Below are 144179 nucleotides of genomic sequence, written 5' to 3'. Positions count from 1 at the left end.
AAGAGCAGCCTCCAGCCGGATATGTGCCATCTCTAGCCTCTCCAAGTTTCTGATCACATTTGATTCCTCTTTCTTCTCATATTTTTGAACCAGACCAGATAGAACTTGGCTAACTGTCTCCTGAACAACAGCAGAAGTGACAATCTCTGCCATTAGGATTCAAGCATCTGTTGTGCCCCTTCCCTGTTCAGGAAATTCAACGTGTTAAAGTACACATATAATACATGGGATACGAGATGTCTGAACTTGTATCACAAGCAAAGATTGAGCTTAGCTTCTGTAACAACCTACCTTTGATTGAATCACATGGATGTGGTGGAAAGGCATCTCTGTATGTTGTCACACCTGGTTTTAAGGACAAAACCGAATGCATAGCTATATGTATGCCAGGATCAAGATTCATACATATAGAGACATTATAAGTGAATAATCAGTAACAGTATCACGAAAAAGAGAATTAAAACAACTAAAAGACTATCAAAGTTATACAGCTTATCCTGGAAACGAAGGCTTCACACTTCATAGGCAATCGACTGGGGTTGTGTACGCCTAGAACTCAGCAACATCTTCAGAAAACTTTATACATCTTCTCCTTCTGAGCAGCAGTAAGCAAGGGTGAGTACACTTATGGTTGGTACTCAGCAAGGCCACAAGAAATAACCAGAAAATGATTTAAATCTATCTTTAAGTTAAATTAATCATGTGAGGATCCAAGCCTCTCTTGACCGTGAGTACGGCTGATATATCAGTTTTACACTCTGCAGAGGTTGTACACTTTCACCACAATTTGCGTAAAAGTTCCGAAGAACTTTGAACCCAACCACACATATGTGCTGATCAGGCACAATACCACACTTCCGAGGTGTGATTGTATAGGGACGCTACGAGGCCTTTACAAAGATTTCTTAACATGTGACAACCCGCTAAGGTTTCAAGCCAAAGTGGTCATAACACTGTCCTAATGAGGTGGTACCTTGCCAAAGGACCATTAAACAATACCAATTACCCCAAGAGGACCGAGCTATACCCCATCGATGCATCCCCTCTTGCCCTTTCGGTAAGACTGTCACAAGCTAGAGTCTTTAATTAATTAGCCAAGACCAGAGCCATGTAGTATTGTGGTTGTACTGTTTTCTTGGGTGGTTCTCCATGTTCCAATTAATTCACAATATTCTTATAAATAAGCATAGATAGAAAGATGGTTAGGGTCACTTGCCTTTCTCCAACGAAAAGCTACTCTTACTGCTCTTTAGCTTTTGCTCACTTGTACAACTTGATCTTCAAACTTCGAACATCGATCCTTCTACTCGAAGCAATCATCGGCAAACATACAAACAAACAAAGTAGATCTAAGAACAATACACCAAAAATAAAAGAAAGGCTTTAAAAGAGCATACTAAAGGATAAGGCTCACTGCTATGGTTACGAGAGCACAAGAAATGCGGAAAACGAAACTAAAACGGCGATTCTATAGACTAAACGGTGCTTCAGGGATCTAGTCGCGATTAACTAAAGGGTTAAGGACTAACGGAAAAGATTTGTAAGACACAATAAAGTGTGCTCACATAGGATAACAAGGTGATAAAACAATTGCACACATCACAAAGATCACGTGTGCGCAAGAATCATCGAAAACAGATTTGAAACATGAAAGATATGGCTAAAACAGGGTTCTAGGGACTTGTTTGCAATACATTTAAACTTCCAGGGGCTAGCTCTAAAGAAACCAGGGACTAAAACGAGATTAAACCTAAACTACAGGGATGGCGGGCTCGATTTTAGAAAAGATCGGGGTCTTTTCTATAAAGATTTGGACTAAAACAGAAATAGTTTTGAACTGCGGTGGACGGCGGGTTTATTTAGGAAAACCAAGGGTCCTTTTTGCAAAACCGGTATAGTTGACCGGTACTAAACTAGGTTGACTTGGGGTTGGATCTAATCTGGCCGTTGATTCGAGATCCGACGGCCACCGCGGATCGGGCGAGCGGGCGGCGGCGCGAGGCACTGGCAGCGAGGCGTAATGGCGGCGTGCGGCGGCGGGATGGCCGGACATGGCCGAATCGGCCGTCCGGGCTAGGTTTTGGCTCGGGTTTGGATGTGAAGCACGCGGGCGTGACGGCGAACACGTTCGCAGGGCTTGCGCGATGCGCAGAGGCGGCGGAAGGCGAGCGCGGCGGCGGAGCTGCGAGGTGGAGCTCCGGCGAGCTATTCCCGGCGGAGGCGAGCGCGAGGGAGAGGGGAAAAGGGTTGGCGAGCTTCCCTACCTCGGTTTGAAGCTTCGGGGCGGCTCCAGCACGGCGAGGGAGCGGCGGAGCGGCGACGGCACCGAGCTCGGCGAGCTCTAAAGACGGTGCGACTAGGGTTTCTGCGCGAGGGCGGCGGCTGCGACTTGGCGGGGTCCAAGGGCGGTCCGCGGCGCGCTATTTATAGGGCGGGGGCGGGCCCTCAGTGTGCGCGCCAAGGAAGGGCGCGGCGCGGCATGTGCCGGCCGGACTCAACGGAGTCCTGCTCGGCCACGGGAGGAGGACGACCCTGACAGGCAGGGCCCGCCTGTCGGCGGCAGAGAAGGGAGAGGAAGGGGACGTCGGGTTGGGCAAGGGAAAAGGAAAATGAGCCGGCTGCTGGGCTTGCGGGGAGAGAAGAGGGAAGATGGGAGAGGGAGAGCGGGTCGGGCCGAAAAAGAGAGTTGGGCCGGGGTTTAGGGCCGCGCGAAAAGAAAAGGAGAAGGGGAAGGGATGGGCCTGTTGGGCTGAAAGCAAGGAGAGGAAAAAGAAATAGCTTTGCATTTTTGAAACTGATTCAAACACATTCAATTCAAATTCGAATTCAAGAATTCAAATTCAAACTGAACCACAAACAAAAAGAACAATGCAGTGCGGCATGAATGCAACACAAAAGAACAACCTTATTAAATTTTGAAAAGCAACAAATATTTATTTTCTTTTACACTAAATTCCCTATGAAGAAAACAAATGTTGGCAAAAAATTTAGAATTATGGAAAAATTATTGTTTTGTTTTTAATTTTAATCACATCCTGAAATCCAAAAATTTCAGGGTGTGACATATGTTGAGATATAATGAGGGTAGAATCATACTGCTAGGGGAACGTTTTTAGTCAAGAAGGCCTATCTGACTTCGGTCGACAATGATGTGCTGCAGTTTGTTACATGTATGAATATAATTGGTGAACCAACAATGATTGGGAAAGAAAGCGGAGTGCAGTGGACAAGAAATTTGGAAAAGTCCTTGTCTTAGAACAATCAACTTGATGCCGTGTAGTTTGGTTCTACAGACTTCTTCTGTCAGTAAAAAAGGACTCTATTTGTTGCACGACAAGGTGGACACATCTGCATATGGTAGATTAGTATGACAAGATCTACATACCCTTGGTTGAATTTTTAATGGCACTATTATTGGTCAGTGGAAAAGATGTACCCAGCGTCGAGACCTCTTGGTAGACTATTGGCCTCTGTTTTCCTTCTCCCTTCCAGAAACTGTTTGGGTGGTGTGTGATCTGCAAATTTGTCAAGAAAGAAAGGGAGAAAAAGCAGAGTGCATCTCCGGACGGTCGCCGTCCTCCCTTCCTCCACGTACGCCGCCGCGGCCGCCCCTCATCTATAGTCCCCGGCCTGGCGCTCCAGCGTCCAGCAGCCTGCTGCCTGGACCGGCCGGGTCAATTTCACTGGAAGCTCCGACAACAAGGCTCTTCTCTTGACTTGGCAAATGAGGCTTTTGTGGTGAGACGACTGACCATCATCTTCATCGTCAGATGATGCTTAAGTCAGAATTCAACCATGGACTGTTAGTTGTTTGGAGCAAAAGAACCATCTTCTCCGACGCACCTCCGGCATGGCGGCGCATCCAGCAGGGAATTCTGCCATGGACGGACCCAGAAACGCGCGCAGAATGCGGTTGAGCATTCAGGATCGGAGATACAACAGGAGTTACACAATGCATCCAATCAGAGGATCCATCGAGCTCCGGCCCATGCAAGCAAGGATCGGCAGCTCGCCGGACACCGGCGAGGCAAAGCGCCGACGAGGGGGCACAGGAAAAAGAGTCCGCGTCAGATGTATCCTGTCTGTTGGATGCAGATCGGATGGACGTCGCGCACCCATCAGGTGGACGGTATTTACCGTCCACCCCGGACGGTAATTGGGATACCGTCCACCCTGGGCGCCGTGCTCGGCGGCAAGGCCGCCCGCCGGCGAGCCAAGAGCCGGCAAGCGAGGCCACGAAGCGGATACTGCTCTAGAACAGAAGCTGAGGGCGTCAGCGAGGCATCCGCTGCGGCGGCGCCGCCTGCGTGGGCACCAAGCACCGCCGCCGGTGGCGTTCCATGCGTCTGCGCAGAGTAACGTGCCGCATGCGGAACGCGGCCACGTTCACGTCCACGCCGGACGTTCCGCCGCCGCGGCGGTGGAGAGAGGTAGGACGTGCCGCAAGTCGATCGGCCCGGCCAGGGGCGCGGTGGCGTTCGACGCGCGGGCAAGGCAGCGGCTGGGCTGGCTCCCTCTGCCTGGGGCCGCGTTTCCTGGAAGAAAATGGGAAGCTGTGGTGAGGTGCCACGCACGCAGTCGAGCTTCAGGCTGAGGGGCACACGCTGCTTTCTTGCTCTCCTCTGCTTCTGCTTGAGGGCCAAGGGAGACATTGCTACTCCAGGTATCACCACTTGACTTCCTGCTTATTTCATACAGCTAGCTTTGCTCAGCTCTGATTTCCTTACAAGGAGGGGATTTGTAGGCACACATATACACACTCGCAGTTGCTTCAATGTTCAGTATCGGGAATATTTTGGTTGATGTCCCCCCCCCCCCCCCCCCAAAAAAATAGCATGTGTTCAGTTTTATAAATGCCATTACCTAGTACTTGCTGCTGATATGATTTGAATTCCTTTTTTTGTTTTTCGATCAGTTCTGCAGTTCTGAGAGCGGCACTGGCCGCTTGTGAGTTGTGACGAGGACCGGAATCAAGTGCAGGTGCTTGACAAACTCAGGCTCTCACCAGAGGATTTAGTATTTGTCAACAGGTGCTGGTGCTCCAATGCTGTACCGTAGAGTACTGGGAGCATCAGTCAAGCAGTTTTTTTCTCTGTTTCTTTTTAAGTTTACAAGATGGGAAAGGGCCGGGGGGAGGAAGAATGTGTACTCTGTTAAATGGTTTTTGATGTATTATTACCATGTACCTGTTCCTGGGCTAAATTAGGCTTGAACAGGAGAAGAATGAGTAGTATGCAGAGACTGATCGGCCAGTAAAACTGCAGAAGATCTGAAAGGTTCAGGAACTAATCTACTGTTAGTCCCAAAGAAGATAGTCTGTTCGGTGATGATCATGTACGTAGTCGGGCGACATTGGCTGAATGATCGTTATGACAACTTCAAAGATGTTGTTTTCCCTTTTTCTTTCAAAAATAAACAAAAAATTTGAGTTGAGGAGATGATTTGATGAATTGAATTCAGACGAGAGGGACGAGATGCTCCTGATTCTGAGACGTTCGCTTGCACGGCTCGTTTGTCTTCAGAAATTACGATTGGCACCTGGCACCTCTTGGTTTGGGCGTGTGATCTGCGTAAAGTTGCTGTACGCTCTGATCAGCCCGATTAGATTCTGAACATACCCTCGTGTTCCTGTTGACGCGAGCTGGGGCTTTTTCTGAACATTAGGCGCGTTGTCTCGTTCCTCTTGCAGCCCCATTTCTGACAACTCGCAGTAAACCCCCATCCACATTGCCGGGGAACGTTGCAGTAGTGTGCAGAGATGCCATTATATTGCAGACAGACAGGCGCAGCGCGACCGTGCCAGGCAAGCTCGAGTAGAACATGCATGGCGGCACCGGGCAGGGACGTGGCGGAACATTGGCAAACGTTGGCTCGGCGGGGTTGTGGAAGCGGAGGCGGTCACCTCGGACGTCAACTGGGTGGAGGCCCAAGGCGACGAGGAGGCGGCGCCACGGCCCTGCGCGTGCGCCTGGCATTCGGCTGCGACTAGGTAGGTGCCAGGGCGCCCGGCGGCACCCGAAGGTGGCACTCGAGCACGGGCGCCGTCGAGGAAACGTGGACAACGGCCACCGGCGAGAGCAAGCCGCGTGTACGCGACGCTGGGACATCCATGGACGCCGGGCGCCGCGCGCTGGGCACCCCGGCCGGGGTGGACGGTAAATGAGGAGAACACCGTCCACCCCGGACGGTATTTCATTTCCCGTCCGGGCTCTAGGCCACCTGAACCGTCGGATCCCCTTCGCGCGGCCAGGATCTCTCAATATATACCAAGTCAAAGCGGATCGCCACACACAGCTCCCATGGCCCCACCTGCCACTGCCAGATTCGGACGAGAGGAGATCATCTTCCTCCGCGTCCAGCCGGACGGCAACGCGCGCCTCCTCGCGTGCAAGTCTTGGGCGCGCCTCTTCGCTGCCCGCGGCTTCTGCTGCCGGCACCGCGCGAGCAGCTTCTGCCAGGCGAGAATGACGTGCCCCCAGGCCAGAACTCCATCTCCTCCGCGGCTCCGCCCTCGCCGCCTATAGGCCTAGGCTAGGACACCCACCAGCACCGACGAGCTACGGCAGCTTCGCCACATGCTGTGTCGCCGTCGTGTCCAAAAAGCAGCGCGCCAGCAGGTGGCTGGCAGCCATGGCGTTTCGGTTTCGTCGCAACAGGCACGGTCTGTGTGCTCCAATGAGGGCGCTGCACGCGGGGGTGTGGCTGCGTCCACGCCGGACGCGGCGCCGCGGTGGAGGGAAAAGCCAGCGGCGGTGACAGTCGACGCGCGCGCGGTGGCTGCCCGCCGGTGTCAGGCCGGCGAGGCAGCGCCTCGACGAGGAGGACGCGGGGAAGACACCCGTTCACTTGGCTCCAGTGGTGTATCGTGGCCGTCGGCTACGGATCCAACGGTCCTCGCCTGCCCACGGGGTGGACGGTAAATGAAATACCGTCCACCCCCGGACGGTAATTGGGGCACCGTCCACCCCTGGGTCCGGCAACGAAGAGGACACCGCTCAGGAATAGAACCTGGGAGCGCCGGCGAGGCATCCGCCACGGCGGCGCCACCTGCGTGGGCACCAAGCACCGCCGCCTGCGAGTCCGCCCCGTCGCGCGTGCACCGTGCCGCTCCGCTGTGCGCCAGGCGCGCCTGCCGATGGCCAGGGGCCATGGCGTTCCGTCGCGCGCTGCGTCTGCCGTGGTGGACGGAGAAGTCGGACGTGCCGCAAATGTTCAGTTTCATCGATGTTCAGAATTCAGAGCTTGTGTATGTTCTTGTCAGAGATGAACAACGGGAGGTAACTCCATGGTAAAGACTTTGTTTGTGTCTTGGGACAACCGTTTGTCATCAGCGAGATTGGTGCTGGACTGCCGACAGCGTTCCAGCGTGGCCCTCTTCATCAACATCACCGAGGAGCAGCACCTCACCTCCTCGCCCGTCTCCACCGCTGACGGCTTCCTGGCGCTTTCATCAACATTGACGCCACGAGGAGCGGCACCTCATCTCCTCGCCCGTCTCCACCACCGACGGCTTTCCGGCGCTTTCATCAACATCGACGCCACGAGGAGCGGCACCTCACCTCCTCGCCCGTCTCCACCACCGACGGCTTTCCGGCGCTTTCATCAACATCGACGCCACGAGGAGCGGCACCTCACCTCCTCGCCCCGTCTTCACTGCCGACGGCTTCCCAGCGCTTTCATCAACACTGACGCCACGAGGAGCGGCACCTTACCTCCTCGCCCGTCTCCACCACCGATGGCTTCTCGGCGCTTTCATCAACATGGATGCCATGAGGAGCGGCACCTCACCTTCTCACCCGTCTCCACCGCCGACGGCTTTTCGGCGCTTTCATCAACATTGACGCCATGAGGAGCGGCACCTCACCTCCTTGCCCGTCTCCACCGCCGACGGCTTCCCGGCGCTTTCATCAACATTGACGCCACGAGGAGTCGCACCTCACCTCCTCGCCCGTCTCCACCGCCGATGGCTTCTCGGCGCTTTCATCAACATTGATGCCACAAGGAGCGGTACCTCACCTCCTCGCCCGTCTCCACCGCCGACGGCTTCTCGGCGCTTTCATCAACATTGAGGCCACGAGGAGCGGCACCTCACCTCCTCGCCCGTCTCCACTGCCGACGGCTTCTCGGCACCTTCATCCTCATCGACACCATAAGGAGAGGCACCAAGCCTCCTTGGTCGTCTATACCGACGACGGCTTCCCAGCATCTTCTGCTACATCAACGGCACAAGAAGGGGCAGTGCTGTAGCTCCTTCATTTTCCCCTACATCGCCAACGACATCCCATTGTCGTCATCTACATCGACACTGGGGGCAACAACGCGCCTCCTCGGCTATCGTCACCACCAATGACATTCTGGCGTGAACTTCTACATCGACACTGGGGGGCAACAGTGTGCCTCCCCGGCTATCTTCACCGCCAGTGACATTCTGGCGTGAACTTCTACATCAACACTGGGGGCAACAGTGCGCCTCCTCGGCCATCTTCACCGTCAATGACATTCTGGCATGATCTTCTGCATCGACACTGTGGAATTAGGTGTTTCCCTGACCATGCGCAGCGCCGATGGCATTCCGGCGCAATCTTCAATACTGGGGGCAATGATGTGCCTCCTTGCTCATTTACACCGCCAACGACGTTCTGGCACGACCTTCCATGGCAGCATCGATGGGACAACAACTCATCCCCATCCATATGTGGCGCTGATGATGTTCCGGCGTAACTTCCAACACTGGGGATAGCAGTACGTCTCGTCAGTCATCCCCACTATCGATGGTATTCCAACTACACCTCCTATGTTCATCCGAGCATTGTGAGGCCTTTTTTTGTGCATAAATCATTTTGCCTCTCAAGTGATCAGTTTGCATTCACTGTTGCACTACTTGGTCACCCTTTTTCTTTCTAAAAAGCAGACCTCACGTGCCCTATAAAAAAAACACAAATGGCTCTCTCCATGGAATGTTTAGCTGCAGCGCAGGTTGGAACTGCCTCAGGACTTTGTCTGGATGTATTCAAGGTGGCGCCTGCAGCCGGCATCCCTCCACACACTGTGCACGACTCATGCCAAGTGTGCTCTACTGGAGCTGGTGGGGAGACGACTTGGGTTACTCCTGAGCAGCGAGGCGACCACGCTCCTCGCGCTTCTTGGTCTGGGGGCAACACACTTCAGGGAAGACTATAGGAGAAGAGCAAGAAAAGGGCTACCTGGTGCAACACAAGTTCCATTCAGTGTGTAGCCACTTGCCATCCCAGGAAGGTGAAAATAAGGGACCAAAACAAAAAAAGAGATGCCTGCGAGGATTTACCTAGATACACAGAGGTGAATGGCTACTCTCTAAATTCTAGTGAGATTAGATCAAGTTTCAAGATCCATATTCAAGAGGTCTCCAAAGAAGATGACTGAATCAAGTGACAAGCAAATTCCAAAATCAAAAAATTCAAATACCAAGCTCAAGTTCAAAGGGTCTCCAAAGAAGATGACCCTGATACAAGTTTCAAGCAAATCTGACCCCATTCGGAAGGCGGAGGGTAGCCGTTCACCATCCTCAGCAAAAGTAATGGCAAAAGAAAATTCCAGCTGTCATCCCAAAATCACCCATAGCCATACCCATGTCCCTAGGCCAAGGGGTGCGAGTGGATTGTGGTATTACTTAATGTGAAGGAGACTCAAGTGATAATTCCCATCACCTCCAGCAGTAGAGTCGTGGAAGCATGTTGTCCACACTCACAAGTACCTAGGCGGCAAAGCTGACCCACCTTCGCTATGATCATACGGCGGCAGATGACTCAGTCCTTTGGTAGTCCGATCCTAAGTTGCTCTTATAGCTAACATTCGGCGGGAGAGCCAACATTTTTTCCAAAATCTAATAAAAAATGTGTTCATTTCGATCCAGCTCTTGCATTGGATGCTTTCTTTTCTCCGTGGCTAATCAGCGTGCACAAGCAACGTGTATGCTATTTTCTTAGGCATTGCAGGTTCTTTTCGCTTTTCTTTGACAAGAGCAGTGCGGCGCACCAGTGCGGGATGGCGCCAAGCTGTGAAACCCTTCAATTCGGTCGGCTGGCACCACAGCAGCAAGGTGGTCACGACTGGATTGATAAAGACAACTCCACCAAGCGGTACGGTTTCTTCACCGCAAGTTGGAGGCAAGGCATTTTGTTGGCCAATGCCGTAGCAGCTATATGGCCCCAACACAAGCCCCTGAGCATACTTGGGAAGCTAGCAGGAACATTCGCTAAGTATCCTTCCCAATGTGCATCTTTAATTTATTTTATTTCTATCATCTCTCTCGGTCTCCCTGTCTCTCTCCTTCGTGCTAATATTTATAGGAGATTCGAGGCAATATGGCAATGACCGAGGCAGGGTGGACCTCCATGAGAGGTCAAACCATCACTTGTATCAGCATGGCGGCGCCGATCGAGAGTGCGCGCCAAGGGTGCTGGGAGCCTGGGACCGTCAAGAAACTGAGAGAGCACGCAAGTGAAGGCTCAGCTTCGACACGGCCATGTCAATCCTACTCCAACATAACACTTGTTGATCACAATCAGGCAGGCCTGATGCATGCGGCGCCAGAAATTTCACGGGCCGACAGCGACTCAGCTACCTCTATACTCGCAGCGGCGGCATGACGAACCCAGCGCTCGCAGCCACGACCTCGGTGGCGCAAGCATGAAAGGGATGGCAGCCCGGCTACCATGGCGTGCGCCAGCAACTTTGCGGCGACTGCTGGCGGCAAAAATCTATGGGTGCAACTACTACTTCCACCACGTGCCGTGGCGCGGCGTGCTGGCCACAGCTCGACCCGTTGCATGCGTTTCAATGGCAAAATGTACCCAAGCAAAAGAAAGAAAAGAAAAGAAAGGATGACACGGGCTAGCATCCAGTAAATTAAATATGTGTGTAAAAGAACGTATAGTGGAGCTCGTTCGAAGAGGAGTAATCATGATTTGCCCATTAAGTGCTAGTATAATCAAAGGGTGCAAACAATGCCCCGTTGCGACAAATAAAGTTCGTTTTTTTTCTAAAAATAAATCTCCATACGAAAGGAGCTAGATAATCCTTGTGGAGCCAGTGCAATGTGGCCCAATTCTACTCTACTCGATTGCTCTGGTGCGAATTTGTCTTCAGAAAGCTTCTTAACTGGAAAGCTAATCGTGTAGGCCAAAGAGATTTAATTACGATGTCCGGCTGCAATTTGATGATGCGCCGGGTAAATATACACCACATTTGCTTATTTTTCACCAAGTCGAGCTCGGATCTACTTCGTATCCAATCTCAACTCGGTGGGGGGCATTTGTTTGACGAGATTTTGTGCAACCAAATCTAAAATATGATTTCATACACGAGTCATACGAGTGGAACTAAAAATTAGCTGCTCGGGAGCTGGCTTGTGAAGCCCCGAGCAGATAAGAGAGGAGAGGCCAAACAAAAAGATGGACATGCTAGCAAGTATAGAGTCTCATGTGCATGTACGTGCATGGCAGGCAGATATATGAGTCACGTACACGAAGGCTGTACAAATCCTCGACAAAACAAATACTCTCGATTAATAAAGCATTCAACGACCATCATGATGCACGCGGCGGCCCAAGTACTTGGCGCCCTTGCACGTGTATGACGCCAACGTACGAGTACATGTATTGCCTCGCATCCGGGTCCGCACGACAGCCGGCCGGGCCTAGAATGCTCTAGAAGAAACAAAGGAGATTTGCATGCTCTCAAAATGGGCGGCCAGTTTAAGATCTTTGTTTGATTGGTAGTAGGCTTGGAGATATCTCATCAACACCAGCCGGAAAATCGTTTTGCATGCCGAATGGATAAACAGACTTGCAGAATTCTCTCAACCGAGAGCCGGCGGCGCGGGATGGGAAGGCTCTGGGGGTAGCACGTCCCCCTAATCCTTGCCTATATAAAGACCTGTGCGTTCCATCCCGAAGGGGTCTTCCTTTTTCCTCGGCGGGGAGCAGCGGGCGGCTGAAGGAGCCAGGGGCGAGGCGCGCCCCCAACCCATCTCCATCGGAGATGCAGACGACGCCGTGCACCTCCTGCTCGCCTTGACGAGCGGAGAAGCCAGGGAGGCAGCTGCGCTCGTCCATCATCGTCCAAGCCACGCGCCGGAGTGGAGGGATCGCCGGCCGCCACCCACCGTCACCACCAGGACGCCGTCGACGGCTCGGCCGCCGGGCAGGGCGCCGCAGAGAGGAAGATCGATCCTGAAGCGGAGCCGTCCACCGCGTCGACGCCGAGGAACACGCCACGGAAGCAAGAAGGCAGCCATGATCGCCTCTTTCTTGATCTAAAGATTGGTGCAGGTTGATCTTCTATTCTCTCCTTTTTTTTTCACAGATTGCATGCAAGGGGAGAGAGGTGGTAGATGGACTACGAGCGAGGCTGCTGTCTACGACTTGCTGTCGATCAGCGCCGGGCTGATGAGCCGAGAGTCAAGATGGTAGACGCCAGAGGAGCCGACAACGACCTCGACTGCGCCTTCGTCTTCCTCATCAAGCCTGCAGGCCTGCACCACGGCGGCGACGACCCCGCCATCATCTTCGTCTTTCTCGTCATCTGCACCAAGCTGGCAGCGACGCTCGTCCTCCCGCAGGCTCACCATCCACCATCGGCAAGGGGCCGGAGTCGGCAACTACGTCGGCGCCGAGCAGAGGCCGAGGAACAAGTCGAGCGACGAGGAGAAGGCCATGGCGCCTCCGTTCGTCTTCGGAGGCGCAGTAGGTGCAGCCGGCGGCGAGGCCGGGGCTGCACGTTCAAGCTCGGCGTCGAACCGACGATGGCGCAGCCGCGAAGACGCCGGGCGAGAAGCTACGTCAAGGTGGCAAGCGATAAGAGCAGACCTGCAACCCGGCATCTGAGCTCACATGCGAGCCCACGCGTGCATTGCCATAGGTGTGCGTGTGCTGTTGATGAGGAGATAATAAGCTACAGGGGCATGCACGGGGAGTACGTGCGCCAGAAAGAAGCAAACAGAGAGCAAGTGCATCGACGTGTAGGTGTCTTGCAACTACAAGATTAATGTCTTCCGCGAAAGGGACTTCTCCCACGGAGTTACTTCGAATGATCAGCTCCCACGACGCCACCGAGACTCCAAGGATGGCTGGCTCACCAAGATACAATTTCGGTTCACTCTAGAACCAGCTCACAAGGATCATAACCTTGCTCTCACACTCACTAAGGAGCTAACATAGCACTTACACTCTCAAGGATGTGCTAAGGACTAAATATCTGATCACTAAGCTCTTGGATGGCTTGGAGGTGTTCTTGGGTGTGGGTGTGGGTGTGATGTCTTGGAACTCCAGCAACCTCAAATGACCCGGGGTGAGGCATATATATAGCCCTCTAAGTCGAACTAACCGTTTGTAGCTGTTATCCATTTTTCTGCGTAGGCATCGGTTCATCTGGTGATAGGCGTCGGTTCAACCGATCACTCACAACCTTGAAACTATCCATTGGCTGCCCTAACAACCCTACAACTGACGTCTGCAGCCATCGGTTAAACTGATCACACTAGACCAGTCACAGTGCCGTTGAACTTCATCTCCTTTTGCTGACGTCATTGCACCGATGCTTTGCTCCGACGACCATCGGTTCAACCGGTGCTGAAGACTTGGCTTCTGCACACTTGACATCGTCTCTGGACAATAGTATGGTCATTGCACCGATGCCTCTTCATGCCTCGTCGGTTTAACCGGTGCTACTGAGTTTTTCTCACTTGGCTCAGTATAGCACGTCCAATTTCACCGATGCTCAAGCGTTGGCTCATCCGAGACCCATCGGTTAGACCGATGCCTCTGCGTCGGTTTAACCGGTGCAACTACTTCTGCTGCACTTGTCCAACTTGTTGCGGTGATCTTTTTGATACTTCAAAAATATTCTATCTCTAGATTTTACTATGCTACGGTAGATTGGACATGGCGTCTTAACGGTGATTTGGACATGGTACCTACCTTGACGTTGATTTGGACGTGGCATCTTGACATCTTGACGTTGATTTGGACTTTTCGCCTCAACGGTGGATTGGATATGGTGTCTTTACGGTGAATTGGACATATTTGATTTCATCCATGGGACCTAAAAATCCTACAAATATGATCTCACAAATTTGTCAGTCCCATTAATTATGTTGTCACCCAATCACCAAAATCACAAACAATGGCCTAATGAGGCCATTTTCTTTACACAAGCCCATGAAGAAACTGACAATAATGAAAATTTATAATGTCCTCTTCGATTTTAGTAGCTCATCGTTCGAACATGCCTAGATTTTTTTTACCATGCCCCTACTATGCAAATAAGTAAATAAATTTTGCATTTAAGGTACATCAAAAACCATGTAGTAATACCCAGCATATAATCAGCTGTTGGGACTTGGGAGACAAACATCACCATATCAGAAGACACATTGAAAATCCTCGAGAGAGTGAGTGTTACACTAGTAGAACTCCTGATGTACAACATACTTCTCAATTATGACCAAACATGACACAAATATTGGACATGTAACTCTACAACCATGATGCTGTTAACTTTGCTCCGATTACCCCTGTATTTCTATTTCAACACTTTGACCATATTCATGCTCTGAATTTTGATAGTGCCTATACTATAATGCTTTGGTGGATTGTCCTCAATTATGAATTAGTAATTCAAATATTTTCTTCTATTCCTTCATTGCTTCCTTTATTGATCTATGTTACATGATTTAGAATTTCAGGTATTGCTGCGGTCCTACTAACTTTCCTTTTCTTCTGCAGCCACAGTCCTTGAACGCACTTATTAGTTGAACGGGCACATGTGCACTCCATAAGTCAAACAAGTGAGAGATCATACATCTTTCACTTATAAGCTGCTCTTCCTGTCCTTGCAACAGCTTTCTTTTCCTAGACCCCCCAAAACATTTCTGTGTGCTCATGCTTGCCTTCTCAACCTCAATAAATGCAGAGCTATGTTTAGTCTCCAAATCATTTTGTAAATTGTTGCTTCAGTGTTCTGGTAGAAGTAATCTATTGCCTTTGGAATCATGATCTCTTCCAGTTGTTCCAAGGTAACATCTACACGCAAGCAATGTTGATCCTCACCGACTATCGCTAGTACTTCAGAACTTCTATTTGCAGGCAGCATGTCTTTCGGAGAGCGGTGGGGTGCAAAGTGAATCCCGGCTTTTAGATATGGAGAATCCTGCAGAGAAATTACGTTTTGAGATAGCAAGGTCTTTTGTTTGTTTGACACAGACAGCGAGACATGACATTGCAAATTCACTTCAAGTACTGGTTCCAGAAAAAACTCTGATTATCCCGCCATCTCTAGGCTGCTAATATGCCAAACATGCTGCTTGCAACATAATGGGTTTGGGCGAAGCCATTGAGACCCAAGTATTTGAAAATGGAGCTGTTCTTTCTGGTAGGAATAAACAGATGGCATCCATGACAGATCTTGAGGAAGTAGTTGAATAAGTTCATTCCTAATATTTTCAACTGTACACTTGACATGAGGGGCAAACAGTTGCAAGCACCGAATTGTGATCCCAACTATGTCTGTACACTCTGAAAGTTGTACTGTTATTCTAAAGTAGATATTACCCTCTGGTGTACCATCATTCTGGATAAGTACCAGGATAGCCTCTATTCCAAGCACTGGACTGATGATAGGCACCAATGAAAATTGAAATGAAGGATACTCGATTATCCGAAATATTTTATGGTGTAGTTCCTTGCCTGCAAAAAGGTTCTTGACAAGGGAGTGAAAGGGCATGTGACACCTTGGCGTGCCACCAAACTGTATGAATCTCAGAAACTCACTAGCCCCATCAGCATACCACTCAAACCTTTGAGTAATGGATCTGCTCAATTTGTTACTATTGCAGTTAAGGACAGAGGAAACAAATGACTTGGTGGCATGCACAAACCGTTTAGCAATAGAGGCACTCCTTACCTCCTGTTTCATCAGTTCATCTTCTAGGATTCGAAGCTTGCCTTTGTGCAGCATTTCATCGCATTCTTGAGCAACACACTTCAGCTTCCTATGCCAACGCAACAAGGAGACATCAGTGATTTGCCACTTTTCTGATGTCTCAAGAGCAGCCTCCAGCCTCATATGTGCTATCTCTAGCCTCTCCAAGTTTCTGATCACATTTGATTCCTCTTTCTTCTCATATTTTTTAACCAGACCAGATAGAACTTGGCTAACTGTCTCCTGAACAACAGCAGAAGTGACAATCTCTGCCATTAGGATTCAAGCATCTGTTGTGCCCCTTCCCTGTTTAGGAAATTCAACGTGTTAAAGTACACATATCATACATGGGATACGAGATGTCTGAACTTGTATCACAAGCAAAGATTGAGCTTAGCTTCTGTAACAACCTACCTTTGATTGAATCACATGGATGTGGTGGACAGGCATCCCTGTATGTTGTCACACCCGGTTTTAAGGACAAAACCGAATGCATAGCTATATGTATCCCAGGATCAAGTTTCATACATATAGAGACATTATAAGTGAATAATCAGTAACAATATCATGAAAAAGAGAATTAAAACAACTAAAAGATTATCAGAGTTATACAGCTTATCCTGAAAACGAAGGCTTCAAACTTCACAGGCAATCGACTGGGGTTGCGTACGCCTAGAACTCAGCAACATCTTCAGAAAATTTTATACATCTTCTCCTTCTGAGCAGCAGTAAGCAAGGGTGAGTATACTTATGGTTGGTACTCAGCAAGGCCACAAGAAATAACCATAAAATGATTTAAATCCATCTTTAAGTTAAATTAATCATGTGAGGGTCCAAGCCTCTCTTGACCGTGAGTACGGCTGATATATCAGTTTTACACTCTGCAGAGGTTGTACACTTTCACCACAATTCGCATAAAAGTTCCGAAGAACTTTGAACCCAACCACACATATGTGCTGGTCAGGCACAATACCACACTTCCGAGGTGTGATTGTATACGGACGCTACGAGGCCTTTACAAAGATTTCCTAACATGTGACAACCCGCTAAGGTTTCAAGCCAAAGTGGTCATAACACTGTCATAATGAGATGGTACCTTACCAAAGGACCATTAAACAATACCAATTGCCCCAAGAGAACCGAGCTATACCCCATCGATGCATCCCCTCTTGCCCTTTCGGTAAGACTATCACAAGCTAGAGTCTCTAATTAATTAGCCAAGACCAGAGCCATGTAGTATTGTGGTTGTACTGTTTTCTTATGTGGTTCTCCATGTTCCAATTAATTCACAATATTCTTATAAATAAGCATAGATAGAAAGATGGTTAGGGTCACTTGCCTTTCTCCAACGAAAAGCTATTCTTACTGCTCTTCAGCTTTTGCTCACTTGTACAACTTGATCTTCAAACTTCGAACAGCGATCCTTCTACTCGAAGCAATCATCGGCAAACATACAAACAAACAAACAAAGCAGATCTAAGAACAATACACCAAAAATAAAAGAAAGGCTTTAAAAGAGCGTACTAAAGGATAAGACTCACTGCTACGGTTACGAGAGCGCAAGAAACGCGAAAAACGAAACTAAAACGGCGATTCTATAGACTAAACGGTGCTTCAGGGATCTAGTCGCGATTAACTAAAGGGTTAAGGACTAATGGAAAAGATTTATAAGACACAACAAAGTGTGCTCACATAGGATAACAAGGTGATAAAACAATTGCACACGTCACAAGGATCACGTGAGCGCAAGAATCATCGAAAAACATGAAAGATATGGCTAAAACAGGGTTCTAGGGACTTGTTTGCGATAGATTTAAACTTCCAGGGGCTAGCTCTAAAGAAACCAGGGACTAAAATGAGATTAAACCTAAACTACAGGGACGGCGGGCTCGATTTTAGAAAAGATCGGGGTCTTTTGTGTAAAGATTTGGACTAAAACAGAAATAGTTTTGAACTGTGGTGGACGGCGGGTTTATTTAGAAAAACCTAGGGTCCTTTTTGCAAAACCACACTGTTGACCGGTACTAAACTAGTTTGACTTGGGGTTGGATCTAATCTAGCCATTGATTCGAGATCCGACGGCCACCGCGGATCGGGCGAGTGGGCGGCGGCGCGAGGCGCCGGTGGCGAGGCGTAACGGCGGCTGGATGGCCGAACATGGCCGAATCGGCCGTTCGGGCTAGGTTTTGGCTCGGGTTTGGACGGGAAGCATGCGGGCGTGACGGCGAACACGTTCACGGGGCTTACGCGATGCGCAGAGGCGGCGGAAGGCGAGCGCGGCGGCGGAGCGGCGAGGTGGAGCTCCGGCGAGCTATTCCCGGCGGAGGGTGTTGTGTGTGTGGGGGAGTGCCAACAGGGACGAGATGCTCCTGATTCTGAGACGTCCGCTTGCACGGCTCGTTTGTTTTCAGAAATTACGATTGGCACCTGGCACCTCTTGGTTTGGGCGTGTGATCTGCGTAAAGTTGCTGCACGCTCTGATCAGCCCGATTAGATTCTGAACATACCCTCGTGTTCCTGTTGACGCGAGCTGGGGCTTTTTCTGAACATTAGGCGCGTTGTCTCGTTCCTCTTGCAGCCCCATTTCTGACAGGTCGCAGTAAACCCCAATCCACATTGCCGGGGAACGTTGCAGTAGTGTGCAGAGATGCCATTATATTGCAGACAGACAGGCGCAGCGCGACCGTGCCAGGCAAGCTCGTGTAGAACATGCATGGCGGCGCCGGGCAGGGACGTGGCGGATCATTGGCCACCGTTGGCTCGGCGGGGTTGTGGAAGCGGAGGCGGTCACCTCGGACGTCAACTGGGTGGAGGCCCAAGGCGACGAGGAGGCGGCGCCACGGCCCTGCGCGTGCGCCTGGCATTCGGCGGCGAGTAGGTAGGTGCCGGCGGCACCCGAAGGTGGCACTCGAGCACGGCGCGGCGCCGTCGAGGAAACGTGGACGACGGCCACCGGCGAGAGCACGCCGCGTGTACGCGACGCTGGGACATCCATCGACGCAGGGCGCGGCGGCGGCGGCGGCGCGCGCTGGGCACCCCGGCCATGGTGGACGGTAAATGAGGAGAACACCATCCACCCCGGACGGTATTTCATTTACCATCCGGGCTCTAGGCCACCTGGACCGTCGGATCCCCTTCGCGCGGCCAGGATCTCTCAATATATACCAAGTCAAAGCGGATCGCCACACACAGCTCCCATGGCCCCACATGCCACTGCAAGATTCGGACGAGAGGAGATCATCTTCCTCCGCGTCCAGCCGGACGGCAACGCGCGCCTCCTCGCGTGCAAATCTGCCTGCGGCTTCTGCTGCCGGCACCGCGCGAGCAGCTTCTGCCGGGCGAGAACGACGTGCCCCAGGCCAGAACTCCGTCTCCTCCGCGGCTCCGCCCTCGCCGCCTATAGGCCTAGGCTAGGACACCCACCAGCACCGACGAGCTACGGCAGCTTCGCCACATGCTGTGTCGCCGTCGTCTCCAAAAAGCAGCGCGCCAGCAGGTGGCTGGCAGCCATGGCGTTTCGGTTTCGTCGCAACTGGCACGGTCTGTGTGCTCCAATGAGGGCGCTGCACGCGGGGGTGTGGCTGCGTCCACGCCGGACGCGGCGCCGCGGTGGAGGGAAAAGCCAGCGGCGGTGACAGTCGACGCGCGCGCGGTGGCTGCCCGCCGGTGTCAGGCCGGCGAGGCAGCGCCTCGACGAGGAGGACGCGGGGAAGACACCCGTTCACTTGGCTCCAGTGGTGTATCGTGGCCGTCGGCTGCGGATCCAACGGCCCTCGCCTGCCCACGGGGTGGACGGTAAATGAAATACCGTCCACCCCCGAACGTTAATTGGGGCACCGTCCACCCCTGGGTTGCCGCATGCGGCGGCGAGGCCACCCGCCGGCGAGCCGAGAGCCGGCAACGAAGAGGACACCGCTCAGGAACAGAACCTGGGAGCGCCGGCGAGGCATCCGCCGCGGCGGCGCCGCCTGCGTGGGCACCAAGCACCGCCGCCTGCGAGTCCGCCCCGTCGCGCGTGCGCCGTGCCGCTCCGCAGTGCGCCAGGCGCGCCTGCCGGTGGCCGGGGGCCATGGCGTTCCGTCGCGCGCTGCGTCTGCCGTGGTGGACGGAGAAGTCGGACGTGCCGCAAATGTTCAGTTTCATCGATGTTCAGAATTCAGAGCTTGTGTATGTTCTTGTCAGAGATGAACAACGGGAGGTAACTCCATGGTAAAGACTTTGTTTGTGTCTTGGGACAACCGTTTGTCATCAGCGAGATTGGTGCTGGACTGCTGGTCTTTGCCAGTTTAGCAGTTGGCGTTCAGGGCCATCTGAATCTGTCATTAGCTCAGTCTGTGCATCTAAGTTGGGACATGCATGTATTTTTGATCCTGCTTGAACCTTCTTGTAAAGCTGGTAATCCCAGCAAAAAATATTTTGCTTTCAGTAAAAACAGGGCCAAATGCGGTATTTTTGGTCTGAAAAAAACATGCATAGACTGGTCGGGCAGTGCAACTGCAGTCTGCCTGCAGAGATAAAACTTGAGGCGATGATCTGATGAATTGAATTCAGACGAGACGGACGAGATGCTCCTGACGTCCGCCTGCACGGCTCGTTGGTCTGCAGAAATTACGAGTTGCAGCTGCCACGTCTTGGTTTGGGCGTATGATCTGCATGAAGTTGCTGATTACACTGCGAACGGCCTGACAAGATTCTGAACATTGCGTTCCTGTTAACGCGAACTGGGGTTTTTCTGAACATTATGCGCGCTGTCTAATTCCTCTTGCAGCCACTTTTGTGACGTAGCACTAAACTGTGCTGAAATGATTATACTCTCGTAGATAACGTGCTGAAATGAATCGTCATCTTGCCGGCGACCGTTGAAGAAGTGTGCAGACTGCAGATATGCCATTGCAGAGAGACAGGCGCCCGACCATGCCAGGCAAGCTCGAGCTGAACGTACATGGCGGCGCCGGGCAGAGACGTGGTGGCGGAAAATTGGCGGCGTAGGCACGCGGCCACCGTTGGCTCGGCGAGGCCGTGGAAGCGGCGGCGGTTACCTCGGGCGACAACAGGGTGGAGGCCCAGGGCGACGAGGCTGCGGAGGCGCCGCGCGGGAAGGAGGCAGTCTGAGGCACCGGCGGCGTCGCCAAGGAAGCGTGGACGAGGACCTCCGACGGGAGCTCGGCGCGTGTACGCGACGCTGTGACCTCCGACGACGCGGCGGCGAGCACCCAGGGTGGACGGTAAGTGGAATACCGTCCACCCCCACTTACCGTCCGGGCTCAAGGCCACATGGACCGTCAGATTTCATTCGCGCGGCCAGGATCTCTCAATACGGAGTCCAACCGGATCTCCCCTCTCACGGCTTCCGTGGCCCCCACCTGTCAGATCCCTCGAGGACATCTTCGTGACTTGGTCCGCGTCCCGCGCGCCCGACGACAATGCGCGCCTCCTCCTCCGCCGGCACCGCCAGCGCCCGCCACGGCCGCGTTCTGCTCAACCGGCCGGGGAGCGACATGCCCCCAGCTAGGCTAGGACTCCGCCTTTGCACTCGCCGCCTGGAATATAATGGAACCCCACCCCCAGCACCAACGAGCTGCGTGCATCAGCTTCGCCTCCTGCTGCGGCGGGCGCCGGCAGGTGGCGAGTTCACCTGCCGGCGAGCCGAGAGCGGGCAAGCGAGACCATCCAGAAGCATTGCCGCTCGGCAGCGCGCCAGCAGGGTTCACAATATCGTTCGAAATTTCGCGGTATACCCGATATTTTGGTTTTATCGGCGGGGTCCGATATATTTTTTACCGGCCGAAATTGATTTTTTGAATATTTGTTTCACTTAAAAAATAAATTTAAAAAGTAAAAATAAAAAATAAAAAATCCCGATATTCCCGATATTTCGACTTTATCGGTGATGGCCGATTTTTTTTCATACCGGAATTAAAAACCCTGCCAGCATGTGGCCGGCCGCCATGGCGTTCCGTCCGTCGCAACTCGCACACGGTCTGTGTGCTCCGTCTCCGATGACGCCGCCACACGCGGGGGAGTGCCGTGGCGGAGGGAGAAGCCGCCGGCGGTAACGTTCGACGCGTGCGCGAGCGGTGGCTGCCTGCCGGTGTCAGGCAGGCCGCCGGCGAGGCAGCGCCGCGGGATCCCAGCCTCGACGAGGGGGTGCGGGGAAGAGACACCCCGTTCACTTTGGCTGGAGTCCGAATCGGTGCATCGTGGCCGCCGGTTCCAGATCCAACGGCCCTCGGTTGCGCAGGGTGGACGGTAAATGAAATACCGTCCATACCGGATGGTAATTGGGGTACCGTCTACCCGCTGGGTTGTAGTCTGCGGCAGCAAGGCCACCCACCGGCAAGCGTGGCCACGAAGAGGGCACCGCTCCGGAACAGAAGCTCAGAGCGCCGGCGAGGCATCCTCCGCCGCCTGCGTCGGGGCGGGGCACCAAGAACCGCCGCCTGCGAGCCCGCCCTGTTGCGCCGTGCGCAGTGTCGCTCCGCCGTGCGCCAGGCACCAAGGTGTTCCGTCCAAAGGCAGCCAAATGCATTAATCCAATTCACTGTGTGATTTGCGATGGGCGCGACCACGTTAACCACAAGTGCCCAGTTCTGAAGTTTTGATGGGAAGAATAGTAACATGTGCAATGGTAATAGTAAAAATCTATAGAAGTTTTGATGGGAAGAAATAAAAAGGCTTCTCATCAGATATAGATTATTGAGACGTGATGTAACTTTGATATTTGCCTCAGGAAATTCACAAGAAAAAAAAAGAATACCCCTATTGTATGTCACACCTTTTCTTTCTGTCCCCTGTTTTGATCTTACAGCAAATGAACAAACTAGGGGAATTTTGAGAGGCTACTCTACAAAATGTAGCACTGTAATCGACAGCATTTTGATGTCGCCTGATTTGAACGTCGGAGAACTGCTTTGGTTGATGAAATGGTGGAGTCCACAAAAATGGCATCACAGATGGCTAGCTGAGTTCAGAATCTACAAACAGCCCAACCATTGATTGTTCTGCGACCTTTAACAGAGAACAATCAACCAGTTACAACATTTCCCGCTCCAACATTTGTACTGGTAAACTTCCTGAATGTCTGAATAAATGTATGATGTGCAGGAAGTCTGAATGCATCTGTTGAGGACCAATTATCTTCAAAAGAATCTCTGTTAGGAACTTGCAAATTAAAACACAGTCAGCCAGTAATGATTGCACGATGACGAAGAAGACGAGAGACTTCAGCTGATATGTAGCGAGGAACCACAGTTTGGCACCTAATGCTCGACCTTACAGGAGTGGCATGGTTGCCTCAGGATTCCAAAGTGCTGTACAGATTTTGATCATATAACATTACAAGGCATTGGGAAATAGTGGTAACATTTGTTTGTGAGGCATTTAAAATCTTGCACATGATCTTCTTAATTTCTGATTTGATACGATCTTGCATGATCTCCACCAATGAAATTATTGACTAGACACAACCCCATGAAGAAACTAATAACCTGCAGGCTGTACCTTTTCCTGAACATTAGCGCTGAACAGGAAACGAGTGACTACCGGTTGGTTGGTTCCATTCCCATACATGAAAGATGGTAATCTGTTCAGCGATGATCCTTGGTCCCATTTGCGACGAACAGCAGGTACAGGAAGAGAACAGGCACAGGCTGGAACATTTTCTGAACATTTGCGAATTGGGTTTCCTGACACCACGCCGTAGCGATGCCACTCCAGGTTAGACATGCATGTATCTGTCGTCAAGAGCTCGAGCAGAGTGCTCAATGTATTCGTTCGTCGTCGAGAGCAAAGCCAAGCGAGGCATCGTCCTGTGCAAAGCAAAGACCGCCTCGGAGTTCTGCAACGCTTAGCCATGGCGCCATGGCTGTGCCAGACAGGGCCGTAGCAACACATGGCGGAGGCGCGAGGTCACCACTGCCCCGGCGAGGCCGTCGATGCAAGCCGTGGCGGGACCTCGGAGGAGGAACAGGATGGAGGTGCAAAGGCGCGGCGCTAGGAAGGAAGGAGGCGCTCCGGCACGAGTCGCTGTGCGGCCTCTGCCGCGGAGACGACGATGACCTCCGGTGGAAGCGCGGCGCGCGTGCTCGACGTCGGGCGCGGCGCGCGGCGTGCGCTGTGGGCACACGGTGTTTCATTTACCGTTCGGCCTCTAGGAAATCTGGACCGTAGGATCCTATTCTCGCGGCCAGGATCGCAATACGCAGCCAAAGCAAAGCGGGTCGCTCCCGCCTCTGCTCCCGTGACCCCACCTGTCAGATCCGCCGCCCACACAGACTACCTGGGGAGTATATATTTTCAAATGGGCCGCCCGGCCCTAGCCCGATTTGGCCCGGCACTATCAGGCCCGATAAATTCTTCGTGCCGGGCCGTGTCGGGCGTCGTGCCTCACTGATGGTCCAAACCCGGCACTAAGGCCCCTTTTTCGTGCCGGGCCGGCCCGATGGCACGACTGGCCCATCATGTTGTGGCCGGCCCGGCGTGGGGGTGCGGCGGCGGAACAGGCAGGTTGGCGCGGTGGAGCCGTGGAGGCGGCCGTGCACCCCCCCCCCCCCCCCCCCCCCCCCGCTTGAAGGAGGGAGGGAGGGAGGAGCGGCGGCCGGCGTAGGAGGGGTCGAGGGGGTGGGACGGCCGCGGCGTCCGGCTCTCGGCGAGAAGGCGGCGGTGGCGGCCGGCACGGCTCCGCCTCACCGCGCGCGTCCAGGGAGGGGGGCGTCCCGGCGAGAAGGCGGCGGCGGCCGGCACGGGCGCGTTCATGGAGGGGCGGCGGCCGGCGCAGGCGCGTGGGCCAAGGGTGGGCGCGGGGCGACCTGCGCCGCTGAGGAGAAGGGGCGGGTGTCGGGTGGGCGGGCGGCTGGAGAGAGCGAGGGAGTGGAGGAGAATGAGAGAGGATAAGACTAGAGTTTCTCTTTTAATGGGAAATGGGTTGGTAGATGATGGTAGTAGATGTTTTTTACCAGGCCGCCATCGGGCCGGCCCAAAATCGTGCCATGCTTCGGGCCGGCACTATGGGTCGGGGTGGCGGCCCAAGCACTAACGACCCATCGGGCCGGGCCAGCTCGTGGCCCGATCAGTCATGCCTAGGGCCGGGCTAGGGCCGTGCTTTACAGGGCCATGCCTCGGGCCGCCCATTGGGCCCGGGCCATTTGGAAATCTATGCTGACGAGCAGAGCAGAGGCCACAGCAAATCCCCACCCCGTCCATTGACTCCTGACCGGCGCCGCGCCGCCTGCCCGCCATGGCAGCAGATCCGCCGGCGAGCGCGCTGATGGAGGAGGTCCTCCTGTGGTTCCCGCCCGCGGACCATCAGAGGCATCACCAATGTTCAGTTTCAGTTTCAGTCCCATCGATGTTCAGAATTCAGAGCTTGTGTATGCATGTTCTTATCAGAGATGAACAACGGGAGGTAGAGGTACTCCATGCGGGAGATGAACACCTTTTCTTTCCATGCTCTTGTTATCTTACAGCATATACACACTCGCAGTTGCTACAATGTTCAGTATCGAGCATATTTTGGTGGATTGGAATCAAGTGCAGGTGCTTGGCAATCTCAAGGCGGTTACCAGAGGATTTCGTGGAAACAAGTGCTGGTGCTCCAATGCTGTACCGTAGAGCGGGAGCATCAGTCAAGTAGTTTTTTTTTCTCTGTTCCTTTCTTTTTATAAGTATTAGAAGATGCATGGGAGAAAGGGAAAGAGGAATGGTTATGTTGCTAGTAAATGGTTTTGGTGCATTGTTACCCTGTATACGTACAGTTCCTGAGCATTAGGCTTGAAGAGGAAAAGAAGAACGAGTAGTATGCAGAGATTGATAGAATGTTTGGAAGGACAAGAGTTATCGTAGTTGAGACATGTATTTTGATCCTTGAACTTTGTAATAAAGCTGGTAACCCCAGCAAACAATATTTTGCTTTCAGTAAAACAGGGCCAAAATGCAGTATTTGGTCTAAAAAAACATGCAGAGACTGACCAGGCAGTGCAACTGCAGAGATAAAACTTGAGGCGATGATCAGATGAATTGAATTCAGACGAGACGGACGAGATGTTCCTGAGTTTGAGACGTCCGCTTGCAGGGCTCGTTTGTCTGCGGAAATTACCTCTTGGTTTGGGCGTGCGATCTGCATCAAGTAGCTGATTACACACTGATCGGCCCGATGAGATTCTGAACATTGTGTTCCTGTTGACGCGAGCCGGGGTGGCTGGGGCATTTTCTGAAGAATAGGCGAGCGTACGTTGCCTAGTTCCTCTTCCTCCAGCACGCAGTAAACTGTTAGCTAGCCCCATCCACACGGAGTAAACTCTCATCGATAGCCTGCGCAAATGAACCTTCACTTTGCCGGGGAACGTTGCAGTAGTGTGCAGAGATGCCATTATATTGCAGACAGACACAGGCGCACGGACCGTGCCAGGCAAGCTCGAGCAGAACATGGCGGCGCCGGGCAGGGACGTGGCGTAGGCACGCCGCCACCGTTGGCGCGGCGAGGCCGTCGAAGCGGCGGCGTTTAACCCAGAGGGCAACAGGGTGGAGGCCCAAGGCGGCGAGGCGGCGCCGTGGCAGCGCCACGGCCCTGCGCTGCGCGTGTGCCTGCCATTCCGCGGCGAGTAAGTAGGCGCGCGGCGGCAGCCGAAGGAGACACTCGAGCACACGGCGGCGCCGTCGAGGAAACGTGGAATACGACCACCGGCGGGAGCTTGGCGCGTGTACGCGACGCCGGGACATCCATCGACGCCGGGCGCGGCGGCGACGGAGAGCGGGGCGTGCGAGCTGGACGGCACCCGGGGTGGACGGTAAATGGAACACCGTCCACCCTGGACGGTATTTGATTTACCGACCGGCCTCTAGGCTAGCTTAACCGTCGGATCCTATTCCGATGCCCGTGATCTCGCGAGAGACCAGAGTCAAAATGGATCGCCCTCTCTCCCTGCTTCCATGGACCTACCTGTCAGATCCGCCGTCCCCCACAACACCTAGTTGCCCGACGCACGAGATCGCCGTCGCGCCGGGGACATCGTCTTCCTCCGCGTCCCGCCGGAAGGCAACGCGCGGCACTCGCGTGCAAGCGTTGGGCGCGGCGCTCGCGTGCACGCGTTGGGCGCGCCTCTTCGCCGACCGCGGCTTCCGCCACCGGCACCGCGAGCTCCAGCAGGTGGCCCCCATGCCGGGGCTCCTCGCCGACCTCATGCACCCACACTGGCGTCATCACTCTGTTCATCCCCACGTGCATGCGGCGCTTTCTGCCCGGCCCGAGACGACGGATCCGGCCACAGCCGGGTTCCGGCAAGCGACGTGCGCGCACTCTGGAAGAAATCATCACTTTGCCGTTGAGCAAATGATCTCAGGAAGAAATCATCACTTTGCCGTCGACCAAATGATCTCAGGAAGAAATAATCACTTTGCCGTTGAACATTGCAGCATAGGGGCGGCGTGATCCTCCGCGTGTTGTTGTTGTGTAGAGATGCATTGCAGATAGACAGCCGCACCGACCTTGCCTGGCAAGCTCGAGCAGCGTTCGGCAGCAGAGGCGCGGCGCGCCGTCACCATTGACTCGGCGAGGCCGTCGAACCCTCTGCGGTTAGCTCGGAGGAGAAAAGGATGGAGGTCCACGCCGCCGCGCCTGCGCGGCGCCGGCGAGTGGGTGCCATGGTGCCGGCACCGGAAGGAGGCAGTCGGGCAGACGGGCACGGCGCGACGCCGTCGAGGAAACATGGAAGAGGACCTCCGGCGGAAGCATGGCGCATGTACATGGCGACGTGATCTCTGAGGACGCTAGGCACGGCGGCGGCGGCGAGCGGCTGGAAGCCTGGAATCCCGGGGTGCGGCTGAGTCCACGACGGACGCGTCGGCGTGGTGGAGGGAAAAATCAGCGGCGACGAAGTTCGATTCATGCGCGGGCACGCCGGGCGGCCGGTGGCGCACTGGCGGCATGCCGGTGTCGGGCCGCTAAGGCAGCACCGCGGGATCACGACCTCGACAAGGGGGCTGGTGAGGCCGTTCACTCGGGTGTATCCTAGCCGTCGGTCGCCGATTCAACGACCCTCGGCAACCCAGGGGCCGGACGGTAATTCGGATATCGTCCACCCAAAGGTTGCAGTATGCGGCGGCAAGGCCACCCGCCGGCGAGCAGAGAGCCGGCGAGCGAGGCCACAAACAGTGCACCTCTCTAGAGCAGAACCTGCGAGCGCCGGCGAGGCATCCGCCGCCGCCTGCGTGGACACCAAGCACCGCCGCCTGCGAGTCTGCCCCGTTGCGCGTGCGCAGTGCGCCAGGCGCGCCTGACGGTGGCCGGGCGCCATGGCGATCCGTCTACTCAGAGTAGCGCGCCGCATGCGGGTCCACGTCGGAAGTGCGGCAAATCGACTGGGGGGTGTTGCCTGGGCTGGGCTCGCTGTTGGTGTCCGGTTTCCTGGAAGAACGCAGTCCAGAGCTTCAGGTTGGGCGGCACGCTGCTCTCTTGCTCTCCTCTGCTTCTGGGAACCAGGGTCAGGGGAGACGATGCGTTTCAAACCCCAGTTAACAGAACTAAAGAAGTAGCATGTGCAATGGTAATAGTAAAAATCTGTTATCGAAATTTTGATGGGAAGAAATATGAAAGCTTCTCATCAGATATAGATTATTCAGATGTGATGTAACTCTGAATATTTGCACGGCTCGTGTACGCGACGCTGCGGTCTCCGACGGCGCCGACCGCAGCGGCGGCGGCGAGCAGGGCACGCGCTGTGGGCAGCCGGGGCGGACGGTAAATGGAACACCGTCCGGCCCGACGGTATTTCATTTACCGTCCGGCCTCTAAACAATTTGGACCGTAGGATTCTATTCTCGCGGCCAGGATCTCGCAAGACGCAGTCAAAGCAAAGCGGGTTGCTCCTGCATCTGCTGTCATGACCCCACCTGTCAGATCTGCCGCCCCCACAGACCACCTAGCAAGCAGAGCAGAGGCCGCAGCAAATCCCCACCCCCGTCCGTTGACTCCTCAACGGCGCCGCCCCACCATGGCAGCAGATCCGCCGCCACCGCCCCGCCACAGCTTTGACCTCAAGTCCGGGCCGGCCACCAAGTTCCCCATCACCATTGAATTCTACTCTACGACATCGTTCCCTACGTGAGCTTCTACTTGTCACTTGACTTATCCAGCAGCTGGTGCCTACCTCTTGGTTTGGCCGTGCGATCTGCATCAAGTTGCTGATTCCACTCTGATCGGGCCGACAACGGAAGCTGAGCGCGCCGGCAAGGCACCTGCCGGCCGCCGGCCGCCGGCCGCCGACGCCTGCGTTGCTCACCTTTGCCTGCCGCATTGCGCACGCGTCGTGTCGCTCCGATCCGCGGTGCGCCAAGTGCCAGGCGCCACGCACCCTGCCGGTGGCCGGCCGCCACGGCGTTCCGCTGCACGGTGCGGCCGCGTCCACGTCGGATGTGACGCTGTGGTGGAGGGGGAAGACCGAGGTGCGGTGGCTGCTCTGGTAGCTGGTGTCATTGTTTCCTGGAAGAAGGGGAAGCGGTGCGTATCCTTACTGCCATGACAATGAGATGCGACTCACTCCAGAGCTTGAGGTTGGGCGGCATGGTGCTTTCTTGCTCTCCTCTGCTTCGGGTTCAGGGTCAAGGGAGACATTGCCATTCATGTGTACCAAACCTCAGTTAACAGATTGTTTTCAACAAAAAAAAACCTCAGTTAACAGAACACAGATGTAAAATCATGCTATTTCAGTTTACATGGACACGCCTCTGTCTGTGAGATTGTGCGAGGATAATAGTAAAAATCTGCTATCAAAATTTTGAAGCACAGAAATTATCAAAGCTTCTCAATCAGACATAGATTATCAAAACTCTGAATATTTCCCTCAGGAAATTCAGGAAAAAAAAGGATCCCCTACTGTATACCACACCTTTTCTTTCTGTGCCCTGTTTTTGTCCTACAACAAATGAATGAACTAGGCGATTTTGAGAGGCAACTCTACGAAATGTAACACTGGAATCGACCGCATTTTTATGTCACCTCGATATCAACTTCAGAGAACTGCTTTGGTTGATGAAGTGGTGGTGTCCACAAAAATGGCATTACAAATGCCTAGCCGAATTCAGAGTCTGCAAACAGTCCATCAACGATCAAACAGTCGTGTTCTGTGGCCTTTAACAGTGAACAATAAACCAGTTAGAACATTTCCCACTCCTACATTAGTACATATAAACGTTCTGAATGTCTGAATAAATGATGTGCAGTAAGTCTCAATGCATCGATTCAGGACTAATCACTGAGGGACTGCACAATCACGAACACAATCACGACCCTTCAAAATTAAAATCTTTCATATGATCTTCTTAATTTCTGAATTCATATGATCTCCGCCAATGAAATTATTGAGCAAAGACAAGCCCATGAAGAAACTGACAATAATGAAATTTTATAATGCCCTCTTCGATTTTAGTAGCTCATCGTTCGAACATGGATAGAATGTTTATCCCATGCCTAGACTTCTGCAAACAAGTAAATACATTTTGCATTTGAAGTATATTGAAAATCATGTAGTAGTACCCATTCATATAATCAGCTATTGGGAGACAAATATCAACATATCAAGCACACATTGAAAATCCTCCAAAGAGTGGGCGTCACACTAGCATTCCTAATGTACAACATACTTCTTATTTATGACCAACATTACACAAATATTGGACATGTGTTTGAGAAAAAAGAATTGGACATGTAACTCTACAACCATGATGCTGTTAACTTTGCTCCGATTACCCCTGTATTTCAACACTTATTTTGAAACATACTATGATGCTTTGGTGTATTGTCCTCAATTATGAAACAGTAACTCCAAATCTATGTTACATGATTTAGAATTTCAGGTATTGCTGCGGTGCTACTAACTTTCCTTTTCTTCTGCAGCCAGTCCTTCAATGCACTTATTAGTTGAATGGGCACATGTGCACGCCATAAGTCGAAGAAGTGAGAGATCATACATTTTTCACTTATAAGCTCCTTTTCCAGTCCATGCAACAGCTTTCTTTTCCTTGGCCCCCCAAAACATTTCTTTGTGCTCATGCTTGCCTTCTCAACCTGAATAAGTGCAGAGCTATGTTTAGTCTTCCAAATCATTTTGTAAACTGTTGCTTCAGTATTCTGGTAGAAGTAATCAATTGCCTTTGCAATCATGATCTCTTCTAGTTGTTCCAAGGTAACATCTACATGCAAGCAATGTTGATCCTCGCCGACTATCACCACTACTTCAGAACTTCTATTTGCAGGCAGCATGTCTTTCGGAGAGCGGTGGGGTGCAAACTGAATCCCGGCTTTTAGGTATGGAGAATCTTGCAGAGAAATTATGTTTTCAGATAGCATGGTCTTTTGTTTGTTGGGCACTGACAATGAGACATGACAGAGCAAATTCACATCAAGTACTGGTTCCAGAAATAACTCTGATAGTCCTACCATCTGTAGGCTGCTAATAACCTCATGCCGAACATGCTCCTTGCAACATAATTGGTTTGGGCGAAGCCATTGAGACCCAAGCATTTTAAAATGAAGCCGCTCTTTCGGGTAGGAATAAACAGATGGCATCCATGACAGATCTTGAGTAAGTAGTTGAATAAGTTCGTTCCTAATATTTTCAACTGTACACTTGAGATGAGGGGCAAACAACTGCAAGTACCGAATTGCGATCCCAACTATGTCTGTACATTCTGAAAGTTGTACTGTTATTCTAAAGTAGATATTACCTTCTGGTGTACCATCATTCTGGATAAGTGTCAGGACAACCTCCATTCCAAACATTTCAGTGATGAAAGGCACCAATGAAAATTGAAATGAAGGATACTCAATTCCTCGAACGATTTTATGGTGTAGTTCCTTTCCTGCAAAAAGGTTCTTGACAAGGGAGTGAAAGGGCATGTGACACTGTGGTGTGCCACCAAACTTTATGAATCTCAGAAACTCACTAGCACCATCAGCATACCACTCAAACCTTTGAGTAATGGAACTGCTCAACTCGTTACTATTGCTGCTAAGGACAGAGGAAACAAACGACTTGGTAGCATGCACAATCCGTTTAGCAATGGAGGAATTCCTTACCTCCTGTTCCATCCGTTCATCTTCTTGGATTCTAAGCTTGCATTTGTGCAGCGTTTCATCACATTCTTGAGCAGCACGCTTCAGCTTCCTACGCCAACGCAACAAGGAGGCATCATTGATTTGCCACTTTTCCGATGTCTCAAGAGCAGCCTCAAGCTTGATGTGTGCCATCTCTAGCCTCTCCAAGTTTCTGACCACATTTGATTCCTCTTTCTCCTCATATTTTTGAACAAGACCAGATAGAACTTGGCTAACTGTCTCTTGGACAACAGCAGAAGTGACAATCTCTGCCATTAGAGTTCAAGCAGCGTTCCTTCCCTGTTCAGAAAATATAACATATAAAAATATATGAGAGATGAGATGTATGAACTTAAGATAACAAGCAAGTTTTAGCTTAGCAGCTGCAAGAGCCTACCTTTACTTGAATGACATGGAGGAGGTAGACAGCTATTCTAGAGAGTAAACTTGCTTACTGCAAGGGAAGATGAGAACTTCAAGAGAAAAAATTAAAGTGATGGCCACATTAGATGGCTTCAATAGTGAGGGGTTTGGCTTTGGTCTCTCCAAGGGGTATCCTTTATAGTCATTAAGTCCGCCTTAAGTCAATGATGAGAGTTTCCACTTCATTACAGGTTTGAATACATTAGTCCAACAACGCCAACATGCATTATGTGGAAAAAAGACGAAGAGGTGAGTTAAGTCATGTGAAAATGGAGGTGTTAGTGTGGTAATTAACTATCAATGAAAGGGAAAAAAGGAAAGCGGTGGTATGAAACACACAGTTTGAAAATATTTTTTTTGAAGAAAAGTTTGAAAATATTTCATCTATGCAGTAGTGGACAAGGAACTTGGATTAGTCTTGAATGCTTATCACTGGCAATTTCTAATAGAATGAAGCCAATATACAAGTCATGGTCAATTTATTAGTATGACTGATGTCAAATTGACTCACTAGATTTTTCCATGTCGTGTAATTTGGTTCGACGGGCACCAAACATAGAAAACGCACAAAATGGAATCAGAGAACAAGTGATGTGCTACATTTTTCTAATGGAGAACATTATAGTACGTACTACCTCTATTCCAAATTGTAGTTCGTTTGACTTTTAACCCTAAGTTTGACCACTCGTCTTATTCAAAAAATGTATGCAAACATTGCCAATTTTAAATCATTCTTGAAGATCTTGTATTGATAAATCAACCCACAACAAAAGAAGTGATATTTTGCATAAATTTTTGAATAAGATAAGTGGTCAAATTTGGGTCAAAAAAGTCAAATGACCTACGATTTGAAATGGAGGGAGTACTTCAGTAATAACTGAATTCAGATGTGAAGAAATATAAAAGCTTCTCATCAGATATATATTATTCAGATGTGATGTAACTCTGAATATTTGCCTCAGCAAATTCAGAAAGAAAAAAAATTGCCCCTATTGCATGCCACACCTTTTTCTTTCTATGCCATATTTTTATCTTACAGCAAATGAATGAACTAGGGGATTTTGAGAGGCTACTCCACAAAATGTAGCACTGGAAACAACCGCATTTTGATGTCGCCTCAGATGAACTTCAGAGAAGTGCGTGCATTGGTTGATGAAATGGTGGAGTCCACAAAAATGGCATTGTAAATGGCTAGCCGAGTTCAGAGTCTGCAAACAGTCCAACCATTGATTGTTCTGTGGCCTTTGACAATGAACAATCAACTGGTTAGAACATTTTCTACTCCAACATTAGTACTTGTAAACGTTCTCAATGTCTGAATAAATGATGTGCAATAAGTCTCAATGCGTCTGTTCAGGACCAATTATCTTTGAAAAAATCTCTATTAGGAACCTGCAAAATCTGAATGCATTAAGTTACCCAAGGGACATTATGTTACGTAGTCAATATTTTCGTGGGGAATTACATGAAGAGTGGTTGGATACCTGATGAAGACCGGAGAGTGAAATAAAATAAAGCTCTGAATATCTCTCCTTGTCTATGTCTATGCATCATCAGAGCTCATCTTGTCTGACACTCGAGGCATGTCAAATCGTCAACGCTTGGTCGACAGGGAAATCCACTAATAGGAAAACCACACCCAATACAAAAAAAGGCGGAGAGAATTTTAATAGATTCACTTTGAGCTTCTGGTATAGAAGCCGTACATGTTCTTGGTCTGGAACATATATTCAGATAAATTCAATAACTTCAGCTTTCTTTATGAAAGTTTCCAATATAGTCAGATACAGATAATAATAGCTCATGTGTTGACGACCAAAATTGGCAGTAGTCTAGACCAACCGGTCTGACCGGTCTGAGATACTGTAGCTGGTCCGGCAGGGCCGACCGGTCTGACCGGTGGGCCTAACCGATCCAAGTGGAATCCGAGTACAACTAAGATTGTTAATAGATTTAAATCTTGTAATAGGATTTCTTGCGGGATAAGTCCACCCCACCCTATAAATATAAAAGGTCACGACCGATTAGGGTATCCAATCGATCAAATACAAAAACTTTTATGTTTTTACTTTTTCTTTGCCCTAGCTTTTCCCCATCTACTATATGTTGTTCCTCCTTCGTCTTTACATTGATTGAGGGCGTTCTAGGTGGTCTGCCGACCCTAGAACAACCTTGCGTGCGCCTGCCCCGACAGGTCCTTCCCGGTTGACGTTCGTTGGTTCGCCGCCAGCCTGCCCAGCGACAACCGGTCTGACCGGTATACCCAAGGTTTTTTTATCCGACCGTTTCCACCGAACCGCCGGCCACCGGTTCCGGTTAACCGGACCGGTTACCGGTTCTTACCGGCCAAATTCAAAATTAAATTCAAACGCTCACATTGTAACGGCTAGGACCGGTTAGCCGGCCGGTTTGTTGGTAAAACTGGACCGGTTTCACCGGTTACCGGCCTTTGAACAAAATAAACCGATAATTTTAAATTGGTTCCGTGGTGTGAAATAAAAGGAAATTTTGGTATGAACTATGCACATATTAATGTAAAATACCACACCAAAGTAACAATTTATAATTATGCAGAGATATACAATATTAATACGCGTGCATACAAATACCATAGTCATAATCGTGCATACAAATACAGTAGTCACTGATACACATTAATAATAGTTCAACGTAAGAATGGGAAGACCCCCATTCTGGATGCCATTTGGTATTCGGCGATGGACATCACATTCAAACCTCGCACTCTAAGCAGTTCAGCCTTGTAGTCTTGCCAAGATTGCCCTGTCCACACCGATGTTGTCTCCCATTCCTGAACTAACATAGTGTAAAAATGGGGGTCTTCCCATTCGTACACCCATCTTGTCTGTGGCTGTATGCTGATGTCAGGTATGGGATAGTGAAAAGAGTGCCTGGAATCGCTATAGGAGGAAGAAGAGTACTGTGGAGTATCGTTGTCCGTCGGTCCAACCGTTCTCCTCAACGATTCCGGTGCTCCATGATCGGGGTCCTGAGTAGCATGTGTGAACTGAGTCTCCCCTGCAATTAACCATATATAATAATTAGTACTCATAATCAGAAACAGGTGTGCATATATAGGTGCAATGTATACTTGTGAAACGAATGGGAATACTACCACTACCACCACCACCACCACCACCACCACCACCACCACCAGCATCAGCACCGTCACTACCGTCACCATCACCAGCGAAGCTGCTATCCCCAGTCTCTTGATACGATGGATTACGCTCACCATCGCCATCATCAGTGGACGTGTCGCTGTTCACTGATTTTGCTGTTGCTTTTCCTTTTTGTTTTTGACGCTTCGAGTCACCCTTCGTATGGCCCCTCTGGAATTTCCTCTTCCCTAGGTGAGTGTCACCCACATGTCTACGTGCCCAATCGCTGATGCAAGCATCCCCCATAGTGTCACGTAGATCTGAGAGGTTTATTTGATCCCTGACAATATGAGACGGGAGAGGGACGTCTCCGTCATCATCATCCTCGTCCAGAACTGGAGCGCGGTTAGATCGACCATATTCCATCCATTCCCGCACCGGATTATTCTCATCATAAAATGAAAGATGGGCCAGCTGGTCGATAAAATCACCTTCTTCACGTATCGGTGGGCCGGAGACCTCCTCTAGTCGCAGACGAAGGTTGTAGTTGACATAGACCAGCTTGTTAAGTTTCTTGTGCAACAATCGATTGCGAACTTTTGTATGCAGCAAGGCAAAAGTACTCCAGTTGCGCTCGCATCCACTGGACGAACAACATTGTGAAACAAGCCGCATGGCAAGGTACTGCAGCTTTGGAGTGCTTGATCCGAACATCATCCACCAGGACGCTGTATGTGCAACCAAGTATGTAAGCAATATATTCAAATATAGAGAAAACAACAATATCTTACGGACTAACTCTTACATGGGGATGTCTTTGGATCCATCGCCATTCTCATTGCCATTTCACTGCCAAACTCGCCAACCTTCTGCCGAAACACCTCAAGCTCCTGCAATGCCTGCACGGCGCTCTGGACATCCGTCATGTGCTCAAATGTATCCTTGAGTCCACGGAACATTTCTTGAGTTGGTTCCATCGTGTATGAATACCTCGGATTTAGGACAGCAGCTGCAAAATATAAATCACTTCAAATAAGCATAAGTTTCATAGAGTTCCAAAATAGATGACTCGTATAGTCTTACCTGGACCCACATACGTGCCTATGAAAAGGTCACGCATCCTATCGTCCAAAACCTTAAGATACTCGTCCCGAGTGGAAACATTATTTCCAAAGAAAGACTGCAGCTCCTGTCTCGTATTCTGGTACGCCATCACGACTTCGCACATGTTGGGCCGCTTGTCCTTATCAGCGAAGCGAAGGAACTTGTATATTGCTTGAACTGTGTCGATGACATATTTCAATCCTTCCCACCACTCCAAATTTGAAAACCTGGAATGAGTAAATCGACCATCTTCGGTATCTGCCCATTTGCTTTGTAAAAACTCAGTAGATGCCATCCACTGCATGAAACGATCACGTTTCCGATAGATGCTCTCTAAGAACATGTAATTGGTTCCAAATCGAGTGGCATTCCACTTGACCAACTCACCACCGATTGCGTTCCTCATCATTGTATTCAACTGACCATGATTGTGTAACCAATTAGAAATTCGCTTGCATTGCTTGATCGTACCAGAATGTTCGGGCCTTCGAGCTATATCCTTCAACATCAAATTGATGGTGTGTGCTAGACAAGGTGTCCAAAGAATGTGTTCATACACCTCTCCTAGTGCCTTGCAAGCTTTCTTGTAATTCGAGCCATTATCGGTGACTATATGCACGACATTCTCCGGTCCAATCTCGTCCACCACCTTTCGAATCTCCTGTCAAAATAGGTAGAATCTTTAGTAAGTTTCAAAATATACTCAAAGTGAATGGGACATGTTTAGGGCCTACCCTAAGCAAATATGTGCTATCTTGAGTTCTTCCACTCGCATCAATAGACTTGTGGAACCACATGACTCCATTGCAGTATATCAAAAAGTTGATGACACTCATCCTCGTCGGCCCAGTCCATGAATCACACATCAACGTGACGCCAAATAAGGGCCAGTCTTTCCAAAACTTTACGTACCTCGTCTTCAAGTCTTGCTCGTTCTGATCAAGGTACTTGCCATCAATATCCCGTCCAGTTGGTGATGCGATACCTTCACCTGCAAACATATGAAAATCATGAGATACAGAAATGTAAGCTCATAGGTGTCATACGAATGAAAGAAAACATACCCCATCTCTGTGTCTCCCTGACCGCGCTGACAAAGTAAGGATTGTCAGCCTGTCTTCCAGGTACTCCCGCAAAATGGAAAAACTTTGACCAAGCTTTACCAATAGCTTCCTTTGCATTCCTACCCTTCTGCGTCCAGGAGCCTGTATCAATTCTTTGTTGGGTCATTCCTCTTCTCCCACCGGATGCCACGTTATAGTCCTCCACCGCAGGACTCTCCCTCTGCGAAGTTGCCCTACGCAACATCCTCTGCAAAGGATTCCCCCTCGTCGAACCACTATCCCCTCCATGCTCATATACACCTCCTCTCTGTTCCACCCCCGTCGGTACACTGCTTCCGCTCTCGATTGGTCCAAGGCACACTGCAGCTGAGTCTCCTCATCTTCTTCTTCACCGGGATAGTTTCCCTCCGCTGCAGCCTTCTCCCGTCTCAACCTCTCTCGAGCCCGTTCAGCAGTTGCCTTCCTAGCCTTCTCAATGTCGCGCTGAAAATACTCCCGCACATCTGGTGGCACATTCCTGCAATGGACCACCTCCGCCCCGCGGTGAGCCAAATGTTGTTTCAATCTAGTCGCACCACCTCCTGCTTTCTGCGTATTACAATACTTGCACCGCCATCCGGGATAAAAATTTTCACCATGTTCCCATATAACATCTTTATCTCTACCTGACATTGTCTATCTGCATAAATTGACAACAAAGACATATCAATCACATAAATCCTAAATCAACCTAAATCCTAAAAACATATATGCACCTTAATATTCAATTCTACCTAAATCCTAAATAAACCTAAATCAAATCAACCTAAATCCTTACGTTATACACTTAAATCTTACCTAAATCCTAACTACACCTATGTCATACATCTAAATCCTAAAACAAATCATCTAATACTTGTAAATCAACTCAAAGGAAAAAAAATCAAACGGCTTACCGACCTCCCAGGCCGGCTTACCGCCGATCTCGGCCGGCTTACCGCTGCGCCCGGCCAGTTAACCAGCGCGGCCGGTTAGATCCAGGCCGGGGCCGGCTAAACGGTTCTACCGGCCGGCTAGCCGCGCTACCCAAGCGGTTGGCCGGCGGTGACCGCCGGTCGGGCTTCCTGGCAGCGCCTGGAGGGAGAGGGAGGCGGAAATGGGGTGGGGGGCGCCGGTCTGAAGCTTCTGGGGGGTGTGGCGCCTTATGTGTCGGTTACGGGCCGTTGGGCCTTAATGGGCCGCCTGTTTTTTTTATTTAAATTTAAATACCGTCCGTATCGGGCCGGGATGCGCATCGGACGGCCCTCGGCTGCCCATGGGGTGGACGGTAAACGAAATACTGTCCACCCCCTGGTTCCAGCGTGCGGCGGCAAGGCCGCTCGCCGGCGAGCCGAGAGCCCGCGAGCGAGGTCTGAAAGAGGACAATGCTCTGGCATAGAGCCGGCGTGCCACCCGGGCATCGCCTGCGTCGGCACCAAGCACGGCAGCCTCTGTCTGCCCCCCTTGCGTGCGCGCCGTGCCGCTTCGCGGTGCGCCAGGCGCGCTTGCACGCAGGTGTCCGGCCGGCCGCCATGGCGTCCCGTCGCTCGGCCCGAGTGCTCCGGGTAGCGCGCCGCGTGCGAGAACGTGGCGGCGTCCACGTCGGACGGAGCGCGGTGGCCGAGGGAGAAGTCGGCGGCGTGGCGGCGTTCGACTGGCGTCAGGCAGGCCGTGGACGGTGGTTGTGCCCGCTGGTGTTAGGTTGCTAGTTGGAGGGAGGGGATGCGGTGAGCTACTGAGCTGGGACATCGCCGGCCGTGTCCGTGTCGATCGTGACGAGGTGCGACGCGATGTAGAGCGCGGCGACGGTGGAGCTTCCGGGTCGGGCGGCATGGCGGTTCCTTGCTCTGCTCTGCTTCTGGGCGAAGTGTAGGCCAAAAAACAGGGTATCAATCAATTACCAAATTACGGAAACTATCTGGTTGATACCCTGTCATAAGATCAAATTGTTTGCCTCTCTTTTGCATTCGTAGAAGCTGAACAAATTTAGAGATGGCGTGGCAGGTAACAAATTTCAGATGGCACACGCCCTGATCTGTCAGATTGTGCAATCGTAATAGTAAATCTGCTAATTAAACCAAGTTTTCAAAGCAAGAAAAAAAATCAAAAGCTGTTCAATTAAGCATGGATCACTACTACAAAACAGGCCTTTGTTCCTGGCCATTTGTCCCGACAGCCTTTGGGCCCGGGACAATAGGTGGCTTTTGTCCCGGGTCCAACGGCTAGCCGGGCCAGCGGGGGGGACGGGGGCCTTTTGTCCCAGTTGGAGACACCAACCGGGACAAAAGTCCCCCCTTTTGTCCCGGTTCGTGCTTCCAACCGGGACAAAAGGCCTTGCGCCCCTTATCCCCTTCCCTCTCCCCCCGCCCGAGCCATTCAGCTCACTTGTTTTCTCTGTTCTTGGCTCGGGATAGAGGAGTTCTTGCTCATTTCTTCACCACATTTGTGAAGATCTTTGATTCCCCGTCCATCCATCTGCTCTAAAGGTTTGGGGCTTGTTTTTCTCTTCTTCCTTGGCTTGTATAGCTCATTTCATACTTTAGAAATAGAGAAAATGTGTAGCTAGCTCATTTCTTGGACATTTAGCTAGCTAGATTGCATATGTAGGCGTAATTTTCTTTTAGATTTAGATGAGTATATGGATAGTAGAAATTTTTAGAATGAGTGTAGATACTTCATGTGATGTACTTGTATATATGACCATATTGTGGATAGTTGATTTTTTTATTCGTGAATGAATTAATGAAATGAGTATATTATAGAATTTTTTGTATTATGAATGGATTATTTTGACACTCTAGTGATGTATTTAATCAGGCTCACATTGAAACCATCTAGAAGCTAAAAAATCTTTATTTCGAAACAAGTATACGTCGTTAATCTCCATCCAACGGTGATGGCACTACCTTTCAGGGATACACGATGCGCTATAAGGACGTCGCAAATCGGTTGGTCGCATCACCAGCACTTCCGATTGATAAGAAGACAGCATTTGACGCAGTCAGCATGCCGTTGTTGTACTGAGAGCATATGAACGAGCATGCTGCCTGTGCCAAGTGTTGTGCCTATTAATCGTAAATGTTGGTGCTGCGACTAGCCGATTGGTGACATCCTTCATGCAGGGCCCCCCGAAGTAGTGTCTGTGCTTCCAACGCAAATGTATAAGCTGCACCAGCACTACATGCGTGCGATGGCCGATTGCATCTTCATGCAGGGCGCAAAGATTAAAGATGACGATTTCTTACGGGGGGAGGCCATTATATGGATAAACTGGGAAGAAATTTACCAACTATTCCATCAGGAGGCCCTCGACATCTCTATGGTCGGCTTGTGGGTTCTGTAAGTATTTTACTCTCCTTACGTATTGTTTTGCATGATCTCAACATACTGATCTCTTGATTTATTCGGTATCATGTAGAATGGAGATACATACTTGCAGAAGAAAGGGATACTCTCACCTCGGCTTCATCGACCCAATTACTTGTAATTGGAGGCTTCTACGGGACAATCCCGATGACATATTCCAAAACTTGTTCAAGTACATAAGCGTTCATCACAACAAGCAAATGATATTGTTTCCTTACAACTTTGCGTGAGTGATTCCTTCCGTCTAACTCTTTCTATTCTATAATCGAATTGTTTAAACCTTAACTACCAAGAACTGCCTCCGTATAATCTTGCAGTGAACACTTTGTCCTAATTGTCATAATTCCCGAGAAGAGCCTACTCGTGGTTATGGACTCATTGAGGAGACCTCCAGAACAATACGAAAATCTTCTTAACATGATGAAAAAGTAATTCTACCACTACTCCGTCCATGACCGATAATTTGAATCACTTAATTTGTTACTTGACTATAATTGTTCTAATCATGCACAGGGTTTGGAAAGAATTCGCTAAAAATCATCCAGGCAAATTTGACAAGGAATTGAAGATCAAGACAGATTTTCCGGTACGCACTTGGATGATTCGTTGCACGATTCATTAGTTTTATTATATATTCATGTAAATACCTGATAATTTCTTCTCTCTTAAAGTGTATGAGGCAGAAACCAGGCACTGTATTGTGCGCATACTATGTATGCGAGAACATCCATGGTCTGGTAGGTCCTCCAAAGGGCTGGACAGATTGGGAGGAGGAAGTAAGTAAAAAAACTTGTTAATATTTGAACTCGTATTTTAATTAGTCGAAATTAATTATCCCCTTTTTCCATAGGTCGGGGAGATGCGCGATAAACTCATACCGGAGGAAAAGGTTATGGCGATTCAAGAACAATTCTCCGGATTTATTGTTGAGAAAATCCTCGACCCAAAAGGCGAATTCTACTATGATGGAATATCTAATATTGACAATCACAGCAAATATGACAATATACGCGTATATATGTAATTAAGAACGAATATAACTATGTAAATATATATGTGACTCATAGGTATTAAATTTCTATTTATGAGTATGTATGTATGTATTAAATTTCCAAATGGCGAATTCTACTATGTAATTAAGAACGAATATACCTATGCAAATATGATGGAGTATGTATGTATTATATATATAAGCACTCCAATAATATATATGTGTATATATATATATATATTTATATAATATTGGTCCTAGACATTTTCATATGTAAAGGAATTCACATGTATAGATATATGTATACATATATATATAAGTGAATTAATTTATATATGAAAACTATCTAGGACAAATATTATATAAGTAACTATATATATATGTATATATTAGTGGAGATCATACACACTGAATTCCAATACATAAGTTTAATTGAAATGCAAAAGTATAATTGAAATAGAAAAAGAATTGAGAAAAGAAAAACATGAAAAAAAAAGAGACCTTTTGTCCCGGTTGGTAACACCAACCGGGACAAAAGGGTGCGCCAGCCACGTGGGCGCTGGCTGCACCTTTTGTCCCGGTTGGTGTTACCAACCGGGACAAAAGGTCCTCTTTTGTCCCGGTTGCCACACCCGGGATAAAAGGGCACCCCCTTTTGTCCCGGACAGGCGTTCCCGGTTGGGAAACCGGGACAACAGCGGTTTCCCAACCGGGACAAATCAACGTTTTTGTAGTAGTGGATCATTCAGGCAGGTGTGATGTAAATGTTACTCTGAATATTTCCCTCAGGAAATGCAGAAAAAGAATATACTGCTGCTTACCCTCAGGAGATCTAGCTCGACGTTGGAATATCTAACTGGGTTCAGCTTCTGCAAACAGTCCACCAACCAGTTGAGCTCCATCCGACGTTATGTGATCTTTAACAGTGATCGCTGTTTGGCACTCCAACATTGGTGGCCGCAAACGTTCTGAAAGTCTGAATGACACATGTTCGCAATCAACTGATCAGCAAGGCTTGGGGGCTCGCCGGAGTTCGGCGGGGCTGCGCCGCGGGATCTCGGCCTCGACGAGGGGGAGGGGGAAGAGCCCCGTTCGCTTCCTTGCAATCCGACTCGAGTATATCCTAGCCGTCGGATGTGGATTGGACGGGTCTCAGCTGAATACCGTCCACCCCCAGGTCGTCCGGCGACAAAGCCACCCGCCGGCGAGGCCAGGAAGGACACTGCTCTGGGGTGAACGCTAAGAGTGACGGCGTGCGACCCGCCGTATCCTGCATCGGCAGCAAGCAAGGCAGCCTCTCTCTACCCCATTGCGCGCCCGCCGGTGGGCGGTGGCAGCCCGGCCGCCATGGCGTACTTTCGCAGGGTGCGCGTGCTCGGAGTGCCGCACTATGCCGCGCGTGCTCCGAGTGCTCCTCCATGGCCGTCGGGAAGCACAGCCACATGCCGGAACGCGCAGACGTCCGTGCCAGACGTGGCGCGGCGGCCGTGGGAGAAATTGGCTGCGCGGTGATGTTTGACTGGCGCCGGGCGGCTGGCAGGCCATGGACGGTGGCTGCCTGCTGGTGTCAGGTTGTTTGGCAGGAGGGGAGGCGGCGACCTGGGCCATTGCCGGCTGTGTCCGTGATGTGATGAGGTGCGGTGCCATGCAGAGCGCGGCGACGGTGGGGGTAGCGCCGAACTGCCGCCGGAGTTTTAGGTTGGGCGGCGACGAGAAGAACACGATGCATCCAATCAGCCATACAAATAACGAATGTGCACACGAGGCTCGGGAGAGCTTGCCGGAGGCCGGCGAGGCAGAGCCACAGGATGACCACTCGACGAGGGGGCACCGGCGCGGGAAGAGCCCTGTTGCCTGTTGGCTCCAGTGAAGTCTGAATCGGGTGTATAATGACCGTCCGCTCAGGATCGGACGGTCCTCGCCTGCCCACGGGGTGGACGGTAAATGAAATACCGTCCACCCCGGACGGTAATTGGGATGGCGCCGTCCGCCCCCTGGTGGCCGTGTTCAGCGGCAAGGCCGCCCGCCGGCGAGCGGAGAGCCGGCAAGCGAGGGCACGACGAGGACACCACTAAAGAACAGAAGCTGAGAGCGCCGGCGAGGCATCCGCTGCCGCTTGTGTCGGCACCAAGCGCCACAGCCTCTGCCTACTCCGTTGCGCGCGCGCCGTGCCGCTCGCCTGCTCTGCCGTGCGACGTGCGCCCGGCGCGCCGCACCTGCAGGTGTACTCCAGCCAGTGGCCATGGTGTGTGCTCGGAGTAATGTGCCGCAAGCGGGGAGCGGCCGCGTCCACGACGGATGCAGCGCCGTGGTGGAGGTAGAAGTAGGCAGCCGAACGTAGCGTGGTGGCTGCGTTCAGGTGTCAGGCTGCTTGGAAGGAGGGTGAGGCTGGGGGCATGGAGCCTTCTTGCTTCCTTCCGTCATCAGATGGATAATTGTGTGCGCGCGCATTGGTACAAACTGAACGAATCTACAGACTGCATGGTATGGTAGGCAACAAAAGTAACATCAAGCTGAAATAATTTCAGTTGGCACACGCCTTGATGGCTTCATCTGTCAGACTGTGCAATTTGTAATAGTAGATCTGCTAAATGGAATATTCGAAGTAAAATTAACAAAGCTGCTCAATTAGACATGGATCCTTCAGATATGATGTCACTCTGAATATTTCCCTCACGAAATGCAGAAAAAGAATACCCTATTGTTCCTCTGTTTTTTTTTCTTGCAGCAAGCGAACTTGGTGATTTCGAGAGGCTACTCTGTGAAATGTGGCACCGGAATCAGTTGTATTTTGATGTCACTGAGATACAAAACCGGAGAACTTTCTGAATCATGTGGGTGCAGAAACTTGCATATGATCTTCCTGAAGACAGAAAGCCACCGATGTAATTGTCGACCAGAGACAAGTCCCTGAAGTAACTGAAAATAAACATGAGACATTCTGATATCCTCTTTAGTCGCTAATGGTACATAATATTTATAGAAGTTTTTATCACAAACCCCAACTCAATTTACATTTATGGCGAAGCAAGACCATGTAGTAATACCCAGCATATCAAACACCAAGAATGACGTGTTACAAATCAAACACACATTAACAACCCTATCAAGAGCTATGTGTTACACAAGCATAAATTCCTAACTTAGAGCATACTGCACATTGGCTTTCCATTCCCCGATCAGTCCTAGGACCTGTAACTGCATTTGTTGAACTCTACTGACATGCTGGGTTTATCAGTGTCTGTCATCACTACTGAATCCTTCTTCTGCTCGCATTTGATTCATCTTTCTCCTCATATTTCTGAACCAGACCAGATAGAACTTGGCTAACTGTCTCATGGACAACAGCAGAACTGACAATCTCCGCCATTAGGATTCAGGCATATGTGCTAGCTGTCCCTTCCCTGCTCAGGAAATTCAACATGTAAAGTATACATAATACAGGAGAGACTACAGATATCAACTTCGGAGATCACAAGAAAAGTTTTATTAGCGATGTAAGAACCTACCTTTTAATTGAATCTCAAGAAGACTTTGAGAGTCACCACTTTGTACGTGTTTAATACTCAACTGGTAAACATGCATTGAGTGTTGAAAAGTGGAACAGGTGCGTTCAAGTTGCATGGAAATTCAAATGGAGATTGGTGTGATAACTAGCAGACGGCTGCGAAAGAAAAAGTGAAATATGCATCTTGGAAATATTCCACTACCCTGCATTGGGCAGCTTGGAATATGCAGATAGAACGATACACAACTTGCAGCACCTAGTCAGTTAGGCACACTAATAAAGAGGGGTTAAATCACTCTTTAGTCCTTTCATGATAGATTCCCTGCAAAGGGTAGGCAAAGGAAGTTTTGTTAAACAAAATACAGTTCTTATTCTTACTTGATGCCGTGTAATTTGGTTCACCAGCCTTCTGATCTTCTCTTCTTCATTGAATCTGAATGGTACTGTTGGTCATTGGTCAAAGGTGTCCCCAGAGTAGAACATAATAAGATGGCAGTAGCAGAGACCAAGAATTCAGTGACATCGTCCAAGTCTCCCAATGGAAAAAGTTGCAGTCAGCTGGTCAGTAACAGTGCAGTGGTGTGGACAATAATTAAAGTTGCTGAGGCGTGCTAAGCTGCCTAACCTGAGCTTTCCACTCGTAATGGTAATCCTATGCGCTAATTGAAGTTGTTAAGCTTCATCTTCTGTTTTTTTTTCCAGCTCCGCAAGCTGCTCGAGTAACAGATCTTGGTAGATGATGGAAGCACAACAATCGTGAAGAAAGTATATATACCATACAGAGCTCTTACATGACATGGACAAGTACTGAAGTACAAGATGCAATGCACATACACAGGGTCACAGACATTAGACATACACATATGTGGAAATGATCAGCTATATTTTTCACTTTGCTGACCCATCAAGTTATGCATGGCCGGCGCAGAATCAGATCAAGCCTTCCATCTTGTCAGATGAACGCACAACCCAAAGCTTAAGTAAGTCTTTGGCCACCTCCTTCCATCCTGCTATGTTGAAAAGATTTCGCCGTTGGATTACCCTTTTATCCCAAATTCGTGATCTGGAGGCTTTACTTCGACGCTTTCTTGTCTTCTCCACACAAAGGTTCGCAGTGCCATGTCTAGACTTCAGACACATTTGATACATCCTTGACTCTTTGTTTTGATAGAGGTAATCTATGGCTTTTGGCAGCAACTTCTCATCGATATCTTGTAGGCATGCATTCTTGTGAACCATTTCCTGCACCTCTTCACCAATCACTTCCAAAGCATAGCTCTCGGTTTCATTCTCTATATCCTCTGGGGAGTCATGTGGTAAGAACAAAACTGCTAGCTTTAAGGGAGGCATATCTGAATTCACAGAACTACTTCCTTTGTGTTCAACACCAGAACTTTGAATGTATTTATGATCATCAGATAGTGAGACATGGCACTGCAAAAACATTGAGATAACCTCCTCTGGAAATATACTTGACAATAGTCTCAACGATGAAGCTGCTGTCTTGTTGGTTCTAGATGAAACGCTCAAATTCTGCTCATGCTGATTGCAGCACAGAGGGTTTGGACGAAACCTTTGAGTCAAAGTGTTGTGGACATTGAACCAGTATGCACTTTCACCATAAGGAGATTGTGTTACCCAAGAAAAATCCTGGGTAGGCAACTGGATGAGCTGTCTCTTGACACCTTCAGCTGCAAACATGAAGTGAGGTGCGACTGACTGCATGCACTTGATTATAACACCAAATACATCTGTACTTTCAGAGAAACGTAGCATGAATCCTAGCCTGAAACCCTTTGTAAGTTCCCTGAAGTCATGGCGAACAAAGCCTACCGTCACCTCTATACCACGATCCGGAGAGCTCATGGGTCGTATGCCTAAGAAGTGAAATGTGCTTCCTTGGAATGCTTGGTACCTAAGAGACTTCCCTCTAAGAAGTTTGCTGATGAAATGGTCGAAGAACATGTACTGGCGTGGGGTTCCACTGAACTCAACAAACTTAAGGAATTCATTTGCTCCATCTGCAAACCTCTCAAATCTTTGAACAACATAAGTAGAAGTACTTCTTGACTCATCATTACTAGATCGAGTAATAGATGAGATGAATGACTTGGTAGCATAAGCAATCCGCTTGGCATATGATAACTGACTCACCCGCTGCCTGATCTCTTGCTCTTCTATGACACGCTGCTTGCACCTTTGCAACGTATCACCACACTCCTGGGCAGCACGCTTCAGCTTGCTCCGCCACCGTAGAAGTGGCACACCGGTGATTTGCCATTTGTCGGTCACGTCGAGCACAGATTCCTTCTTGATGTGTGCCATCTCTAGCCTCTCCAAGTTTTTGCTCGAATTTGATTCCTCTTTCACCTCATATTTTTGAACAAGACCAGATAGGATTTGGCTAACTGTCTCATGGACAATTGCAGAACTGACTATCTCTGCCATTAGAGTTCCAGCAGTATTCCTTCCCTGTTCAGAAAATATAACATATAAAAATATATGAGAGATGAGATATACGAACTTAAGACAACAAGCAAGTTTTAACTTAGCAGCTGAAAGAACCTACCTTTAATTGAATGGCATGGAGGAGGTAGACAGCTATCCCTTGTACTCTAGCGAGTAAACCTGCTTAGTGCTTACTGCAAGGGAAGATGAGAACTTAAAGAGAAGAACGTGATGGTCAGGTTAGACGACTTCAATAGTGAGGGGTTTGGCTCTGGTCTCTCCACGGGGTATCGTTTATAGTCATTAATAAGTCAGCCCCAAGTCAATGATGAGAGGTTTGAATATATTAGGCCAACATGCGTTATGTGGAAAAAAGACGAAGAGGTGCGGCGTGTCAAGTCATAGTCATGTGAAAATGGAGGTGTTAGTGTGGTAACTATCAATGCCAGAGAAAGAAAGTGGAGGTGTGAAATACTGTTTGAAATTATTTCATCTACACAGTAGTGGTAACTGGCAATTTCTAAAATGACTGATGTTAAATTGACTCACTAGATTTTTCCATGACGTGTAATTTGGATCTCTGGGCACCAGACATCTATAGGAAACATACAAAATGGAATCTGAGAACAACTGATGTGCTACGTTTTCATAAATTCCTAATGGAGAACATTAATCACATAGTACTTAATAACTGAATCCAGAGAAACATCGATCTGGCGGGCCATCTCCTACCCTGTGTCCATGTCTGGTCACCGTGTCCGGTGGCAAGGCTGCCCGCCGGCAAGTCGAGAGCCGGCAAGCGAGGCCACGAATGGGACACTGCTCTGGAACAGACGCTAGCTAGGAGTGCCAGTGAGGCACCCGCTGCCTCAATGATCTCCCACTTATCAGATGTCTCAAGAGCAGCCTCCAGCCTTATGTGAGCCATGTCTAGCCTCTCCAAGTTTCTATTCGCATTTGATTCCTCTTTCTCATCATATTTTTGAACAAGACTAGATAGGATTTGGCTAACTGTCTCTTGGACAATCGCAGGACCGACCGATTCCACCATTAGAATTCAAGCATTTGGAGCATCCCTTGCTTGCTACCATGCGTAAGAGCTTAAATCATGAATTTTGGATCATGAACGAAGTTTAGCTTTGCGGTCGTAAGAACGTACCTTCGGATGAATTGGGTGAAAACTGTGGATAGAGAGGTACTATTTTTGGGATGTTAAAAAAGAACGAGAACTTGCGATACTATGGGACAATAACAACTGATGTGTCAGATCATCTTAGAGCTGCAAGAACCTTCCTTTGATTGACTGATAGTGATGGCCAAGACTTTGACGAGGTAAAAGTTAGACATGTTTCATAATGAGGGGTTGTGTGGATTTGGCCTCTACAGGGAAAATCATGTACTCTCTTCGTTCCAAATTATTGATCATTTGACTTTTTTGACATCAAGTTTGACTACTCATTTTATTCAAAAAATTTGAACAAACATAGTTAGTTTAAGTCATTTTTATAGAACTTGTATTGATAAAACAAACCACAACAAAAGATATGATATTTTGCACAAATTTTTGAATAAGACGAGTGGTCAAAGTTGAAATTAAAGAAAGTCAAACGACCAATAATTTGGAATGGATGGAATAGTCAAGAAGGTGACTTAAATGAAGGATGAGAGTTTCGACTGTGTTATAGATTTTAATATATTCAATATTGAATTATTATGTGGAAAAAAGTGGAAGCAAAAGGTGCAAGACTTAAACTAGAACAAGCTATCTAGATGTGTAACTATGATTCTTCTAGTGTAAAACCTTCATCCCAAAAGAGTTGTACAACCTATAGCCAATCCTCTCAAGAAATTACTCTAGAAAGTAAAGGCACACAAAATTGCAAGAAATAAATGTGGAAGCTTAAAGAGGGATGAGAGGAAGCAAACTCTCGACGCGAGGATTTATCCCATGGTTCGGATTGCCACAAAGGCGCCCCTACATCTACGTTGTTGAAGCACTCACGAGGAGTATTGCTTCCCGGCAATCAAGTCTCTCTCGTGAACACAATCACGGTCACATTGACCCCGATCTTCACTAAGGGAGCTTGCCCACGAAGGAGGGGTCTCCGTCCTCTGCACAAAGTAGTCGACGCCGCTCCACACCAAGCCGGAGGGTCGTTGATGTGCCGGCGAGCCACCGAGACTCCAAGGATGGTCGGCTCACCAAGATACAATTTTGGTTCACTCTAGAACAAGCTCACAAGGATCACAACCTTGCTCTCACACTCACTAAGGAGCTAACCTAGAACTTACACTCTCTAGGATGTGCTAAGGACTAAATATCTGATCACTAATCTCTTGGATGGCTTGGAGGTGTTCTTGGGTGTGGGTGTGGGTGTGATGTCTTGGAACTCCAGCAACCTCAAATGACCCGGGGTGAGGCATATATATAGCCCTATAAGTCGAACTAACCGTTTGTAGCCGTTATCCATTTTTCTGCGTAGGCATCGGTTCATCTGGTGATAGGCGTCGGTTCAACTGATCACTCACAACCTTGAAACTATCCATTGGCTGCTCTAACAACCCTGCAGCTGACATCTGCAGCCATCGGTTAAACTGATCACACTAGACCAGTCACAGTGCCGTTGAACTTCATCTCCTTTTGCTGACATCATTGCACCGATGCTTTGCTCCGTCGACCATCGCTTCAACTGGTGATGAAGACTTGGCTTCTGCACACTTGACATCGTCTCTGGACAATAGTATGGTCATTGCACCGATGCCTCTTCATGCCTCGTCGGTTTAACCGGTCCTACTGAGTTTTTCTCACTTGACTCAGTATAGCAAGTCCAATTTCACCGATGCTCAAGCATCGGTTCATCCGAGACCCATCGGTTAGACCGATGCCTCTGCGTCGGTTTAACCGGTGCAACTACTTCTGCTGCGCTTGTCCAACTTGTTGCGGCGATCTCTAGATTTTTACTATGCTACGGTAGATTGGACATGGCGTCTTGATGGTGATTTGGACATGGTACCTTGACGTTGATTTGGACTTTTCGCCTCAACGGTGGATTGGATATGGCGTCTTTATGGTGAATTGGACATATTTGATTTCATCCATAGGACCTCAAAATCCTACAAATATGATCTCACAAACATGTTAGTCCCATTGATTATGTTGTCACCCAATCACCAAAATCACAAACAATGGCTTAATGAGGCCATGTTCCTTACACAAGCCCATGAAGAAACTGACAATAATGAAAAATTATAATGTCCTCTTCGATTTTAGTAGCTCATCGTTCGAACATGCCTAGATTTTTTTATACCATGCCCCTACTATGCAAATAAGTAAATAAATTTTGCATTTAAGGTACATCAAAAACCATGTAGTAATACCCAGCATATAATCAGCTGTTGGGACTTGGGAGACAAACATCACCATATCAGAAGACACATTGAAAATCCTCGAGAGAGTGAGTGTTATACTAGTAGAACTCCTGATGTACAACATACTTCTCAATTATGACCAACATGACACAAATATTGGACATGTAACTCTACAACCATGATGCTGTTAACTTTGCTCCGATTACCCCTGTATTTCTATTTCAACACTTTGACCATATTCATGCTCTGAATTCTGATAGTGCCTATACTATAATGCTTTGGTGGATTGTCCTCAATTATGAATTAGTAACTCAAATATTTTCTTCTATTCCTTCATTGCTTCCTTTATTGATCTATGTTACATGATTTAGAATTTCAGGTATTGCTGCGGTGCTACTAACTTTCCTTTTCTTCTGCAGCCACAGTCCTTGAACGCACTTATTAGTTGAACGGGCACATGTGCACGCCAGAAGTCAAACAAGTGAGAAATCATACATCTTTCACTTATAAGCTGCTCTTCATGTCCTTGCAACAGCTTTCTTTTCCTAGACCCCCCAAAACATTTCTGTGTGCTCATGCTTGCCTTCTCAACCTCAATAAATGCAGAGCTATGTTTAGTCTTCCAAATCATTTTTTAAATTGTTGCTTCAGTGTTCTGGTAGAAGTAATCTATTGCCTTTGGAATCATGATCTCTTCCAGTTGTTCCAAGGTAACATCTACACGCAAGCAATGTTGATCCTCACCGACTATCGCTAGTACTTCAGAATTTCTATTTGCAGGCAGCATGTCTTTCGGAGAGCGGTGGGATGCAAAGTGAATCCCAGCTTTTAGATATGGAGAATCCTGCAGAGAAATTACGTTTTGAGATAGCAAGGACTTTTGTTTGTTTGACACAGACAGCGAGACATGACAGTGCAAATTCACTTCAAGTACTGATTCCAGAAAAAACTCTGATTATCCCGCCATCTCTAGGCTGCTAATATGCCAAACATGCTGCTTGCAACATAATGGGTTTGGGCGAAGCCATTGAGACCCAAGTATTTGAAAATGGAGCTGTTCTTTCTGGTAGGAATAAATAGATGGCATCCATGACAGATCTTGAGTAAGTAGTTGAATAAGTTCATTCCTAATATTTTCAACTGTACACTTGAGATGAGGGGCAAACAGTTGCAAGCACCGAATTGCGATCCCAACTATGTCTGTACACTCTGAAGGTTATACTGTTATTCTAAAGTAGATATTACCCTCTGGTGTACCATCATTCTGGATAAGTACCAGGATAGCCTCTATTCCAAGCATTGGACTGATGATAGGCACCAATGAAAATTGAAATGAAGGATACTCGATTCCCCGAAATATTTTATGGTGTAGTTCCTTGCCTGCAAAAAGGTTCTTGACAAGGGAGTGAAAGGGCATGTGACACCTTGGTGTGCCACCAAACTATATGAATCTCAGAAACTCACTAGCCCCATCAGCATACCACTCAAACCTTTGAGTAATGGATCTGCTCAATTTGTTACTATTGCAGTTAAGGACAGAGGAAACAAATGACTCGGTAGCATGCACAAACCGGTTAGCAATAGAGGCACTCCTTACCTCCTGTTCCATCAGTTCATCTTCTAGGATTCGAAGCTTGCATTTGTGCAGCATTTCATCGCATTCTTGAGCAACACACTTCAGCTTCCTATGCCAACTCAACAAGGAGACATTAGTGATTTGCCACTTTTCTGATGTCTCAAGAGCAGCCTCCAGCCTGATCTGTGCCATCTCTAGCCTCTCCAAGTTTCTGATCACATTTGATTCCTCTTTCTTCTCATATTTTTGAACTAGACCAGATAGAACTTGGCTAACTGTCTCCTGAACAACAGCAGAAGTGACAATCTCTGCCATTAGGATTCAAGCATCTGTTGTGCCCCTTCCCTGTTTAGGAAATTCAATGTGTTAAAGTACACATATAATACATGGGATACGAGATGTCTGAACTTGTATCACAAGCAAAGATTGAGCTTAGCTTCTGTAACAACCTACCTTTGATTGAATCACATGGATGTGGTGGACAGGCATCCCTGTATGTTGTCACACCCGGTTTTAAGGACAAAACCGAATGCATAGCTATATGTATGCCAGGATCAAGTTTCATACATATAGAGATATTATAAGTGAATAATCAGTAACAGTATCACGAAAAAGAGAATTAAAACAACTAAAAGACTATCAGAGTTATACAGCTTATCCTGAAAACGAAGGCTTCAAACTTCACAGGCAATTGACTGGGGTTACGTACGCCTAGAACTCAGCAACATCTTCAGAAAAATTTATACATCTTCTCCTTCTGAGCAGCAGTAAGCAAGGGTGAGTACACATTTATGGTTGGTACTCAGCAAGGCCACAAGAAATAACTAGAAAATGATTTAAATCCATCTTTAAGTTAAATTAATATATGAGGGTCCAAGCCTCTCTTGACCGTGAGTACGGCTAATATATCAGTTTTACACTCTGCAGAGGTTGTACACTTTCACCACAATTCGCGTAAAATTTCCGAAGAACTTTGAACCCAACCACACATATGTGCTGATCAGGCACAATACCACACTTCCGAGGTGTGATTGTATAGGGACGCTACGAGGCCTTTACAAAGATTTCCTAACATGTGACAACCCGCTAAGGTTTCAAGCCAAAGTGGTCATAACACTGTCATAATGAGGTGGTACCTTGCCAAAGGACCATTAAACAATACCAATTGCCCCAAGAGGACCGAGCTATACCCCATCGATGCATCCCCTCTTGGCCTTTCAGTAAGACTATCACAAGCTAGAGTCTCTAATTAATTAGCCAAGACCAGAGCCATGTAGTATTGTGGATGTACTGTTTTCTTGGGTGGTTCTCCATGTTCCAATTAATTCACAATATTCTTATAAATAAGCATAGGTAGAAATATGGTTAGGGTCACTTGCCTTTCTCCAACGAAAAGCTATTCTTACTGCTCTTCAGCTTTTGCTCACTTGTACAACTTGATCTTCAAACTTCGAACAGCGATCCTTCTACTCGAAGCAATCATCGGCAAACATACAAACTGTTGATGCCTTTTACGGGCCAACACATGATCGCGCTAGGTCGCGCGATGCGAGGAGGAGCTCCTTGCAGCACCTCCTGCGTGGAGCGGTCAGACCGGTCAGAGGGACCGGTCAGACCGGTTGCCGTGCAGAACGGCGATGATCCTACGAACGCTCGCCCGGGAGGGACCCCGTCGGGGCAAGCGCGTGTAGGGTTGCCCTACGCTCGGTAGGCCAGCTAGGGCGTCCTCAAACGCCATGGAAACGAGAGAAGAACAGCATGTTGAGATTGGAAAAGTAGGGTAAAGATAAAAAGATAACAGATGTGTTTTTGATAGATTCAATTGGGTTGTTCCTTCAATCGGCCGTGACCCTTTATATTTATAGGGTGGGGAAGACTTACCCCACAAGAAATCCTGTTTACAGATCTAAATCTATTAAGAACTCTAATTGTACTCGGACTCCTCCTAGACCAATCAGACCGGTCGGACCTACCGGTCAGACCGGTTGGTCATGCCAGACCGTCTACAAATGCCTAGACCGGTCAGATCGCCTGGACACACTGGTCAAACCGGTCTGTTCAGGTTACTGCCAATTTTGGTCGTCAACATATGCCCCCCTGTTCTTTGGCAAAGCTTGCGTGCCAAAGAACACTTCTCTGGATCAAAATTGTCTAAGGGCGACGATTAACAATACGTCGGCCACACATTATATTTAAACATGCTAAAATAGCCGAACTAAGAGAACTAGTATGTAACAATTTCTAGCTTACGATCAGCAAACTATTTCGGCTTTACATTCCTTAGCATGTTCAATAACAAAAATCTTGAGACGGCCAATGCAGCCGATTATACAATGCAGCCAAGGATTTTGACCAAACCATGGATTAAACAAACCAGAATATGCAGACCATGGTACATGCATCGACGGGATGAATGACGAAGACCAATACGATGACCGTTGATGCTTTCTTGATCTTGGTGATGAAGAACTCCTTTTTCGTTTGCCTTCCAATTGATTGCTTTGTTTTTGCGCAGATATCTTCTTGTATTTATCCAGAAGGTCCTCAAAGGTTGGCTTGATCCTATTTTTTGCACCACCAGACTTTCCAGGGTCTGACCGGTCTGACAAACCGGTCAGATCGGTCCTGTCAGAACCGATATAGATGCTCTTATCTTGCCCCCCAGCCGAACTTGAACATTGTTCGACTATATTGTTTGAAGTATGGTCTCCATTGGGGACAATCTGAGCAACGGAACTAGCCGATGTTTCTTCAACGGTCGGCTTTTCTTTATCTTGTGTCAAATCTGAATTTTTATTCAATCGCCCATCTTTTTTGACACGATAAACTTGCTTGATCACCATGTGTTTCTTTTTCTACATAGGCCGATTTTTTGGATCAAAACGGCCATTATTTGTAGGTGGTGGCTTACTAATTGCCGGCTCCCTATAGGTAATATAATTTGGGCACAAATATGTAGGAAGAGACGGCATATAGGAATTAAAATACCATGACAGATAAAAACAAGGCATGCCGTATGGTATATGTGTATACGACCTATGTGATGAAAACGGCACTGAATTAGGAAAATTATTTGTCTGCCGATTCCGATCATGGAATTGTTGTCTTGGAGTAGATCTTGAGTGTTTTGGATGTTTCAGCCGACTAGCATCATTATTTCGTTTACTGAATTTAGCCGGAAGATCTCCAAGAAAGGGCTTCAGCTTTTCCTTTTGATGCTTGTGACGGCCTTTGGATTCAACAGTTTTCCAAACACCAATCTCGGGTTTTTTGGGCTTAACCATCTTAGGTTTTGAATTATTTGGTGAAACCCTAGACGAGGCGGTTAGACCGGTCGGATAACCGGTCAGACCGGTTGCGGTGCAACCGGAACCTTTGACTATGTTTTATTGCCCCCCGAGCGTAGAAGTACTAAACTTAGTTTCTGTGCTCTTGCTAGGGAAATTTGGCTCAACAATTTCGGCTTGGGACGGCCGAATTGTATCTTGACTAGCAACATTATGCAAAATTTCGCAAGGATTACTAGTCGGCTTTTCAATAGCCGATTTTTGAATAACAGGAATTGCAACTAAACTATCTTTCTTATCAATCAAATGCTTGGCAAAACCAGATAGAATGTCAGATAAAATACCTGAAGATTGCATCTCCATTAATACATCAATGGTAGATGGTGTCTGCAACTCCTTTATCTTAACGACTCCATGCTCTGTTATACGAAAGCAAGACAAAAGTAGACCTTCGACTGCTTTGTCGTATTCTCGCCGATACTCTTCAAGTAGTTCTTTAGATGATGTTGGATTGCTAGGGTTTGACAAATCGGCCATGATAGCCTGATTCTCGTTCCCCACTGGAGTCGCCAAAAATATGTTGACGCCTTTTACGGGCCAACACACGATCGCGCTAAGTCGCGCGATGCGAGAAGGAGCTCCTTGCAGCACCTCCTGCGTGGAGCGGTCAGACCGGTCAGAGGGACCGGTCAGACCGGTTGCCGTGCAGAACGGCGACGATCCTACGAACGCTCGCCCGGGAGGGACCCTGTCGGGGCAAGCGTGTGTAGGGTTGCCCTAGGCTCGGCAGGCCAGCTAGGGCGTCCTCAAATGCCATGTAGACAAGAGAAGAATAGCATGTCGATGTTGGAAAAGTATGGTAAAGATAAAAAGATAAAAGATGTGTTTTTGATAGATTCGATTGGGTTGTTCCTTCAATCGGCCGTGACTCTTTATATTTATAGGGTGGGGAAGACTTACCCCGCAAAAAATCCTGTTTACATATCTAAATCTATTAAGAACTCTAATTGTACTCGGACTCCTCCTAGACCAGTCAGACTGGTCGGATCTACCGGTCAGACCGGTTGGTCATGCCAGACCGTCTACAAACGCCTAAACCGGTCAAACCGCCTGGACACACCGGTCAAACCGGTCTGTTCAGGTTACAGCCAATTTTGGTCGTCAACACAAACAAACAAAGTAGATCTAAGAACAATACAAGGCTCACTGCTACGGTTACGAGAGCGCAAGAAACACGAAAAACGAAACTAAAACGATGATTCTATAGACTAAACGGTGCTTCAGGGATCTAGTCGCGATTAACTAAAGGGTTAAGGACTAACGGAAAAGATTTGTAAGACACAACAAAGTGTGCTCATATAGGATAACAAGGTGATAAAACAATTGCACACGTCACAAGGATCACGTGAGCGCAAGAATCATCGAAAACTGATTTGAAACATGAAAGATATGGCTAAAGCAGGGTTCTAGGGACTTGTTTGTGATAGATTTAAACTTATAGGGGCTAGCTCTAAAGAAACCAGGCACTAAAACGAGATTAAACCTAAACTACAGGGACGGCGGGCTCGATTTTAGAAAAGATCGGGGTCTTTTCTGTAAAGATTTTGACTAAAACAGAAATAGTTTTGAACTGCGGTGGACGGCGGGTTTATTTAGGAAAAACCTAGGGTCCTTTTTGCAAAACCGGCACAGTTGACCGGTACTAAACTAGTTTGACTTGGGGTTGGATCTAATCTGGCCGTTGATTTGAGATCCGACGGCCACCGCAGATCGGGCGAGCGGGCGGCGGCGCGAGGCGCCGGCGGCGAGGCGTAACGGCGGCGGAATGGCCGGACATGGCCGAATCGGCTGACCGGGCTAGGTTTTGGCTCAGGTTTGGACGGGAAGCACACGGGCGTGATGGCGAACACATTCGCGGGGCTTGCACGATGCGCAGAGGCGGCAGAAGGCGAGCGCAGCGGCGGAGCGGCGAGGTGGAGCTCCGGCGAGCTATTCCCGGCGGAGGCGAGAGCGAGGGAGAGAGAAAAAGGGTTGGTGAGCTTCCCTACCTCAGTTTGAAGCTTTAGGGCGGCTCCAGCACGGCGAGGGAGCGGCGGCTCGGCGACGGCACCGAGCTAGGCGAGCTCTAAAGACGATGTGGCTAGGGTTTCTGCGCGAGGGCGGCGGCTGCGACTTGGCGGGGTCCAGGGGCGGTCCGCGATGCGCTATTTATAGGGCGGGGGCAGGCCCTCGGCGTGCGCACCAAGGAAGGGCGCAGCACGGCATGTGCCGGCCGGACTGAACAGAGTCCTGCTCGGCCACGGGAGGAGGACGACCCCGACAGGCAGGGCCCGCCTGTCGGCGGCAGAGAGGGGAGAGGGAGGGGACGTCGGGTTGGGCCGGGGAAAAGGAAAATGAGCCGGCTGCTGGGCTTGCGGGGAGAGAAGAGGGACGATGGGAGAGGGAGAGCGGGTCTGGCCGAAAAAGAGAGTTGGGCCGGGATTTAGGGCCGCACGGAAAGAAAAGGAGAGGGGGAAGTGATGGGCCTGTTGGGCTGAAAGCAAGGAGAGGAAAAAGAAATAGCTTTGCATTTTTGAAACTGATTCAAACACATTCAATTCAAATTCGAATTCAAGAATTCAAATTCAAACTGAACCACAAACAAAAAGAACAATGCAGTGCTGCATGAATGCAACACAAAAGAATAACCTTATTAAATTTTGAAAAGCAACAAATATATTTTTTTACACTAAATTCTCTGTGAAGAAAACAAATGTTGGCAAAATTTTTAGAATTATGGAAAAATTATTGTTTTGTTTTTAATTTTAATCACATTCTGAAATCCAAAAATTTCAGGGTGTGACATATGTTGAGATATACGGAGGATAGAATCATACTGCTAGGGGAACATGTAGACAAGTCCAAATGGTTAGGGACGTGGGCGACTTGGTCTCCACAGGGGAACGTTTTTAGTCAATCTGACTTCGGTCGACAATGATGTGCTGCAGTTTGTTACATGTATGAATATAATTGGTGAACCAACAATGATTGGGAAAGAAAGTGGAGTGCAGTGGACAAGAAATTTGGAAAAGTCCTTGTCTTAGAACAATCAACTTGATGCCGTGTAGTTTGGTTCTACAGACTCCTTCTGTCAGTACAAAAGGACTCTATTTGTTGCACGACAAGGTGGCCACATCTGCATATGGTAGATTAGTATGACAAGATCTACATACCCTTGGTTGAATTTTTAATGGCACTATTATTGGTCAGTGGAAAAGATGTACCCAGCGTCGAGACCTCTTGGACTAGACTATTGGCCTCTGTTTTCCTTCTCCCTTCCAGAAACTGTTTGGGTGGTGTGTGATCTGCAAATTTGTCAAGAAAGAAAAGGAGAAAAAGCAGAGTGCATCTCCGGACGGTCGCCGTCCTCCCTTCCTCCACGTACGCCGCCGCGGCCGCCCCTCATCTATAGTCCCCGGCCTGGCGCTCCAGCGTCCAGCAGTCTGCCGCCTGGACCGGCCGGGTCAATTTCACTGGAAGCTCCGACAAGGCTCTTCTCTTGACATGGCAAATGAGGCTTTTGTGGTGAGACGACTGACCATCATCTTCATCGTCAGATGATGCTTAAGTCAGAATTCAACCATGGACTGTTAGTTGTTTGGAGCAAAAGAACCATCTTCTCCGACGCACCTCCGGCATGGCAGCGCATCCAGCAGGGAATTCTGCCATGGACGGACCCAGAAACGCGCGCAGAATGCGGTTGAGCGTTCAGGATCGGAGATACAACAGGAGTTACACAATGCATCCAATCAGAGGATCCATCGAGCTCCGGCCCGTGCAAGCAAGGATCGGCAGCTCGCCGGACGCCGGCGAGGCAGAGCGCCGACGAGGGGGCGCGGGAAAAAGAGTCTGCGTCAGATGTATCCTGTCTGTTGGATGCAGATCGGATGGACGTCGCGCACCCATGGGGTGGACGGTAAATTGGGATACCGTCCACCCCCTGGGCGCCGTGCCCGGCGGCAAGGCCGCCCGCCGGCGAGCCAAGAGCCGGCAAGCGAGGCCACGAAGCGGATACTGCTCTGGAAAAGAAGCCGAGGACGTCAGCGAGGCATCCGCCGCGGCGGCGCCGCCTGCGTGGGCACCAAGCACCGCCGCCGGTGGCGTTCCATGCGTCTGCGCAGAGTAACGCGCCGCATGCGGAACGCGGCCACGTCCACGCCGGACGTTCCGCCGCCGCGACGGTGGAGAGAGAGGTAGGACGTGCCGCAAGTCGATCGGCCCGGCCAGGGGCGCGGTGGCGTTCGACGCGCGGGCAAGGCAGCGGCTGGGCTGGCTCCCTCTGCCTGGGGCCGCGTTTCCTGGAAGAAAATGGGAAGCTGTGGTGAGGTGCCACGCACGCAGTCGAGCTTCAGGCTGAGGGGCACACGCTGCTTTCTTGCTCTCCTCTGCTTCTGCTTGAGGGCCAAGGGAGACATTGCTACTCCAGGTATCACCACTTGACTTCCTGCTTATTTCATACAGCTAGCTTTGCTCAGCTCTGATTTCCTTACAAGGAGGGGATTTGTAGGCACACATATACACACTCGCAGTTGCTTCAATGTTCAGTATCGGGAATATTTTGGTTGATGTCCCCCCCAAAATCAAGTGCAGGAATCTTTGGTTGATGTTCAGTATCGGGAATATTTTGGTTGATGTCACACCATACCACTTGACTGAACATCAGGTCAATGCTCTCACCCGGCTCCTGTGTGAAGTTCTCGTACTCACGCCGGTGAGTTTCGAACAGTCTGGCCTTCACCTGAGGTGTACCCTCGTGGTAGTTCTCAAGGCACATCCAAATCTTGTGGGCTTCCTGAAAACCCTGGACACGTGAGAACTCCGCACGAAAAACGCCAGGGAATAAGGCATTGACGGCCTTGGCGTTAGCCTCATGCTGGGTCACCTGAAGAGGCGTGGTCCGAACAGCCAGCACCTCGTAAAGCTGGTTCGTGGTAATCTCCTAGACATTGGCTCCCATGCTCTGCAGGAAGGCTCTCATGCGAACCTTCCAGTAGGCATAATCCTCGCCGGAAAACACCGGGATCTTACCAAGACTCGTCATGGTCGCCGAGTGGTTTTCGAACCGGTTAAGGTACTGAAAACCTCAAAAGCTTTGATACCAATTGAATGACCGAAGCCGGCGACCAGAGGGGGGGTGAATGGGAGCCGACCAAAATTTCTTCCGAAATACAAACCGTCGGCCTATATCCCGAAAATCACCCAAGCCCTCAAGCGTTCTGGCCAAAGTTTGGAATAGCTATGGAAAAGCTAAACCAACACAAAAGGCCTCGAACGAGCGAGCGAAACCACGAAGCAAATCGGAAGCAAATCGGAAAAACTGCAGAACTGATCTGCCTGGACCGGTCTGACTGGTGCGCTGGACCGGTCTGACCGGTCTTGCCTACCGGTCTGACCGGTGGCACCCAGAAAACCTCCGAAAACTTAGATTCAAACGGTAAATCTCGACCAAACGATCATGAAAATCGATGAAACTTGGGGGATTGCTTCGCCCCTACCCCGTGAACATGTCCACCAAAGATCTCGTCCTAAGGATCAACGAATCGTGAGAATTATGGGGGAGATCAAAAGGGATTGGGGTTTTCTCAAGAACTCAAGAAATCGAATTCGAACACGCTAGTGATTCCAGAGTGTTTAGGATAGGGTTAGAACCACGGGAATCACAGCAAAGAACTTATGGACCCCTCGCAATCAAGTGCACCAAAAATGAAATCGAAATTTCATCAAACAAGGCACAAAACGAGGATATGGATTGATTCAAACCGCTCAGAGGGCACGAGGAGGTTATGGCCTCCTTTCCCAATCAAATCCACAAGAGTTCTCACACAAACAACATTCAAATCTGCCCTAAAGAGATGAACTGAGGAAGAGGAACACAGGGGGGCGGCCTGGGGAAACAGAGAATTCACGGACACAATACAAAAGCCGTACTTGACCTAACACAAGTGAAGGGGTATTTATACCCGCGGGACCGGTCAGACCGGTACGCTGGACCGGTCAGACCGGTTGGTTAGACCGGTTAGACCAGTGCCAGGGACTGATTAGACCGGTTGGCCTGCAGCACCCCCTGTACACGATCTCATCCGACGGCCGCCGTCTTGATGAAGATCCAGTCCGCGGTTTTGGAGGGTCCATGAAACCCGGGTAGGTGGCCGGTTTTGAGAAAACTGCCAAAACCTCACGCGCGGGAAGATTCCCGCCTCTGCGCCGTGGCCCTAGACGTCGTTCCCGCCTCGGCCTTCTGACGGCCCTAGACGCCGCCCGACGCCCATCACCTCCTCGCCCGCAGCGAGGCCCTAGACGCCGTCGACGCCCGTCGCCTCCGTCAGTCCCGAGACCGACGCCCGTCACCTCCATGACTTGGCGTCTTCAACCGCCGTCCGCCTCCTTGGTTTTGTGGCGCAAACCAAGAAACCCGCCTTCCGTCGCCGCTTGCGCCCTCGATCCAGGAGTGGACGCCGCAGCTGTCGCCCGGTCCAAGCTCCGGTCCCGGCTACCCTTCACCGCTGTCCACCGCACGGTCCATCGGCCACAGCACTTCCACGGCAGCTCTCCGTCGACACTTGACGCCCGTGTACCTGCAATCCAAAGACCAAGCGCACGATCACACCGCACGGTTGACAATTCACTCATCACAAGCAGGATAGAGTACTCTCATTCCTCAATATGTAGATCTATTATTAACTCTCTTGTTCTTCCTGCCGGGAATATTTTGGACGAGGACCGGAATCAAGTGCAGGTGCTTGACAAACTCAGGCTCTCACCAGAGGATTTAGTATTTGGCAACAGGTGCTGGTGCTCCAATGCTGTACCGTAGAGTACTAGGAGCATCAGTCAAGCAGTTTTTTTCTCACTTTCTTTTTAAGTTTACAAGATGGGAAAGGGCCGGGGGGGGAGGAAGAATGTGTACGCTGTTAAATGGTTTTTGATGCATTGTTACCATGTACCTGTTCCTGGGCTAAATTAGGCTTGAACAGGAGAAGAATGAGTAGTATGCAGAGACTGATCGGCCAGTAAAACTGCAGAAGATCTGAAAGGTTCAGGAACTAATCTACTGTTAGTCCCAAAGAAGATAGTCTGTTCGGTGATGATCATGTACGTAGTCGGGCGACATTGGCTGAATGGTCGTTATGACAACTTCAAAGATGTTGTTTTCCCTTTTTCTTTCAAAAACAAACAAAAAATTTGAGTTGAGGAGATGATTTGATGAATTGAATTCAGACGAGAGGGACGAGATGCTCCTGATTCTGAGACGTCCGCTTGCACGGCTCGTTTGTCTTCAGAAATTACGATTGGCACCTGGCACCTCTTGGTTTGGGCGTGTGATCTGCGTAAAGTTGCTGTACGCTCTGATCAGCCCGATTAGATTCTGAACATACCCTCGTGTTCCTGTTGACGCGAGCTGGGGCTTTTACTGAACATTAGGCGCGTTGTCTCGTTCCTCTTGCAGCCCCATTTCTGACAGCTCGCAGTAAACCCCCATCCACATTGCCGGGGAACGTTGCAGTAGTGTGCAGAGATGCCATTATATTGCAGACAGACAGGCGCAGCGCGACCGGGCAGGGACGTGGCGGAACATTGGCCACCGTTGGCTCGGCGGGGTTGTGGAAGCGGAGGCGGTCACCTCGGACGTCAACTGGGTGGAGGCCCAAGGCGACGAGGAGGCGGCGCCATGGCCCTGCGCGTGCGCCTGGCATTCGGCGGCGAGTAGGTAGGTGCCGGCGGCACCCGAAGGTGGCACTCGAGCACGGCGCGGCGCTGTCGACGACGGCCACCGGCGAGAGCACGCCGCGTGTACGCGACGCTGGGACATCCATCGACGCCAGGGTGGACGGTAAATGAGGAGAACACCGTCCACCCCGGACGGTATTTCATTTACCGTCCGGGCTCTAGTCCACCTGGACCGTCGGATCCCCGTCGCGCGGCCAGGATCTCTCAATACCAAGTCAAAGCGGATCGCCACACACAGCTCCCATGGCCCCACCTGCCACTGCCAGATTCGGACGAGAGGAGATCATCTTCCTCCGCGTCCAGCCGGACGGCAACGCGCGCCTCCTCGCGTGCAAGTCTGGCGGGCCTCTTCGCTGCCCGCGGCTTCTGCTGCCGGCACCGCGCGAGCAGCTTCTGCCGGGCGAGAACGACGTGCCCCAGGCCATAACTCCGTCTCCTCCGCGGCTCCGCCCTCGCCGCCTATAGGCCTAGGCTAGGACACCCACCAGCACCGACGAGCTACGGCAGCTTCGCCACATGCTGTGTCGCCGTCGTGTCCAAAAAGCAGCGCGCCAGCAGGTGGCTGGCCGCCATGGCATTTCGGTTTCGTCGCAACTGGCACGGTCTGTGTGCTCCAATGAGGGCGCCGCACGCGGGGGTGTGGCTGCGTCCACGCCGGACGCGGCGCCGCGGTGAAGGGAAAAGCCGGCGGCGGTGACATTCAACGCGCGCGCGGTGGCTGCCCGCCGGTGTCAGGCCGGCGAGGCAGCGCCTCGACGAGGAGGACGCGGGGAAGACACCCGTTCACTTGGCTCCAGTGGTGTATCGTGGCCGTCGGCTGCGGATCCAACGGCCCTCGCCTGCCCACGGGGTGGACGGTAAATGAAATACCGTCCACCCCCGGACGGTAATTGGGGCACCGTCCACCCCTGGGTTGCCGCATGCGGCGGCGAGGCCACCCGCCGGCGAGCCGAGAGCCGGCAACGAAGAGGACACCGCTCAGGAACAGAACCTGGGAGCGCCGGCGAGGCATCCGCCGCGGCGGCGCCGCCTGCGAGTCCGCCTCGTCGCGCGGGCGCCGTGCCGCTCCGCAGAGCGCCAGGCGCGCCTGCCGGTGGCCGGGGGCCATGGCGTTCCGTCGCGCGCTGCGTCTGCCGTGGTGGACGGAGAAGTCGGACGTGCCGCAAATGTTCAGTTTCATCCATGTTCAGAATTCAGAGCTTGTGTATGTTCTTGTCAGAGATGAACAACGGGAGGTAACTCCATGGTAAAGACTTTGTTTGTGTCTTGGGACAACCGTTTGTCATCAGCGAGATTGGTGCTGGACTGCTGGCCTTTGCCAGTTTAGCAGTTGGCGTTCAGGGCCATCTGAATCTGTCATTAGCTCAGTTTGTGCATCTATGTTGGGACATGCATGTATTTTTGGTCTGAAAAAAACATGCATAGACTGGTCGGGCAGTGCAACTGCAGTCTGCCTGCAGAGATAAAACTTGAGGCGATGATCTGATGAATTGAATTCAGACGAGACGGACGAGATGCTCCTGACGTCCGCTTGCACGGCTCGTTGGTCTGCAGAAATTACGAGTTGCAGCTGCTACCTCTTGGTTTGGGCGTATGATCTGCATGAAGTTGCTGATTACACTGCGAACGGCCTGACAAGATTCTGAACATTGCGTTCGTGTTGACGCGAACTGGGATTTTTCTGAACATTATGCGCGCTGTCTAATTCCTCTTGCAGCCACTTTTGTGACGTAGCACTAAACTGTGCTGAAATGATTATACTCTCGTAGATAACGTGCTGAAATGAATCGTCATCTTGCCGGCGAACGATGAAGTAGTGTGCAGACTGCAGATATGCCATTGCAGAGAGACAGGCGCACCGACCATGCCAGGCAAGCTCGAGCTGAACGTACATGGCGGCGTAGGCACGCGGCCACCGTTGGCTCGGCGAGGCCGTGGAAGCGGCGGCGGTTACCTCGGGCGACAACAGGGTGGAGGCCCAGGGCGACGAGGCTGCGGAGGCGCCGCGCGGGAAGGAGGCAGTCTGAGGCACCGGCGGCGTCGCCAAGGAAGCGTGGACGAGGACCTCCGACGGGAGCACGGCGTGTGTACGCGACGCTATGACATCCGACGACGCGGCGGCGAGCACCCAGGGTGGACCGTAAGTGGAATACCGTCCACCCCCACTTACCGTCCGGGCTCAAGGCCACATGGACCGTCAGATTCCATTCGCGTGGCCAGGATCTCTCAATACGGAGTCAAACCGGATCTCCCCTCTCACGGCTTCCGTGGCCCCCACCTGTCAGATCCCTCGAGGACATCTTCGTGACTTGGCCGCCACGGCCGCGTTCTGCTCAACCGGCCGGGGAGCGACATGCCCCCAGCTAGGCTAGGACTCCGCCTTCGCACTCGCCGCCTGGAATATAATGGAACCCCACCTCCAGCACCAACGAGCTGCGTGCATCAGCTTCGCCTCCTGCTGCGGCGGGCGCCGGCAGGTGGCGAGTCCACCCGCCGGCGAGCCGAGAACGGGCAAGCGAGACCATCCAGAAGCGTTGCCGCTCGGCAGCGCGCCAGCAGGTGGCCGGCCGCCATGGCGTTCCGTCCGTCGCAACTCGCACACGGTCTGTGTGCTCCGTCTCCGAAGACGCCGCCACACACGCGCGCGGGCGGTGGCTGCCTGCCGGTGTCAGGCAGGCCGCCGGCGAGGCAGCGCCGCGGGATCCCGGCCTCGACGAGGGGGGGGGGTTGCGGGGAAGAGACACCCCGTTCACTTTGGCTGGAGTCCGAATCAGTGCATCCTGGCCGCCGGTTCCAGATCCAACGGCCCTCGGTTGCGCAGGGGGTGGACGGTATAAATGAAATAACGTCCATCCCGGATGGTAATTGGGGTACCGTCTACCTGCTGGGTTGTAGTCTGTGGTGGCAAGGCCACCCACCGGCAAGCGTGGCCACGAAGAGGGCACCGCTCCGGAACAGAAGCTCAGAGCGCCGGCGAGGCATCCTCCGCCGCCTGCATCGGGGGCAGGGCACCAAGCACCGCCGCCTGCGAGCCCGCCCCGTTGCGCCGTGCGCAGTGTCGCTCCGCCGTGCGCCAGGCACCAAGGTGTTCCGTCCAAAGGCAGCCAAATGCATTAATCCAATTCACTGTGTGATTTGCGATGGGCGCGACCACGTTAACCACAAGTGCCCAGTTCTGAAGTTTTGATGGGAAGAATAGTAACATGTGCAATGGTAATAGTAAAAATCTATAGAAGTTTTGATGGGAAGAAATAAAAAGGCTTCTCATCAGATATAGATTATTGAGACGTGATGTAACTTTGATATTTTCCTCAGGAAATTCACAAGAAAAAAAAAAGAATACCCCTATTGTATGTCACACCTTTTCTTTCTGTCCCCTGTTTTGATCTTACAGCAAATGAACAAACTAGGGGAATTTTGAGAGGCTACTCTGCAAAATGTAGCACTGGAATCGACAGCATTTTGATGTCGCCTGATTTGAACGTCGGAGAACTGCTTTGGTTGATGAAATGGTGGAGTCCACAAAAATGGCATCACAGATGGCTAGCTGAGTTCAGAGTCTACAAACAGTCCAACCATTGATTGTTCTGCGACCTTTAACAGAGAACAATCAACCAGTTACAACATTTCCCGCTCCAACATTTGTACTGGTAAACTTCCTGAATGTCTGAATAAATGTATGATGTGCAGGAAGTCTGAATGCATCTGTTGAGGACCAATTATCTTCAAAAGAATCTCTGTTAGGAACTTGCAAATTGAAACACCGTCAGCCAGTAATGATTGCACGATGACGAAGAAGACGAGAGACTTCAGCTGATATGTAGCGAGGAACCACAGTTTGGCACCTAATGCTCGACCTTATTGCCTCAGGATTCCAAAGTGCTGTACAGATTTTGATCATATAACATTACAAGGCATTGGGAAATAGTGGTAACATTTGTTTGTGAGGCATTTAAAATCTTGCGCATGATCTTCTTAATTTCTGATTTGATACGATCTTGCATGATCTCCACCAATGAAATTATTGACCAGACACAACCCCATGAAGAAACTAATAACCTGCAGGCTGTACCTTTTCCTGAACATTAGCGCTGAACAGGAAACGAGTGACTACCGGTTGGTTGGTCCCATTCCCATACATGAAAGATGGTAATCTGTTCAGCGATGATCCTTGGTCCCATTTGCGACGAACAGCAGGTACAGGAAGAGAACAGGCACAGGCTGGAACATTTTCTGAACATTTGCGAATTGGGTTTCCTGACACCACGCCGTAGCGATGCCACTCCAGGTTAGACATGCATGTATCTGTCGTCAAGAGCTCGAGCAGAGTGCTCAATGTATTCGTTCGTCGTCGAGAGCAAAGCCAAGCGAGGCATCGTCCTGTGCAAAGCAAAGACCGCCTCGGAGTTCTGCAACGCTTAGCCATGGCGCCATGGCTGTGCCAGACAGGGCCGTAGCAACACATGGCGGAGGCGCGAGGTCACCACTGCCCCGGCGAGGCCGTCGATGCAAGCCGTGGCGGGACCTCGGAGGAGGAACAGGATGGAGGTGCAAAGGCGCGGCGCTAGGAAGGAAGGAGGCGCTCCGGCACGAGTCGCTGTGCGGCCTCTGCCGCGGAGACGACGATGACCTCCGGTGGAAGCGCGGCGCGCGTGCTCGACGTCGGGCGCGGCGCGCGGCGTGCGCTGTGGGCACACGGTGTTTCATTTACCGTCCGGCCTCTAGGAAATCTGGACCGTAGGATCCTATTCTCGCGGCCAGGATCGCAATACGCAGCCAAAGCAAAGCGGGTCGCTCCCGCCTCTGCTCCCGTGACCCCACCTGTCAGATCCGCCGCCCACACAGACTACCTGGGGAGTATATATTTTCAAATGGGCCGCCCGGCCCTAGCCCGATTTGGCCCGGCACTATCAGGCCCGATAAATTCTTCGTGCCGGGCCGTGTCGGGCGTCGTGCCTCACTGACGGTCCAAACCCGGCACTAAGGCCCCTTTTTCGTGCCGGGCCGGCCCGATGGCACGACCGGCCCATCATGTTGTGGCCGGCCCGGCGTGGGGGTGCGGCGGCGGAATAGGCAGGTTGGCGCGGTGGAGCCGTGGAGGCGGCCGTGCACCCCCCCCACCCCCCCCCCCCCCCCGCTTGAAGGAGGGAGGGAGGGAGGAGCGGCGGCCGGCGTAGGAGGTGTCGAGGGGGCGGGACGGCCGCGGCGTCCGGCTCTCGGCGAGAAGGCGGCGGTGGCGGCCGGCACGGCTCCGCCTCACCGCGCGCGTCCAGGGAGGGGGGCGTCCCGGCGAGAAGGCGGCGGCGGCCGGCACGGGCGCGTTCATGGAGGGGCGGCGGCCGGTGCAGGCGCGTGGGCCAAGGGTGGGCGCGGGGCGACCTGCGCCGCTGAGGAGAAGGGGCGGGTGTCGGGTGGGCGGGCGGCTGGAGAGAGCGAGGGAGTGGAGGAGAATGAGAGAGGATAAGACTAGAGTTTCTCTTTTAATGGGAAATGAGTTGGTAGATGATGGTAGTAGATGTTTTTTACCAGGCCGCCATCGGGCCGGCCCAAAATCGTGCCATGCTTCGGGCCGGCACTATGGGTCGGGGTGGCGGCCCAAGCACTAACGACCCATCGGGCCGGGCCAGCTTGTGGCCCGATCAGTCATGCCTAGGGCCGGGCTAGGGCCGTGCTTTACAGGGCCATGCCTCGGGCCGCCCATTGGGCCCGGGCCATTTGGAAATCTATGCTGGCGAGCAGAGCAGAGGCCACAGCAAATCCCCACCCCGTCCATTGACTCCTGACCGGCGCCGCGCCGCCTGCCCGCCATGGCAGCAGATCCGCCGGCGAGCGCGCTGATGGAGGAGGTCCTCCTGTGGTTCCCGCCCGCGGACCATCAGAGGCATCACCAATGTTCAGTTTCAGTTTCAGTCCCAGCGATGTTCAGAATTCAGAGCTTGTGTATGCATGTTCTTATCAGAGATGAACAACGGGAGGTAGAGGTACTCCATGCGGGAGATGAACACCTTTTCTTTCCATGCTCTTGTTATCTTACAGCATATACACACTCGCAGTTGCTACAATGTTCAGTATCGAGCATATTTTGGTGGATTGGAATCAAGTGCAGGTGCTTGGCAATCTCAAGGCGGTTACCAGAGGATTTCGTGGAAACAAGTGCTGGTGCTCCAATGCTGTACCGTAGAGCGGGAGCATCAGTCAAGTAGTTTTTTTTTTCTCTGTTCCTTTCTTTTTATAAGTATTAGAAGATGCATGGGAGAAAGGGAAAGAGGAATGGTTATGTTGCTAGTAAATGGTTTTGGTGCATTGTTACCCTGTATACGTACAGTTCCTGAGCATTAGGCTTGAAGAGGAAAAGAAGAACGAGTAGTATGCAGAGACTGATAGAATGTTTGGAAGGACAAGAGTTATCGTAGTTGGGACATGTATTTTGATCCTTGAACTTTGTAATAAAGCTGGTAACCCCAGCAAACAATATTTTGCTTTCAGTAAAACAGGGCAAAAATGCAGTATTTGGTCTAAAAAAACATGCAGAGACTGACCAGGCAGTGCAACTGCAGAGATAAAACTTGAGGCGATGATCTGATGAATTGAATTCAGACGAGACGGACGAGATGTTCCTGAGTTTGAGACGTCCGCTTGCAGGGGTCGTTTGTCTGCGGAAATTACCTCTTGGTTTGGGCGTGCGATCTGCATCAAGTTGCTGATTACACACTGATCGGCCCGATGAGATTCTGAACATTGTGTTCCTGTTGACGCAAGCCGGGGTGGCTGGGGCATTTTCTGCAGAATAGGCGAGCGTACGTTGCCTAGTTCCTCTTCCTCCGGCACGTAGTAAACTGTTAGCTAGCCCCATCCACACGCAGTAAACTCTCATCGATAGCCTGCGCAAATGAACCTTCACTTTGCTGGGGAACGTTGCAGTGGTGTGCAGAGATGCCATTATATTGCAGACAGACACAGGCGCACCGACCATGCCAGGCAAGCTCGAGCAGAACATGGCGGCGCTGGGCAGGGACGTGGCGTAGGCACGCGGCCACCGTTGGCGCGGCGAGGCCGTCGAAGCGGCGGCGGTTAACCCAGAGGGCAACAGGGTGGAGGCCCAAGGCGGCGAGGCGGCGCCGTGGCAGCGCCACGGCCCTGCGCTGCGCTGCGCTGCGCGTGTGCCTGCCATTCCGCGGCGAGTAAGTAGGCGCGCGGCGGCAGCCGAAGGAGACACTCGAGCACACGGCGGCGCCGTCGAGGAAACGTGGAAGACGGCCACCGGCGGGAGCTTGGCGTGTGTACGCGACGCCGGGCGCGGCGGCGACGGAGAGCGGGGCGCGCAGACGGCACCCGGGGTGGACGGTAAATGGAACACCGTCCACCCCGGACGGTATTTGATTTACCGTCCGGGCTCTAGGCCAGCTCGACCGTCGGATCTCATTCCGACGCCCGTTATCCCGCAAGACCAAAGTCAAAGCGAATTGCTCTGTCTCCTTGTGGACCTACCTGTCAGATCCGCCGCCCCCCACAGACCACCGGACGCACGAGATCGCCGTCGCCCCGGGGACATCGTCTTCCTCCGCGTCTCGCCGGAAGGCAACGCGCAGCGTTCGCGTTGGGCGCGCCTCTTCGCCAGCCGCGGCTTCCGGCACCGGCAACATGAGCGCCTGCAGGCGGCCCCCAATGCCGGGGCTCCTCGCCGATCTCATGCGCCCACACCGGCGGCATCGCCCTGTTCATCCCCACGTGCATGTGGCGGCTTCTGCCCAGGCCACTGTATGCGGCGGCGAGTCCACCCGCCGGCGAGAGGAGAGCCGTCAGGCGAGGCCAGGAAGGGGAGAACGGCCTGGAGTAAACGCTAGGAGCACCGTCGGGGCACCTGCCGCCGCCATCTTCAGCACAAATTACCCCTGTATTAATTTCAAACCTTTGACTCATATTTGTTCTCTGATAATACCTACACTATGATGCGTTGGTGGATTGTCCTCAACTATGAATAGCAACTCCAATATTTTCTTCTATCCCATCCCTTTCCCCCTAATTGATCTATGTTACATGATTTAGAATTTCAGGTCCAGCTGCGATGCTATGAACTTTTCTTTCTTCAGCCAGTCCTTGAACGCGCTTCTTAGCTGAACGGGCACATGTGCACGCCATAAATCGAACAAACGAGAGATCATAAATTTTCTGCTTATAAACTCCTTATCATGTCCTTGTAACATCTTTCTTTTCCTAGCCCCCCCAAAACTTTTCTGTGTGCTCATGCTTGCCTTCTCAACCTGAATAAGTGCAGAGCTATGTTTAGACTTCCAAATCATTTTGTAAATTGATGCTTCAGTATTCTGGTAGAAGTAATCTAGCGCCCTTGGCAGTATGATATCTTCCAGTTGTTCCAAGGTAACGTCGACATGCAAGCAATGTTGATCCTCGCCGACTATCGCCACTATCTCAGAGCTTCTATTTGCAGGCAGCGTGTGTTCTAAAGAGAGATGAGGTGCAAAGTAAATTCCAGCTTTCAGATAACTACAATCCTGCAGAGAAAGTATGTCTTCAAATGGCAAGGTCTTCTGTTTGTTGTACGGTGACAAAGAGACCTGACACTGCAAATTCACTTCAGTTACTGGTTCCAAGAAAGTATCTGACAATCCTACCATGTCTGGGTTGCTCATACGTTGAAGCTCATTGAGTATATCCCGGCCGTCGGATGTGGGTTGGACGGCCCTCAAGTGCCTTGGGGTGGACGGTAAATGAAATACCGTCCACCCCCCAGGTCGTCGTGTCCGGCGACAAAGCCAACCGCCGGCGAGCCGAGAGCCCGCTCGCGAGGCCAGGAAGGACACTGCTCTAGGGTGAACGCTAAGAGCGTCGGAGTGCGACCCGCCGCCGCCTACATCGGCAGCAAGCAAGGCAGCCTCCCTCTGCCCCGTTGCGCGCGCGCCGTGCTGCTCCTCGGTGCGCCATGGCGTACTGTCTCGCACGGTGCGTGTGCTCCGAGTATATATCGCACCACATGCCGGAACGCGGCGGCGTCCATGCCAGACGACGTGGCGCGGCGGCCGCGGGAGTAATTGGCGGCGTGGTGACGTTTGACTAGCGCCGGACAGTCGGCGGGCCATGGACGGTGGCGGCAGGCGGCCTGCTGGTGCCAGGTTGGTTGGGAGGAGGGGAGGCGGCGAGCTGGGCCATTGCCGGCCATGTCCGTGATGTGATGAGGTGCGGCGCAATGCAGAGCACGGCGACAGGAGAGCTCGCCGGAGGCCGGCGAGGCAGTGCCACGGGACGACCACTCGAGGAGGGGGCGTCGGGAAGAGCCCTGTCCGCTCCAGTGATGTCTGAATCGGGTGTATCCTGACCATCGGCTCAGGATCGGATGGCCCACGGCTGCCAGGGGTGGACCGTAAATGAAGTACCGTCCACCTCGGACGGTAATTGGGATGCCGTCCGCCCCCTGGCGGCCGTGTCCAGCGGCAATGCCGCCCGCCGACGAGCCGAGAGCCGGGAAGCGAGGGCACGACGAGGCCACCACTCAGGAACAGAAGCGAGAGCGCCGGAGAGGCATCCGCCGCCGCCTGCGTCGGCACCAAGCACCGCGGCCTCTGCCTGCAACGTTGTGCGCGCGCCGTGCCGCTCGCCTGCTCTGCAGTGCGCCTGCAGGTGTACTCTGGCCAGGGGCAATGGCTTGTGCTTGGAGTAAAAGTGCCGCAAGCGGGGTGACGCGGCCGCGCCCACGACGGACGCGACGCCGTGGTGGAGGGAGAAGTCGCCGGCGGTGACATTCGATGGGTGGTCGAACGGAGCGCGGTGGCTGCGTTCTGGTGTCAGGCTGCTTGGAAGGAGGGGTGGCGGCGAGCTGGGCCGTCGCCCGCCGTGTCCGTGCTGTGATGAGGTGCGACGCGATGCAGAGCGCGGCAACGGTGGGGCTGGCGGCATGGTCCTCTGGCTCTCCTCTGCTTCAGGGGTATTAACATCATGCTGCAATAATTTCAGTTGGCTACTCACCTATGAAATGTAGAGGCTCCTCTTCTTCCCCTGTTTTTATCTTGCAGCAAACAAACTTGTCACTCTGCAAATGCAGAAAAAGATCCTATGCGCTAATTGAAGTTGTTAAGCAACACTAGAAGCAGAGCAGTAGTGTATCATCTTCGTCTCACCTTTTGTTTTCGCTTCCAGAAACAAGGTGCTTGATCCATAGAGCCTCATTTGTGTCAATGGATTGCTTTGTTTATTGAATGAAGGGGACAATACAAATCTGCACAATTAATTTGTCATCAAGAAAGAAAGGGACTGAAGTTGTACCGAGTATGTGTTGATCATCAGGACTCGGGAGGTCCACGATCGAGAAGAAAGCAACCGCGTCCAATTTGCCACGTGGAAAGAAGCAAGCAGACGAGACATTACAGGCGGGGGCGCCGGCGCGTGCTCGCCGGAGGGCGGCGGCGTGGCCGGAGAAGCGGCGCCGGCCGCGGCGCTGGAGCGCTGCGCTCGTTTGGCATGATGGCGTCGGGTGCCTCAGTCTCTTGCTAAATCCTGACCGCAGGATCCGGATCCGGTGTCCACGGGGTGGACGGTAAATTAAATACCGTCCCCCCTGGACGTTGTGAATGCCGGCCACCACCGCCCGCTGGCGAGCCGGGAGCGAGCGAGCGAGCCCAGCAAGCACCGTCGACGCTGCCGGTAGTCCTGGCGTGGCACGTCGGCACCGCCGCCGCCGGCGGAGGCGACACCGAGCACCGCAGCCTCTGTCGTAGCCGTTACTCGAGGGAAGTGCTGCTCGGCGGTGTGTCTGGCACTGGTACGCGCGCGCCCTTGGCCTGACCGGCGGTGGTCGGCGACCATGGTGTGTACTCCGAGTAGCGCTGCGGCAGACCGAACTATGGGTGGCCGGCGGCGGCGAGAGGCGACGCCGGCGAAGCAGCGCTGCCTGCGGATGACGAGAGGGCTCCTGCGCAAAGCGTTGGCGTCATTTACCGTCCACCCCCCGTCCCCTGGTGCCTGGTCGTCGGTGAGACGGGAGCCGGTGAGCGAGGCTGGGAAGAGGGCATCGTCGCCTTCAATTCAACGCGCGCTGGTAGCCCTGGCGTGGAACACAGCTGCAGCCGGCAGCTGCACCGAGCACCGGAGCCTCTGTCTGAGAGCCGAGCCGGCGGCGCGCGTCGTGTGGTGAGCGCGGCGGCGTGGAGGATATGTCAAGTCGAAGGCCGGTGGCGGCCTTTCCACAAGCTGTGGCTGCTGATTGAGCGAGGCGGCGAGGCAAGTCATCGCCGGACGCGAAGCAGCAAAGCTCTCCTCTGATCTCTGAATGAAATTTTGCAGCGGGGTCAACATTATCTTTTAGTGTCACTTCTAAATGAACTTCAGATAACTGCTTCGGATCATGGAATGTTAGGATCCTCCAAAATGCTAGAACGGGAAATTCTTTTAAGTTTTAAATCACCATCGACGATGTAATTTTGGGTCAGAGACATGTTCATGATGCAACTGCCATAACATCGACGTTGGAATACGAAATTCTTGCATTCGGCGAAAAGATTTAGCTGGGATCTCGGTAAATGCGAGATCGCAATTTCAGAAATGTTTAGGCCCTTGAAGTCTGCAGCTGCAAGTAGCAACAGTAAATGGAAGCTTTTCTCAATCATCTCGCTGTAACGATCCAAATGAAATTTAACAGGTTAAGCATTGCATTATCCTCATTTGCAATTATAAAATTTTAATTTGAATTGATGAATAAAACGTGAACAAATTCTGTGTTAAGAAATTTTCTTTTTCCTTGCAGAACATCTGTTGAGAATTAAATTTTTAAAATTCTGTGTTAAATTTGCATTATCCTCACTTTTTCCTTTTTGTTTTTAGAATTTGGAATCACTTTTTCCTGCCCATCCAACGCCTGGATATTTGGAGCGCCGCTGCCATCACGCCGGAAGCGAGAGGCACAGGCTTGTACGTGGGCCATTTTCATGATGGGAATTTCCACGTGGGCCGGGCTGCAGTTCCCAGCCCATATAAATGAACCCCTCAAGTAATTCTTTTCTTTTCATTTCAGCAGCCACACCTCAAAAAAAAAAAAAAGCAGCCACACCTGAGCTGGAACCGCTTCCTCAGAATGAGAACGCTGCAACTAAACTTTTTTAAAAAAATATTACAGAAATTATTTGTGCATGCCTATAGTATATAATCAGCGGACGTCATCTGATGAGCGATGACCACCCTAACTAACGAGCTAGTTTAAGCAAATTCAGTGGTATGACTTTTCACCGGTCCTTTCGGAAGATAAACAAAACATAAAGGGATATCCAATGCACAACAACTGGCTGCTATCCGCTATCAAAGTCACTCTTTTTTCCCCCCAAATGGCTCAGTCCCAGTGACCCAGTCCAATATATGTTCATGATATCACCTAGAACAACAATGCCATAAAAATCCATGAAGAAGCTTCATCTTCTGTTTTTTTTTTCAGCTCCGCAAGCTGCTCCAGTAATAAATCTTGACAGATGATGGAAGCACAATAATCGTGAGGAAAGTATATCACAAAACAGATTACACCATTCTTGAAAAAACAAAACAGATTACACCATAAAGAGTTCTTACATGATATGGACAAGTACAAGATGCAATGCACATACACAGGGTCACAGACATTAGACATACACATATGTGGAAATGATCAGCTATATTTTTCACTTGTGCTGACCCATCAAGTTATGCATGGCCGGCGCAGGATCAGATCGAGCCTTCCATCTTGTCAGATGAACGCACAACCCAAAGCTTAAGTAGGTCCTCTTTGGCCACCTCCTTCCATCCTGCTATGCTGTAATTATCTCGCTGTTGGACTACCCTTTTATCCAAAATCCGTGATCTGGAGGCTTTACTTCGCCGCCTTCTTGTCTTCTCCACACAAAGGTTCGCAGTGCCATGTCTAGACTTCAGACACATTTGATACATCCTTGACTCTTTGTTTTGATAGAGGTAATCTATGGCTTTTGGCAGCAACTTCTCATCGATATCTTGTAGGCATGCATTCTTGTGAACCATTTCCTGCACCTCTTCACCAATCACTTCCAAAGCATAGCTCTCGGTTTCAGTCTCTATATCCTCTGGGGAGTCATGTGGTAAGAACAAAACTGCTAGCTTTAAGGGAGGCATATCTGAATTCACAGAACTACTTCCTTTGTGTTCAACACCAGAACTTTGAATGTATTTATGATCATCAGATAGTGAGACATGGCACTGCAAAAACATTGAGATAACCTCCTCTTGAAATATACTTGACAATAGTCTCAACGATGAAGCTGCTGTCTTGTTGGTTCTAGATGAAACGCTCAAATTCTGCTCATGCTGATTGCAGCACAGAGGGTTTGGACGAAACCTTTGAGTCAAAGTGTTGTGGACATTGAACCAGTATGCACTTTCACCATAAGGAGATTGTGTTACCCAAGAAAAATCCTGGGTAGGCAACTGGATGAGCTGTCTCTTGACACCTTCAGCCGCAAACTTGAAGTGAGGTGCGACTGACTGCATGCACTTGATTATAAGACCAAATACATCTGTACTTTCAGAGAAACGTAGCATGAATCCTAGCCTGAAACCCTTTGTAAGTTCCCTGAAGTCATGGCGAACAAAGCCTACCATCACCTCTACACCACGATCCGGAGAGCTCATGGGTCGTATGCCTAAGAAGTGAAATGTGCTTCCTTGGAATGCTTGGTACCTAAGAGACTTCCCTCTAAGAAGTTTGCTGATGAAATGGTTGAAGAACATGTACTGGCGTGGGGTTCCACTGAACTCAACAAACTTAAGGAATTCATTTGCTCCATCTGCAAACCTCTCAAATCTTTGAACAACATAAGTAGAAGTACTTCTTGACTCATCATTACTAGATCGAGTAATAGATGAGATGAATGACTTGGTAGCATAAGCAATCCGCTTGGCATATGATAACTGACTCACCCGCTGCCTGATCTCTTGCTCTTCCATGACACGCTGCTTGCACCTTTGCAACGTATCACCACACTCCTGGGCAGCACGCTTCAGCTTGCTCCGCCACCGTAGAAGTGGCACACCGGTGATTTGCCATTTGTCGGTCACGCCGAGCACAGATTCCATCTTGATGTGTGCCATCTCTAGCCTCTCCAAGTATTTGCTCGAATTTGATTCCTCTTTCACCTCATATTTTTGAACAAGACCAGATAGGATTTGGCTAACTGTCTCATGGACAATTGCAGAACTGACTATCTCTGCCATTAGAGTTCAAGCAGTATTCCTTCCCTGTTCAGAAAATATAACATATAAAAATATATGAGAGATGAGATATATGAACTTAAGACAGCAAGCAAGTTTTAGCTTAGCAGCTGCAGAACCTACCTTCAATTGAATGGCATGGAGGAGGTAGACAGCTATCCAATGTACTCTTGAGAGTAAACCTGCTTACTGCAAGGGAAGATTGAGAACTTAAAGAGCGAGAAGAAAGTGATGGCCACATTAGACGACTTCAATAGTTAGGGGTTTGGCTTTGGTCTCTCCAAGGGATATCAATGATGAGAGTTTCCACTTAATTACAGGTTTGAATATATTTGGTCAACAACGCCATCATGTGGGAAAAAAAAGACGAAGAGGTGTGTCAAGTCATGTGAAAGTGTTAGTGTGGTAACTATCAATGACAGGGAAAGAAAGTGGAGGTGTGAAATACAGTTTGAAAATATTTCATCTACACGGTAGCAGACAAGGAATTTGGAAGAAGTCACCATCAGGTTTGAATATATTTGGTCAACAACGCCATCATGTGGAAAAAAAAGACAAAGAGGTATCTACACGGTAGCAGACAAGGAACTTGGAAGAAGTCACCATCAGGTTTGAATATATTTGGTCAACAACGCCATCATGTGGAAAAAAAAAGACAAAGAGGTGTGTCAAGTCATGTGAAAATGTTAGTGTGGTAACTATCAATGACAGGGAAAGAAAGTGGAGGTGTGAAATACAGTTTAAAGATATTTCATCTACACAGTAGCGGACAAGGAACTTGGAAGAAGTCACCATCTCTGCCATGATGGGCTCAACAATGTATGAAAAATCTGCACTTGGAAGCGAATTAACATTACTCTTAATAAATCAACATACATGAGTGAATCTGGGAGTGCATGTATTGCTAGAAAAGATTAATGAAGTACTGTGGTTGTAGTAGTTGCTGGTAGGGCAGAGGTGAAGATTTAGTTGAGTGCAAGATGATGCTCATTAGCAGGTATCAATGCTTGTTATCTTTATAACCAGATGTAAGCTGATCATGGAAAATTAAATAGGATGTCTAACAATCTAGGAGGAAGATGAAAGTCAAAGGAAAGTGTCACTAATGCAAAAATAATATCAATCATGATGGGCGAGTCTGAGAGGGAGGTACCAGGGGAGGCGCGAGCGGCGCCGCCGTCGCCCTCGCCGGCGACGACGCCGTGGGTCACCACCGACCCTCGCTCCTCTGCTCCTACGCGTTGGCGCAAAGCTGGTTCTTCGAAGCGGTCGCCCCCACCTGTCATCAAGACGAAGCCTCTCCATCCTCCAACCTCTCGGGAGCGGACACATGGCGCTTCCGGATCGATTACGCGAGATGATCCAACGGTACAGGAGAACTGTCTCCTCGAGGGTGAGGAGGTTGAAGAGTTGTTCGGTCAACTATGGGTAATCCCCAAATCTCCCCTCCCTCCTAGGGTTTCGATCCCTTCCACCGCCGCCTCCGATTTCGGGTCCCTCTTCTGGATTCGCGCCGATCTGGTTCGTGAGAGGAGTTTTGGCCCTGAAGACTGCTTCCCTGTCAAGAGATCGGATCGTTTCGAGAAGCCGGCTACCTGTCTCAGCTTTTCTCGAGATCTCTGGGCGGAGTCCAACAAGCGGTGTACCTACGCCGATGTGCTGAAGAGGAAGGCGATGGCAGAGGAGCACGGGAGGTGGGTCTGGCAGCCAGACCCGCGACCTCCTCCCCCGCGGGCGGGGCGCCGCCCTCAAGGTCCGCCTCCGAAGCCACATCAGAACCAACCCCTGCATCAGGACCTGAAGGTGCGCCCCCAAGCAAATCCCCACCCACCACAGCAACACCAACAGCAACAACAACGCCCATTCTATCAGAATCAATGAGGTGTTGGTGTTGGAGGGAAACAACAGCAGCAACATCGTCTTCCACCCAAACAGAATGCCCAGCAGCAGATGCCTCGGGTTCAGACTCAGGTGACAGGACCCGCTTCTGAAATTGCTTTTGTGATTGATGAAAGGTATAGAACTTTGACATGCTATAACTGTGGGGAACCTGGTCATTTTGTGGGCAATTGTAAGAAACCAAAGGGGTGCTTCATCTGTAATATTCCGGGGCATCACATGAGTGCTTGTCCAAAGTGGAACTCTCCTCATCCAATGGCAGCTTATAAGGGAAGTGCGGGCCTTGGTCTTGGTTTTTACCACATCGATACCCCTAAGGTAGAGAACACCCAGTGGCTTAACTTGAAGAATTGTGGTGTGGTGAGAATCCTTGAGGGAGAGGTTACCCTGGCTGAATTGGAAAAGGAGCTCTCTGAAATTTTCTGCAAAGAATGGCCATGGCAAATTAGAGAGCTTGATGTGGGAAGATTTCTGGTCCGATTCCCTCCTCATAAAAGAGTGGATGATATCAAGAATTACCCCTCTTTCAACTTGAGAAATCAAGAATGGGTTGGAAGCTTGGAGCGGGTTGGAAGCTTGGAGCCATACAGTGAACTTAAAGAGGCATGGGTGCAGATTAGAGGTGTGCCTCCTAAGTGGTGTGCCTGGCAAGTTTTTGCACAAATGGTGTCAGGTTTGGGAATGATGCTTGAAATTGATTGGTCTAGTTTGTTTAAATCTTTCTATGAAATGGCTAGGGTAAAAATCGCTTGTAGGAATCCATGCAAAATTCCTAAGGAAAGATTGTATGAGATCAACAAGCAGCTCTTCTTAGTATCCCTCCTTCTGGAGGATGTGGTTCAAGAGGCTCCTCCCTCTGGTCCAGCTAATGATGGCACGGATCCAGATGATGACCTTGATGAGGAGGATGACTTGGAACCAAATGGTGAAGACAACATGGGGTTGGACTTAGACAGGGCTGGGCGTGAGCCTAGCAGATCTGCTCCTACACCTACTGGAAAACACAACAGCAAGTCTCCTATCTAGGGATCCAGGACTGTGCATATGGAGGACTTTCAGATCAATCAGGACAGCCAGCTAAAAGACTTCATGAATTCTGGAAGTGGTCTACAAGGCCTGAAGTTACCTACAGGAGCCAGTCAATCTGACCTTCCTACTTCCTTTGACCAACAATCGAAGTGGATGGACTTCATGAAAATAGCTGAGGGGGAGTTATCAATGGCTGAATGCTCTCAGATTCTGAGGAACATGGAGCTGGAGGACTCTGAAAACGAAGATCTGCTATCAGAGACAGAAATAGAGGAGGAGATGGTCCCTGTTTCAGACCTGAAGTTGAAGATGGAGGGCAGAAACCTCTTGAATGACTTTGATGATTGCAAAGTTAACGTAGAGACAACAGACCTGCCAATGAGCGCGGTACGAGATGGGGTTCTAGCTGCGGAGGAATTTGGCAAGCCAAAAAGAAAGAAAGAATGGGGGCCCATCCAAAGGGATGCAAGACCAAGAAGTTTTGTGGATGATGGGAGAACCATGATGCAGAAAGCGGAGGAGCGGATCAGTATTAAAAATCTGGAAGTGGATGGCAAGTACAAGCCAGGTATTTCCTTTCCTGTCCTTGAGGACAATGTTTTGAATGATATTGCCCAAAAAATAGATATATCTTTAGGTAAATCTGTTAAACATGTGCAAGATAATATTTGCCTTATGAAAGGTGCTGAACTCAATAGTTCTGCCATTTTTGAAGAGAATAATCCTGAGGTTAATTTGCCTAAAAACCTGGACATAGATATTTCTATTTCAGATTTCCCTCCTTTAAATGGAGCTACTCACTTGGCCAAAACCCATCTGTTAACAGAAGGTTGCCAAAAAAGTGGTGGTTTATCTTGGGCCCAAATAGTGGACAGGAAAACTGATAAAATTATTAACCAGTTTTCTAATGATATGGGCTGTTTGGAACACTAGGGGCCTCAATAAGGCTGGCAGGCTTAAATGCATTTCAGATTTGTGTTGGAGAATAAATTAGACTTTGTAGGCTTCCAAGAAACTAAAAAAGAAAATTTCAGTTAGGCCTTTCTAAAAGCGGTTAACCCTCATTTTACTTGGAATTGGCTCCCAGCCACTAGTACTGCTGGTGGGATCCTTGTAGGTTTCAGAGAGGATAAGGTGGAGATCATTGGGTGGCAGAACTATAAATTCTGTTCCACTGCTGTTGTTAGGAACATTAATGATAAGTTTGTTTGGAAGCTATGTGTGGTGTATAGTTCCCCTTATGAGGATGGCAAGCAGGAGTTTATTGATGAACTTCATCTCTTGTCTGAGAATTGGTCAGGACCTCTATTGATAGGGGGGACTTCAATTTAGTTAGAACTAGTGAGGAAAAAAAATAATGGTATTATTGACCACCACTGGGCAGACAAATTCAATGATTGGATTAATTGTTGGGCCCTAGTGGAGCTAAAAAATCCCTCTAGATCTTTTACATGGGTTAACAATCAGGATCAGCCAATTATGGCTAAGTTAGATAGAATTCTTATCAATACTGCTTTTGAGCAACAGTACCCACTGGCCAGTGTGAGATCAGCTCCTAGAGCTTCTAGTGATCACACCCCTCTAATTATAGATTTTGGTCTCAATGTTACACAAAAACCTATGCCTTTCAGGTTCGAAAAATGGTGGTTAGAAAGAGAGGACTTCCATGAATTGATCTCTAAAATTTGGAATACTCCATGCCATTATGCTGATCCTTTAGATACCTGGCAATTCAAAGTCAGGCTCCTTAGGAAGAAAGTGAAAGGCTGGGCTATAAATGTTAATGCTGAAATAAGGAAGAAGAAGAATAATCTTCTAAGTAAGTTGGATCTCCTTGACATCAAGTATGAGGCTGGCTCCCTAGAGGAGGGAGAGTTGGATGTGCTGCGATCCACCCTTGAGGAGTTGGAGAGCATTTGGAGGCTAGAAGAAATAAAAGCAAGACAACGATCTCGTGAGAGATATCAAGGAGGGGGATAAACACGACTTATTTTCAAGCTGGGCTAATCAGAGGAGAAGGAAAAAGACGATTTTGGGCCTAGAAGGACCTGATGGGCCGGTTGAAGAAACTAGACCCATGCTTCAGATGGCTGTAAACTTCTACAAAAATCTATTCGGGTTTGAGCCTAGATCTGGGGTAGGGTTAGAGAATAGCTTCTGGAATGAAGAGGATAAAATTACCAGTGAAGAGAACTCATGGCTGGAATCAGATTTCACAGAAGAGGAGATCAAAACTGCTGTCTTTGACTCTTATGCAGATGGTGCTCCAAGCCCGGATGGCCTCCCTTTTCTTTTCTACCAAACCTTCTGGGAAGTGGTTAAAGGTGACCTTTTAGCCCTTTTTAAAAAGCTGGAATCAGAGGATTTAAATCTGGCTAGACTCAACTACGGCACTGTTATCCTAATCCCTAAGGAGCCTGACGCTAAAAACCTCAAGAAGTTTAGACCTATTAGTCTCCTTAACTGTAGCTTCAAGATTTTCTCGAAAGTCTTGAACAACAGATTAACTAAAATATGTGATAAGCTTATTGATCCTAACCAATCTGCCTTTATTAAGGGCAAATTTATCCTTGAGAGCGTGGTGGCTGCTCATGAAATTATTCATGAAATAGCTAGAAAAAAAGATTCTGGGGTTATCCGCAAGTTGGATTACGAGAAAGCGTACGATAGAGTCAGCTGGGACTTTTTAGAAGAGATGTTGACATCTCGAGGTTTTGGTCCAAAATGGATTAGCTGGATTAGGAAAGTGGTGAGAGATGGCTCTCTTTGTATTAGGATTAATGATGAGGATAGCCATTTTTTTAAACCTGGTAAGGGGCTGAGGCAAGGAGACCCTTTATCTCCTCTTTTATTCAACCTGGTAGTGGATGTCTTTACTAGAATGCTTATGAAAGCTGCTGACCACAACCTGATCTCTGGTCTTTTACAAGATGTGAGTCCTGGTGGGGTTATCAGCTTGCAATATGCAGATGATACCCTCCTTTTCCTAGAAAATAATTTGACCAAAGCCAGACATTTCAAATGGATCCTGGCTTGTTTTGAACAACTATCTGGGATGAAAATCAATTTCGACAAAAGTGATATGATAGGCCTGGGGCTTGAGGAAGAGGAAACAATGCTGTTTGCTAGACTCTTCTGCTGTAAGGTGGGTTCTTTCCCGTTCAATTATCTAGGGATTCCCCTCCATTTCCAAAAATTGAGAAGAAGAGATATACAGCCTGTGGTGGATAAAATTGTCAAAAGAATTGCGGGTTGGAAAGGAAGACTGCTCTCCTATGGGGGTAGGCTCACCCTCCTCAAATCTTGCTTAGCAAGTATCCCTATTTATTTAATGTCTGTTATCAAATTCCCTAAATGGGCTATCGAGGCTATTAATTCTCAAATGGCCCATTTCTTTTGGAATAACCAAGAGGGGGGAAGAAGTTCCATCTAGCCAACTGGCCCATGGTTTCCCAGAAAAAGGAGTATGGAGGCTTGGGAGTTCCTGACCTCCAACAACTGAACATGTGCCTTCTGGCTTCTTGGATCTCTAGATATCACCTGAATAAGGAGTCTCTCTGGAGGAAAATTGTTGATTTCAAATATAAAACCTGTGAGCCGAATATTTTCTGTTGTCCTGAACTTGAGGCCTCACCTTTCTGGAGAGGTGTTCTCTGGGCCTGTAAGGCAGAGAAAATGGGGTACTCTTGGAAGATAGGTGATGGTAGAACTGTAAGGTTTTGGGAGGACCAATGGTTTGGTAACTCTAGCCTAGCGATTCAATTCTGGCCTTTATACAGTATTGTGAACGAAAAGGGCACCACAGTTGTGGAAGCTTGGGATGGAACAAATTTAAAATTTACCTTTAGAAGAACAGTGTCGAGTCATGACATGTCTCTCTGGTATGAAATTTGTAATATTGCTGCTTCTATCTGTTTCTCGAATGAGCAAGATGAGATCATCTGGAGTCTGAACTCCTCTGGAGTGTACTCTGTACAATCTCTCTATGCTGTAATTAATTTTAATGGCATCAAACCAGTGCATTCACCTGCGGTGTGGGGGCTTAAGATCCCTCCCTGTGTGCAAGTCTTTCTGTGGCTGCTCAGCAATAATAAGCTGCTGACTAGAGATAACCTGTCTAAAACAAAAAATATTGCAGACAAAACTTGCTTGTTCTGTGGGGAGAATGAAACTATTCATCACCTTTTCTTCGATTGTTGTGTTGCTGTGGAAACGTGGAATTCTTGTGCTGATATTCTGAACATCCAAGGAGCTCATAGCTTTGAAGCTGTGGCCCGCTGGTGGATCAGCAATAAAAAGCACTCTGTTCTTAACATGTGTACCTCTGCGTTTTTATGGAGTCTTTGGAAACTAAGGAACAATATTTGTTTTCAGGGCGTGATATGGTCGGACGTGCGGACAGTGGTGAGGAAGGCAAGCAGGATGCTGAGGAGATGGAAAAGCTTATGCAGGGAGGCCGAGGAACTTCGCTTGGGGGAAATAGTGGAAGAACTGGACAGAAGGGCAGCGCAACCGCTACGCATAGGTTGGGATTCGCAGGCTGTTCCAGAAGCTCAGACCTTGGCAGAGTTGGGAGCGGGCGTTTCGTCAGGTTTTGGCATGAGCATGGGGACTGAAGCTGCCGCTCAGGATATGTCTTTCTCTTTTGTCTTAGATGACACTCATAGCGAGCGCGCTTAGAATACGTACATTGCTTATTATGCTGTAAAAGACTGGAGATGTTTTCTTTCCTGGAAATGAAAACAGGGGACCCCCCTTTCCTCTAAAAAAAAGGAAAGTGTCACCAGCAAGAATGTTAGACTTCATCAGTAAAGGAAGGGGATTTAGTTAAAAGGAAGGTCTTGAATTATTAGGCTCAACCAGTTCCATTTGAATATTTCGTAGGCCGCTGGCTTTTAATTGAGACTTGAGATGCAGTAACATAGAACTTTTTTTTTCTTCAAACCCACAGGAGGGCTGCCCATCACCGTATTGAGAAGTAATCCCTGTTATGCGTAAATACTGAAAGCAAATATGGTTTGGGAAAATAATAGATTGACTATGGAGAGGCAAAGCTTGTGTACATATACAGGCAATGATGGCCTAGGGTTTATGAAACAATACCTAGATCCATATTCATCTATTCATCCCCTGAAGGGGGAGGCTGGAGGCGCACGGCCAAAGGGCGCGTGCTGCCTGCTACCAACGGCCTATAGGGCCAGCCTAAAGTACTAACAAATACAATGGATGCAATGTGCATAAACATGCACACAGACATTGGACAACACATGTGGAAACTGGTCAGCCAAGTTTTTCATTCTTTCAGACAATGAAGAAGCATACATATTGTTCATGCATATATGGTATGTGTGACCTAAGATTGACAATTTCTAGACGGTTGCAATTGGAAAACACAAGGTAGCTCTTTAGTTCGTTTTGAGAAGGTACATGGGGACAAGGTGAACTTCATGCTCTTAAATACCTATCAAGTTGCAATGACTACTGAAAAATCTGTCAAATCAGTGTTAGATGAAAAGGCAAGTTCAGTTTGATGTTAGCAAAAATCTTAAAATCTACAGGACTGGAAGCTTGTTACTGCGCAATGCTTGATACCTGAGAAACTTCCCTGTAAGGTGATGAGAGGGTTGAAGAAAATGTGCTGTCATGGGGTCCTTCCGAATTCAACAGATGATGAGCAATGTGTTTGGCAAATGAGGACACGTTCACTCTCTGCCTTATTTCTTCCTCTTCCTGGGTGCCTTGCTTGCAACTTCTCAATGTGTCAGTGCACTCCTGAGCAGCACGCTTCAGCCTATGCTGATAGTAGACTAACAGAAAAATGAAATGACACCGTCCATGAGTCAAAAATCTTTTCTTTTACTATTATTTGCATGGACTTGATCTCAGCAGAAACCTTCAAGACACCTCATCTGTTGGATGACTCAATTAGATATTTCAGAAGCAAATCATTAGGCCCTAATTTTACTTCTTCGAAGTTCAAACTTTGAATTTGCAACAACAGTAGTGACTGAGCATAAATAATGATTGAAGTAGCATTCAGAGGGCGATAAATCGCACCCACCCCCCAAGGCCCCAACCCTCAGCATTGGTTATGATTTCAGAATCTGCTCCTTGGATTCAGTGCTTACTAAATGCATAGAGCAACAACAGTCGCTCGTGGTTCGGAATTTTGCAGCGAACTGTCGAACCCAAAATGAAGTGTCGCACATATAGGGGAATGGATCGGATCAGCCGAACGTATGAACCTTGGTGTCCGCCGGAGATGGATCCCCCATGGCATGGCGTCGTCCACGGCACCCGAGAAAGTCAGGAGGCTGATGGCTGCCGCTGGACCAACCAAGGAGCACGAGCTCCTGCCTCCTGGCCGCCCGACTGCGGCATGGCTCCTCGCCCGTCGCGACGAGCTCCGTCCGCGAGAGCAGCGAAGGGCTGGTACTCCAGCACGGCGGCGGGGACACGGACGCGCAGCATTGGCGCGGCGGCGTGTTCCTAGCACAGTATTCGCCCACTTCGCCGGCGGCGGCACCCTGAGCGCCGGCCGCCGGACACGGTTGCAATTAGAGAGGAGAAGGCTTGGACAGATTGGGGTTTTCTATCTTTTTTGTGCAGGTCCATGGAGGCCAATACTCACGGCGGCCCAGATCATAGCCAATTTCCAAATCAATTTCAAACACCGTATGGACCGATGGTTACCTCTGGCCTCTCCTCAGTCCAGTCCTCACTCACTGCTGGCTGTCAGCTGCTGATCCTCATGTAATGAAGGCCTCTTGTTCCACCTCTACAAAAGCTGCTGCAGCATCACCTGCATGTCATCAGCAATTAAAGGAAAAAGGCCAACAAATGAAAACAAGCACCCAATCGCTTCACAAATATTTTTGTGGGGATTGGACTTGGGAGATAGAGCTGTGTACGATCAAGTCACAAACTGTGTGCCACAAATATTTTAGATAGATCTGTGCACAAAAAAAAAATGTTACTTGTGAGAGATAATTCGGGGGTGGCTTTCGGGCCGAGTAAACATCCAAATGTTGTTTTTAGGTTTAAAAATGTTTCTGATACATGTTTTTGTGTGTGTGTGTGTGTGTTGGGGGGCGTCCATTCATAACATGTGCGACTAGCCACCTACCATAGAAGAAGTCTGCTGATGAAAAATTATTCCAGAATAAGATAAAATATTCTAGAGATAGAAATTGTTCCAGAACAAATAAAAAATATTTTAGAAAAATATCATCTAAACACAAAATTAAGTGTGGTCTAGTTTTAAAGATCTCATCATAAGAAACAAGACTATGCAATCAACATAAAATTTGAATAATTAGTTCGTGAGATAGAGCAATTTTTGTTTGAATAAATATATTGCACGCAAGTTGAGACACATGGGCTGCTACCGAAACCTCCTCCTGCGACGTGTCCGCACCGGCTCACAAGCGCGATGAATAGAAAGGCAGTTTTGGGCCCAAGCCATGACAGTGGACAGATAGCAATAGTTTGTTCAGAACTTGTTTAATCAAATTTTATGAAAAAACATTTATTTGGTCTCAAAACTGTTGACCAAGCATTATCTCAATGAACTATTCATTCGAGACTTGATGTGAACTCACAATCGAATCGCATCCAGTATAAGAATTTGATTTCTCTCACTTTTGAGTTAGTAATCGAAGGTTCATTAGCCCGTATCAAATAACTTTCTTCTGGCTGGCTGTGTGAGGTTCAAGGTGTCAGTTTACTGATCCTCATATAATGAAGGCCTCTTGCTCTGCCCCTGCATAAGTTGCTGCAGCATCACTTGCATGCCATCAGCAATTAAAGGAAAAAGGTCAACAAATGAAAACAAGCACACCCAATCGCTTCACAAATATTTTTGAACAACTCTAACACATTCGAACAAAATAACAAAACAGCTGTGCTCGAAGAGGATTGGGACTTGGAAGATAGAGCTGTATATGATCAAGTCTATGATGCCACTCCAAGAAATACAATTGTTACTTGTGACAGATAATTCGGGGGTGGCTTTCGAGCCTAGTAAAAAAAATGGATAATTTTGTTGACATCCAAATGCTGTTTTCAGGTTTAAAAATGCCCCTGATGCATGGTTTTGGGCCCAAGCCATGACAGTTGACAGATATCAATAGTTTATCCAGAAGTTGTTTAATTAAATTTTATAAAAAAATTAGAGAAAGTTTATTCACAAATAAGAAAAAGGGAATTTAAACAACCTATGGAAGATTACTCTATATTGCACTTTATTCACACCACATTCCACTACTTTATATTGCACTTTATTTTGTCTCGAAACTGTTGACCAAGCATTATCTCAATGAACTATTCATTCAGACTTGATGTGAACTCACAATCGAATCGCACAAAGTATAAGAATTTGAATTTCTCTCACTTTTGAGTTAGTAATTAATAGAAGGTCCATTAGCCCGTATCAAATAACTTTTGAGTTAGTAATTTGTTGGTGAGCCAACACCACAAATCAAATCACTGTCAAGTAAACGACACCAATGGATGAAATCCAAGGAACTAGCTTTCAGATGCTGCTTCCATCATAGTGGGTATGGACTTCAGCATCTCACAAGTATACATGTAGTTCTTGTAAGGCAGTATGCGCGACTTCAATGCAAGGACCTCAAACTTCCCTTCGCATTTAACAGTTCTGTATACTAGATCAAATAATGTTGTTCTGGGAATCATGTCATCAGCAAAACTTCCGGGGCAAGGATAAATCGCAAAGTACTCATTCGTGGCTATTCTCCGACCATATTTAGGTTTCTTTTCGTTTACAATAACAGGTTCACAGGAGGATATCCTTGTTTTATTATTTAGTTCCCTGAGACTGGCATGAACCATACACCCATACTGACCATTAAGATGATCCCTGAGGAGGCAAGAGATGAAGTTTGCAGCAACGAACGACCTATTGATACCTCTGCTTATTTCCATGGCCATTGATTCCAGTTTTGGTTGGTCCTTTGGATCTGCACTCCCAAATGTAAGCAACTTGAAGAAATACCAATATGCCTCTGGTGGGAGAAGATTTAGTACAAGGGCTTGTGTGGTGCCAAAATTTATGATTTTGTTTGATCGGCTTGTGATTATAATTTTGACAACACTTGAATGACAGGTTGCAGAAGCTAGATAGCACTGCCATGCAGCCTCATCAATATCCTCGGAGAATTCAATTATAGACAATGTCCTCTCATTTTCATTCAAAGGATTATGTTGGGAATAGACCACACCTCCATCTTCTAAAGCTGTTAGTCCCTTGTCTTCAAGATCATATTGAGTAATGAGCACAATTCGTGTGAAGTAATTGCGCACTCTTTCGTCATTGCATACATGTGCAACAAGAGTACTCTTCCCGACTTCTGCTTGACCAACAATTGGTAGAACACCCACGTGTTTTGTGCTAGTAGGCTCAACTAGCATCAAAAAGTTCATAATCCTGCCCATCTCCATTTGACGACCAAACATGCACTTGTCAAGAATCAAGTGCATGCTATAAGGTTGCCGGTACAATGGAGGATAGTTTCTCAGAAATATGATGAACTCACTCATATCACTAACAATTTCATTTAAATTGTTGAGCACTTGCTGCAGTTCTTTCTCCCCATGTGTAACACCAGTGGAGAAAAAAAGCCGCTTGGCAGGATTGAATTTAGATAGGGCAAAAGGGTGACTCACATCATGACCGGTGGTCTTATATTCTTCATCAGCTTTTCTTCTTATGTTGTCCACAGTGAAATAACCTCTGTACATCTCTTTCCTCAACATGTTTAGTTGATGTACCATCGCTTGATTTGTGATCTTCCTTGCCTCTGCTTCCTCGATGATGACATTAACCCGGCGCAACAGCTGTTGCAAATTGTGTATCATCTGATCCTCATTGGTTGGCAGTTTTTGCTTCGACCATTTTCCAATTAGGAAAGATATTGATCTATTGGCGATCTCGCCGAAAATTGCTGTGAGAACTTCTTCCATTGAAAATCCTACACTGTAGTGTGGAACTTCTTTTGATTAATTAATGACGAGGGATAATGAGAACACTAGTATATATATAGTAGTTACTAAGTAATGCCAGCACAAGGAAACCACCTAGGATTTGCAGTTGCTATGCACTATAATCAGGGATGACGTCATAATATATATTTTCTGAGCATGATAAACCAGGAGCCCACAGTGTATAGTGTGGATATCAATGCAAGGGACGAGATAGAATGGGGGACAGGCAGCTTATACACAGTACTTATGAAGTGCTGCCAAGTGCAAGCAACACATCCTAGGATTTGCAGTTGTTAATAAGCACTACATATAAGGAGAAGAATTGAATACACATGTCCAAGGATAATCTATGAGCATGGCAAGGACTAATTTGACTTGATCAAATCCTGTAGTCTAGGATTTAACACAATCTTCCTAGAACTAAACGTTCATGATGAGCAATAAGGATACAGGTAGGTAGCAATAAGGATGCACCGATGCAGGTAGGTAGCCAATTGCATTTCTTAGTCAGTTGATTAATTATACGGTGGCATGCATATCATTCTACTTCGTCCTCCTCCCAAATTAATTATGTGGAATGCCATTCTAATTTATTATAGAGTAAACTACACCGACATCCATAAATTTGTGAGCGGGTATTACCTAGGTCCGTCAAATCCAAAAGTGCATTTCTAGGTCTACAAACTTATTTATATTAAGTTGTTCACTACAGATTCATACATATTCACGTTTGCATGTAATGCTAACATAGCTGGGATTCCTTTCAGGGGAATTTTTTATTGTAGATTTATCACATAAAAGTAATATTAGTAGATTTATCTGGAAAATATATTCAAATTATTATAGTCCTATACTGTTTACAAATATGCATGTCACATTCTTATGAAATAGAACATCCCTTCATCTAAAAAAATTATTTAGAAAATTTAAGAATCAAAAGTGTAAAAAATTGGAAACTATATTAATTGCAAAAATGACAAGTAAAAAGAACTAAAGGAGTATCAAGCTGAATTGACAATATAGGTTCATTATGAAGTAATAACAATGCCAACATAACAGTCAATAGTTCTTCCTCGCTCTTATATTGGTTTCTGAATCAAGCAACTAGCAATGTAAGAACTGTAAGGTTGTATGTGTGATTTCCATTCAAGAACCTCGAACTCCCCTTCATATTTTACTCCTCTAGACACAACATCTTCTAATGTTATTGTGGGAGCATTTTCCTTGGTAGGACATGAACGGTACTTATCCCAGACAATAAACTCATCATCCCTGATGCGCCAGGTCGTAGGTTTACTTTTATACTTAAGGTCAAACGGGTTCTCACCAAACAAAGCGATGTTCCTTTTAATATTTTCCTTTAACTGTGCTAGGTACATCCACCAGTATTGAGAACTAAAATTGTTCCGTAGAAAACTTGATGTAACATTTGCACACATAAATGATCCATCGAGCCATCTAGCTATCTCCATAGCTATTGATTCTAATCTTGGGTGATCATTAGAATATGTGCTCCCAAAGATAAGAATCTTGAAAAAATACCAATATGCTTCTGGTGGTAGATGGTTTAGTACCAGAGCTTGAGTGGTACCAAATTTCATGACTTTGTTGGATCTACTTGTGATTATCATTCTGCTACCTCTTCCAAGGTAAACACAAAAATATGAGTACAAATTATTCCATGCAACCTCATCAACATCCCCTGAGAATTCGATAATAGCCAGTACTCTCTCATTCTCGCCCATGGCATTGTTCCGATGCACGATCACACCCGCATCTTTCAAGCTGAGCAGATTTTCATTATCAATGTCATCTCCACTAATTACCATGATTCGAGAAAAGTAGTTACGAACTCTTGGATCATTGTAGACATGTGCTACTAAGGTGCTCTTTCCAACAAATGTTGGGCCAACAATTGGTAGAACACGCACACTCTCCGTGCCAGGATGCTCTTTTTGCATCAAAAAATCCATGATCCTCTCCATTTCCATTTGACGACCAAACATGCACATGCCAATAGACAAATGCATGCTATAAGGTTGCCTGTATAGTGGAGGATAGTTCTTCAAAAATATTATGAGCTCATTCACATCCTCCATGAGGTTCTTCAAATTTCCTAACACTTGCTGGAGATCTTTGTCCCTATTACTTTTGTCAAGATTGGAGAAAAAGAGACGCTTGGAGGGATTGAATTTTGATAGGGCAAATGAGTGACTCACATCATGATCTTTATCATCAATTCCTTGGCACCTCAAATTATCCATGGTGAAGTAGCCTCTGTACATTTCTTTCCTCAATAAATTCAATTGATGCACCATAGCTTTGTTTGTGATGCGCCGCGCCTCTGCCTCCTCAATGACAACTCTAACCCGCAACAGCAATCTTTCGAGATTGTGTAGCCTCTTCTCCTCCATGGTTGTTGTTGTCGTTTTCGAGTGCTTACCGATCAAGAAAGCCAAGTCACCTATAATAGCTTTGAAAAATACTGCCATCAATTGGGAAATAAAGCTTACTGTCCTAAAAATTCTGTTCTATGAATCAGTAGAAACACCAACAAAAGTGCTATGAATAGCAAGTCAAGGGGTGATATGAGTACCCGGTAGAACATCCCTTCTAGTGTTTATATAATTGCAAAGCATTAAGCATATACTGATCTCCAAGAGAGCATAACATGACAGAAATAATATATAATTTGAATAATCCAATGATGTGCATAGCATTTGACGCTACTTCTCTAGGATTTAACAGAGATATGAGCATACTTTTCCGGTGTTACCAATGAGGCAGAATTTGTACCTACATACATGTAATGTACAATAAAAACAATAGCAGCAGGGATCATGGAACATGCATGGAAGTAGCAAGCAGGAACCGTGAGAAGGAACCCTGCAGACTTGCAGCAGTGTCATGCTTGTACCTATCTACGAACAGCATCAGATAGGGACAATCGTATCTTCCTTCTCAAGAGTATGCAGCCTGCTTTCATCTAGGTACAGAAGAAATAGAATATCTTACTATTACAGAAGAAAGAGAATTTTGTGAATATCTTACTAGTGACTAATTAGAGGCTCCTTTTCAAGCCTCCATGTGAAGCTCATCACAAAAGCATCAAATTTTATTTTTAGAAAGGACGACAACACTCTTTATATATAGATAGACGTACACATATATCTGATTAGCCCTTTGGGATAGACTCTCTGATTTAAATAAGGAGAAGAAATTAAGAAGGATAGTAATGGTAGATGTGGTCAGTACTATTTATAAACTTAACTTTTAAAAAGATCTAAATTAGGCTGGATCTATTTTTTTCTGTCGTAATGACAGATGTGGGCAATTAAGATATAGATATAGATTTGTTTTTAAGAAAAATATAGGTATAAGTTATAAATTAGGTTGGATCTAATTTTTTTATTTAATGGCATATGTGGGTAATTAAGATAAAGATATACATGATTATTTTACACTAATTCTTCATAGTGGCATAGGTGGGTAATTTTTTAGAAACTAAGTAAATCCAACTGATATCTTACTATTACTAATTGGGGGCTCCATTTGAAGCCTACACATGAAGCAAGCTAGGATCCTAGGTAGACGTCTTTGAAAAAGAGAGAAATTCTAGAAATTATCTAAAGAAGCAAAGTATCTAGCCTCAATAAATACATGGCAATCATCATTAATAATAACTAGCCTATCAACCCATGCAACTGCACGGGCAAGTAATTTATAGTTATATATAACCCCAGTTAACACTCTCTATATTTTAAATTATAGTTTATTTTATTTTTGTCCTAAAGAAAATTCATCTTGACTAGGTTTATGAAAAAGACTGGTCAAGATATATTTTAGTCTATTTAGTGAACCTAGTCCAATATTGTAGATATTTATGGAATTTTTCTATAAACTTAATCACACATAGAGAAGTTTAACTTAGTTTAGAATGAAGGTATTAGACAAATATATTTTTTATTTCTACACCATAACACTTAGAATTTGAATATATTTTCACTCATTTGCAAGTAAATATAATTTAAATATATTTTAACTCATTAACGAAAGCATAGTTGTGCAAAAAAAAAACTAAGAAGAGAGTAAGAAATATTGCGATGTTCATATATTGTAGATTTGCAAATAGGCCAACTATTTTGCATGAAACCGAAAGAAGTAAATAAATAAACCCTCCAAGCCTAGATGTTCTTCTTTTTACAAATTATTAGTGACAAAAGATAAGTGTTGTCAATGCAAACATCTAAGCTAGGATCTGCATTTGTGAGCACAATAAGCAGGGAATGATGTCGTCAGACAGTTCAAACCATGATAAACACTTGATTAAAATCAGCAAATTAATTAAACTGCATAAAATCCGAGAAGTGCATACCACCTATCTATAACAGGAAACAATCACGATCGTCCCTGACTGCCACTGCCGCCTATCGCGTTCAGGGCATGCCTCAGCTGTCAGCTCTACCGTGCTATGGAGGGCATGCCGCTGCGCCATACACACGACCTCGCTGCACATTTCGTTATTACTTGACAAATAATATCCAATCATAAATTAATTAGGTTTAAAAGATTCATCTCATAGTAATCAGTTAAACTGTGTAATTAGTTATTTTTTTTCAACTGCATTTAAGGCTTTATGCATGTGTTCAAAATTTTAATGTGACAAGTACTGTAGAAATTTTTTTTGGAACTAAACAGATCTGAATCACGAGTTCACCACCCGTGCAGAGCTTGTGCTCCGCAGGGAGCTTGATCTCAGTCTGAACAGAGCACGTCGTCGGTTGCTGGTCCAGTCGCATCCGTCAACATCAAAGCTTCTCGCCGTCGCCGAGCTGACAGCACAGATTCCTCATCTGGCACCCGGCAGGCAGCAACATGTCTACATTTTTTTTTTGGGAAAAAGGAAACTTTATTGATCATGTCTACATTTGGTTGGTTGGTTCTTTTCTTCCCTACTGTTTAACTGCATCATTTTTTTTGTCTCTGTCAAGTATATTTATTACCAAAAGGGAAATCCCACGGGTCGCTGCCTTCACAATATGATCATTTGTAATGATGTATCTACCTGTTGCAGTCAGAATCCTCACAGCAAATTAGTACAAGAAAGACTAGATGCAATGCAACAATTATTGAAGGGATTTCTTTGGCTTGGAAAGATTAGCACAAATATTGGGGATGATATCTGTCACCATTACTATCTCCAAATGCTAAATGGACAGTTTATTACACACAAGCACACAAATATATTTTTTCGTACTTTTCTACAGCTGCCATTTTATTCATCTGAATCTATAGTTGACCAGCAGGTATGAGGCCCATGGGCCGGCCCATGGCACGAGATTTTGGCCTGGCCCAAGCATGGCGCAACACGAGGTCATTCGAGTCTAGACCTGCTCGGCATGGGGATGTGCCTCGTGCCATGCCTGGACCGCTCCCTTAGCCAGTGGGCTGACACGACACAGTCCGATTAGATGGTCAGCACGATTTCAGCCCGGTTATTAACAGCCGGTTCAAATAAAAACATCAACATCATTCCATATATATGCACTACAATTCCTCCCAAACCCTAGCGTTTTTTTTCTTGTCCCAGCAGCTACCGCCACTCCCTCTGCCCCTCCTCATGGGCCTCCTCCTCCGGTCCTTCCCCTTCCTGCATCGCGCGTGGCAGCTGGGTGTGGGACGGCTGCGAGGCATGGCTTGGTGGGCGTGGGATGGCGGGGAGGTGCGGCAGCCGGGTGGGAGCGGGACGGCAGCGGTCCGGCCGGGCTGTCGGGCCAAACGGGTCGACATGGCACACAGAAAGCACCTTCGTGCCCTGCCTGGGCCGGCAGCTCAGCCCGTGGGCTGGCATGGTACGACCCGTTTAGTAATCGTGCCTAAACGGACCGTGCCTCAGCGCGCCCGTGTCTGGCCGCCCATTTCGCCATCTATATCTACATCTTCTTGTAGTCAATTGCCGTAGCTATCAAGTATCAATAAAAATCCTATCCAGAATGTCATATAGGAGTACATATTCAAAGGAATCTTAACTGGTTGCGCCCAATAAGTCAAGTCATTGTTTATAAGTACTTACTATATGATACACTAGTAATAAAGTCAACTCTCCGGTTTGGGGTGGCGCTAGATGACAAACTTATGTTAGTAAAGCTAAGAAAAACAAAGTCTGCTTGACATTTATTTTTCTTATGTAAAATAAGCTATTTCTTCAGAAGTCTCAAGCAAGATGGGTCCCCGCCACTAATTTTGTCAATGAAACCCATCTAACTTCCGTGCTGTACTCACCTTCCATTGACTCTCATCTACCTCCTCTTAACGTCAAACCTCCCCATTATTGCAAGACAACTACTTATACACTGATTATTGTAGCTTTATCATTGCTACTGAGCATGATCCGATCCTGCACACCAACTAAATCTTCACCTGCACCTTGACGGCAGCAGCAACGAGAGAGTACTTCACAAATACTTCTAGCTACACATACACTCCCCCTTTCAGCTCATGCATGTTAATAACTAACTTCTTATTCCCTGTGCAGACTTAGGTTTCTGTAGATTAAATTGTTGAGCAATCATGGCAGAGATGGTGAGCTCTGCCATTGTCGGGGAGACAGTGAATAGAATCATGTCAAGTATCACCGGCAAGGATGAAGAGAAGTCTAAGGAAAAAGAAAACATAGAAAGGTTGGAGATGGCACACATCAAGATGGAGGCTGTGCTCCAAGTCTCGGAGAGATGGCAAATCACCGAGGTGCCATTGCTGCGGTGGCGGAGCAAACTTAAGCGCGCTGCTCAGGAGCGTGACGACACCCTGGTAAAATGCAAGCAGCGTGCCCTGGAAGACGAAGAGACGAGGCTGCGTGTGAGCCAGTCCTCATTCCCCAAACGCCCATGCGACCAAGTCGTTCATATCATCTTTCATTGGATTCAATGACGAGCCAAGCAGCAACTCCGCTAATGTCCGGAGATTCGAGAGGTATGCAAATGGTGCAAATGAATTCCTGAAGACTGTCGAGTGTGGTGGAACACCAATGAGGTACACCTTCTTCAACCCTCTCATCAGGCACCTTTTCACAGGAAAGTCTGTAAGGTACCAAGCATTTCAGGGAGACAGGCTTTTCTACTTGAGCATACGACCCATAAGCTCTGCAGAGCGTGGCGTGGAGGCAATGGTAGGATTTGCTTGCCAACACTTCAAGGAGCCCACAGAGGGTTTCTATGTAGCATGCATGCTGCGTCTCTCTGAAAGCACTGACGTATTTGATGTCATAATCAAGTGCGTGCAGCCAGTCGCACCCCACTTCAAGTTTGCAGCTGAAGGCATCAGGAGAGGGCTCATTCAACTGCCTGTACAGGATTTCACCTGGGACTCTCCTTACGGCGAGAGCGAGTTTTGGGCAAATGTTCACAACACTATGACAAAATGGCACCGTCCAAATCCACTCTGCTGCAATTCGTCAGATCTCTTCTTCTAGCACCAGCAACGCAACGGCATCATCACACCATGGATGTTGTCAAATGTATTTCCAGAAGAGGTTATCAACGTGCTTTTGAAGTGGCATGTACCATTATCTGATCAGCAGGGCACAAACAGGACGAGTTTATTAAGTCCTGTACATGGAGGAAGTAGCTCTCAAAATTCAGATATTCCTACTCTGAAGATAGGAGTTTTAGTCATACCCCATGAATCTTCAGATGATATAGAGCCTGCAGCAGATAGCTATGCTTTGGAGGTGATTGATGGTGAAGAACAAGGAATCATACACGCCAATGCACATCTACAGGACCTGGGTGAGAAGTTGTTGCCAAAGGCCGTAGAGTACCTCCATCAGAATTCTGAATCCGAGGCGTACCAATTGTCTCTGAAGTCTAGACATGGCACTGCTCACATTTGCCTGGAGAAGGCAAGCATACAAATTCAATCAGCCGCTATGGTTCAAAGTGAAGCCACAAGACATGCTCAGAACAAAAGTGCAGCTCTACAGCGAGACATGGAGCGATGGAAGCAGGTATCTACGGACCTGCTGAAGCTATGGGTTGTGCGCGGTTCTGACAAGCTGCAAGGCTCACTGATGGCCACACACAACTTGGCGTAGCCGCGTAGGTATTGGTTCTGTGTACTCATCAAGTTTTCAGAAGATGCTACCAACAGGTGTGTAGATTGTAGAAATTGATGTCATCGATCCGTGGCCTCGAGCCACATGGTAGTGAGACATCGCAAATTTGCATCCTTCTAATTCTATCAAACCATGATCTTTGTGGTGGATCATGATAAATCTATGTAGTTTGTGTAATATTTGTAAAATAGTCATCGTCAGTGTGTGTTTGTGCCATATTCTATTGTAAATGTTTATCAGATGAATTTAGTATAAATCAGGACAGGAGCAAGAAAATTCTCCATATATTAAGTGGTAGTGTAGAAGTAGAAGATAAGCTTCATTTTCCTTACTCGTTTTAAGTTCTATACGAATAGAGTTGGCAGTCCATTCTAACCCTCTACTGAGTCCTGTGATGAATTGGCAGTCCATTCTAACCCTCTACTGAGTCCTGTGATGAATTGCAGCTATCTTTTTTTTTTGCGACTGACAAATGGGCCTATCATTTTTTTCTCCCACGATTGGCTGCCCATTTGTTGACGTCAAAAAGAAAAGTCATTTTCGTCTCCCTGAACTTTGGTCCGAGTCTGCTTTTCCTCCCTAAATTTTGAAACCGGTCGACCAGCCTCCTCGAATTTCCGAAACTAGGACCTCCGTGAGCGGGTTTGAGGGCGGTTTTACTATTTTACTTTTATGATTATTTCAACTGAATCTTTGAAAAATCATAATAAATCACAAAAAAATCATAAAATAGAAAATCCAAGTTTGTTGGACTCCACATGAGTAGGTATACGCAGTGAACATATTATATGATATACTTTAGTAAAATTTTTTTGCTATATCTTTAGATATATACTTTTCTATAATTAATTTATAGCTACAATTTTCGTCATTTATCTAGGTTTATCTATAGATTCGTTTAGATTTTTCTATAGATTTATCTAGTTTATATAGATAAATCTATAAATCAGACAAATATTATCCAATAATTATAAAATTTTACTACAGCTCAATCATATAATGATATGTCCGCCATAAAAATTTCACCATAGTTGGACGACAAAAACTATAGCTATAAATTAATTACAGAAAAGTATATATCTAAAGATATAACAAAAAAATTGTAATAAAGTATATCATATAATATGTTCACTGCGTATATCTACTCATGTGAAGCCCAACAAAATTGTATTTTCTATTTTATGATTTTTTGTGATTTACTATGATTTTTTAAAGATTCAGTTAAAATAAACATAAAAGGAAAATAGTAAAACCGCCCTTAAACCCGCTCAAGAAGGTCCTACGACCGGTTTCGGGAGTCTGAGGAGGCTGGTCATCCGGTTTTAAAGTTCAGGGATCAAAGTTAGGGAGTCAAAAAATGACTTTTTCCCGTCAAAAATGGGTCGCTTGGGGGAGAAATGGATATTTGGGCCTCATGTTTTGTGGGCCCCATGGAGCCGGTATAGGACAGTAGAAGCGGCCCAGTATCGTGGATCCTGTTTCTTGCTACAACTTCTGGCGAGCCTCGCGCCGGCGCCGGCGCCGCCGCCGCCGCCGCCTGCCTTCGCCGCGCCCAGGAACCTGTGGTCGGTCAGTCGGTGGTTGCGATCTAATTCTAACCAGAGGAATGCTCTAGCCGCAGACGATGACGTCAAGAACATCTTGGCGCCGGCGACGGCGAGAGAAAGCGTGGGAATCCATCGCCGACGGACGGCTTCATCCATCAGGTTGGTCGATTCTTTCCACTTCCCACACAGTTCAACTCTTTTTCATGTCTCTGTCAGGTACATTCAGTACCAAATCCGGAAATTTCTGGGTCTGGCTGCCTGCGCAACATGACCACTTGCAATCATTTATGTAGCAGCCACTGAACCCAAAGTCCAAACAGCGAACCAGTACAAGTGAGACTAGATGCAGAAATAATTGAAGGGGTTTTTTGTTTTAGAAAAAGAGAGCGCAAATGCTCAAGTGATATTTTCCAGTAGTAGCTGTCAAGTCTGAATAAAACCCTCTTCAGTTTATCAATATTCAAAGGGATGTTAAGACACCTAACCAACGCTGCTGAGGCCTGAGGGTACTGCATGGAAATTCGTCACCTGTGGACAGCAACATATCTGCATTTTGTGGATTCTTTACCTCCCCCACAATTCAACTTCATTCCATTATTGTTGTGCTCAGCTGTTCGTATTAAGTCGCTATCAAGTTTATTTATTACCAAATGGAAAATATCTGAGACTGGCAGCCTGCACACCATGACCATTTGCTTTTTTGTGTCTATCTGTGGCAACCACAGGATCCATACAGCAAATTAGTACAAGTGAGACGAGATGCAACAATATTTGAAGGGATTTCTTTGAGATGGAAATGTAAGTGCAAATGCTTGTGTGATATTTGTCATATTGGCAACTCCAGATGCCACTTGGACTGTTACTTTGGCACAAGTATGAGTACACTGTCCACCTTTTCTCTCTTCCATGAGCTTTGGGTATTTACTGCAACTTTCATTTCCGTCATCTCTTAGTTAATTAGCAGTAACTCTCAAGAGTCAATAAAAGTCAGCTTCAGTTTGTCAAGTATTCAGATTTAGTTAAAATTATTGAGCCCAATAACTCAGGTCCTTCTTTACTAGTTATTATATAATTGATTAGTCAAAGTCTCATTTCTCTGTTGTGTTGTAGTTTGACGACAGAAGACAAATATAGAGAAGGCTTGTCATTTCATTATGTAATATAAGCTATTTCTTGTGAAATCTGAAGAAAGACGATCCTCTGTCACTGCTTTTGTCAATGAAATCTCATTCTCATCCGTGCTCTTTTCTCACTTTCCATTGATTTTTATTGGCCTTCCAGATTGTAAGCCTTCTATGTAATGCAAGCCATCTAGTTATATTATACATATAAAGCTAGCTATATAATTGCTAATCAGCATGATCCTGCACTCCTACTGAATTTTCAACTGCATTGTATTGGCAACAAGGGGGCGCCTCGTTAATCATTCGAGCTACAAATACACCCCTCCCTCCACTCATGCATATGGTAATCTCTTCTTCCCTATGCATATTTCCTGTGGATTAAATTATTGAGCCATCAATGCAGACGTGGTGAGTTCATCCATCGTGGAGTAGAAAGTGAACAGAATCATATCAAATCTTACAGGCAAGGGTAAAGAGAAGTCTGCGCAAAAGGAAAACATAGAAAGGTTGGAGTCTAGGAGATGACATACATCAAGATGGAGGCTATGCTCCAAGTATCTAATAGATGGTAGATCACGGATAAACCTCTGCGACAGTGGCAGAGCAAACTTAAGCGCACTCCTGAGGAGTGTGACAACGCTCTGCTAAGATGCAAGCAGAGAACCCTTGAAGAGGAACAAATGAGGAAGCAGGTGAGCCAATCCTCATTTCCCAAACCGATTGCTCGTGCTACCAAGTCATTTCTATCACCAGTCATTGGAACTAGCAACAATGAGTCCATCAGTAGCTTTGTTAATGTCTGGAGATTTGAGAGGTATGCAAACGGTGCAAATGAATTCTTAAAGACCATCGAGTTTGGTGGAACCGTGTGAAGGTACACATTCTTCAATCCTCTCATCAGGCACCTTCTTCCAGGGAAGTCAGTAAAGTACCAAGAATTTCTACAAGCTTTACCACTTGTACACACGAGCAATGAGCACTGCAGAGCGTGGTGTAGAGGCAATGATAGATGGGGTTTTCTTGCCAAGATTTCAAGGAGCCTAGAAAGGGTTTCTATGTAGCATGCATGCTGCGCCTCTTTGAAAGCACTGACATATTTGAGTCATACTCAAGTGCATTCAGGCAGTCTCACTTCACTCCAGGTTTTTAGCTGAAGGCATGACGACAGGGCTCATTCAAATGCCTACTCAGGATTTACCTGGGATTCTCCGTATGTGAAACTGAGTTTTGGGTCGATGTCCACTGGGGTAGGCATAATTAACCGATGACCGAGAACCGAACCGAACTACCCGAAAACCCCAGTTTATAGTACCCGAAATAAACTCGGTTAATTCGGTCTTAGGCCTCGGGTAACCGAAAAGACCGAAATACAGAAGAGGCCCAATAACTAGACTTAAACAGCCCATCCCAATAACCAGCTAACCCTACGTATATGACTTTGCCATCCCCATTCACTCTTGCCTCTCCGTCTCCCTGGGCCCTGGCCAGCGCACGCACGCAGGCAGGCGGCGACCCGCCTCGCCCCGCGCGGTGGCGCGTGCAGATCGCCCGCCCAGCACCTAGGACGCGCGAGTCGCGTGCACGCCGACCACGGACGGCGCGTGCTGGCCGGCCGCTCGGCACGTGCAGGCAGGCTGGCCGCATGGCTGCGGGTGGCGCATGCTGGCCGGCCGCCCAGCCCTTGCCGCCGGCGGCGCGTGGCCGCCTCGCTGCCCTCCTCCGCTCCCTCCTCCCCCAAGCGGAGCTATAGTTTGCCTGCTCCACTCTCGAAAACTAATGCTCTTCTTTGGATCTATAACCTATGTTGAATTGATTTGTGTTGGATTTCTGATGTATTTTATTTCAATTTGGCGTATAAATGATTGGATGTGTTGATTTTGTGTATGATTCAGTGAGTATTCGGGTATTGAGTTTTTATAGTAACCGATCGGTTCCTATTCTTGACTAGCCGAATTTTCTTGAAAACCGAAGAACCGAACGCCCACCCCCACAACACTCTGACACAATGGCACTGTCTAAATCCACTTTGCTGCAATGAGCATGGGGATCATCTGATCCCTTCTTCAAGCACCAGCAACACAATGGCGTCATGGTCGTGGCTGTTGTCAAATATATTTCCAGAATAGGTTATCAATGTGGTTTTGAAGTGGCATGTCCCGCGATCCTGATCAGGGCCTAAATGGTACGAGTTTAACTGTTGTACATGGTAGAAGTATTTCTCACAATTCAGGTATTCCTACTCTGAAGATAGGAGTCATACCCCATGAATCTTCAGAGGACATAGAGTCTTCAATCGATAGCTATGCCTTAGAGGTGATTGGTGTGAGGGAACATGGAATGATACACACTAATGCACACCTACAGGACTTGGGGTGAGAAGTTATTGCCAAAGGTAGTAGACTACCTCCATCAGAATTCTGAATACAAGATGTACCAAATGTCTTTAAAATCTAGACATTGCACTGCTCACTTTGTGGGGAAAAGGCAAGGATACAAATCCAAACAGCTAGTATGGTTAAAAGTGAAACCACTATACATGCTAAGAACAAAAGGACAATAAATCTACAGCAAGACATAGAGCGATGGAAGCGGGTGTCTGAGGACTTGCTAAAATTATGGGTTGTGCACGGATCGGACAAGCTACAAGGTTCAATTATTTCAACACATTCACATGCACACACACACACATCTGTCGTGGGCCATGGCTAATATACATAGATTTAAGATAGATGCAATAGTCCGATTTCAACCCGTTTGAATCTCAACACCACAATAAACATTCCCAAAAGAAAGATTCCTAGCACAAAACTAGATGTCCACATAGATTTGGCTTAGAGTAATAGCATTTATCATGAGCTCTTCTTATTGTAACTTCCTCTCAGTCATGCACCTAACAACATAGGACTTGTATGGGAGTATGTGTGACTTCCATAAAAGCATGTCAAACTCCCCTTCACATTTTAGACTCCCTGACCGAAGATCATCCACTGTTATTGCTGGAACATTATTGTCATTGGCAAGACATGTAGGGTACTGACTATAAACTAGAAACCTATCATTGCTATAGATCGAACAACATGTATGTTTATTTTTCCGTAAAAGAGCATATGGATGTTCACCAAACAAAGAGATATTTCTTTGTATATATGCCCTAAACAAAGTGAGCTGCATAGTCCAATATTGAACAGTAAGGTTGTTCCTTAGGAAACCTGAGCTGATGTTAGCAGCTACAAATGATCCATTCATCTCTCTTGCCATATTCATAGCAATTGATTCTAGTTCTGGGTGATCATTGCAATCCACACTCCCAAATGTGAGAATCTTGAAGAAATACCAATATGCTTCTAGTGGTAGAAAATTTAACACAAGAGCTTGTGTGGTACCAAAATTTTTTATTCTATCTGATCTACTTGTGATTATTATTTTGCTACCTGTTCCAAAGCAGCCGCTGGCAGATGAATACAACATATTCCATAACCCCTCATCCACATCCTCTGAGAATTCAATAATAGTGAGCAATCTGTCATTATGGCCAAAGGCATTTCCTTGATGCATGGTCAGACCCCTATCTTTCAAAGTGGTCTGCAGGTTCTCATAATTAATCTCATCTCCAGTAAGTACAACAATTCGAGAAAAGTGGTTGCGGACCCTTTCATCATTGTATATATGTGCAACTAAGGTGCTCTTTCCAACAAATGCTGGACCCACAATCGGCAATACACCGACATTTTTCATAATGGGATTCTCTGTTTGCATCAAGAAACCAATGACTCTATCTACTTCCATTTGACGACCAAACATGCACTTACCAACATAAAAATGCATGCTATACGGTTTCCGGTACAGTGGAGGATAGTTACTTAAAGTTGTAACAAACTCACTCATGTCAACTATAATGTTATTTAAATTGTCGAGCACCTGATGTATATCTTTCTCCATATGTTTATTTCCAGCAGAGAAAAAGAGACGCTTGGCAGCATTGACTTTGGATAGGAAAAAAGAGTTACTCACATCATGATCTTTGGCCTTCAATTCTTCGTTACCGTGGATCCTCAAGTTGTCCAAGGTCAAGTACCCTCTGTACATTTCTTTCCTTAACATGTTCAATTGATATGCCAGCAACGGGTTTGTGTTGTATCGTCCCTCTGCCTCCTCGACGATGACTCCAACCCGAAGTAGTAACCGTTGCAGATCATGTAACCTCATGCCCTCTGTAGTTGGTGTTGTAACTTTTGGGAATTTATCCATGAGAAAAGCTATAATTCTATTGGCAATGTCACTCATAAGTGCATTTAAAAATGCTGCCATGGGAAGCTGTCCTTACAAGATTGTGATATGAATCACACACTAATAAGCCAATGAGGTAGAGCAACTTATAGCAACAATGATCCTACAATTTATAGTAGTTGAGCACAAAGGTTGATGCCCCTAGTTGAGCCTGCTAACTCAATCCTGAAACTATAATCGTGGAGATAAACAATCTTAGTTGTCTAGAAGTTAACACCATTGATGTTGTATATGGCCGCCACCCCAATGTTGATGAGACAACAAGTTAACGCCATTAACCAGTTGGTTAATGGGGGCGCGCCATTTGTAGGAACATGCATATAGATGCAGTTAAATATTGCAGTAGCAAGTCAGTGTGCATTGAGCTTGAGCTCCATATGTATAGCAGCTATTTTCTTGTCCTGTCCAACAAGCTCTAGACAACACCTGGAAAACAATTGCTATTTAAACTTTAAAATGCATTAGATAGGTTGCTAACTTCTTGTTTGTGTCGCTTGCACTCTGAAAGGCTGGACAAGTGCTATTGTTGACTTGGTCATGGCTTCATGGACAGTGACATTATTGGCGTGTCATGGCCACTAGTAAGAGAAATGGAAGTCTTTTGAATTTTAATTCAGTAACTTTAAAAATTTAACGTGTAATAACTTGTCAATAAGCCTTGATATGTTCTATATATATATATATATATATATATATATATATATATATATATATATATATTTGCGTAGTTCTCTCAGTGGCATGCAATTCATTGATTACCAAGTACCTTTGATGGTATCACCTTTGCCCCCGGGAAGTTTTTTCCATTTTTCCCCGGAAGTTGTAGTAGCCTATAGTAGTAATTTGTTGACGCTGGGCCATAAATCCTCTTCTTTCTCGCAGTTGTTTGTTTCCACAGAGGCAAGTGATGCTGCTTTGAAGCTGTGTGTTATTTTCTGTTTTATAATTATCATGAAGACAGTTAAGATATGAAGGCATCATTGACAGTAATGGTTTTTGTCGTCATTTGTGATAGTGACTATTTGTTTTAAAAAGTTTGAACCAGGCTGCCCAGAACTAGTTTTTGCCTTTTCAGGCATTCCTTGGAACCGGAATCGTAGGAGTTTTGTCAGTTTGAGACTTTTACTACACCAGGTGCACCTATGAATGAACTGAAAAATACTTCAAGTAGTATTGGGAGTCAAAACGTGAACTGAATGCTATTGAACTGTCCTTTTCTTCATTCACACATTGCAATAGGGAACTACTACTTTGAATCACAAGGACAAATCCTGGAAACAAAGAAAACTTAGTACTAGGAATCGCAAGTTGATATGATTGAGACTTCAGATAAATAATCTTGACATGTGCCTTTTTTGTAGTTATTACATGCATCAGTAAAATCAACAATTAGCCTATGTAGACCATAGGTTGTTCCTTCTGAATCATACAACTAATTGTGTATGACTTATATGGTAGAATGGGTGACTTCCATGCAAGAACCTCAAATGTGCCTTTGCAATTTACATTTCCAGATACAATGTCGTACATTGTTATTGTTGGAATATTATCTCCAGAAGGACGTGATGCATGGTACTGATCGCTAACCATATACTCGTCTTCATTAATCTGATAACGTGCATGCTTCTGTTTCTGCAGAAGATCATATGGATGCTCACCAAACACAGAGACATTTCTCTTTATATTTTCCTTGAAAGCTGCAAGGCACCAACCCCAATGTTGGACACTAAAATTTCTCCTTAGAATGGCTGAAATGAAATTCGCAGCTATGAATGATCCACCCATCTCTCTAGCCATTGCCATAGCAGTTGACTGCAGTTCTGGGTAATCATTGGAATCTGCACTCCCAAATGTAAGAACCTTGAAGAAATACCAAAATGCTTCTATTGGTAGAAAATTTAATATAAGAGCTTGAGTGGTGCCAAACTTCTTTATTCTGTCCGAACTACTTGTGATAATGATCTTACTACCACTTACAAGGCACCCAACAAAAGGTAAGTAGAAATTATTCCATGCAACCTTGTCAATATTCTCTGGGAACTCAATGACAGCCAACATCCTCTTCTTCCCACCCAGAGCATTGTTTTGATGTTTGATATCACATCTATCTTTCAAGCTAGATAGATTTTTATCATCAATACCGTCTCCATTAACCACTATAATTTCAGAAAAGTGGTGGCGTACTCTTGCATCATTGCAGACATGCGCAACTAAGGTGCTCTTTCCAACATATCCTGGACCAATGATTGGTAAGACACCAACTCTTGTCATACTCAGATGCTCTTCCCGCATCAAGAAATCCATGATCCTATCCACTTCCATTTGGCGACCAAACATGCACTTGCCAATGAACATATGCATGTCGTAAGGTTGGCGGTACAACGGAGGATAGTTCTTCAAAAACATACAGAACTCTTTCGCATCAGCCACGATGTTACTTAAGTTTTGAATCACTTTCTGCAGCTCGTTATTTCTATACGCACCGTCAGGAGAGAAAATGCGACGCTTGGAACGGTTGAATTTGGGTGGGGCGAAAGAGTGACTCACATCATGATCCATGCCCTCGCTGGCTTGACTCCTCATGCTGTCCAAGGTGAAGTAACCTCTGTACATCTCTTTTCTCATGATGTTCAGTAGATGCAGCATGGCTCGGTTTGTGATGAACCGCCCCTCTGCTTCCTTGACGATGATATGAGTCCGCAACAGTAGCCGTTGCAGATCTTGCAGCCTCTTGTCCTCCATTGTTGGTGCAGTAGTTATCTCCGAGTATTTGCAGAGGGCATATGAGATAGATCTCTTGGTAATTTCAGAAATAATGGCTAGGATGATTTCATCCATTTGGGAAGCTCACTACATACCCTATGCCTACTAGGATGGCTCTCAATGGATCCCATGAGGTACCTAGGACACACTGACAGCAGGGATTTATACGGTTGCTAAAGGAGGCTGTAAATAAATGTGTCATCCGGTGCGTCAGCAAAAGCACCTGTAACCCAACGAATGTGTTCCTAGCATTCTACGCCTGCGTCGAGGGCTCAACATAGTTGCAACAATGCTTTTTTTTTTTTTTGAGGATGCTAACAGCTTGGACGACAATGCATGTGTTTATGCGTGGGACAATGCAGTAGCAAATAAAGCCTGCACGCCTCAAACTTATCAGTTATCACTGAGCTCCAGCTGGCAGTAGCGGCAGATCTATCTGAACAAGACTAGAGCTACTGAAGATGCCAACCGCATGAGACTCAAGTTTATTTTTATGGCCTTGAATTTGTTGCTTTAATTTCTTTTAGCAAAATGGAGATGAAGTAGACATGAGAGAGAAGGCATGTCATCCTAGTTTTTGGCACTCGACTGATCTCCCTCTCAAGTTTATTTTTCTGCATTTGAAATCACTACATTTCACTAGTACAAAATGATTCTCCTCGACGCTAGCCCATGGGCAACACCGCGCCCTCTTCATGTGAACTCCGGCCTCCAGGCGCGGTTTTTTCTTTTTTATATTTAAAAAAAAATTCAAAAATATATGTCCGTTTTGGAAAATTTCAAAAATATACCCCGGTCGCCCTATGGGGGCGACAGGGTTCAAATGTAATTTTTTTTTCAAATTTGCAACGAAGTCCCTAGAGTAAAAAAAAAGGGGGGGCCTGTCGCCCCCCCAACGGGCGACAGGGGGGCCTGTCGCCCCCCACTCGGGCGACCGCTGGGCCCAGCCCACGGGCGTGGCAGGGGGGCCTGTCGCCCCGGGCGACAGGGGGGCCTGTCCCCCCCCCCCCCGCGGGCGACCGGGGTAAGCCCCTCTATATAAGCTCCAACCCTCCCCTTCCCTCCTCATTTGAGCCCGAAAATTCCACCAAAAATCCAGAAAAAAAGAGAGGAGTGAGGAGAAGGAAAGCGGCGAAGCCCTGTCGGATTCAGCACTTGTGATCTGCAGGTTAGTACATTTAGTTTATATATTGTTATATTTAAGTACTACGTATTTAAGTATGAGTAATTTAAGTAGGGGTGAGTAATTTAATTTAATTAGTGGTATAGTAGAACCATTTAAGTAGGAGTTTAATGATACTTTAGTTTATAGTTACGTAGTAGTAAATTAGTTTAGAAAATTAGTACTACGCATTTATTATTACAATTGCAGTACTATTAGAGACGTGTTTATAAATTAATTATGATTTAGAATAGAATTTGGCATATGCAGTATAGAATTTGAGTGTCATCACGTAGTTATGAATACTTATACGTTGTAGTTGAATTTCATACTTAGTTTTTACGGATTATTGAATAAGGTAGTGAAGTAAAGAGTATAACTCGATAAGTATTATGTGATATACAGATATGTCGAGCAAGATGCAGTTTCAAGTATTTTATGGTGAATACAATGTTATGTATGGGCCAAATGGAGTAGATCTTTCTGCCTTTAAGTGCACATCTAGCGGCATAGATAAACCTCTGGAAAGAAGTTTTGGTTCCATATGTAAGTGGCTGCAGCGTGGGTTCCGTGTTGATCCGTTGACACATGTGATCACTGTCCAGTCTCTTGTTAATTGGGAGGTAGAAAGTGAATTATGGGAATTGATGATGATACACAGCACTGATGACTGGCAGAAGTACATGCAAGCAGCTCTAGAGCGTGGGTGGCCTCTGGCCATTCTTGTTCAAATCCGGGAGAAGACACAAAATGAAATACAACATTGTGCAGATCAAGAAACTCCGAGTATTCGAAGAGAGACCAATTATGTTGAGCAAGATGAGTCAGAAGAGACAGAGAACCAAAACATGGGACCACAGGGCCTTGCTGATGAGGGAGAGAGGATACATAGCATTGTGGACGAGATGGAGGCAGAAGACCAAACCGCAATAGAGATGGAAGAATATGAGGGCTCATCTGATGACGAGCAGTACTTGTAACACCCCGGGTGTTTGCACAGTAATTAAATAAGTGTCTGCACAGTAATGGTGTAGGTTGGTTTTGCATCATGTGCTTGAAATGCGTAAAAAAGGATCTTTTTGTAATTATGAAAGGTTATATGTGTAATTATAATTTTATGCAAGGTCCTTTTTGCGGTTGTGCTGAATGGATTGTGTAATTATAGTTTTAGTGGAGGGTGTTTGTGCAAAATTTCAGTGCATTTAATGCATGGTAGTCAATTTTGCTTAAAGGTCTACATTTGAAGTGAAATTGCTTTGAAAAAGACAAAATTCCTGGAATTCAAAAATCCTTCAACGATTTTAATTTTAACTCTTGAATCTTTGGTCAAATAAATTTTTGCACAACATAAAAGTTGTAGATCTTGAAAAGTTGAACAACTTTCATGTTGGGCACTTTTCCATTTGAGGTTTGGTTTAAAAGTTATTGCTTGTTTACAGAAAGGTTCCTGGAACTTTTGGAAATTTCAAAATCGCCCTTATGACCATCTCCCCCTCTTTGCTCTGCTTCTCGCCGCCGGCCACCGACAGCGCCGCCCGCCGACGCCTTCCCGGCTTTCCCGGCCATCAATTCGCCGTGCGCTGGCTCCCACGCGTCGCCGGCGAGCTCCTCCCCCTCCTGTTGCCTCGCGCTGGAGCCCCCACCCCTCGCCACGCGCCCCCGCCGAGCCCAGAACCTCCCCGGCGGCCGCCACCGCGACGCCGCCGTGGAGAGCCCAAACCCGAGGCCCAGCTCTCGATCTTTCGCGCGCCTGAGCACTACAAGAAGCCCCGCGCTCTATTCCCCTCCTCTTTTCGCCAGTTCCCTAACCCCACGCCCCAGAACGCCGCCGCCGCTCACCCCGAACGCCGGCGAGCTTCACCCTGCCGCGGAGCCGCCACCCCAGACCCGCTCCACCCCTACAGCACCCATCTTTAGCACCGCCTCGACCTCGCGCAGCTCCCAGGCCACTTCCCCTCGCCTGAACCTCACCGGAGCACCCTCGCCGTCGCTTGCCTCCGCCGCCGACCCGCCCTGCTCCGCCGAGCCGCCGCTTCCGAGCCCCTCCGCGCAACCCTAGGCCACCCAGAGGTGCGCCTTGCACCCGTGAAGCTCACGCACCCCTCCCCTCTCGCCGCCGGTGAGCCCCTCGCCGGGAAACGGCCGGTCAACCGCCGCCTCCCCTCTCTGACCCGGCCCAGGGACCTCGGGTTGAAAGGAAAGAAAACCCAGGGGGTTATTTGCATAGGCCTAGACTCAGATGAATAGTGCCAGTAGGGGCTGCTTTGTAATATTTTCAGTGAACTTTGAAATTCTAGATCAATTCATAGAAAATTCGTAAAATAGCAAATCTTGATGTTTTGGAATCCTTTTGAAGAGCTCTATGCAGTAGAACCATAATATGTTAGGCTTTAGTTGCAAGTTTTTGCTGTATAAATGGTTTTGTGTCACTAGATAAAGAAATACTAGATGTTTAATCTTTTTCTTATCTGGTGCTTGAAAGCTGATATTGCTATGAAATTTTGGTGGTAGTTTACTTATGTAACACTAGCTTTGCTATAAAAATTTCATGGTCAGTTCTCTTGTGTAGCTATTTATTTGTTTTAATCTTTGTTTAGTACACTTTATTTATGGTAAATAGTTTCTGTTTGTAATAAATCATGATTTTATTTTGACATGTTCTTTTTGAGTAGTTTAGTTTGTCCAGGAAGTTTAAGCTTCAGTTCATGGCTAGATCAGTAGTTAAAATTGATTTTTGTTAATCTGATGTCTGTTTTGTTTATTTTTTCAGAATAAATTCTATGTAGATAAAATCATGAAAAATTCACAGTAGCTAGATCATCCCTGTGTAGATCTCATGTTAAATTTTGAGCTTCTGATCTTCTTTAGTTTGACCTGTGTAATTCTTGCTTGTTCTAGATGTTATCGTAGTAAATGATTTGTTGTGTTTAAATGGTTAAATGTCTTGGCATGATTTTTACAGGGTAGATTACTTTGTTCACGTTCTGTTTAGTGTAATTTTGGTAGATTTTATTACTATTTGTACTCTGATTTGTTAATTTATTTACAAACCATGACTTACTTGTATAGGAAAATCACCACCACTCATTTTGTGAAGTTAGTTAACTTCTTTTGTGCTGTTGATCATGATGCCTTGTGTAGTTAAATTTATTATTTACTACTCTATAAACGATTACCCATGTTTGTTTTTAATGTTGTTCTTGCATTGCATATAGACACGACTGCCTTATCGGACGGGACGTACGAGCTGATCCCGGAATCTGACGGAGGTGATCTCGAAACTCAAGTGAACACTGCGGAACTAACTGAAGCCCCGAACCAAAGTTCGGAAGAGCCTAGCGCTGAAATAGTTAGCAATTACCGAGAAGGCAAGCCCCGGACATAACCTATATTTCAAATTATTATCATTTACTGTTGTTACTTACTTGTGCATTTACAGTTCTTAGGATTTGAATTGAAACCCTAGATGCATGATCCTAGGAACCTATGTACTGAACACTAGACCTGAGTTCGACTATCTGCTAAGCTAATAGTAACGGTAAAAGTCGAGTGATTGCCTGTCACTCGCGAGCTTTATAGGAATTGCTTGTTTACTTCTGTTATCAATATAAGGACGACGGACGGGGTTGTGTTCGATATTATGTCCTATGTGAGACCCCGTCTGTGTTGATGAACTTGCTAAGGTCGCGGTGTGTGGTAGTGCTGGTTAAGTTTTTGAAAGTACTAGTCACATGCCGTAAATATGGTACGCGGCAAGCCTAGTAGCCGATTGGACCGGGGAGTGGATATACCTCCCACTCTCTCAGTAGGGATAGGTTTTATTATATGTTGCGCAACACTACGACTTCTAGGGACAAGGTTCGGCCTTGGAGCCCTGTAGTCGGGGAGAGTGGCACTATCCACAAGCCGGAAAGAAAGGTTAATGGTTGTTTGGGAATGACCCGACGGTATTCCAGACGTGTGTGCTAGGTTACCCTTGCAAGGTTGAATTTCGATTCAGAATCGTCCGCCTCTCACGATGAAATGAGACTGCTTGATCTCTTTGCCACACCGAGTAATAAGAGCAACAATATTCTTATTAATCTTGATGCTTGCTTAGAAGTTCCACCATGTTTGGTTAATAGATGCTTACATAGAATGGTTAATCAACTAGAATCTTGAAGCTAAAACTTGAAAGTAAGGACATACTCTTTATTGCTTTTCAGCAAAAAGGAAAACCAGAGCCTCACAAAGCCTTGCATAGTCTAGTTAAAGTGGGCTACTTATACCCGTTGTCGGTTAAGTCTTGCTGAGTATTAGAATACTCAGCCTTGCTGTTGAAACCCTTTTTCAGGTATGAGTTTTGAGGATCAGATCGCTAGCTTGACCTATCCTTGCGCTTTGCCTCCTGGCTGGTCCGTAGAATGGGATACGTCTTCGGCCGGCAATGACTATGACGAGTGATACCAGGCTTGGGCTAGCTCGGTATACCTTTGCGACGTGTTGTAGTTATCGTGTTTTATCTTCCGCTGTTTAAACTCTGATTGTAAACTTATGTTTTGTACAACTGTTTTACTTAAGTTGGTTTTGTAATAATCTTTTGAACTGGTTTGTAATCTTTAATATGCCTGTGTTGTAAAATTGTGGTTGTAATATCTCTGGACTCGCCTTCGTGCGGGGTATGCTTGTTCGATCCGAGAATCGGTGGTTGTATCGGGACGTTACCCGACAGACCAAAAATTGTTCCGTTTGAAGTGCGTTTAAGCTAATGTTGCCTTTATGGTGATGGTTTACGCACTTGAGCCGGGATAATTTAGGCGGTTCTGCCACAGCTGGCATCAGAGCTACAAGCGTATACCAGAGGTGTTGGAACCTTAAAAAAAAAATCGCTTTCCATATAAAATTGGAACCATAAAGAATTTCGAAAAGCTACGTTGGATTCGTTAAGGGTTGTGCTTAGAACGTAAAGTCCTAGGGAATTTATGGGAATTACTAGGTGGTTATTTTTGTATGGTTTATGTTATCTGACTCCCAGCACTTTACATTTTGTCAAACCATACTCACAAGCAACTCTTAATTCTTGTAACGACGCACCTACGTGAGGTAAGATGGTAAGGATCCTCAGTCAGCTGAGGGAGTCTGACCTTCCCGTCGGTGATGCGAGCCGAACGCTGCCCTCAAGCAGTGGCTTACTTGAGGTGCTTCCAATATACCGACTATTAGTTGACTATATTGGAAGTAAAGTGTGCTCAGTCAGCTGAGGGAGTCTGACCTTCCCGTCGGCGATGCGAACCGAACGCTGTGCTCAAGCAGTGACCTACTTGAGCTGCTGCCAATATACCGACTTCGATCGACTATATTGGGAGTAAAGAAACTTGTGAATACGCCTCTGAGTAGCGTATGCTAACGTTGGCCATACGGCGGAAATTGTATGGCTGCCGCTTCTATAGTGAGCGGTAATGTTTGGGGACGCTTTCATGGGTGCTGGCATGAAAGGTTCATTGGATATATATATATATGTTCTGTCAATCTTATGCAGGTACGCTAACCACGATTCGATAAGATAAGAACGGTTAGAATGTATCGACTAGCTATATAGGGAGAGCCGTATTTATGTATGCCACCGTGCTAACCACGTAAGCCCAACGATAGTTGGCAATTGTTTATCTTGTGAGAAACGAACAGGACGTGCATGCATATCTAGTTAATGTTTGATTTGTTCCTAGTACTTGAAGTTGCTACATGAGCTTGTTAAGGAATTTTTAGTATGAATCCTTATAAGATAAGTGTTAGTGTGCTTAAAACATGAGTGAGGGAAACTCTGATGTTAGTAGCATATTAGTAAAATGCTTAGGTTTCGAGTCATGCCTTCCTCCTAAGCCCATCTTGTTGTTATAAGGATCTTTTCATTCCTTAGAATCTCAAATGATGAACCAGTACCGATTGTGGTTTATTATTCTTTGAGTTTGGGAATCATATCATCTTGTGAATTAGAATCACATTTGTTTTACCGCAGTCTTCTTAAAGCTTTATTTGAGAAGTCTTGAGATAATTGTATTACTCACATTTGAATCTTTTTTGATTCAGATGGCGACTTGTTCCCAGATCTTTTGGGATGAGGAGGGAAATGCTCATACCGATTGTCTGTACTGGGAGGGTTTTCCGAGGATTCTTTGGGATTCACTTCGTATTTTCCACTACCCAGATCCACCCCAGTACACGGGACGCCAGTTTTCGGAGGATGGAATTAAGAAGAACAGAGTTAAGATGATCATTCCTCAGCACCCCACCTTGGAGTGGCCACCGATTGAGATTGAGGTGATTGGGTATCGTCTTGTGGATGCGTTTGAGAAAGCAGCTCTCAACGCTATCACCACTTTTTGTGAGCACGACCCCGAGGAGGTAGCAGCATATCCTATTGGTTTGTTTTCAGCAGTCCGTACTGGCGATGCAGAGTGGCTGTTCAGGGTCACACACTTTGGGCACTTGATTGGAGATGTAGCGGATGAGACTATCGAGGCAGTAGTCAGATATATGAATGCCCAGTCTCACTACCAGATACTTCAGCAGCGACACATGGACCAGGTGATAGACTTGGCCCAGAGTTTTCAGCGAGGTCTTCGTCTGAAGGATATTCAGATTGGGGGACTTCAGGATGCCGTTGCTGGGAGGGACACTGCTATTGCACAGTTTGAGCATCAGGCTATGGAGTATGGTGCTGAGATAGAGCAGCGCAACACAGTTATCGGATTTCTTCAGGCGCAGGTGAATGAGCTGCAAGCAGATTGGGCTGATGCTTTAGCACATGTTGGTATGCTCCAGGAGCAACTAGATGCCCCAGCTGAGCCTGCAGCAGCAGAGGAGGACCCAGAGGAGATTGAGGGAGTATCTGACTTAGATTCAGAGCACGCACTTGCTGAGCCTAACCCTCAGCCGGACGACTCTTCTTCCGGCAGTGCCTCTTCTGTGGGCAACCTCGACGACTTCTAGGCGTCTTAGACTTGTCCTAGATAGTTGTGTTCTCTTGTTGTAGCATATGTATATAGGGAAGATGTTATTGTAAAATAGCCTTAGGGAGGAGTACCACTTGTTGTATTATATGTGGTAAGGTTAAGCGATGTTAGGTTGTAAGAACAAGGCTGCTTTGGATGTAATATAAGTAGCGACTACCAGTTTGGAAATAATAATCTTCTACTTAGCAAATCTCTTTATTTGTGCTTTTTTCACGCCCTTTGATGAATACAAGAGGTTGCAAATTTTTGTGGCATATGTGTTCATCAAATGTTAGCATGTTGAATCTGTGAGACTAAATTTTAGTCCAACCCCTTCTATGATCTCTGTTGTTTAGCAACATAGCACATAGCGATGAAGAGCGAATTGATAGATTATTTCCTTTACCCTTTGCTCTCAGCATTGAGTCTTTATACGATGGAGCATGAAGCTATCTAGCAGCTGACCAGTTTTGATTTTTGTGGGTTGCACATTTATGTGTTGTGCACATTGTGCTACACCGCATCTAGTTACATTTTTGCTGATGTTGTTTTATCCAAATGTATGATCATTGCATGTACCATTGATTTTGGAAGCGAGAAATATGTATCTAATGGATGTCTTCCATGATTACAGATGGTTGGTCATACACGCGGAACGCCTGATGGCTTTGGTTGTGAAACTGGCAGTGGATCTCAGCAACCACCGCCACCCCCATCAAATCTGGCCGAGTTAATGGCCATGCAAACAGAGTTGCTTCGCCAGCTTGTCCAAGGGCAACAAAATCAGCCACGACAACAGTATGGAGGAAGAGAGGCACAACCAGCGGGTTACCAGGAATTCTTTGGTACCCAACCTCCACTGTTCAGCAAAGCTGATGACCCATTGGATGCCGATGCTTGGCTCCGTACAATCAATTCCAAGTTTGCTTTATTAGCAGTACCATGTGTTGATGCAAACAAGGCTCCCTTTGCCGCCCAACAGCTTCGTGGTCCTGCCCGTATATGGTGGGATAATTATTGTGAAATGCAGCCTGCTGAACATATCATATCTTGGGAGGAATTCAGAACTGCATTCAGATCACATCATATTCCGGAAGGACTAATTGAAAGAAAGTTGAATGAATTCTTGGCTCTAGATCAGGGAACCCGCACTGTTCTTCAATATGCACAGACCTTCAATCATCTGTGCCAATATGCGGGCCATCATGCTGATACTGATGCCAAGAAACGTGATCATTTCCGTCGTGGCCTCAATACTAAGCTCAAAGAACGTTTAAACTTGGTTCAGCCCAATACCTATAATGAGCTGGTTAATATGGCCATTACACAGGAAGATTGTATTGCTGCACATCGTGCCGAGAAAAAGCGGAAGGCACCAACGGGACCCTCGAGTGCCCAGTCACCGAGGTATCGCCTGGTGCAAAATACTCCACCTAGGCCTCCACAAAGAAATGCCCCAGTGGGTAGGTTTGTCTTTAGGCCGCCTCAGCAACAAGGAGGATTCAGACCTCCAGTGCCTCAGCAACAGCAACAACAGCAGTTTAGCCCAAGGCCGAATGCCCCACAGTTCAATAGTGGGAATAGTAATAATCGATGTTTCAACTGCGGCAGTGCTTCTCATTTTGCCAAGAATTGTCCACAACCCAGAAGGAATAATCCAGGGCAAAACTCTAATCAGAACAACAACAACAACAACAACAACAACAAGGGCAAGGGCAAGAGGCAAATGGTGCAAGTCCGGCAAGGGCGAGTTAATTTTACTACTCTTGCAGACCTTCCAGCAGGAGCACCAGTAATGACGGGTACTTTCTCTATCCACAATAAACCCGCAGTCATATTATTTGATTCTGGTGCAACGCATAGTTTTATAAGTGCCAAATTTGGAGCAAGATTAGGATTGGATTTTTGTCATACTAAGGGATCTTTTATGATAACAACCCCTGGTGGGAAGATAGCTTCCAATCAAATCACTAGATGTGTGCCAATTAAGCTGGGTAGCAAATTGATAAAGACAGACTTGATCTTGCTAAATTTAGAAGGCATGGATGTTATTCTAGGCGTGAATTGGATGACTACACATAAGGTGCTATTAGATATCTCTTCCCGGGCTGTCGAGATAGATTCACCACATCAAGGAGCCACCATACTCTATCTACCCCAACGAGAGTATATTAACTCTTGTGCTTATGCCGCAAAAGGAATTAAACTTGAAGATATCCCTATTGTGTGGGAGTATGCGGATGTATTTCCAGATGATTTACCTGGAATGCCTCCTGATAGAGACATCGAGTTTGTTATCGAACTTCAACCCGGTACCGCCCCTATTTCTAAGAGGTCGTACCGAATGCCTCCAAATGAATTAGCAGAATTGAAAGTCCAACTCCAAGACCTTCTTGACAAAGGTTTTATACGTCCCAGTTCTTCACCCTGGGGATGTCCAGCCCTGTTTGTGAAGAAGAAAGACAATAGTTTGAGGCTATGTGTTGATTATCGACCACTCAATGCGGTCACTATTAAAAACAAGTATCCTCTTCCCCGCATTGATATTCTGTTTGATCAGTTAGCTGGAGCTAAGGTTTTCTCTAAGATTGATCTTCGTTCTGGCTACCATCAAATAAAGATCAAGCCTTGTGATATTCCAAAGACTGCTTTCTCTACCAGATATGGACTATATGAATATTTGGTTATGTCTTTTGGTCTTACCAACGCCCCAGCATATTTTATGTACTTGATGAATTCAGTCTTCATGCCGGAGCTGGATAAATTCGTCGTGGTTTTCATTGACGATATCTTGATCTACTCCAAGAATGAAGAAGATCATGCTGAACATTTGCGTATCGTTCTCCAACGATTACGAGATCATCATCTTTATGCCAAATTCTCCAAGTGTGAATTTTGGTTGGACAGTGTGAAATTCTTAGGTCACACTATCTCCAGTGATGGTATATCTGTTGATCCAACTAAAGTACAAGAAGTGATGGATTGGGAATCTCCTATTTCAGTTCATCAAATTCGCAGTTTTCTTGGTTTAGCTGGATATTATCGTCGATTCATTACTGATTTCTCCAGAATAGCCAAGCCTATGACGGAGTTATTGAAGAAGGGAGTGAAGTTCGTTTGGAATGATAAGTGTGAAGAAGCTTTCCAAACTCTTAAAGCAAGATTAACTACCGCTCCAGTATTGTCTACACTGGACAGTACTAAACCTTTTGATGTCTATTGTGATGCGTCGGGTACGGGCCTTGGTTGTGTGCTTATGCAGGACAACCGGGTTATTTCTTATGCATCAAGAGCTCTCCGGGATCATGAGAAGAATTATCCGACCCATGATCTGGAATTAGCAGCTGTTATTCACGCTCTTAAGATGTGGAGACATCATCTTATGGGAACTCACTGTAATATTTACACTGACCATAAGAGCCTCAAATATATCTTTACTCAAGCTGATCTCAACATGAGGCAGAGACGCTGGCTAGAGTTGATAAAGGATTATGATCTAGAAGTGCACTATCATCCAGGAAAGGCTAATGTGGTTGCGGATGCACTCAGCCGCAAGTCACAATGCCACTGTCTATCTGTAGAACCATTCAATGAAACTCTATGCCAGGAAATGATGAAGTTAAACCTAGAAATGGTACCTCAAGGAAGTTTGAACCATATGTCCCTTGAGCCTACACTTCATGACAGTATCATCATGGGACAATTACATGATGAGGGTATCAAGGTCATCAAGGAAAAGTTATCACAGGGAGAAGCAAAGTATAAATGTTTCAGAGTGGATCATAGGGGAGTTCTGTGGTTTGAATCCCGACTGGTAGTACCTAAGGATCATCAGCTTAGAAAGCAAATCCTTGATGAAGCACATCTTTCGAAATTTTCGATTCATCCCGGTGGTACCAAGATGTACCATGATCTCAAACAAAATTTCTGGTGGACTCGAATGAAAAGAGAGATCGCCAGATATGTTTCTGAGTGTGATGTCTGTCAAAGAGTTAAAGCTAGTCACTTGAAAGTAGCTGGTACTCTCCAACCTTTATCTATTCCATCCTGGAAATGGGAGGACATCAGTATGGATTTTATCGTTGGTCTACCCACTACTCCTCATAAGCATGATTCTGTTTGGGTAATCGTTGATAGACTCACCAAGACCGCTCATTTTATTCCTGTACATACCACTTATTCTGCCAAGAGGTACGCAGAGATCTATCTCGATCAGATTGTTCGTTTACATGGAATTCCAAAGACGATTATTTCTGATCGTGGGCCTCAGTTTATAGCACGTTTCTGGGAGCAAATGCAGGAATCCCTTGGAACAAAATTGATTCGTAGTTCGGCTTATCATCCACAAACAGATGGGCAAACTGAACGAATCAATCAAATCCTTGAAGACATGTTGAGGGCATGTGTTATTCAATATGGCAAGAATTGGGTTAAGTGCCTAGCACTGGCAGAGTTTTCATACAATAATAGCTATCAATCCAGCTTGCAAATGGCACCATTTGAAGCATTATACGGTCGAAGGTGTCGAACTCCTTTGAATTGGTCACAAGCTGGAGAACGCAAAATTTTTGGGCCAGATTTAGTTTCGGAGGCAGAGGAGCAAGTCAGAATTATCCAGGTTAATCTTAAAGCAGCTCAATCAAGACAGAAAAGTTATGCAGACAAAAGGAGAGATCCTTTACAATTCGAGGTAGGAGATTTTGTATATTTGCGAGTATCTCCTACTAAAGGTGTTCAACGCTTTGGCTTAAAAGGGAAATTAGCACCCCGATACATCGGACCATTTGAAATTATCGAAACTTGTGGACCCGTTGCCTACCGACTCAGTCTTCCATCTCAGTTGGCCGCTGTTCATAATGTCTTCCATGTCTCACAACTTCGGAAGTGCACCAGGGTACCTACTGAAATCCTTGAACCACAAGATATCGAAATTGAATCCGATCTATCTTATACGGAGTATCCAATCAAGATTCTTGACACAAAAGAAAGAAGTACTAGAAGGGAGAAAGTTAAAATGTACAAAATCCAGTGGAATCAGCATACTGTAGAAGAAGCTACTTGGGAAACTGAAAATTTTCTTCAAAGAAACTTTCCCGACTTTCTTAGAACCAATCCAGGTACCAATTCTTTGCACCCTTTTCTTCCTGTAATCTCGGGACGAGATTCCTGTTAGGGGGGAAGGCTGTAACACCCCGGGTGTTTGCACAGTAATTAAATAAGTGTCTGCACAGTATTGGTGTAGGTTGGTTTTGCATCATGTGCTTGAAATGCGTAAAAAAGGATCTTTTTGTAATTATGAAAGGTTATATGTGTAATTATAATTTTATGCAAGGTCCTTTTTGCGGTTGTGCTGAATGGATTGTGTAATTATAGTTTTAGTGGAGGGTGTTTGTGCAAAATTTCAGTGCATTTAATGCATGGTAGTCAATTTTGCTTAAAGGTCTACATTTGAAGTGAAATTGCTTTGAAAAAGACAAAATTCCTGGAATTCAAAAATCCTTCAACGATTTTAATTTTAACTCTTGAATCTTTGGTCAAATAAATTTTTGCACAACATAAAAGTTGTAGATCTTGAAAAGTTGAACAACTTTCATGTTGGGCACTTTTCCATTTGAGGTTTGGTTTAAAAGTTATTGCTTGTTTACAGAAAGGTCCCTGGAACTTTTGGAAATTTCAAAATCGCCCTTATGACCATCTCCCCCTCTCTGCTCTGCTTCTCGCCGCCGGCCACCGACAGCGCCGCCCGCCGACGCCTTCCCGGCTTTCCCGGCCATCAATTCGCCGTGCGCTGGCTCCCACGCGTCGCCGGCGAGCTCCTCCCCCTCCTGTTGCCTCGCGCTGGAGCCCCCACCCCTCGCCACGCGCCCCCGCCGAGCCCAGAACCTCCCCGGCGGCCGCCACCGCGACGCCGCCGTGGAGAGCCCAAACCCGAGGCCCAGCTCTCGATCTTTCGCGCGCCTGAGCACTACAAGAAGCCCCGCGCTCTATTCCCCTCCTCTTTTCGCCAGTTCCCTAACCCCACGCCCCAGAACGCCGCCGCCGCTCACCCCGAACGCCGGCGAGCTTCACCCTGCCGCGGAGCCGCCACCCCAGACCCGCTCCACCCCTACAGCCCCCACCTTTAGCACCGCCTCGACCTCGCGCAGCTCCCAGGCCACTTCCCCTCGCCTGAACCTCACCGGAGCACCCTCGCCGTCGCTTGCCTCCGCCGCCGACCCGCCCTGCTCCGCCGAGCCGCCGCTTCCGAGCCCCTCCGCGCAACCCTAGGCCACCCAGAGGTGCGCCTTGCACCCGTGAAGCTCACGCACCCCTCCCCTCTCGCCGCCGGTGAGCCCCTCGCCGGGAAACGGCCGGTCAACCGCCGCCTCCCCTCTCTGACCCGGCCCAGGGACCTCGGGTTGAAAGGAAAGAAAACCCAGGGGGTTATTTGCATAGGCCTAGACTCAGATGAATAGTGCCAGTAGGGGCTGCTTTGTAATATTTTCAGTGAACTTTGAAATTCTAGATCAATTCATAGAAAATTCGTAAAATAGCAAATCTTGATGTTTTGGAATCCTTTTGAAGAGCTCTATGCAGTAGAACCATAATATGTTAGGCTTTAGTTGCAAGTTTTTGCTGTATAAATGGTTTTGTGTCACTAGATAAAGAAATACTAGATGTTTAATCTTTTTCTTATCTGGTGCTTGAAAGCTGATATTGCTATGAAATTTTGGTGGTAGTTTACTTATGTAACACTAGCTTTGCTATAAAAATTTCATGGTCAGTTCTCTTGTGTAGCTATTTATTTGTTTTAATCTTTGTTTAGTACACTTTATTTATGGTAAATAGTTTCTGTTTGTAATAAATCATGATTTTATTTTGACATGTTCTTTTTGAGTAGTTTAGTTTGTCCAGGAAGTTTAAGCTTCAGTTCATGGCTAGATCAGTAGTTAAAATTGATTTTTGTTAATCTGATGTCTGTTTTGTTTATTTTCTCAGAATAAATTCTATGTAGATAAAATCATGAAAAATTCACAGTAGCTAGATCATCCCTGTGTAGATCTCATGTTAAATTTTGAGCTTCTGATCTTCTTTAGTTTGACCTGTGTAATTCTTGCTTGTTCTAGATGTTATCGTAGTAAATGATTTGTTGTGTTTAAATGGTTAAATGTCTTGGCATGATTTTTACAGGGTAGATTACTTTGTTCACGTTCTGTTTAGTGTAATTTTGGTAGATTTTATTACTATTTGTACTCTGATTTGTTAATTTATTTACAAACCATGACTTACTTGTATAGGAAAATCACCACCACTCATTTTGTGAAGTTAGTTAACTTCTTTTGTGCTGTTGATCATGATGCCTTGTGTAGTTAAATTTATTATTTACTACTCTATAAACGATTACCCATGTTTGTTTTTAATGTTGTTCTTGCATTGCATATAGACACGACTGCCTTATCGGACGGGACGTACGAGCTGATCCCGGAATCTGACGGAGGTGATCTCGAAACTCAAGTGAACACTGCGGAACTAACTGAAGCCCCGAACCAAAGTTCGGAAGAGCCTAGCGCTGAAATAGTTAGCAATTACCGAGAAGGCAAGCCCCGGACATAACCTATATTTCAAATTATTATCATTTACTGTTGTTACTTACTTGTGCATTTACAGTTCTTAGGATTTGAATTGAAACCCTAGATGCATGATCCTAGGAACCTATGTACTGAACACTAGACCTGAGTTCGACTATCTGCTAAGCTAATAGTAACGGTAAAAGTCGAGTGATTGCCTGTCACTCGCGAGCTTTATAGGAATTGCTTGTTTACTTCTGTTATCAATATAAGGACGACGGACGGGGTTGTGTTCGATATTATGTCCTATGTGAGACCCCGTCTGTGTTGATGAACTTGCTAAGGTCGCGGTGTGTGGTAGTGCTGGTTAAGTTTTTGAAAGTACTAGTCACATGCCGTAAATATGGTACGCGGCAAGCCTAGTAGCCGATTGGACCGGGGAGTGGATATACCTCCCACTCTCTCAGTAGGGATAGGTTTTATTATATGTTGCGCAACACTACGACTTCTAGGGACAAGGTTCGGCCTTGGAGCCCTGTAGTCGGGGAGAGTGGCACTATCCACAAGCCGGAAAGAAAGGTTAACGGTTGTTTGGGAATGACCCGACGGTATTCCAGACGTGTGTGCTAGGTTACCCTTGCAAGGTTGAATTTCGATTCAGAATCGTCCGCCTCTCACGATGAAATGAGACTGCTTGATCTCTTTGCCACACCGAGTAATAAGAGCAACAATATTCTTATTAATCTTGATGCTTGCTTAGAAGTTCCACCATGTTTGGTTAATAGATGCTTACATAGAATGGTTAATCAACTAGAATCTTGAAGCTAAAACTTGAAAGTAAGGACATACTCTTTATTGCTTTTCAGCAAAAAGGAAAACCAGAGCCTCACAAAGCCTTGCATAGTCTAGTTAAAGTGGGCTACTTATACCCGTTGTCGGTTAAGTCTTGCTGAGTATTAGAATACTCAGCCTTGCTGTTGAAACCCTTTTTCAGGTATGAGTTTTGAGGATCAGATCGCTAGCTTGACATATCCTTGCGCTTTGCCTCCTGGCTGGTCCGTAGAATGGGATACGTCTTCGGCCGGCAATGACTATGACGAGTGATACCAGGCTTGGGCTAGCTCGGTATACCTTTGCGACGTGTTGTAGTTATCGTGTTTTATCTTCCGCTGTTTAAACTCTGATTGTAAACTTATGTTTTGTACAACTGTTTTACTTAAGTTGGTTTTGTAATAATCTTTTGAACTGGTTTGTAATCTTTAATATGCCTGTGTTGTAAAATTGTGGTTGTAATATCTCTGGACTCGCCTTTGTGCGGGGTATGCTTGTTCGATTTGAAGTGCGTTTAAGCTAATGTTGCCTTTATGGTGATGGTTTACGCACTTGAGCCGGGATAATTTAGGCGGTTCTGCCACAGTACTCATTGCCAAAAGAGTGGAAGGAGCATGGTTTTGGCAGTCATGTCGCAGAAGATGTACGAAATCAGGAGTGGGAGTACAGAGGGAATGAGGTAGTGTAAGGTGCAACATATCAAAACATTGAAGCTGTAAAAGATGCTGTGAGACTATGGGCAATCTCATTGAAACGAGAATTCAGAGTCGTAAAGTCTGGCAGTAAAGAATATGAGGTGAAGTGTGTGAATGCTGGATGTCCATAGCGAGTACATGCATTCAAAGGAAAATGGAAGTCAAACTAGAAATGTTCCATTGTCACAGAGCACACTTGTTTGCTGTCAGAAGTTCTTCCCTCGCATCGCAATATATCATGCGACTTTGTTGCAAAGTAAATGTATGGGTTTATTATGGACAACCTAAATTATGAGCCAAAAATGATTGTTCGACACATTGAGCAGACTTACCAGTACACCATCAGTTATTTGAAGGCATGGCGGGCTAAACAAAGGGTGTTCGAGATGCGGTTCGGTACATACGAGGCATCATATGATAACCTACCTCGTATGTTATCCCAGGTTGCTGCTAGAAATCCTGGAAGCTTTTATGACACATACCTTGTACCAGCCTTGACTAGGGGACAAAGAATTATGCAACGAGCCTTCTTTTGCATATGTGCTTGTGTTAGAGCATTTCAGTTTTGTCTTCCGGTGATCTGCATTGATGGCACATTTTTGACTGGAAGGTATAAAGGTCAGATACTCACCGCAATCGGTGTAGATTGCAACAACCAAATAGTTCCGCTCGCATTTGCATTTGTTGAGAATGAGAACATAGACAGTTGGTATTGGTTCCTTGAACGAGTGAAGATTCATGTTGTTGCTGCACGTCCAGATATGTGCCTTATTAGTGATAGGCATGCAGGTATCCTGCAATCAATACTAAAATTGCAACGTGAAACTGTGACAACGCCTCCATTATGGCCCGATGTCCAAAACAGGTGGTGCATTAGGCATATGGGTGCAAACTTCTATGACCACTTCAAGAACAAGGATCTTAAGAACCTGTTTAAGAGGTTGTGCACCCAAAATCAACAGAGAAAATTCAATACATTATGGCAGATGCTTGATCAGTTGACTGCAGAGCTAGTAAAGGTAAGGGCATCAGGAGCAGGCACGAGTCAGGCTGCAGAGGCTAGGGATTCAATTGAGAAGCCATTTTCACACTGGATTCGAGGTGCACCTAAGGAGAAATGGTCATTCCTTTATGATACCAACGGAATAAGGTATGGTATTCAGACAACGAACCATGCAGAGTGTTTCAATATGGTTATCCGTTCTTGTCGTGCCTTTCCTCTTATGGGAATTGTTGAGTTCATCATGTATGGGTGCATGAAGTATTTCAAAGAGCGTTACACGGCTGCAAGCATAAACATCAGCAACCCCCAAATTCAGTTTTGCAAAAGAGTGACGCAATATATGCAAGAGAAGATTGAAAAGGCGAAACTGCACCGCGTCATATCGACAGGTACAATGGAGCATAGATTTGAGGTTCTATGCAAGGATAGAAGTGGTCGTGGTATCCGTAGAGATAGGGTGGTACAGGAGAGTTTGATTACAGTTGATGGCAAAGCCTTCTGCTCCTACATGAAGCCAAAGTTATTGCATATGCCATGCTACAGGAGTATTTGTTTCACCGTACTTCAGCAAGGAAGCAGCTATATCCACCTGGGGACATGAGGTATACGGGATTGGAATTGTAGGGCCTTTCACTCAGGATAATGAGAATAAGATGTTTATTCCTGATCCAGCCACTAAGAAAGGCAAAGGCCGCCGTCAGACACGTCGTATTCGGAATGGTATGGACGAGTCGGAAGCAAGCAAGGCACAAAAGCGTTGCAGCCAATGTGGAGTATTGGGTCACAACTACAAGAAGTGTCCTCAGAATGCACTTCACGATGCTGCTGACGTAGGTCCTTCCAGAAATCCTAGAGATGGAGCACCTCCTACGTTCAGACGAGCATCGGCGAGAATTGCTCGTGGAAGGCATTCGGTGTCATGATCCACAATTGTATTTCATTATTTGTAATATGTAGTAATGAAATATTGCAGGTATGTAATGAAATATTATTGTACCTATGTGTCCAATTTGTATGAAATATATATTTACATATGTGTTCTCATATATTTTTGAATGCAGGTATGGAGATGGACTCCTTGCTAGACCCAGTTATCGACTCGAGCCACAGGTCTTACTTTGCAGCTGTTGAGCACCGAGCCCTAAAGGTGCTACGTCCTCGTCCACCCGGAGAGGCGATCTCTATACACCACGATTGGTGTGACCGGTATGTAATGAAATATTATTGTTTATCACTTATGTATTCGTCGGTATTCCTTTGTTTCGACAATTTTGTTTTTTTGCAGGTTACGTGAGGCCGGTCTACTGACTCTGAGCCGTCTTGTCGAGGTTGGGCCTATTTAGCTCGACCGATCCCTCCTGACGGCGCTCGTTGACAGATGGAGGCCGGAGACACACACGTTCCACCTCCCGTGTGGGGAGATGACTCCTACGCTGCAGGACGTGGCCTACCTCCTCGGCCTCCCTATCGTCAGGGAGGCTGTAGGTCCGCGTGTGGTGGCGGCCTCGTGGAAGGATGACCTGGAGGCCCGTTTTGCCCTGGTTGACCGCGTGGAAGAAGCAGGTCCGATCAACCCGCACCCGCGAGCAGCAGGTCCTTCGAAGACCTGGTTCCTACAGTTTACAGTACGTATTCATTCCATATTTAAATTTAATTATAACAATTCACATGTTCCATTGTCAGTTGAAACCATTAATCTTAATTGTTTATGCAGCCTGCCCTGTTGGCTGCGGATGCCGACGAGTATAGTGTGACCAGATCGCTGGAGGCGTACCTACTTTGGTTGTTTGGTTACATCATGTTCAACAACACTCATGGCAACTCGGTCGATAGGATTCTCCTTCCGTATGCACGGGAGATTGCGGATGGGGACGAGGACGTACCGCCCTACAGCTGGGGTGAGGCGGTACTTGCAGCCACTTACCGTGGACTCTGCGATGGCTGCATGAAGACACATGGAAACGCTATCCTGGCAGGGTGCCCACTACTGCTACAGCTTTGGTCGTACGAGAGGCTAGCCGTTGGTCGGCCCCTGGTCAGCCACGAGCCTTACCACGGGGCCATGTACGGTGATGAGGAGGACGAGAGGCTCACTATGGGAACTATCTGGATTTGGCGTCAGGTACGTTCGCAACAAATCTAATTTTGTTATTCATTGTTACATGATGCATTAGCGTACTTTTAATTTTACTTATTCGGAATGCAGAGGTCCTGGGCCCATGCGCAGGTTAGACGCGCATATCCTGAGTTTGTTTCGGAGCTCGACATGCTGACGTCCGAGGACGTTGTCTGGGAGCCTTACAGCCCAGAGGCTGTGGCTACCCGTGCACCAGCAGGCCTGTCTTCGCACTGCTCCGCGAATGCGAGCCTGTGGCTTACTACCGCCGTCCTGGTTTATGACATCGCGGTTGAGGCATATTGCCCCTGGAGAGTCAGGAGACAGTTTGGGCAGCGCCAGTAGTTTCCGGTACCCACCGCGTTGGAGCTTGTCAGTCGCCAGGACCACAGGTAATTATGAATGAACTTGGCTCATACATTCGTGTCGAATCTAACGATTATTCGTGGTGCACTTTTGTAGGTTGTCAAGGAGTGGCTTGCCGTGCTCTGATGATTGGCTCACCAAGATGCAGTCGTGGGTGGACCAATGGGAACAGGCAGACGAGCACTTGGTCCATCCAACAGGACCACACACAGACAGCTCCTTTAGGGCTTACCTCACCTGGTACTTACCCCGGACTCGGGCTCGTCTGGTTTATGTTGACACTCACCCGCAGCCACACCAGGCGAGGACTCAGGATGGCTACGCCCGGCACCACGTGGAGGCACTAGCTGGCGCGGTGAGTCTCTTGATCATATATATATATTCATATTCGTAAGATAATTCATGCATTTCTAACTGTAACTTTACTGAATGGATGCAGTTTCGCCTTTGCAACATGATGGAGGCGGACTGCTCGACTTACCTGACGAGGGTACGTGCCGGATCCCCAATGACCCAGTTTGAGCAGACAGAGGCATGGTCGAGGTAGCGTGATCAGTTGCGTCAGGTAGTGCACAACTTGGGAAGCCGTGTGCAGTACGAAGACAGCCACGGGTCGTCCCAGGCCTCGTCTTCGTTCCCGTGTCCGTCGACTGTGCACGGGCCGACGTCGCAGTTCTTCCCAAGTGCAGGTAACGTACATATCTCTTCAAATTAGATCAAGTGTTCCTACATATTTACTAATATCACATACAGGATACGATCCAGCTACTGCGTTCGGCCATACTGGAATGTTTAGAGGGACAGCACCAGTTGGCGGACCGTATCCAGGGATGGTACCAGGGCCACAGATACCGGTCTACACAGGTTAGTTTATATTTCGTATTTTGGTTTCTACATGTCATTACGAAATATACGAGCGTACGCTAACATCCACATTTTTTGCGTAGGATTCTACCCCGATGCGGGCGCCGGACCTTCTTCTTCCTCCTTTCGACCAGATAACGAGACCTTCACCTTAGACGACTTCGACAGCTTGACTCCAGAAGAGCCTGCCGCGTAAGGTGACCCCGATGTCTTGGGGTATTCACAGCTAGGAGGAGCACCACTTGGGATCTCTCAGCAGCAGACACCGCGGCCCCTTGCGCGTCCTGAGCGACAGGTGAGGTCTCCGGATGTTCTCACCTACTCCGAGGGCCATGTCCGTGCCCAGCAGAGGGCTAAGAGGGTCCGACGCCCTAGGGGTGGTTAGATATATCTGATGTTTGTATCTCTGATGTTTATATGTAATGAGATAGCTGCAGACCGCTTATTTGTATCCGATGTTTATGATTGTGCTCATTTACTTGCCATTTGTTTCTATAGGTACTATTGATGTGAATTTGTTATGTTTGTGGGTTCCATAATGCTCGTGAAATAAGGGAAGTTCTTGTGATTTTTTTCCGTGATTTAATGAAGGACAAGTTAGGTGCGGTAGGAATTAGCGGCCGAGATCCTGCCGACGATGATGACGACTACACGCTCGAATAGCTCAAAATAGGAATCATAGTGTATCTAGCTGCGAGTACGAGATCACAGGTTGCCACTACTCAGCACGGCGATCACGGGTTTCCCAAATGTCGCATTCTTTGCCCAGACATACGTGACCCAATAACAGTGCCCTTCCATCATTTCAAAAATATGTGACAACACGGCAAGCACTCCAGCTTTTTTTCTGAATTTTTAGGCTCAAATGACAAAGGGAATGGCGGCATATGGCGGCCAGGTCTTATAAAAGGGAGGGGACCCTGTCGCCCCCCCCCCCCCCAACGGGCGACAGGCCCCTGTCGCCCCTGGGGTGGGCGACAGGGGCCTGTCGCCCGTTGGGAAGGCGACAGGCCCCCCCTTTTTTTTACTCCAGGGACTTCGTTGCAAATTTGAAAAAAAAATTACATTTGAGCCCTGTCGCCCCCCAATAGGGCGTAACCGGGTATATTTTGAAATTTTCCAAAACAGACATATATTTTTGAAATTTTTATTTTTTTTAAATATAAAAAAGAAAAAACCGCCCTCCAGGCCCAGAGCGTAGGGGGCTTTCTCGGGCTGCTTGGGCTACGGTTAACTGGGTTTGCTTTATGGGCTGTGTAAACTGGACAGACTTTAATTCCAGCCCAGTAAAAACAGCCGCTCGCTGGACAGACTTTAATTCCAGCCCAGTAAAAACTGGACACTATCTCTCTCTGGAAGAAGAAGAAAAGGAAGAAATCCCCCCAAGAAAAAGGAACGGCGGCGACTAGGGCAGTCTCTCGATTGGCTGCGCCGGCGACATCTCCATCCCATCCCCCGTCCTCCGTCGCATCGAACCCATGGCGAGCAGCGGCCTGGATCCAACGCCGGATTGCTGGAGGCGGCAGCGAGCCAGGACAGGTTTGCTGTGCCCCTGCGACCCTCGTCTCCACTTCCCCTCCTCACAGTGCATCTATTCTGCTGAAAGAAAAAAAAATCCCAATCTTTGCTCCCAGCAAGAGCGCATTGTATCGATGCTAAACTTACACACTACTGGTAGTCAACTAATAATAAGTAATAACAAGTACTTTATTTGGGTCAACTCAACCACGTTACTGCTCTGCTCTGTGCTTTACGCCTCCTGCAATTTCAATCAGCTTAACTCGTAAAGTACATCTTTCACTTTTTGCTGCAATGGGCTCTAGAACGATTGATTGCTTATAAGCTACTAATAATAGTAACCGGTCCAGAGTAAATAAAAGGGATCCTCAAATGATATTATAAGGCAATGAGCTTTCTTCATTTGTAGTACGTTATCATCCAATGCAAAGTCCGTGTCCTAAGAATAACATTATTGTCTATTGTTTAATTCATCTGAAGTTGGCTTTACTTTCAAAAGCAACTTCCAACATTTTATTCATTGTTGTTACAGGATATATTGTGCTATATACATTCCCTTGTACCACTAACAGATGCCGCCCGTGCTGCCTGTGTGTCTCATAGATTTCTACACTCTTGGAGATGCTTCCCTAACCTCACATTTAATCAGACAACATTTGGTTTGAACAAGGTTACATCACTTGCATCATATGAAAAGGCAGCAAAGAACCACTTTGACAGAATTGGCCACATCATTAGAAACCACTCTGGCATTGGGGTGAAGACACTTAAGCTTGGCGTTCGCTATTGCAGCAAAGTCATCACGGCGCAGCGTCTTGACATATGGCTCCAAGCTACCATTAGATCTGGAATTTTAGAAATTTCTGTCGAGCTTCCTCTAGATTACAGTCCAGAGTACAACTTCCCATGTTCAGTTTTGTCTTGTGCTGGAAGCTCGCTTCAGTATATTTCTCTCTTCTCTTGTGCTTTTCACCCAACATTAAGAATTGGTTATTTGAAAAGCTTGAAAGGCGTGTATCTGAGCCATGTCCACACTACTGGGGAGGAACTAGGATGTCTTTTCTCCAGTACAGTTTCATTGGAATATATTCATCTTACCAGTTGCAATGAGATGACTTTCTTGAACATACCTTCTCATCTGCAGGCGCTTAGTATTCTGATGGTGTTTGCGTGCACAAGTCTACAAATTATAGAAATTTATGCTCCAAATCTTACCAGGTTCTGTTTCGCTGGCCCGCCCATTGAAATATTAACAAACAACTCATTGCAACTGAAGTACATGAGAATGTGTGGTACATATTGGTCTGGCATGATCCAATATGCTCGGACCAAACTCCAGTCCATCGCGCCGAAGCTTCAAACCCTTAGCTTGACATCATCTCAAGAGGTATCTAAATCTAAATTGTTAACTTACTCCGAGTATACAGTAGAACTTGGAACATCTATTATTTCTCTAACACCTTTGAACATTTATTAACCTTGGTATATATTTTTTCAGACTTTCAATACGCCAGTGTTGCATGGAAAATTCTTCCACCTCAAGCGCCCGAGTATTTATTTTTTTGGCATTGGATTCCAAAGCTACGATTATTTTTCTCTAGTTTCTTTTCTTGAAGCTTGTCCGGCCTTGGAAACTTTCTTCTTATATGTAAGTATGTTAATTTCCCATAGATGTTACATGGTAAATAATTAACTTTGAGTATCTCAGTACATCTTCTACATAATCATTTGGTTAGGTTTGTCTTTCAGATGATACTTACTTAGCCATGGCATAGATTTATATTTCTCATGTGCAGGCACTATCATTTATTAGGCTCCATGGATTATATTAACTACCATGCCAAACACACAACCTTTTACTTATCGTAGACTCGTAGTACTTATTAAATCTCCTGCTGCGCAGGGCGACTTGTTGTTGCATTTTCAGTCGCTGTATTTAATTCTGTCATTCTCTAGCTAACAGATATGCAATGAATATTTATTGTAATGTGTGTGTACTTTAAAGCATTTGGTTAATGGAGGATAGTAACATCAATATTGATTATGTGCAGGCAGGTGAATACGATAATGCAGGGCAGGATACAACACCTCAAGATTCCAATGCAGATTCATTACATATTAGGCAGATTCCAGAATTCCAGCATGCCAATCTCAAGAAAGTATCAATCCAGCGATTCTCATCTGCAAAGAGCTTGATTGAGCTGACGTGTCAAATTATTGAGAATACCCCATCACTACGATGCCTTGAGCTCAACACAACCCGTGATCTTTTCCCTAGCTCTTGGTATACCTCTGGGTATAAGGAGCCTCACGAAGAATGATTTACAACCTCTGGTGGATCGAGTGGCAAATCGACTGTTAGATAATCACCATGCTCTAGCTTGCTCTCTTTCATTATAGTAGTAGTAGCTCTACCTCTTTGACCTGCCGTGGCTTGCCACTTGAATTTGGGCGGCAAAGACTAGTGAGCATAGTTGCAGCTGCTAGTAGCAGCATGGCAGCAGTAGCAAGTAGTAGCAGCAGCAGTAGCAAGTAGTGTTAGAAGCTGCAAAGCACTGTAAGGCCATACCTTGTAAATGACTCACCTTGACTTGGTTGTGTATAAAGGAGAGAGCAGCTGCAGCTCAGTGGTTTTTTTAAGCAGCTCCACTGCCGTGTGTGCTCTTCCTGAGCTTCTTCTTCCTCTCCCCTTCTTCTTCTCCACCTGCAAGAGTGAGTGAGTGTGGTGAGGGAGTGCCAACAAGTGGTATTCAGAGCTTGAGTGTTCGAGCTTGGTGGCCATGACTTCCCTGGATCGTGAGCGTGGGCGCGGGCGTTCCCCGGAGCGGCGTGGTCGGCAGACGACGTACGTCGTGAAGAAGACGGTGCGGGAAGCCGGCAACGCGCAGTATCCCATGCTCACCCGCACGAACTACGCCGAGTGGGTGGTGCTGATGAAGGTGATGCTCAAGGCAAGGCGCCTGTGGGCGGCGGTGACAGCGGGCACCACCGACGAAGAAGACGACCAGTCGGCCATGGAGGCCATCCTCAAGTCGGTGCCAACAGAGTACGTCGTCCCGCTCGGCGCCAAGGACTCCGCAAAGGAGGCCTGGGAGAGTTTGGAGACGATGCGGCTGGGAGGCGACCGCGTGCGCAGGGCGAAGGCGCAGCAGCTCAGGCGGGAGTACGAGGCAATCGCGTTCCGCGATGGAGAGGCCATCGAGGACTTCGCGCTGCGGCTCACCTCACTGGTGAGCCAGCTAGCGCAGGTCGGCGTCGACATCGGCGAGGAGGAGGCGGTGGCGAAGTATCTCCGCGTCGTGCCGCCACGATTCGCGCAGATTGCGCTCTCGATTGAGACGCTGCTCGACATGAGCACGCTCACAATCGAGGAGGTGACCGGGCGGCTCAAGGGGTTGAAGATCGCGCGGAGGCAACCGCCCGCACGACCGCCGGCGGCCAGCTACTGCTCACGGAGGAGCAGTGGGGCGGCGCGCCTGCGCGAGAGGAAGCAGGGGGAGGGCTCCTCTGTTTCGCGCGGAGGTGGCGGAAGCGGTGCGCGCGGCAGGCGGCGCGGCAAACCGCGGCGGAAGGCTGAGGGGACCGACAAGGACGGCGGCAATCGCGCCGCCGAAAAGGATCGGTGCCACAATTGCGGCAAAATCGGGCACTGGGCCCGAGATTGCAAGGAGCCAAGGCGCCAGGAGAGGGCGCATCTCGCCCAGGATGACGAGGAAGAGCCTGCGCTGCTCATGGCGCAGGTCTGCGCCATCAACACCGAGGCAGAGGACCGCGGCGGGCACGTCGAGCTCGACGAACCACGCGCGGGGTCAACCTCGGGCGGGCGGAAAAGGAGGCGGAGGAGCAGTGGTACCTCGATACCGGCGCGAGCAACCACATGACCGGCAACCGCGCGGCCTTCTCCGAGCTCGACACCGGAGTCGTCGGCATCGTGAAGTTCGGGGACAACTCCGGCGTTGGCATTCAGGGGCGCGGCACGGTCGTGTTCCAGTGCAAGGACGGCGAGCACAAGGCGCTCACGAACGTGTACTTCATCCCCAAGCTCCGGAGCAACATCATCAGCATTGGCCAGCTCGACGAGCGAGGCTGCCAGGTGCTGATTGACGGAGGCGTGCTCCGGATCAGAGATCGCGAGCGGAAGCTACTCGCCAAGGTCGCGCGGAGCAAGAACCGCCTCTACACCCTGGCGCTGCGCATTGCGCGCCCGGTGTGCTTGGCGGCACGCTGCGACGACGACGCATGGCGCTGGCACGCGCGCTACGGCCACCTGAGCTTTGACGCTCTGGCCAGGATGGCGAGGCGAGGCATGGTGAGAGGGCTGCCGCTGATCGAGCACGCGGGCGAGCTCTGCGACAGCTGCCTCGCTGGGAAGCAGAGGAGGCTGCCTTTCCCCAAGAAGGCGAGCTACCGCGCCGGCGACATCCTCGAGCTCGTCCACGGCGACCTCTGCGGGCCAATCACGCCAGCAACGCACGGCGGGCGGCGCTACTTCCTGCTTCTGGTGGACGACTGCAGCCGCTACATGTGGCTGCACCTCCTGTCAAGCAAGGATGAGGCGCCGGCGGCGATCAAGGAGTTCCAGGCGCGGGTGGAGACAGAATCGGGGAAGAAGCTGCGCGTGCTGCGGACGGATCGCGGCGGCGAGTTCACTTCGATCGAGTTCGGGCTCTACTGCGCCGGACAAGGCGTGGAACGCCATCTCACGGCGCCGTACTCACCGCAGCAGAACGGAGTCGTGGAAAGGAGGAACCAGACGGTCGTCGGCATGGCGAGGAGCATGCTCAAGGCCAAGAGGATGCCGGCGGCGTTCTGGGGCGAGGCGGTGAGCACGGCGGTGTTCATTCTGAACCGCGCGCCCACCAAGAGCTTGGACGGCATGACGCCGTTCGAGGCATGGCACGGAAGGAAGCCGGATGTGTCCTTCCTCAGGACATTCGGCTGCATCGGGCATGTGAAGAAGACGAAGCCCAACCTCCCCAAGTTGGAGGATCGGAGCAGCCCGATGGTGTTCCTGGGTTACGAGCGCGGTAGCAAGGCGTACCGGCTCTACGATCCGCAGGCACGGCGCGTGGTGGTGTCCCGCGACGTGGTTTTGATGAGGCGGCGTGTTGGAGTTGGGAGGAGGAGCAAGGTGATGGGGAAGCAGTGCGCGGAGCCTGGAGGGACTTCATCATCGAGCACGTGGAGGTCCAGGACGGGGAGGACGCCGACGGGGAAGCAGCGGCGAGCCCAGGAGTTGGCTCCCCTGCTTCAGGTGCGGCGGCAACGAGCCCAGGCGGCGGCTCCCCTGCTCCAGCCTCCCCTGTTTCGGAAACAGGGGAAGCGGAACCGGCTCCGCATTTGCCTGCGGGGTCGCCGGCCACACCTGCGGCACCATCACCAGGCTCAGCATCGCCGATCCACTACGTCACGCCTCCTCCGCCTCCTCGAACGTCGATGCGGAGTACTCCGGCGAGCCGCTCCGGTTCCGCGCGGTGGATGATCTCGTCGGTGATTCCAGTCCACCAGGGCAGGCGGCCCGGGTGCTGGACGATCTCGAGCTGCACCTGGGCAGCGCAGAGGAGCCACCGAGCTTCGCCGCAGCAGAGCAGGAGGCTTGCTGGCGGGTGGCGATGCTGGAGGAGATGGCGGCGGTGGAGGAGAACCACACCTGGGAACTTGTGGACCCGCCGATCGGATGCCGGCCGATCGGATTGAAGTGGGTGTTCAAGGTGAAGAAGAACGAGCGCGGCAAGGTGGTGCGGCACAAGGCGCGGCTCGTGGCCAAAGGATTCGTGCAGCGCGAGGGCATCGACTTCGAAGAAGTCTTTGCGCCGGTGGCGCGCATGGAGTCTGTGCGCCTGCTACTGGCGCTGGCGGCGTCAAGGAGCTGGGAGGTCCATCATCTGGACGTGAAATCGGCGTTCCTCAACGGGGAACTCGCTGAGGAAGTGTACGTGCAGCAGCCGGGATTTGTCGTCGCCGGCGAGGAGCACAGGGTGCTCCGCCTGCGCAAGGCCTTGTACGGGCTGCGTCAGGCGCCGCGCGCATGGAACATCAAGCTCGACGCCAGCCTCACCACGCTCGGCTACACCAAGTGCGCCACCGAGCACGCCCTCTACACGCACCGGTCGAAGGGCGGACTGGTAATCGTCGGCGTGTACGTCGACGACCTCATCGTCACCGGCACAGAGCAGCGTGACATCGACGCGTTCAAGAAGAAGATGAAGGCGATGTTCCGCATGTCTGACCTCGGCCTGCTCACCTACTATCTCGGGATCGAGGTGGAGCAGGGGAGGGACGCCATCACGCTCCGCCAGAGCTCCTACGCCGAGAAACTGCTGGAGCGGAGCGGGATGGGCGAGTGCAGGGCGTGCCAGACGCCCATGGAAGAGAAGATCAAGCTGTCAAAGGACAGCACTGCCCCCTTGGTGGACGCCACGAGCTACCGGAGCATCGTCGGCGGGCTACGCTACCTCACACACACGCGGCCGGACATTGGGTTCGCCGTGGGGTACGTGAGCCGGTTCATGGCGGAACCGCGGGAGGATCACCTCGCCGCGGTCAAGCATCTGCTCCGCTATGTGGCGGGGACGCGCGGCTACGGGCTCATCTACCCAAGGAGGAGCAGGGGAGAGCTGGAGCTGATCGGTTTTCAGCGACAGCGACATGGCGGGCGACGTTGATGGACGGCGGAGCACGACTGGCGTGCTCTTCTTCCTTGGAGCGTGCCCGATCTCCTGGCAATCGACGAAGCAGAAGGTCGTCGCGCTAAGCACTTGCGAGGCAGAGTACATTGCGGCGGCGACGGCATGTTGCCAGGGAGTTTGGCTGGGGAGGGCTGCTGGCAGAGCTCACCGGAGAAGACGCTCGGGCACCCGTCCTGATGATGGACAACCAGTCCGCCATTGCCCTTGCCAAGAACCCCCCGTCCACCACGACCGGAGCAAGCACATCGACACCAAGTTCCACTACATCCGTGACTGCGTCGATGGTGGACAGATCAAGCTCGAGCATGTCGAGACTGCTCGACAGCTCGGTGACATCCTCACCAAGCCATTTGGGCGCGTTCGACTCACAGAGTTGAGGACCAAGATTGGAGTTGAGGAAATCAAGCAAGAGCAATGCGATTAGGGGAAGATTTGTTAGATAATCACCATGCTCTAGCTTGCTCTCTTTCATTATAGTAGTAGTAGCTCTACCTCTTTGACCTGCCGTGGCTTGCCACTTGAATTTGGGCGGCAAAGACTAGTGAGCATAGTTGCAGCTGCTAGTAGCAGCATGGCAGCAGTAGCAAGTAGTAGCAGCAGCAGTAGCAAGTAGTGTTAGAAGCTGCAAAGCACTGTAAGGCCATACCTTGTAAATGACTCACCTTGACTTGGTTGTGTATAAAGGAGAGAGCAGCTGCAGCTCAGTGGTTTTTTTAAGCAGCTCCACTGCCGTGTGTGCTCTTCCTGAGCTTCTTCTTCCTCTCCCCTTCTTCTTCTCCACCTGCAAGAGTGAGTGAGTGTGGTGAGGGAGTGCCAACATCGACTGCCGTCCTGGAAGGTAGGGTTGCTTACTAAAGCCGGCAGAGCTGTGCTGATCAAGAGTACACTTTCGGCCATCCCCACACACACGGCCCTTGCTATTAACCTCTCTCCGTGGGTGATCAAATGCATCGATAACTGTAGACGAAATTTTCTGTGGAAAGGATCCAAGGAGGCCAAAGGTGGACACTGCTTGTTGGCTTGGCCCCGAGTATGCAGGCCGCCTGAGCTTGGTGGCCTTGGGATTGTTGATTTACAAAAGTTCGGGTATGCTTTGCGTATGCGTTGGCTCTGGCTGAGAAGAACTGACGACCTGAGGCCTTGGCTGGAGCTTCTGCTGAGGGTGAGCGCCTTGTGGAGGCTATGTTTCAGGCATCAATATATGTGGAGTTGGGGGACGGCAAGAAGGCGCTTTTTTGGACGGATCGCTGGTTGCAAGGCCAGTCCCTGCTAGATCTGGCGCCCTGCTTATGTAACGCTGTCGGTTCTCGCTGCAAGCAGCAACGAACGGTCGCAGACACTTTGCTCGATGACAAATGGATCAGTGATATCTCGGGGGCTCTCACCGTGCAGGTCCTATTGGAATATTTGCAAACCTGGGATCGCGTGAGGCAGATCAATCTCATTGCGGATCAGCCGGATAGGATTTGCTGGAGGTGGACTTCGGATAGGGTCATCTCCACCTCGTCGGCTTACTCGGCGTTCTTCATTGGACAGCACCCGGTTGAGGGAGCCAAGCTGCTCCGCAGGGCTCGAGCTCCAGCAAAGTGTAAATTCTTCATTTGGCTCGTCATCCATGACAGGTGCTGGACCGCCGCTCGAAGGAAAAGACGAGGTCTGCAGGATGACGACAATTGCGTGCTCTGCGACCAATCCTCTGAAACTATCTATCATCTATTGCTATCATGCCCTTTCTCTCGTGAAGTATGGTTTCAGGTCTTGCGCCAGTTGGGATATGAGCGAGTTCTGCAACAGACTCAATCTGATTTCATCCTGGATTGGTGGGCGCATGCACGGAAGCTGATTCCCAAAGTTTGGCGTCGGGGTTTTGACTCTCTAGTGGTGCTCATTTGTTGGCTTCTGTGGAAGGAAAGAAACGATAGAACTTTTGATCGCCGAAGTCGCACGGTCCAGGATATCGAGGGTAGAGTCTTTGATGAGATCATGGCTTGGTCCCAAGCCAGTTTTAGGCATTTAGAATCGTTTGCAACTTCGGTTGTATCAGGCCGCGAAACTTTGGCCATGTAATAGGGACCAGAGAGAACTCTTAGGGCCGGTACCAACTGTGACCGATTCCTTTTGTAGCTACTTTCTTTCTTCCTCTTAATGAAAAACGTGCCCAGGCACGGTTGCGAAAAAAAAGGATGATATCAGAAAAAGCCGCTGTGCCGCTGTTGAGGCTATTGAAAGATATATTGTTGGGAAAGTTCCCTCAAGTGTTGAATTCAAGGTTTTGGAGCCCTGAGCCGGTGCCATAGTGGCAATCTCTAGATGACTTGTAGCTATTGTGCATGTTGTGTTCAGTGTTAAACTCTGTTCTATGATACATTCCAAATGAATTGTTTTTGTCACAACCAATTTAGAATGGGACTCCTCTCTCATAATACATGGGATTATCTTGGGCTCCAGCATTAGTTGTTTTATGAATTGACAGGTTGCTGAATCGTATGCTTCTCATTACTTCTTGATGATGATGTTGTTCTATTGTATAGTGATGTTGAAACATTGAGTTGTTGCTTCAAATTTCTTGTTCTTATCTATTTTTCGTTCACAACAATTAATAGCCTAAGTTTTGAACTAGGATGAAAAAATGGTGCGTTGTAGCACGCCTCAGACTTTTCATAAAGTTGGGCAGGGTCAGCAGGAAGTTACTGGGCAAGAGAGGTGAAGGGATTTCATTTCTGTGCCATCTTTCTGTTCAAGGGCTTCTACACTCTACAATTCCATCCAGCGTGGAGTAATTTGTTAGTAGTTAGGCGGATGGTGGTGACACAATAATTTGGGTAGTGCAGTAATATCTTGGATGCAGAAAAATATTCTGTACATGGAATTGTAAGAAACCATGAAAGCAATCTCATACACCTTCGATGCACAAAAATATTCTGTACATGGAATTTGTAAAACCATGCAATACTAATGCAGCATGTTTCTCCCAATATAGAATGCACAAAAATGAATCTGTAACCATCAAAGTCTAACGGCTCTGCAGCGTGTTTCTCCCACAGTATGCTTGCACAAGAATGAATCGATAACAGTCAAAGTCTATCGGCTCTACTAGTGACCGGGGGGGGTGGTGATGCCAGTGGCGCCTCGACATCAGGATACTCTATGTCTGTGCCCCAGATGCCCTTTACAGCCTCTAGCAATTGTGCTACCTGAGTGCTAAGATTTGCAACAAGATTGGGTGGGTAGTGGTCGGGCTGCTGATTGAGATGGGGGAGAGCTTCTTCAAGCATTGATGCGATGCCCTGGTTGATTGCTTGCACCTGGGTGGAGAGGTTGTCCGGCTGGAGGCCGCAGAGAGGGGTGAGCTTCCCGGCAGCCGCGCTGATGCGTTCAATCTCGAACCTGTCCACCTCCGCGTCTTCCTCCAGCAACCTCTTGGCATAGTCTAGCGATATGGAAATACCTGACAGGTAGCGGTGCAGGATGGAGGTCTGCTCGAGCCTGTCCTGGTTCCCAAACCACCAGCCGTGCTCCTTGCCGCCTTCTCAACGTCCGCTGACATGCTTTGCGCATCATTGAACTCAAGCTTGACGAGCCCATCCGCCGTGTGGGCGTTGTCGGCGCCGAACTCCTCCTCGCCGTCTTGATCCCACGGCGGCATCCCCCCGTGGGTCCGATTGCGTCCGATTTGGGGTCCGGCGCGGTGGATTTGGAGGCGGCAATTTGGGGGGGGGGGGGTTGAGGGGATTGTTTGCTCTGCTCGGCGCTTGCTATTTCGTTTCCCTCCCTCCCTTGGATTCGAAGTTTTACCAAGCAGAGGCAGAGGCAGAGGCTGAGGCTGAGGCTGAGGCAGGCAGGCAAGTCGGTGGAGGCCGCAGCGCAGCTCAACCGTCCGATCCGATGTTCAACGGCTCGGGATGAAGCCCCCCAGCAGTTCAAATTTTCATTGCCAGATGCTCTGAGGAGTGAAGAAGAATGACTTGGTTCAGTTCAGAGACTTGCCTGTTACGACTTGTAGAATTTCAGTTCTATGTAAAGCTGCAGCACTTAATCTTCATCTTCAGAGACTTTATTATATTATATCATCCGCCTAGGTTTCCGCCCCCAACCTCCCTTCTGCCACGAGGGACAACGACGACGCGATCGGAAGCGGCACCGTCCTAATAAGCCGGCCTGCGGCGGCGCTGCGGAGCGCGCCGGCGGCGGCGGCCACCCCGAGCAGTCGGAGGATGACGGTGCTCCTTCCACATCAAGCACCAACAACAATGCGACGGCGCTGTCCGATCTACCGGACGACCTTCTCGGCCACATCCTCCTCCGCGCGCCTCTCGCCGGCACAGGGAGGGCAGTGCTGCAAGCGCGCCTCCCTTGTCTGCAAGTCGTGGCACCGCGTCCTCTCCGACCCCGGCTTCCGCCGCCGCTACGCTGACCGCCACCGATACGAGATTAATGGGCAGAGATTTGCGAGTGAAGATTTTCGTATAGCACGGGAGGGACATGAGAGATACCATCGTGATGTTTTGAGGCGTCTGGTGGATAGCCCGTCCCTAAAAATTGATTTATAGGGGCGGGTCATGCCATGGCCTGCCCCTACAAATCCATGTCCAGAAAATAAAAAAGGTCCACAAAAAATTGAAAATATCAAAATAAAAAAGAAAAAAATTATCCTAGCCAACCAGCCACTAGCCTATAGTGTCAAGCTATTTTTTTATGAAATATACACACTTGCATTACTTGAAATTCGAACCGCTTACCTCCAGCCTCGTGCGTTCCTTACTTACCACTACACCACACAACCACTTATGACTATGAGGTATGCTATAATTTTATATTAACTCGAAAATTAATTTGTAGGGGTGGGTGACGCCGTCACTTGCCCCTACAAATACATTTCTAGGGGCGGGTGACGCCATCACCCGCCTCTAAAAATATTTTTTATTTTATCTGAAAATTCATTTAATTGTTTACATATAGCAAAATAAATTTAAAAATGTGAAACTTCCTACACTATGGTTATTTTAAACTATAGAAACAAAAGAAAATATGCCAAGTATATTTTAGTGTATATAAATGTTAAGATTATCGAAACCTTAAAGTATGACTTGATACTTTATAGTTATAGCTATTACAAACCCTGTGTAACATCCCCCAACCTACGATTTCTATGGGTTTACACCCCCTCCTACCCCCCTCGACGCTGACATATGGACCTAGCGTGAGGGGTACGGCGGGCCCGATTTGAGTGAGAAAAGTTTTCAATTGTTTTCGATCTTTATAGTATAGATTTATTTAGGTGATATGTTATTATAAAAAATTAAATTGTTACTAGATTGGGATTTTTTTTTGCCAAATTCGACAACC

The 144179-nt window shown here is 48.0% G+C and overlaps 4 protein-coding genes, 1 long non-coding RNA gene and 1 pseudogene across 11 annotated transcripts; 4 read left to right on the top strand and 2 right to left on the bottom strand.

Annotated features, from left to right (window-relative positions):
• The first annotated feature begins 4447 nt into the window (after positions 1-4447).
• On the top strand, positions 4448-5396 carry LOC120660565. The gene is made up of 2 exons (XR_005669648.1): positions 4448-4663; positions 4916-5396. It is a non-coding gene; the product is annotated as an uncharacterized LOC120660565 (long non-coding RNA).
• Positions 5397-30022: 24626 nt separating this feature from the next.
• On the bottom strand, positions 30023-36802 carry LOC120659339. Its single transcript, XM_039937440.1, has 5 exons — positions 36673-36802; positions 36395-36598; positions 35724-36317; positions 32030-32316; positions 30023-30082 (listed from the first exon to the last, which is right to left on the bottom strand). Exons 1-5 carry the CDS (start codon positions 36800-36802, stop codon positions 30023-30025), a joined length of 1275 nt encoding a protein of 424 aa, XP_039793374.1.
• Positions 36803-45043: 8241 nt separating this feature from the next.
• Positions 45044-87794, bottom strand: LOC120660520. Of its 7 annotated transcripts, none has more exons than XM_039939074.1 (4): positions 87478-87794; positions 86825-87411; positions 78428-78493; positions 76562-78331 (listed from the first exon to the last, which is right to left on the bottom strand). In XM_039939074.1, exon 4 carries the CDS (start codon positions 78305-78307, stop codon positions 76787-76789), a length of 1521 nt encoding a protein of 506 aa, XP_039795008.1. In that variant the 5' UTR covers positions 78308-78331; positions 78428-78493; positions 86825-87411; positions 87478-87794; the 3' UTR covers positions 76562-76786. The 7 variants fall into 7 exon arrangements, with proteins under 7 accessions (XP_039795055.1, XP_039795032.1, XP_039795008.1 ...); XM_039939082.1 differs by having other exon boundaries at positions 86825-87039; XM_039939121.1 differs by lacking the exons at positions 76562-78331; positions 86825-87411; positions 87478-87794 and adding exons at positions 45044-46780; positions 46819-48112 and having other exon boundaries at positions 78428-78862.
• LOC120660556 lies at positions 80775-86007 on the top strand. Its single transcript, XM_039939131.1, has 2 exons — positions 80775-81800; positions 85607-86007. The coding sequence occupies exons 1-2, from the start codon at positions 81248-81250 to the stop codon at positions 85846-85848; spliced, it is 795 nt and encodes a 264-aa protein (XP_039795065.1). The 5' UTR covers positions 80775-81247; the 3' UTR covers positions 85849-86007.
• A 9846-nt stretch (positions 87795-97640) lies between the features above and the next one.
• Positions 97641-99635, top strand: LOC120660511 (annotated as a pseudogene).
• Positions 99636-131979: 32344 nt separating this feature from the next.
• On the top strand, positions 131980-134793 carry LOC120659330 (the record flags this gene model as incomplete). Its single annotated transcript, XM_039937430.1, has 4 exons — positions 131980-132165; positions 132677-133531; positions 133643-133792; positions 134196-134793. Coding segments are annotated over 4 exons (1461 nt in total), but the record flags the coding sequence as incomplete, so codon positions are not given.
• Positions 134794-144179: the final 9386 nt, after the last annotated feature.

The sequence above is a fragment of the Panicum virgatum genome, chromosome 2K (assembly GCF_016808335.1).
Source record: "Panicum virgatum strain AP13 chromosome 2K, P.virgatum_v5, whole genome shotgun sequence".
Taxonomy (NCBI): domain Eukaryota; kingdom Viridiplantae; phylum Streptophyta; class Magnoliopsida; order Poales; family Poaceae; genus Panicum; species Panicum virgatum.
This window is presented reverse-complemented; position numbering and strand designations above follow the sequence as displayed.

Bases quoted from the DNA above. Each gene is read 5' to 3' on its own strand.
- LOC120659339 (XM_039937440.1), bottom strand. From the start codon at position 36,802: ATGGCGTACCAGAATACGAGACAGGAGCTGCAGTCTTTCTTTGGAAAT. The intron at 36,599-36,672 runs GTAAGACTATAC...TATATTTTGCAG, and splicing joins AGGCACGTATGTGGGTCCAG to CTGCTGTCCTAAATCCGAGG. The intron at 30,083-32,029 runs GTAAGGAATTCC...TCACTGTTAAAG, and splicing joins ATGAACGGATGGAACAGGAG to GCCACAGAACACGACTGTTT.
- LOC120660556 (XM_039939131.1), top strand. From the start codon at position 81,248: ATGGAGGACTTTCAGATCAATCAGGACAGCCAGCTAAAAGACTTCATG. The intron at 81,801-85,606 runs GTATTTCCTTTC...ATTTGTTTTCAG, and splicing joins GGATGGCAAGTACAAGCCAG to GGCGTGATATGGTCGGACGT.
- LOC120660520 (XM_039939074.1), bottom strand. From the start codon at position 78,307: ATGGCAGAGATAGTCAGTTCTGCAATTGTCCATGAGACAGTTAGCCAA.